General features: G+C 51.5%; 3 protein-coding genes across 6 annotated transcripts; all 3 read left to right on the top strand.

The window, feature by feature from the left end:
- Positions 1-24,576: 24,576 nt before the first annotated feature.
- BHLHE40 (basic helix-loop-helix family member e40) lies at positions 24,577-28,715 on the top strand. The gene is made up of 5 exons (XM_030228118.2): positions 24,577-24,701; positions 24,797-24,866; positions 25,087-25,194; positions 25,704-25,827; positions 26,858-28,715. The coding sequence occupies exons 1-5, from the start codon at positions 24,622-24,624 to the stop codon at positions 27,715-27,717; spliced, it is 1,242 nt and encodes a 413-aa protein (XP_030083978.1). The 5' UTR covers positions 24,577-24,621; the 3' UTR covers positions 27,718-28,715.
- Positions 28,716-48,157: 19,442 nt separating this feature from the next.
- ARL8B (ADP ribosylation factor like GTPase 8B) lies at positions 48,158-65,258 on the top strand. The gene is made up of 7 exons (XM_030227917.2): positions 48,158-48,420; positions 56,902-56,982; positions 57,553-57,626; positions 58,039-58,132; positions 58,732-58,799; positions 59,026-59,096; positions 60,468-65,258. The coding sequence occupies exons 1-7, from the start codon at positions 48,298-48,300 to the stop codon at positions 60,515-60,517; spliced, it is 561 nt and encodes a 186-aa protein (XP_030083777.1). The 5' UTR covers positions 48,158-48,297; the 3' UTR covers positions 60,518-65,258.
- Positions 65,259-67,067: 1,809 nt separating this feature from the next.
- On the top strand, positions 67,068-79,773 carry EDEM1 (ER degradation enhancing alpha-mannosidase like protein 1). 4 transcript variants are annotated; one of them, XM_050979302.1, is made up of 12 exons: positions 67,069-67,511; positions 68,287-68,359; positions 69,802-69,905; positions 70,667-70,838; positions 71,827-72,031; positions 72,469-72,643; positions 73,197-73,314; positions 73,684-73,854; positions 74,439-74,512; positions 75,230-75,326; positions 76,056-76,238; positions 77,126-79,773. In XM_050979302.1, the coding sequence occupies exons 1-12, from the start codon at positions 67,132-67,134 to the stop codon at positions 77,213-77,215; spliced, it is 1,842 nt and encodes a 613-aa protein (XP_050835259.1). In that variant the 5' UTR covers positions 67,069-67,131; the 3' UTR covers positions 77,216-79,773. The 4 variants fall into 4 exon arrangements, with proteins under 4 accessions (XP_050835260.1, XP_050835259.1, XP_030083864.1 ...); XM_030228004.2 differs by having other exon boundaries at positions 67,070-67,511; positions 71,848-72,031; positions 73,194-73,314; XM_050979301.1 differs by having other exon boundaries at positions 67,070-67,511; positions 73,194-73,314.
- Positions 79,774-139,987: the final 60,214 nt, after the last annotated feature.

Here is a 139,987-nt window from a genome sequence, read left to right as displayed (position 1 = left end):
AAATAAACAAACACAGCATAAATCCAGTGTGGGCAGTAAACTCCTCAAGCTGGAGAGCCCAGAGACATTGCATTGCTGCGGGGTTTTTCTCAGGGCGAGGGAGGGAGTTTGAAGTTAATGCAGGAGAGGAAGAAAAGGCTGATGCAAGGCTGGAAAGGAGGAGGGAAACAAAAGCAGGGAAATATCTTGCATTTCTTTATTATGCATTGGATTCTGTAATGCAATTCACCTGTAACCCAGAGGGACGTGGTTGGGTGGGAACAGCACATAGCACCCTCAGAGTGTGAATCCCCAGCAGCTGCTTGGGCAGTGGGGCAGCTCCCCTGGCTGGAGGACACCAGGGCACTGTGCCAGGGCCCTCTTCAAACAACCAGGCACAGAACCAAAGCTTTTCAGCCCCTCAGGGCTCGAGGGCCTCTGTCACCAGTGCTGGTGCTGCAGCCCTCCCATGGGTGAGGAGATTCCCTGTGCACAGGGGTCCCTGGGCTGTGACAGCTGTACTGGCAAACCAGACAGGGAGGGCAGAGCAGCTGCCAAGGCCTTTGTGTGCCCATGGGCTGGTGTTTAGCCCTGTCCTATCCCACTCCAAGGGCTGTGCTGGAGGGTTTGGGACTGTCAGCTGATGGCTTTCTTGCCTGTGCTCTGGTTGAGCAACGTGCTCAGCCATTTGCTCAGGGCTGGGTGAGTTTGTGGTGTTACCATGAATAGAAGTCTTGTTATAAGCACTGGGAGGGAAAAATAGACTGCAACCCCCAGAAAAATAGCAACTAAACCCTGTTCATGACCTGAAGGGAAGGAGGATATCTTGGGAGTACCATATAGGCAAAAAAATCCACCTCTGGCTCCAGCATGGCATTGCTCACCCTACTGCTGTCACACACAGAGCTCCACAGGTCATTCTGCCACACAGCAGAACAGAGCAACTCACCCTGGAGCAGGTTTTACTCAAGCCACACATTCCCAAGGAGTCTTCATTTCTGAGAAGAACATTCGGGAGGGTTTGCTGCTATTTCTCTGCAGAGCAGCCCATTTTTCCCCTTTTGCAGTAATCAGTCACTGTTCAGCCCATGAAGGAGTTTGTCCTGCCAGGAGCTGAGGTCTGACCACACTAACCATGATCTGCAGCTGTGTCACCTGGCAGGGAAAAGCCTGTCCCATCCCAGGCTGGGCTGCCCCAAATCCCAAAGCCTGATGGGATTCCTGAGGATTCCTGTCCTGACTTGTGGGCACAAGTCAAACCATTTGGAAGTGGAGGAAGGTACTGCTGATTTGTACTGATTTATCTGGAACTGGCACTTAGTCTGAGAATGTTGCTGGATAGAATTTGGAGAAGATCCCAAAAGTGTTGCTGCTAGCAATGGAATACTGGCAAAAATGGCTAGTGGGGGAAAACTCCTCCACTGAGAGTTGAGATGTGGCAACCACAATTGCCAGTCTTGGGAAATTTGAGCCACCCATCAATCTGTGATAATTGTCGTATTTATGAACTTTTTAGAGGAAGTTATTCTGGGGTGAGAAGCTGAAAAAGACCTTGACTTAATGTAAACACTGCTCAGCAACAACTAAACCACAGAGCGTTATCAGCTTTAGTCTTATCCTAAATCCAAAGCATAGCTCTGTATCAGCTACTGGGAAAAAATGTTAACGCCACCCCAGCAAAAACCAGGACATATTACGGTGAAAGCTTCTTCAGGCAGCATACTTTGTTCATTTAATATCACATGCAAATGTAGAAACCTGAATTGGAACCTCAGAAAATCCCCAGAGAAGTATTTCTCTGTCTTATCCTCAAGAGGGTGAATGGGAAGCTCTGGCTGAGGAAGAGGTGCTTAGAGATTGTAAATTAACTTATGCAGTCTTCTTCTGATAAGCTCCAACTTCAGTCCACATTTCCAAGTTTTCATGTCTTGAAGAGCCTGTTCTCCCACTTGCCTGACTTTTGTCCCTTAAATGAGGAGATTTGTTCTGCATCAAGTCACACAGATGAGGCTCAGAGTGTTTTACTCCCAGTAGCAAATAGGGAGCCCCTGTGCATTTCTCTCCTGGCCCTGCCAGGGGACTGTGGCTGGGTGGATTTGGCAGTGCAGGTGCTGGAGCCTTGAGCATTCCTGCCTGGTTTCACCTGCTCCCTGGCGCTCCCCAGGCACCAGGACTGTCTGGCACTGCTTGCTTGCTCAGCCGCTGTGATTCAGCTGTTGATGCTGTAGTTCAACCAGCATTTAATATCTTCCTTCAGAACTTTGATTAAAGAGAAATCTATCTGATGTGTGGCACTGGCAGAGGAGGCAGCTGGGTGGTCCCAGCCCGGTGTCTCAGGTGGCAGCAGCTGGCCTGGGGCAGCCACCGTGGCAGCAGGGCTGGCGTGACTCTCGGAAGTCATCTGGGGAGGGTGCAGAGCATGAATCAGTCTGGATTTCTCTGATGGATTCCTAGCCAGAGTCTTCAGGCAAATATGTACTTTTGCATCATAACAGCTGCTGCCCTTTCTGCCAGTTTCTAACACTTGCGGTCGCTGGCTTGGCTCTCGCTCGTCCTTCTACCCAGTGTAAACAAATCCCACCCATGTTATGTTTGGGAGATGAAAGCAGAGATCAGTGTGTGAGGCAAGGAGCTGTGAGTGGGATGTGTGCTGCTCAGTCATGTGGCCAAGCGTGGTTATCAGGAAGCACGTGAGCTCCTCACCACACCACCCTTCTCCCAAACCAAGGGTTAAATGTTGGGCTTGGTGATCTTGGAGGTCTTTCCCTACCTTAATGATTCTGTAAAACCCAAACTCAAGGTCTTGAGCAAAAGGGCAATGTCATTGTTAATGCAAAGTCATCCCTGTTTAAAATAAGGAATAGAGATGTCTTCATGGTTTAAACATCGTGGCTATGGTTTGCCTTAAGTTTTCCTGGGAAAAGGCATCCTTTGTCTCCTTACTTCAGGGCCTTGCAGAAACTGTTCTTAGATGTCTTCTGATGTCTTGTGCTTGTGACTTGAGGGAGCACTAAGCTATTACATCTGTGAGTAATAGCTGCTCCAGAGTGTCTGGAGAGAAAAGTATATGGCAGTAACAGATGAGATATGAGAGGGCACTGGGAAAGGGTCAGGGAGGTGACAGAGCAGATGAGAGAAGGATGCTGCTCCTCTGATGCAGAAACCAGGACAGGAGCTGCTGGGAGCAAGAACTCTGTAGGATCACCACAGCTTCTCCCTGCCCTAAGAGGAGTGGGAATGTTGGAGTTCCTTACCACATGTGTATGAATTGATCCTGTTTTAATGATGCTCAGTATTTGCACATCCTTCTTCTCTCCAGTAATGTTTGTGGGGTTTTTGCTTAGTAAGGCCTTTAAGTGGGTTAAGAGATAAAAACAACAATCTCCTGTATTTTTATTTTGCTGCACAGTGATTTCTGCCTCTGCACTGGGGGTTTCATTGGCATTTGTACCTGGACTGGGTTGGAGCCTGATGGAGCCAGCCCGGAGGTGCCGGCTGGCTCCAGCCGTGTTGGCAGCTCCCTGCAAGGACATGAAGGAATATGTTTGAGGAATGGCAGTCAGAGCTCTCCTGTGACAGTCCCTGTGCCTTTATCCAAAGGGGATTCCCTGCATTTGGAAAGATTGTTCAGGCTCAGGAACTGCAGCCAAGATCCTGAGACAGGCAGCAGAGGTCCCGGTAGCTGTGATGGTAATGAAGGAGCAGTAGGGACACTTTCCCTGGCTGCAGTCCCGAAAGCATTGCCAGATCAATTCCCAGAGAAAAAAAAGGCTTTATACCTCAGAACAAATGGCCTTGGGAGGCAGTTAAAGCTGGAAAATTGGCCAAGGCAAAGCTTGCTGATGGGAGGTTGGTGGTGCCGCTCTCTGGTCCCAACCTCAGGAGCAATTGGAATCAGGAGCAAACCAAAAGTGGGGAGCAAGGGAAAGGTGGGGAAGGAAATGTGACATGAGAAAACTAATGGTAGTTCTGTGTAGTGTTTTGCATCATCAAAGGGGTCATTTTGAGCCCTTTTGCATTTTTACTTTGAGTTTTTATGCCCCTTGACTCTCCTGTGAGATGCACACCCAACGTGTTTCTGCAGCCCATCGTCACAAGGAAGTTCCACTGAAACTGTGGCTTGTGCAATCCCTTTGCCATGGGTCTGACCCATCCCGACTCCAAAAAATTATAGAATGGTTTGGGTTGGAAATGAGTCATAGAATGGTTTCATTTTAAAACTTATCTCACTCCCTGACCTTGGACACTTCCTGGGATGGGGCAGCCACAGCTTCTCTGGGCAACCTCTCCAGCCTCACAGCCTAGAATTTTTCCCCATATCCAGTCAAACCCTGCCCTCAGTCATCTTAAGTCCATTCCCCCTTGTCCTGTCACTCCAGGCCATTGTCCAAAGTCCCTCTCCAAGCTCCCTTGTAGACCCTCTAACCAAGGCTGATGGGATCCTCCAGAGACACATCTCAAATTCAGCAGAGGTTTTCCAGTGATTTGAAATATTTTTCCCAGAAAATGTCCACTGGTAGAGAAGCAGTGCCTGGCCACCATTAGCAGCACTTTGGAGTCAGCCACAGACATCCCCCCACTCCGAATGTGTGTGGGAAACACTTGGAGAGACTGGCAAAAGCAAGGAAAAAGCTTTTTAAATTATCTGGACTTCTGGTTTGTTGTGGTGCCTCCCTGGTTCAAGAACAGCAGCAGCAGCCGCTGGCCAGTGGCGCCGTTAAATGTCTGCATGACTCAACTGGTGTAGGGATCTGCTGGGTCAGGAGGGGACGGGTTCAGCCCTGGGGCACGAGGCTGCTGGAGGTGATGTCCTGGCCAGGGGACAATCCCCTGAACACCCTCCTGCCGGCTCTGCTCACTGCCCACTCGGCAGCTGCACAACCCTTGAGGCTTTTGGAGGGACACTGGGATAACCTGGGCACCTCAGAGTTGTGCTCACCCTCCTCAAAGCCACCTTTTGTACCCAAACGCTCAGGTCAGCCTTGGTGAGGCTTCCAGCTCTTGTTCCCTCTTGCTCTATCTTTTTAATTTAATGCCTTTTTAACTGAATTTTATTTAAATTTAACTCCTATAACAGTCGCCCACTAAAATTCTTTGCTGTCCTCTGGATATCCAAGGATCTGTGGGATACCAGGCTTTTCTGGAGTGAGGGTGAGGAGGAGCTTTGAAAGCAGAGCTGTTGATTAAATAATTAAATGGATACAAATGAGCTTTTCCTGGGATTTTGTTTAGCTGGTTCTTGGGTGGAAGGAAAAAAGTAGGTGGCCTGAGAAGACCAGTATTCTGCCAGGTCTCATTCCTGTTTGGAAAGGGTCTTTGGAGTTTCTCAGTGCAGGAAATTGCATTGCCATCAATAATTTATTTCTCTTTAGCAAGGACACCTTTACTATAGTGTGTTAGAGGCCTGTCCTGCAGCACACCCAGCTCCCTTCCCCCAGTCCTACTGCAGACATTCCAAATTCCAGGTTGGGATTTCTCTGATTCCTGCTGAAAACAGTGTCAGAGTCCCTCAGTGGTGGGGAGGATGCTGTGGGTCTCATGTCTGTGCTCCCAGTGCAGGTGAACACCCTGCAATCCTGCCCTTCTTTCCATGGCAGCCTCAGCCCCCCGAGTCCCTGTGTCTCCAAGGAGGGCACGGAGCCACTGGATCTGTGGGAGTTTGGTTTTCTGTGCAAGAATGCAAATGTGATCAGTGATATAAGGATGGATTTGTGCAGCTTTTAGCAGCTGTTGGAGAAGGTTTGTGTTTCCTGATGAGGTCTCTGGGTGCCGGGGCAGTCCTGGAGGCACCGCCTCACATTCTTGGAGATGCTTCAGGAGCCGCTGGGCACAGGAGGGTCCATGGAAAAGGTGGATCACAGCCCTGGCACGCCCCAGCGTGAGCTGGAACTGTGCTGACACTTCCCACAGCCTGAATCCGTCCCGTCCCTCCAGGGCTGGCTCTCATTTTGGGTTCACCTGTTAAGAAGTGAGACTCAGACACCTCGTGAAATAGGATTGGTTTTGTCTGAACACGCACCGTTCCCTCTAAAGCTTCTTTGGAACCCTGTTTTACCATTAAAAACAGCTAAAATTAGAAAAAAATTGCAGAGAGATTTCAATATTAAACCAGGGCAATTTTTACTGTCTTTCCCCCCTTTTTAATTTTGTTTAGAGCTGATGGGAACTGTTTGGGGGAAAAAAAAAAAAAAGGTGGAAAAGTTAATCTTTGAATAGCTAACGTCCCTGAAGGGAGAAAGGGGGGAGAAAAAAGGGAGAATGGTCCTTTCAAAGAATCATTGACCTAAATTGCACTTTAATGCACATACCACGCTGTCCACACCACCTACGTGTCTCCAGGAATCCTGCTCAATAACAAGCACTCAATGTTTAGTCATTTCCTGCAGCACGTTTGCAGGAGCCGGTGGCTCCGTGCGATCGCATGTGTCAGTGCTCGGCAGCTCCAACAGTTGCTTTCCATATCAGCAGCTGCTGGCTTCCATCTCCTGTTGGGAAAGGTGCCACGGCCAGCCCAGGTTAATGTTTCAGCTGCCTTCCAGCAGGAGTTCCAGCAAAGGCTGCGGTGACGTGGTGACACCTCGCCCCAAACCTGGGGTTTTCAGCTCGCTCTGGGAAATCCTGGCTTTGGAGCCCAGCAGGCTGCACAGCAGGAGATGGGTTTGTCCTTTCCCTAGCAGGGCTTTTAAGGAGGTTTTATTTTTGTGTTTATGAATCTGGTGAGTTTATGGGCTGGGTGGCAGTGAGTCACACAGGGGGAAGCAGGGGCTGCTGTGACCTGTGCAGCTCTGGCTCGTTCAGCCCTGGTTGCCTGCCAGGAATGCCAGGGTCCCCTGCCTGTGCCAGTCCTGGCTTCCCACTCAGGGGTTGCTGCTCCTCACGTCAGCCCCAGCTCACTCCCTGCTGCATGAGGGGCCAGAGAGTCAGGAATTTACACAGACAGGTGGTGCTAGGAAAGAGGGATTGTTTTTAAACTAAAGGAGGGGAGATTAAATTAGGTAGTAGGAAGAGATTCTTTGATGTGAGGGTGGTGAGACCCTGGCACGAGTTTCTCAGAGAAGCTGTTGCTGCCTCATCCCTGGGAGTGTTCAAGGCCAGGTTGGACAAGGCTTAGAGCAGTCTGGGATAGTGGGAAGTGTCCCTGCCCATGGCATAAGGATGGAAAATGAAATGAGCTATAAGGTCCCTTCCAGCCCAAACCATCCTGTGATTCCGTTATTCTATAGCCATTAGCTCAGCCGTGCAGGGAGGATGATCTTGCCCAGAGAGATTTGCAGTTTGTGCACTGCCCTTTCAGACAGGCATTGGAGCTGCTTTCTGCCCAAGGAATCGAGGGCTGGATCCTCTCACTTTTTAAAGTGTCTGCCTTCAAAATGGTGGCTGCTTCTCACTTGAAGTTCATGAGAACAGATGGCTGGATCGCAGAGACAGGAGTTACAAGCTATAGGGTGTTTTTCACCACATGTCTTGCTAGTTTCCCTCCTAAAAAAAAGATCTGTGTGAGAACCCTCCCAACATGCCAGGCCAAATCTGACCGTCTGTTAAGTTCACTTTATATAATCTCTGTTTAGAGCTGAGTGCCCTTTAAAAACCCGGGGAGGGCTCCTCGCTGGGAGCTCCCAGAGCCCAGGGTGGGCAGCAGCTGCACAGCCACCCCTACCCAGAGCCCAGCAACCTCTCTGCACAGACATTTGATTTTTAGCTCTGGAGGAGGGGGGAGCCTGTTAAACGTGTGGGGGGACCCTGGGTGCGTGCTGGGGGCACAGCCAGGGCTGGTTGGCAGCGCGTGCGGCCCACGGGCACATCCAGCAGGAGAACACGGCGGGAGCTCACAGCTCCAGAGCAGCATATGCTCCGGGAGACCTCGCTAGGTTGCATAAGCCTCCCATCCCAGGAGCTGGCTGAGCACAGCACATGAGTCAACAGCACAGCGAGACTTGTGCCGTGGGAGTCACACCTACTCTTGGCTGCAGAATTATCCAGAGAAGCAGAAGGTTAATAGGAACAAAATAAAGCCTAAGGAAGACTTAAAGGTTAGTTGCAGGATTTGATTCTGTTGGAAAGAGAGGGGAAAATGGGTCAAGCCAAGCAGGGGAAAGCAGGGTAATGCAGAGCCATGGTGTCTGTCTACTCAGGAGACAGTCCAGTTTGGATCAGTAAAAATGTGATCAATAAAACATTTGTATTTTCAGATTATCTGCATCTGGAGAGGGCCATTGTTAATCACAGACAGAATGAGAAAAAATGTGGAGTAAAGCTCCAGGATGCTTAAGAAATACGAACACTGCATGAAAGCAGCTCTGCAAGACAGGGAATGACTCCACAAAGTATGTAAATACAGGCACAGCAAACATCTGACCTGGAGCATCAGCACCACCAGCACAGTCCTTGGCTTTGCTTCTGCTCTATAGATCATTGCTTCATCTAGAGATCATTATTTTATCCTGGGACAGTTTCAAAACTTTGATTCAGACAGGAATCAGAATCAAAGCAGGAGCAGGTCTGTCTGTGGCACCCGAAACTCTTGAGCATCTGTGGTCTATGCAGGGAGGGCTCGTGCTGCTGTGCAGTGCCAGCAACAGTATTCACAGAGGAGGGACAGCAGGGCTGGGCTACCCAGTTCTCACCAGTTTGGCCCCAGTTTGGCCTCAGTACCCCAGGACTCTGACTGGTCTGCTGCAGTTTGCAGGTTGAGTCCCCACTCAGATCTGATCCAAATTTCCAAGTAGGCTCTGGAGCAGGGTGGGAAATGGGGATACCCCAAAAAGATGAATTCACAGGATTTCAGTTTATAAAGATGCTCCGTTGAGTAAAATTTATCTTGCTGTTGAATCCTTACTGTAGGCTCAGGTAAATGAGTTTGGTTTATTGCATTTGTATTTGTCAGGAATGCAGTGGGGCCTCCCTGGCCTCAGGAGAAGAAAAAGAGGGAATACAGAAAGTTGTGTTTAATTTCCAGGATGCTATCTTGGTTTTTTCCCCCTAAAACAAGATTCCCATTGCCAAAGCTGATATTGCTTGTGATGCAGACTTGCCTGCCCGAGGTTCACCTCAGTCCCAAATCCGTGCTGTAAAAGTTGGGGATTACCAAGGTGGGAGTGGAAGCCCTTGGAGGCTCGGAGCTGCCTGGGAACCGCGTCCTTGTGCAGGGTCCTGGCTGCTGGCCACCTCCCAAGGCCCGAGTGGAGCACGGCCGTGGGGGAGGTGTTGGGCAACACAAGGGATGTTTCATCCCTCGCTCCCGGTGCTCTTGCAGAGGGAAAGATCATCTTGTGATCAGGGCACAAGACCAGGAGTCAGGCGATGTGGGTTACTGCAGAGCTGGATTTGCCAACAGGAGGGAAGAGTCCTGACACCTCCAGAGGCACGGGCACTCTGGGAGCAGGCAGGTTGCCTTCTGCCACTTGGGGTTCTTGGTGATGGTCTTGTTGGGGAGTAACAGCTCCAGGGATTTAGCAAAGCTAAATCTAAATCTAATGAACTGTACTATGATGGAGCCAAAGAACACTTAGTGGCCTTGGGCTGAAGTTTGGGAAAAAGGCCCTTAGGACAGTGGAGAGGGGTAATGGAGGGAGATGAATCAGGTGTGAGTAGTCATCCCAAGTGAGAGGGCACTTGCAGGGTGCTTATCTCAACATCAAACCCTGCACTCCAGCTCATGAGAGTCTTTCTCTCTCCTGAAGGTGCCAGAATCCTCTTTCCTTTGCAGGAATGTGGAATGCCTGGGGAGCCATCACTGTGCAGTGTGTGTGAGGTGCAGGGGTCCTGCACACATGGAGAGCACAGGGGTGGCCTCTCCTCCTGCCGAGGGCTGTTTGGGCTGGAGGTGTCACCCTGTCCCTCCCCCTGACTCCAGCCGTGGTGGGAAGGGGACAACACACCCCGCCAATCTTCTCCTCTGACATGCAGGGTCCCTCCACAGGCTCTGGGCAGTTACAGGTGTGACCATCACCTGTCCCCCCACTCAGGCCCAGGGGAGGGGACCCGGCTCAGGTATTTGGGTGCAAACCCAAAGGGGTCCCCTGGAGAGCTGAGCACAGCCTGTGCTGCATCCCTGGCACCGAGCACAGGCTCTGAGCTCCATCCCTGCCGTTTCCCCAGCATCTGCCATGGGTCCTGGCACAGGAGACTGCTCAGTTTTTCCAAAATCTGGCTGATCTCTCTCCCGGGAAATGGGAGTCAGCTTGCTCGAGCTCCTGCTTGCATCAGTCCCAGAGTGGCAGCTGGGAAGTCAAAGTCCCTCTTTAGCTGCAGACACACAGAGGAGCTTTCATCCTCAAAATGTGCAAGGTTTGAAATGTTCATGGGAGAAAAAAAGAACATTTCCTTATAGGGGAAAAAAGGATAAAATTCATTAAATCTGTTTGGTTCCTCTGTGCCTTCTTTCAGGTGCAGACTTGAGGAGCTGGAAAGAAGGAGAAATCCCAAGTGAGAAGGTTCTGTGTGGTGTGTCCAGGTGGTAGGAGCCCCAGCAGAGGTTCCTGCTTGGCTGTGGGCTCCCTCCCTGCTCCACCCAGCTCCCAACCACTGGTCTTGTGATTCCTTTTTTTTTTTTCTTCTTTCTTTTTTAATTCTTATTATTTCAGTCCCATGATTTTGTTTTCACCATTCCTAATTCTTTGCCTTGGGGAAGGGAGGCAGGGAGCAGCACAGATTTGTACTGCTGTGATTTTCGGGATGTCGTGGGCCATAATGTGGCATTGAAGTGATGAGACATTGCCAGCCAGGCTGCAGAAATCAGATTTTTGATGGAAAGGGGGTAATGCACTTCTAATGAAGCTGTGGGTTCACTTCTATTCATTTCAGCATTTCACTTCTTCCCTTACTTTCCCCAAGCAGTGAAAACCCATCAGTTGTGAGCCCCACAGCAGAACCCTGGTGTGGTGTCACTTCAGGGCAGGTGCTCAGACACCTTGGTGAGCACAAAGACTGCCCAAAGATGAAATCCTGCCTCGTGCTGAGGTTCCAGAACTGAAGGGGTTATTTTATTTCCAGGTAATTTCAATGGTATTCAGAGATAGTTTCAAACTTACACAGGGCTTTTCATCCTGAAGAGTCCCAGAGCAGAGAATTCCCTACAGAAACTGCATGGAGATAAAATATGGCAATGGAGAGATAGTGCTTGGCAAGAAAAGCAAAGAATAACCTTCTGTTTTAGATGCTGAGGGAGGGGAGCATGCAGACAGACAGATCTGTGTGATATCTGTACAGGCACACCCCACGCCCTCGTGAGAGACACGAGCACTGCTTCCCAAACCCCAGCTGGAAGGCAGCCCAGCAGTGCCCTGTGCCCCCCTGACCCAGGGCCTTCCCCATCCCACTTGCCCTGGGGGCCTGGTGGGACCCTGTGACCAGGCTGACCTGGAGCCCCCTGCCCTGAGTCAGGTCTGTCCTGCTCAGCTGCCCTAGGGGCACAGCCAGGGCAGGCTCCAGGGGTTTTCCTGTCTTGCAGTTGGACAGAAGCAAGAGAGGACAGTGGTGGATCATCAGTGTCCCATGGGGAGTGAGGTGGCTGTCACCTCCTGCCAGCCCTGGTGGCATCACCGTGGCTCCATGGCAGCTCTCAGTGTCACACAGGGAAAGCTGTGTGTCACTAAAGGTGCCCCTGAGCCAGCTGGGAGAAGTTCCCCAAATGGCTGTTTGTCCTGGGAGGGTGTGATGGAGGTCAGGCCATCCTTTGGCCTCTGCACCCTGTCCTTGGCTGGGGCTAGAGGAGATTCCTGCTGTGGGAGTGCCAGGTCCATGCGTGTCCATGCTCTCCTCACCAGGGATGGAGGCTCTGCCTTCCACCTGTGAGCCCAGAGTGCTGTGGCAGGGTGTCTGTGTGTGTGTAGGGGAGGTGTAGGGTGTGGGGTGCATGTGCACCCACCTCTTGACAGAGCTGCTCCTGCACTGGAGCCCGGGAGCATCCCCATGCAGGAGCTCAGGGAGCAGCATGTCCTGCAGCTCAGCACCAGCACCCACAGTCCCTGGCAGTGCCCACCCTGCTGGGGCCACTTCTGAGGGGTCTGAGGGACTCCAGAGGGACCTGCAGCTCTGGCACCCCTAGCTCATCTCCCAAAACCCTCCCCACCACATTTCCCAACAAGACACAGACTAGAAACAGAAGCTCCTGCCAGGGAATTTCCACCCCAAATCACTAACATTTGAGTAGTGGGAATAAGCCGCCAAAAGAGTGGATTTGTTGTTGTTGTTGTTGTTGTTGTTGGTTTTTGAATTTCGATTTTCTGGAAAGTTGGCTGTGCAGATGTGTGATGTGGTGGTGGGTGTGGTGACCCCAGCACGGCCCAAAGCCTTGCTCATAAGGGCTGCTAAGTGATGCCTCAAACGAAAGCCATGGCTGGGGAGAGGCGACAGCCCGAGGGCAGGTCGGGCTCCCAAATTGTTTTATAGCTAAAGGAGGTTTCAGAGTTTTCTTTGCAAACATTAATAGAATTTATCTGTATTCTTAAGTCCCATAAGAAAAATAAACCCCAAGATCTCCCACTAAGTTTTTGAGGAAGTCACTTTCTGATGGAAATAGTTTGGTATCCAAAATACACAAGGCTCGGCGGCTCGGAGGAGGTCACGGCAGGCAGCTGCACTGGTCCTGTTACTCAGTGCTCTGGGAGGAGGTTGGTGGAAGTCTGGAGGAGGTTCCATGATGGAAGATTGGGCTAAATAAAGGTCTTCCACCTCCATAATTCCGGCAGCTGCATTTCAGCACAGGATCCAGTCACAGTGTGACACGGCGTCTCGGATGGAGGAGGGAGCCTCAAACCTCGCTGCGTTTGGGGGCAGCCAAAGTGATTAATGGAGCAGCCTCTGCTCAGGTGGGTTGTTCCTGAGGTCCCTGTAGATTATCTGCCGTGAGTCCTGCTCCTGGTGAGCTGGCAGTGATAGCTCAGTTTTTATCCTGTCTGTCCCCAGGAAGTGCCTCTTGGTGCACGTTAGCACCGAGAGGGCTGGAGCCTGGCAAAGCTGCAGCACCCGGATGTCCAGCCCAGCCCCGTCATTTCCAGTGAAGCTGGGGTTGTCAGGGGCATTCAGCCAGTCATGTCATGGTCTGGGCATCCTGACAGCTCCTGGCTGCTGGCTGGGAACAATACCACTGTTCCCAAGGGATGGCAAACCAAAGTCAGGGTATTTTAGTATTTCCGATGAGTTTGTAAAGAGTAGCCAAAGTTGACAGGCTCCAGGCAGCTGTTTATAGAGTCATGGAATGGTTTGGGTTGGGAGGGACCTTAAGAACCATCCCATTCCACTATGCCAGGTTGCTCCAAGCTGCCCTTGGACACTTCCAGGGATGGGGCAGCTGCTCTGGGCACCCCGTGCCAGGGCCTCACCTCCCTCACTGGGAGGAATTTCTTCCTGATACCCAATCTGAATCTCTCCTAAGTTTAAAACCATCTCCCCCTGTGCTATTGCAACAGGCCCAGCTGAAAGGAGAATGTGGTGGGATGTTTTGTTTCCATGTGCAGTTCCTCATGCCTGGCTGTCTCCTTTGGTTATCCGTGGGGTCAGGAATCAGCTTCCATGAATCCTCCCAGCTCACCTGGGGCTCCCCGGTCCAGGCTGTGCAGCCAGAGCAGAGCAGGGGTTAATGAGGGGACTTGGGCTGCTCTGGGAAGGGGCTGCTGCATGTGGGGAGGAGGGAAGCCCATCTGGGGCGTAGGAGAGACTTGGAGGTTGTTATTCCCATCAGGAGAAGTCGGGAAAGAGGGACAGCAGGCCAGGTCCCACCTTCTGGCTCAGCCTCCACAGGGAGTTGCTTGTGAGGCCAACTTCCTCTGGGAGGAAGAGAAAGAGAGCCATGGAAGCTGTCCAAACCCTCTGCTGAGAAAAAGGGTGAGGCCAGACAGGGTTGATTTGGGACTTTATTTGGGTGTGCTTGGAATTGCCTGTGCCGGGGAAGCACTGGGAGCCAGAGGACGCAGATAACCTGAGGCTGCTGCAGGGTGAATCACCCTCCCACACCTGCACAGCGCACCTTGCTGGCTGCAGGGGCAGCAGCCGCTGCTAAACTGGGCTTTTTTGGGATGTAAATAGGAAATGAGCTCTGCAGCTGAGCCTCCGCAGGCACCGGGGCACAGAGGGCTCAGCCAGCACAGGCACTTCGTTAATAAGCAAATATATGTGGCTCCATAGGGTTTGAATAACTCCTGGAAGCAAAGTAGTTCTGAGGGCTGAGTCCTTTGCCTGCTCTAAATGACTGAAAATAATTGGGTTTATTTCTCTTCCCAAGTCACAGAACCCACACGTTTCCATGTAACACACCTGACCCTGGCTGGCTCTTGAGCCCGGCCCTGGATGTGCTGGCTGGCCCTGGGGCTGGACCCCACTGACTGTTTCCCAGGTGTTTGTGTGCCTGCACACCTTGCTCTGGCTGGAAAAATGTTTGGAAAAGCTGAAACCTGCAGCCTGTGGCTGTGGGAAGGAGCCATGAGGAAAAGGGACTGCTGGGGGCTCTGGCAGCTCCTGCCCACGCTGGGCAGGGGCTGGGGGTGACACTGAGGGGCTCCAGCAGCTCTGGAACCCAGCAGGGGCTTGGCCTGTGGCCACTGTCGTGACCAGGGGACCCTTTTCCATGACACTGTATCATAGGGGTGATTCAGCAGCTTTCTAGAAACGCAAGGATCTAAAAGAAGTAAAGAAGGAAGTTTTCCTTCTCTGTTTTCCTTCTCTGTTTTCCTTCTCTGTTTTCCTTCTCTGTCTCTTTCTGCATTAAGAAATAAGGCAACTTGGGTTCTCCCTTCAGGGAAGAGGGAAATTTGGCACCAAAAAACCCCTCTATCCCTTCCCACATCTCTCTACCACGTCTCCGCTTCACTTCTCACTTGTTTTGACATCAAGTACTTTCCCCAAAAAATATTAGTCACAACTTTGGCTTCAACCAGCCAACTCTTAACCTTCCTCAAAGTGGTTTGCAGGGGTGACGTTGGTAATGTGTGATGGAGATGAGGACGGGTGGGCGGATTCAGTGTTTCTGGAAGGTTCTGCATGGAGGTCTGGGAGCCCCAAAGCTGCTGCCTGCTGCTCAAAGGGAATCCCAAAGGACCTGCCAGCAAGTCCAAGGAGCTTTGGTGGGTCCTTGGAATAACACAAAGTGTGAGGCTGGAAAACCAGGACATCTGGTGGGGGTGAGATTGTCAATGGAGGCTGAATGAGCAGAGCATGAGTACGGTGTAAAGCTGACTAATCCATGTTGGGGGGTGTCAAACTTGAACCAGCTGCCTAAAATCTGGGTTTGGAGCAAGAACAGCTCTATTGAGCAGTTCAGCACCAACAGGAGGGAAAACCCCAAGTGGCATGTGGGATCAGGTATGGATTCCTGGGAATTCCTGGGAAGGAAGGGGTGAGGGAAGCTTGGGTTGGGCAGAGCTGTGAAATCATGTTCCAGGCCTGCAGCAGCTGCACATGAGGAGCCTGCAGTGGTTGTGGGATCCAGGGTGAACCCAGCCCTGCCTTCCCTGTGCTTCCTCAAGTAATTATTCACACACCTTGCACCTTAATGAGGACCTGCTCCATTTTCCCATCCCTCTGCTCCGTGGCTCTTCCCTCATGGCTGCTCCTTTAGAGCTCTTTACAAACCCCATCTGCTAAAGGGCTTGGATTTTCTTTTTAAAAGGAGAAATCATTGGAAATTAGTAGTTTCTCTGTGCGTTATTATGCTTATAATCCTCTAATTTGGTAATGGGGCTGTAATCACAGCCGTGCAGGGTGAGGAGCGGAGCCAGCCCGGAAAGGTGCCCTGGGGATTCCCAGGCACAGCATGCCTGGACAGAGCATGATTCCATGGCAGGAAAGGCAGGGAGAGAGAGAATGGAACTCCCAGTGATGGAAAACCAGAGTCAAACACAGCTCATGGGTGAGGAGCCCTGAAAGAAGAGACGTCAGTGACAGAGCCTGTGCCCAGAGCCTGTGTCTGTGAGCAGCAAATGAGCTTGACAGCCCCATCCCTCCCCAAAAAGTCAAGAGAAAACAACAAAGTCAAGGGAAAACAACGAATGCTGTCCCTTTGCCAGGGATACTTCCTGCTCAGGAACATTTTTCAAGGCAGGTGAGTTCCCAGGATGCAGAGGAAGGTGAGGTCAGAGATGTGAGTGAGGCCCTTCCAGCCCCAAATCACAGCCTGCTGCTCCTGAGGCTGCTGCCCAGCCCAGCCCATTCCCACTGCAGGATTTCCCCCATTCCAACCCTGTAGTGAGGGAAATTGCTGCAAATATGCAATTTCCAGCAATATCCCTTCCTGAGGGTAACGTGTGGTGCTGAACCACACCTGGATAAAAAACCAAGCAGGGACTTCCAGATTGTTAGACTGGAAAGGTGAGGGGAGCTAATTGGGATCTGCAGAGCCTGGCTGTCCTGGCAGGAAATCCACCCGTGCTGGGGCTGGTGGCTGCTCAGGGAACTGCTCATTCCCACATCCTGCATCCTCTGGAAGGTCTCCTGTTGAGCCACCCTTCCAGGCTGGAAGGTGCTGGTAGCAGGGACCTTGCTCTCAGCAGAGCTAAACCCTGAGTAAAGCCCTGGTCAGCACTGTGGAAAGGAGACTGGAGCAGGTCTGGCTGATGTTGGAGATGGGTTATGTTCCAAAGAATGCTGAAACTCAGTCCCCGTGCAGGAGAGGTGGATGGGAGAGGTTCCCAGGGGCTGAAACCTCAGTCCTGATGGAGTCAGGGATGTCTTCACTCAGCACAACTGGCTCAGAGATCCAGGGAAAACCCTGAGCCTTGAGAACCAAGGGACTAGAAATGCAGAGCAGGGATGAAAATGATGAAAATGAGACAAAGTCACCACTTCCCAAAACCTTCACAGTGAAGGAAACACCTCCCACTGTCTGGAGGATCCATGGGAATATTACAATATTTGTTCCAAAAACATGACTGGGTGGATCCAGACTCACTGACGCAGACACAAGCAGCTAATTGAATTCATACGTAGGAGCCCTGGACACCATCTGGCCTCAATAAAACGTGGGTCCGGAGCTGCTTCTTAGCAGATGGTTCCTCATTTTCATAATCTGAAATCAAAAGATCATTTTTCTATCTGGAGATCAAAGGCACCCTCCTTGGTTGAGGGTTACCAAGTGAAACCTGTGCCCTCTGGTTTGGCATTTGGTGCGAGGCAGACGGGGTTTTCCCCTGAAACCTCTGCTCAGGCTCCGGGCAACCACATCTGGGCAGCAGCTGCAGATGTTCACAGCTCTCCAGGGCTGGGCTTTGTTTCCATGACAGGGACGTGCAGTTTAGAAAATCAGAAGGGACAGCTGTAATGAGCTTGTGTGGCCATTTCTATTTCCCCAAACTACTGCAGTATAGCCCATGTGGATATCTGGGGATGAAGTGATTCCTTTTGCCTTACAAGAAGAGCTCAGAGCCCTGCCTGACCTCCCAGAGCCCTGCAGCCCTGTGTGTGAGGCCAGCTCAGTGGCCACTCTGATGTGGTGCTTGGGGTGTCCTGTGCAGGGCCAGCAGCTGGACTCGATGATCCTTGTAGCCCCTCCCAGCTCGGGATATCCTATGATTTTCTGATGCCTGTGGGAGACACCCCTGCAGATGAATGAGATCAGCCTGGAGAACAGGAGGCTCAGGGGGGACCCTGTGGCTCTGCACAACTCCTGGCAGAAGGGGACAGCTGGGGGGGCTCAGCTCCCAGGGAACCGGGACAGGAGGAGAGGGAACGGCCTCAATTCAGGAGGAATTTCTGCATGGAAAGGGTGTTCAGGCCTTGGCAGGGGCTGCCCAGAGAGGTCTGGAGTGCCCATCCCTGGAGCTGTCCAAGGAAGGGCTGGGTGGCAAGGTGGGGATCGGGCCCAGCTTGGACTCGATGATCTCGGAGGCCTTTTCCAGCCTCGGTGGTTCAGGAATTCTGGGAGTCTGGGCTCCTCCTCGGCTGGTGCGGGTGGGCGAGCGCTCGCCTCCCCGGCGACGTCAGCGCCGCTCCGCCGGCAGCAGCAGGGGAGGAGAGGGGGGCGAGGTGCGCTCCTGTGGAAAGCGCTTCCACACCCACCCCAAGCCTCCGGGACAGACGTGATCTTTGCCACCTAAGAACGAGAGGTGTGTGGTTACTCGGAGCAGGTCGGAACAAATTTGAGTCCTGCTCACAAACCTCATCTTCCAGCGGGTATCTGTGGGCTCAGGGCCGTTCTCATCGGCCCTGGTGGAGCCCAAAGTCCCTCCCGTGCTGCCAGCCCGCACTGCCCCAGCGCTCTCTGCATCTCAAGCACTGATGCTCAAGGTGAATATTTGCGCCGGGATCAGCTCCCAGAGGAGCTGGAGCTCTTCCCTGCTGTGCCTGCTGCAGTATGGAAATGATCCTCGCGGCAGACAGCTGAGTCCCACCTCGGTTCCCATTCACCTGGAGATGAAAGTGCTCTGGCTGCCAGTGTAGGCGGGGCAAAACTATTTAAAAACCTCATTAGAGAAAGTATTTGGGGAAGACAGCAACACCCTCAGTTGTGGTTTGCTCCAGGACTTCTCAGCCAGATCCCTGCTGATACAGAGGGAAGGGCACTATGAGAGACATTCCTGTCAAATACTACTCCTCCTGGGGATGCCCTGGGTGTCCTCTGCCTTTCTCTCTGTCCTGGTGGGCCGTGTTTTACCTAAACCTAAACGTTCCCCTCCAGGTGGTGTTTTGGGGGCTGGAATCAGGGCTGTGTTTGGCACGGAGGGGTCCAGGAATGATGTAGGGAGGGTCCCAGCTCCGTACTGGAGGATCACAGTCAGCAGAACTATGTGTGATCTTGATTGGGCAGAAATCCACCATGAATATTTCCCATTCCATTTAATTCCTGTTTGTGCTTATTTCAGCTGAATTTGCAGCAGGAGTAATGCCCAAGCCACATCTGGCTCGTGATGCACATGGGATCAGACTGGGAGCTTGGGAGGAGGTGGATCTGGATTCAGAGGTTTGGCTTCTTATTTAGAAAATGACGGGTTGCATTCTCCCACGGCTGCTCCAGACTGCCCCAGAGCTCTATGATATTCCTGGCCAAGGGTTTTTTCAGTCTGCCTGACGAGGAAACAATGTCATGTGTATGGCTTGTCTGGCCTCGTGCACCTGCACTTCCCCTTCTGCCTTCATTTTCTTTGCATCCCATTTATTCCCAAATAAGGGCCCAAATATTCATGAAGTCCTGATGAGTTGGAGTGCCAGGAATCCCTTTTCCTCTCTCAACACAGCCACCCACCCACCTTAAGCAGCTCCAGTCAATCCAGACAACTGCAGCCCTCAGCCAGCTGAGGGACATCCCGAGCCCTCCAAGCAGGTCCCATGGGGTCACACAAAGACCAGATTGAACTAAGGAAGGCCACGTGCAGCACCTGGGCTTGCTCTCCCTTGGCTCCAGCCACAGCAGCTGGTGGCATCTTGGTGAGGCCCATTGGGTTTATAAAATGTGCCCCTTCCCAGAATCCCATGGAGTCACAGAGTCAGCAAGGTTGGCAGAGATCTTCAAGATCATCCAGTCCCACCATCACCCCTAAACCATGTCCCCCATGCAGACAGCTCTTGAGCACTTTCAGAGGTGGTGACTCCACCACCTCCCAGGCAGCACTGCAGCCCCCAGCTCCCCACACTGGCCTGCCACACTCTCACTGGTGCCCCGTGCCCTGAGGAGCAGGCCCTGCTCACCCCTGTGCTGATGGCTTTTGCAGCTTGAACCAACTCCCCCCAGCCTGGCCCTCAGGTGCCTCACACCCCGTGGGCAGGGAGGTCATCACACAGACCTCGTCCCAAAGCCTTGAGTTGAGAGGTCAAGATTTAGCTCACTCATATCCTCACATGAACTGCAGGAGGAACACACTCCTGGCCTCTTCTGCTGCCTGTCCCAGCTTTATTTTATTATTATTTTTAGGGGTGGGTGTGTAATTTTTTTGACTCAATTAGCAAGTTGAGAATATTCTCTATGTTAATATTTGAGTCAGACATGATGCAGTTCAGCCCCGTAGCTGTTGTTACCTGCATCCCCCGAAAGAACAACATCTCCCCAGCCTGGGAGCCTCAGTGGTGTTGATTCCTGCCTGGGTACGTGGGTGCCAGTGGAAAATAAATAACGTGGTATTTTCCAAGTGGCAGATCTGAAGGCACCCTGCTTTCCTTGCTTTGCATACTCACAGAGCACCATCCTCTGTGCTTCCCAGATCTGAAAGCCGAGGCAGAGACATCTGATGGGGCTCCAGCGCTGACTCACTGTTTGATGTGAGGCAGGAGGAGGGATGTGATCAGATCCCATTGTGCAGAGCATCCACCAGACAGCGCCAGCAGCGGGAGGAGAAGCCATTCCTCATCCTCCCTGCCCCTCCAAACCCTGCTGTCACCCCTCGCTGTCCCCTGCCCCACCTGCAGCAGCCAGGATGTCACCTCTGAAATGGCTCTTGGGTTGAGGACTCCCATCCCAGGAAGTGTCCAGGGCCAGGCTGGATGGGAGCAGCCTGGTCTGGTGGGAGGTGTCCCTGCCCAGGGCAGGGGTGGAACTGGATAACTTCAAGGTCCCTTCCAAGGCAGCCCATTCCATGAGTCCCTGATTCTGTGGTTAGGCCGTGTGCAGGCAGAGCTGAGGCCTGTGCAGCCCCGGGGTGTGCCGGGTGTGCACGCCCGGGGTTCTTTCTCACGAGATGGTGCAAGAGCCGGGGGGGAACTGGTTAAACAGCGTGAGCTGCTGGGGCTTGGCAGGGCAGCATGTCACCGGGAAGCCGGTGTTTTATTAAACACACTATCAAAGTGGGCTAAAGTCTCTTATTAATGTCCACAAATTCTGCCACTTCCAAATAGTTTCCACCTACATGTTCCTCCCACTGCTGCACTGGGTGCTGGCAAACATCTCTGCTCAAAGAGGGGAATGGCTTTCATTTGAATAGTCCTCGGGCGAGTTTCGCTGAGCGATGCCAGCGTCATTCCCCATTCCCGCAGCTCTCACGTGCCCGGCAGCGCTCCAGGGTCGTGCCGGAGGGAGGGCACAGAGACAACAGCTCTTGCTGTGTTTTCCCAGTGCTTTATCCAGGCAGAGCCCATGGCAGCCTAAACCAGTGCAATTCAGCAGCGATGGATGCACATATTTGCAATATTAAATCTCGACTTCTGACTCGTGACGGTTCCTGACGGTTCCGCGGCAGTGAGCGCGGCCAGCTGTGCTATCGAGAGTCACACACAGCTGAAACCGCCCGGCTTCACACCAGATCGGGCTTTTGCAACTCCCAGAAGGCTGAGGCAGAGCCTGGTGGGTGTCAAACTGCTCCTCACACCCTGCGCTGTGAGGTCCCACGGTGTCCCTCGGGACCGGCCGTGGCTGAGGGGTGTGAGCTCTCCCGCGCCTGCCTTGGACACTGCGGGTGGGAAAGGCGAGGTGCAGCTCCCCTGGGAGCTCCTGGCTGGCTGCATCCCCCACTGACCGCACTCCCACACAGACCCCGTGGGGATGGAGGCGCTGTCCCCCCGCCCGAGCCTCCCGTCCGTCCCGAGGGCGGGAGCAGCAGCTGCGGAGCTGCCGGGCTCGGAGCGGAGCCGTCACGTTTGCTGAGCACAGGAGAGAAGCCCAGCTCTGACACAGACAGCCTGGCTCCCGCAGGAACTTTCCCTGGTGCGGAAAGCACGGGGTGTTCCTGCCGGCCGAGGATGCCGAGGGCTGAGCGCATCCCGGCGCGTCCAGCCTCGGCAGGGCTGAGCTTTCACCTCCGGTGCCAGTAACCCGAGCCGGGATTGCTGGAAATGGGAGAGAGGGAGAGTCAGCGATTTGATTACAGGCCACAGGCACATGCCTGGCCTTCATGGATATATTAAGTAAGAGACATTTTAAAACAAAACCACCCTCAGTAACCTTATCGTAAGCTCGAATCCACAACCCATCTGTTAACTCCCGGCGCTGCCCACATAGGCTTCCATCAGACAGCAGTGCCAGGGATTTTTGGAACGTTTTCCCCCAAATCCCTGCGGTCGGAAGGGTACAGTCCCAGGGAAAAGGCAGATCCTGAGTCTCGGATTCCCAGCCCACCCCCAAAGCAGCCCCCAAACTCTCACCTTCTTATGCCTCTGTAAATAACTGCAAATCCCCTCGGACACGAGCTGTCGCGGTCCTGTGACTCCCAGCCCTGCTGGAGGAGCGCTCAGGAGAGCTGCTGCTCCACGGATGGCTTGATGGAATTCAGCCTTTTAAAACATTTTGTTACTGCCTGAGTCGTGTGGTGTAAAGGAGCCCTCCGTGTAGAAATAATTCAGCAAACACAAGCGAGAAGGCGAATTGATGATTGCATCAGTCCTTGCTCATGAAAACTGATCCCCAGGAAAATGTAACTCAACTCTCGAGCAACCTCACTTGATGCCCAAGAATGCAAAAACTTCATTTGGATCCTCCTTTTAGGGGGACTCCTAAATCCTTGGCAACGTCCCTTAAGGTCATGAGCAAATCCTGATATGGAGAATTGTTTGGCAAGCACGAGAACAGTAAAAGGGCTAAATAATTGGGGATTACCTCTGACCCTGATTTGTGGCTCACCACCCACTGCAGGAATGTACCGAATATCTGAAGGAGCATGCAGGAGTCAGACAATCCACGGGCATGAAGCTGTCCACGTACTCTTGGAGCCTGAACTTCAAATGCAGAGCAGGTTGGCCCCAAACCTCATTTTTCATTAGCAAAAGGCTGCAGCAAGCTCTAATTATTTCTATTGCTTTGGACAAAGGGTCAGTGATGGGACAGATGAAAAATTGCCTGTGTTTTTTTCACCCTTTGTTTGGAAAATAACATCTTTGGTCTTGGGGGCACAGAGAGAACGAACCGTCTGCTCCAGGGCTCCTTCCTGGGGCTGGTTACAGTCCCCTGAGCTGCAGCAGGGGACAAACACATCCCCCCATGTCTCCTGGTGGTTATTGCAGAGTCTGTTCAGTGCCTGCAGGAAAGAGCAGCTCTGCTGTGGGAGGTCACAGCTCGGAGCTGTGGTTCTGTGCTACTCAGAGCTCGTGCTCAGCCCCAGCTCCTCTCCTCCACAGTGCACCAGGGCTGCGGCACACAGAGACCCTCAAGGTCCTGCCCGTGGCAGGGGGTTGGATTGAGATATTTTTAAGGTCCCTCCCAACCCAAACCATTCTGGGATTCCATGATCCTGGCCATAATCACCAGGTTTGCAGGCTCAGATGTCAAACACTGAGAGGACCATGCTGAGTGGGGCAAGTCAAACATCTGTTTTGTGGGAGCCCCGTGTCACTGATACAGTGCTGTGTGCTCACACTGGAGGTGCTGCTGGGAGCTTGTAGAGGAGATTCTGGGGTTTTGTAGACCTTACATTTATGGCTAGCATCTTTCTGAGGCTCCGACTTCCCTTGGGATTCTTCCTGGTAACAGCAGACACCTTTGGACGGGGGTAAGCCTTAAACAGCCTGTCTCCATCACCCGTGTAAAACCTCTCTGTGCTCTCATGTAGCACCTCCTGCCCTCGGATTCCTGCCGAGGTGGAGCAGCCAGGACTCTGCAGGAAATAGCAGCAGTGCTGGAGCTCTGCTGTTCCCTTATCTCGGTAAATGCACCTTTTATCAGCTGAGCCTGCCTCTACTTGCTCAGCACTCAGCAGGGAAGTGACCACGGCCCTTCAGGAGAGCTCTGCCTTGGCAGGTACACACAAACCATTATCATTGCTCAGCGTTGTGCAACCGCTGGCGTCCATGGGCTGGCACGGGCATGGCATGTCATGGAAGGGTCTGGGCTGGAGGGGATCTTAAATTGTCATCATTCCACCCCTGCCATGCACAGAGACACCTTCCACTAGACCAGGTTATTCCATGCAACACTTCCAGGGATCCACGGGCAGCCACAGCTTCTGTGGGAACCTGTGCCAGGGCTTCCCCACCCTCACACGGAGAAGTTCCTGCTGATCATAGAATCACAGAATGGTTTGGGTTGGAAGGGACATTAAAGCCCACCTCATTACAACCCCCTGCCATGGGCAGGGATTATTACCTTTCACTGGAGAAAGTTACTCCAAGCCCTGGATGCCCCCAGGGATGGGGTCCTACCACCCCAAAACTTCCCTGCAGCACCACCACTTCCCCAGAGCCACATTTTATCTACTCTCACTTATTTTATTTTTTCCCCCGTATTTCCAAACTTCCGCAGCTGCAGCTTTCTCCGGGTCCGTGTTTTGTGCCTGTGTCTCTTTTTGGAGGGGGGGGGGGATTTTTTTTTTTTTTCCTCCCCTATCTCGGGACGCGGCAGCGGTACGGCACGGTATGGCAGGGTACAGTACGGCACGGTATGGCAGGGCACGGTACGATACTGTATGGCACTGTATGGCACAGCAAGGCACTGTATGACATGGCACGGCACGGCCCCGAGCCGCCACCTCCGGCCCCGCCGCGCCGGGACACACGTGCGGGGGGGCCCGGAGCCCCGGCCCCGCCTCCCCCCGCGCCGCCGCCACGTGAGGCTCATGTGACGGCGGGGCGGGGGCGCCGGGGCCGCCAGACGTGCCGGCGGTCACAGGGCTCCGCACGTCGCTCCCGTCCACCCACTCGCCCGCATTTAACCCGGCCCGCGGCCGCCCGCCGCTCCTCAGCCCGCGCGGCGCGGGCGCGGCATGAGCAGCAGCAGCGGCACCGGCCCCGGTACCGGCACCGGCAGCGCCCGCAGCCCCTGCCCGCCCTGAGCGCCCCGCACCGCCCGCGCCCCCCGCCATGGAGCGCATCCCCAGCGCGCAGCCCCCGCCCGGCTGCCTGGGCAAGCTGCCCGCCCTGGAGAGCGGAGACCTGCCGGGGTAAGCGGGGCTTCGGGGGCTCGGGGGGCTCCGGGGGAGCGGCCCCGCCGGCTCCGGGACGGGGGTAACGCGCTGCTCTCCTTTCGCCCGTGCAGGCTGGACTTCGCGCACATGTACCAGGTGTACAAGCCCCGGAGGGGCTTAAAGAGGAGCGAGGACAACAAGGTAAATGGAGGGTGACGGGGTACAGTGAGGGGCGGGAAGGTAAATTGCGGGTTAACGGGGTGAGTTGGGGGTTAACGGGGTGAATCGGCCGGTGCGCGCCTGTGACAGCGCTCCCGGGGCGGGGGCTCTGCCGCTCCCGGCGCGCTCGGGACGGGAGCAGCGGGGCCGGGCGGGCTGGGCTGGGCTGTCCCCCCGCTGACCCGCTGCCCCGGCCCCGCAGGAGACCTACAAGCTGCCGCACCGGCTGATCGAGAAGAAGAGGCGCGACAGGATCAACGAGTGCATCGCGCAGCTGAAGGACCTGCTGCCCGAGCACCTCAAGCTGACGGTAGGTGCGAGCGGAGGGACGGGGCTCCCCCGCCGCCGGCGCTCTGCCGCCGCTTCACCGCCGGTCTGGGGTGGGTTTTTATTTTAGTTTTAAATATTTTTTTCTCCGTGGTGCCGCCCGCTCGGGCAGGCTATAAGGGCATCCCAAACTTCCCTGGGAGCTGGGGATCCCTGCGGGAGCTGCCCGCCGGGCCGCCCCCCCCGCACCGCTGCCGGGCGAGAGCCGTCCCCGGCCGGGCTCCCCGGTCACGGTGCCAGCAGGGGCAGCAGAACCGATAAATGAAACGCTTCTCTCCGGGCTATACGGTGGTCAGAAAGCACCCACAGGGTTCCGTGAGAGCCTTTTCCGTAGACTGCTTTTTAACTTATTTCCATGGAATGTTGCCGGTGGTGGTCCTGCCTGCTCAGGTCTCACCGTGCCGTCCTCCCGCGGCTCCCGGGAAGGCACTGGCAGCTCCCGCCTGCATGGCCGAGCCGGCGGCGGGTGCCAACCTGTCCCTGTGCTCCCAGACTCTAGGTCACCTGGAGAAGGCTGTGGTTCTGGAGCTCACCTTGAAGCACGTGAAGGCACTGACCAATCTCATCGAGCAGCAGCAGCAGAAGATCATCGCTTTGCAGAACGGTTTGCAGGCAGGTGAGTGCTCAGCCGGCAGGGCGAGAGCTTCTGTGTGTGTGTGTGTGTGTGTGTGTGTGATGGGCTTTCCCTGGGGAGCCTGTGAAATGCTGTTGTGACACCTTGTTCCCGAGAAGGGAGGAGGCAGGAATTCTGGCCTTTCATGCTGTCATTTTCTCAGGCTTTGCTTGTGAGCTTTCACAAAAAAAAAAAAATGTGTTGCTCAAGACGGTCAGTGCAGAGTGCCCTGGGAGTTGTTTGAAATTAAACTGGGTTTTAAGTAGTTTTAGTTACAGCCCAGGTTTGCTGTGAGCTTCTCTCCGAAGCCATTCGGTTCTCCCCATTTGTGTTTGTGAACTTTAGATAACCCAGTCTGGTTTATTTGGCCGTTTTCTCTGGAAATAGATATAAATCTACTTTCTATACACACCTTTTTAAGTTTCTTTATAACCAAGCTGGCCTGTGCTCTGCAGGCAGAGGGGACCTGGTATTTCAGCTTATCAGCCTCAGATGCACTTCCTCCTGCTGATTTCACATGTGGCTCTCACGTGAATCGGATACAGTAAACCCGAATTTTTCGGAGGCACCGTCCGTGCCCCGGCAGCCACAGGGAGTGCAGTGGAGCTGCCGGAGCAGCCGAGTCCCCTGGGGCTGGCGGAGCTGCTTGCAGGGCCGGGAGCTCCCTGCCCGGAGGTGCAGGGCGAGGTGCACCCTGCCCTCCCCAGGGGTTTCCTGGAGAAGCCACAGCTTGATTCAGTCCCCTCTCCACACTCCAGTACCTGTTGAAAGTGGATTTTACAGTAAATAACAAAAAAGAGCAGGCAGCACTTTTACTTATTATGTAAAAGTGGACAGGTGCATGTTAAAATGGAATTGTCCATTTCTGCAGAAATCTGGGGATTTCTGTTGAGAGTCCAGCTCGGCCATCGCGTTCCCCTCTGGCTGTGCTGTAACCCAAGTCCAACGTTGCCTCCGGTCCACCTCGGAGCTGGAAATGGAACTATTTAGCATGTTGTTAATTTTTAATTTCTTTCTGTTAATGTTTCCTTAGGTGACCTGTCATCGAGAAACCTCGATTCCAGCCAGGAAATGTTTCGATCCGGTTTCCAGATGTGTGCCAAGGAAATGCTGCAATACCTGGCAAAGCACGAGAACGGCAAGGAGCTGAAGTCGTCGCAGCTGGTCAGCCACCTGCACCGCATGGCCAGCGAGGTGCTGCAGGGCGGGGCCGCCCGCAAGGCCGGGGACATCCCTCCCAAAATGCTGGACCTGAAGGAGAAGCCGATGCCCCTGGGCGCGGCGGGCGAGGGCCACGGGAAGAACTGCGTGCCCGTGATCCAGCGGACATTCGCTCACTCCAGCGGGGAGCAGAGCGGCAGCGACACGGACACGGACAGCGGGTACGGGGGAGAGCTGGACAAAAGCGACTCCAAATCTGAACAGCCCTATTTCAAAAAGGATACCGACCTCAAGTACGCTGTCCAGGAGAGAATAAGCTCTATTAAGCAAGAGACTGAGGACCCGCCGGCCAAAAGGAGCAGGCTGGAGTCGCCGCAGGACGAGGGCCCTTTTGGCAGTGACATGATGGGCTCTGCCAGCAGCTTCCTGGGCCCCCACGCTCACCAGCCTCCCCTGTGCCTGCCTTTCTACCTGATCCCACCGTCCGCCACCGCCTACCTGCCCATGCTGGAGAAGTGCTGGTACCCGGCCTCGGTTCCTGTGTTGTACCCCAGCCTGCCGGCCTCTGCCGCAGCACTGACGGGCTTCATGAACCCCGACAAAATCTCCCCCCCTCTGCTGATGCCCCAGAGACTCCCTTCTCCTGTACCGGCCCATTCCCCCATCGACTCCTCGGCTCTGCTTCAAGCTTTGAAGCAGATTCCTCCTTTGAACTTGGAAACCAAAGACTGAGCGCAGTGTGACTGGTTTTTTCTCTTTTTTTTTCTTTTTTTTTTTTGTTTTTTTAGTTTGAGAGACTGTTTCACTTTTATATATTGGCTGGACTGAGGTGTGGGGACGAGGTTCACTGTGCGTAGGAAGCTAAATCCCCTTTTCTCTGACTTGTCAGGTAGCTTGGAGGAAGATGAAGGATGCGCCCAGGTTAGCGATTGACAACTACTTCCAAAAGATTAAAGAAGGATTTTGTGCTTGGCCCCTTCCCTTCTTCCCTCTCCACATCTACAGAGCAACAGTTGACTCGGTCAGCTGCAAAACTACTGCAAAGCTGTGAAGAAATATTCCATTGGGCAGACCTGGTTTGAGGGTCTGTGAATACAAAATACATTAATATATAAACCACGGTACTTCCCTGAGCGGCTCTGGAGGCAACGACCCCACTGGCTCATCTGAGCTGGGCTGCTGTCCCTGTGACCCCAAGTGTGGGGGTGGTGGTGGTGGCAATGCGACCGGGAGTGGGGCAGTGGTCACTGGTGGTGGTGGCAATGCCGCTGTGAGTGCAGGAGGAGCAAGGCAGTGGTCACTGGTGGTGGTGGCAATGCCACCATGAGCACAGTAGGAGCAGGGCAGTGGTCACTGTGCTGTGGTGGCAATGCCACCATGAGCACAGTAGGAGCAGGGCAGTGGTCACTGTGCTGTGGTGGCAATGCCACCGTGAGCACAGCAGGAGCAGGGCAGTGGTCACTGTGCTGTGGTGGCAATGCCACCGTGAGCACAGCAGGAGCAGGGCAGTGGTCACTGCAGGGGCAGCAATGTCACCAGGAGGAGCAGGGTAGTTGCCACTGAGGTGGTGGCAGTGGTGGCAATGCCACCAGGAGTCCAGGAGGAGCAGGGCAGCGGTCACTGCCTGGTCACACACAGGCCAGGCAGACAGACCTAAGACGGGTTTCTCTCCACACCTTTGCTGATGCATAGATAATTTTTTAAGAAATAAAAGGTAGCTGCTGCTTGGAGCTTTCCATGGCGTACATCTAATAAATAATTTAACCTGCGCCCTTCCTGTAACTTGAGCTGCTCCGTTGGGCCGGGTCGGGCGGAGCTGTCCCGGGATGGCGGGGTCGGGCGGAGCTGTCCCGGGATGGCGGGGTCGGGAGGAGCTGTCCCGGGATGGCGGGGTCGGGAGGAGCTGTCCCTGGATCGCCTCCCTGGTGGCACCGGCTCCTGCCGCCGCTCCCTCGGGAGTCCCCGCGGCTTTCCCGGCCGGAGGGAGCGGTTCTGCCGGAGCAGGCAGCGCCATCCATCCCTGCTGAGCGTGCCCCTGGCAGTGCCCCTGGCAGTGCCTTTGGAGGATGGCAGGCTGGGATTTCCAAGGAGCCTGATCCCGGCAGGGTTTGACAGCTGGGTTCCTCCTGGCACACCTGGCTCACATCCCGTGTTAAGGGGAGAGGGGTCGGGTGGTGACTTCTGTCCTGTGAGCTGCAAGGGGCTTTCTCCACAGAGGAACATCTCTCCAGTTTAGCTTACTTTTAATTAAAAACCTCCAAACTTCACTGCCAAAGGCAGTGCTCTTTGGTGGTTTTTTCCTTACTGGTTTTGAGAACTGGTGAGCAGATCCCCTGTCTGGATCCTCATGTCGCCCTCCCGTTGCACCAGCTGTTGAGATGCACTATGCTTGATTGCAGATTGTGTTCTAACGTTTATTTTGTTGTTGGTTTTTTGGGTTTTTTTGGTATACAGTTGTTGCCTTTATTTGTAAAATCCTGTTATAAATATATATATATAATATAAATATATTAAAAGTTAAAGCGTTTCAGATGTCTATTATTTGTATAACTACTTGAGCATAAAGAAGTGAGAAAAATGAATGTATTCTTGTTTCTGGGTTGTCTTTTTTTTTTTTTTGAAGAGAAGAATATTCCGTTTTTCTCTCGGGAGAGGTACAGTGTTTATATTTTGGAGCCGCCTTCAAGGTGGGATATTGTACATATTTTTATCTTGAGTAAATGTTAAGTAGCTGTTAAAAAATGCTTAATAAAATAATTCTTTTCCTGTGGAAGATAAGGGTTTGCCTCCTTTGCTTTGAAATGGTTGAGCAGGGTCATCCCATGGTCTGGTCCCGCAAGGGATGGCACAGGGGGGAGCAGGAATTTGGGGTGCAGGGGGTATGAGGGATTTTGGGGTGCAGAGAGGAGTGGGGATTTGGGGATGCAGGGGGGAGCAGGGCTCTCCTTGCTCCCCCCACAGCCCCTCTGCTGTTGGTGCCTGAAGGAGCTCAGGGTCCCATTACCCATGCCACCAGGGATATTTATTTATTTTAACTCCCTTGGCACTTTCAGGGATTTTTTTCCTTCCAGACTCAAGGGAGGTGCCAGGAGAGCCTGGCTGGCTTTCCTGCTCTCTCCTGATGTCACGTTGTGCTCCCTGTGTCTGGCATTTGGCTCCTGGGCCCCAAGCTCCATGGGGAGGAGGCAGCCCCTCACCCTGGAGGATGCAGAGTCTCCAGAGGCTTAGCCCAGTTCCTGGAGGAAAATGGACTTGCTGCAAACTGATTTTACTTCAGCACGCTCAGCCTGTGTCTGGGGTACCCAAGCACTGCCAGGGATGGTGCCCAACCCCAGCAGGCCCCTGGGGCTGACGGGGGTAAGGGTCAGGTCCTGCCTGTGCTGGAGTGATCCCTGCCACCCCCACATGTCCCAGGTGTCCCTGATCTGGAATTCCAGCTGGCACTGTGGGTGGTGGAGCAGCCTGCTGCCTCTACTCCCATGGGCCAGAGGGCAGGGTCCTCATCCCACCACGGCTCCCTGCCAGCCTCTCCAGCAGCCATGCTGGTTTCTGGTCTCCAGATGAAATGACAACAACCCCAGACCTCCTCCAAAGGCAGAAGAGAGGTGAAACAAAGGGATGGGTGGGAGGACTCTGTTTCCAGTGGTGCTGCCCTGTGTGTGGATGGGGCATGGGCAGTTCTGAGGGGGAATTTGGGATTTTCACTGTGCAGATGAATCACAAAACGTGGGGGGTGGTTTAAGTGTCCAACTGTGTCAGCACTGCTTAGGCCTGGGCTGAGCATCTCCAGGACCCCACATGGAGGGGCTGATGCTTCTGTTAGACTGTGCTTAGAACTAAAGAAACCTTAGCTTAAGTAATGCTGGAAAAAGTGCTGCTTGGTTTAATGTGTTTGGGGTCTACACATGTCTCAGTGTTCATGTTATGTTTACTTTAATTAGGGCAAAATATTGATCTTACTGAAGTGACAACCCGGTTTGGGGACAGCATTTGGTGCTCAGTGCAGAGGTGTCCCAGCCTCAGGACCCCCTGGATTTCTGGCTCCTTTCCATGACTCTCACTCCCCTTTAGTCTTCATATCCTGACCCCCCCCTTGCCCTGTGGGACAACTTGCAGGATTTCCAGATCCTCAGTCTTAGAGGAAAAAAATTGCAGAAAAAGTGGAAGAGAGAACATTTAGTCAGGAAGCAAAAGATTATTATGGGCTGGGAATTTCCTCTGCCCCCCTGTCCAGGTGCCAGCAGGACAGGTGAGTTCTGTGGGGCAGAGTGGGGCAGGGGCTGCACCCGTGGGGGCACCGGGTGGGGACCCAGCAGCCCCTCCCAGCCCTGGCAGAGCTGCATGCCAGCCTGGGAGGAGGATGGATAGATGGATGGATGGATGGACGGACGGACGGACGGAGGGGCGACCCCCGGCACGGCGCCAGCCCGGGACAGCCCGTGCCGCCCGCCCCGCCGGGGTGTGCTGAGTTCCCGGGCTTGTTTTCATGGTCTCACCCAGCTCTGACCTGCCTCAAATGTTGACACAATGTCACGTTTCCGACTGCAGTCTTTCATGTGCAGCCGGAGGCTAAATACGGCTGCTGGTTCCTGGAAAAAGACGTGCCTGGCACCCTTTCAGCAGAAACCCGATCCCCATGCAGGCTTGGCACAACAGCTGAATAACACAGCAATAACTCTTTCAGCAGCATTTCAACCCATAAATAGGGCTTCCCGAGCGACTCCTTGAAGTCAGACAAGGAGGATACAATGATTTTGGGCAAAAAATTAAAAATAAAGGAAGTTAGTGTGCGTGAAGAGCGGGTGGGGAGGGGCAGCGGGGTCAGGCAGATCAGAGGGTGCCGTGGAGGTGCTGAGTGAGGTTTGCTGAGTGGGAGCGCAGGATTGCCTCAAAAGGAAAGAAATGCTCCTGAATTTTTTAATGTCTCGGTCCTGTTTCATACCAGCCCCGTGGAGGCAGAGGGAGAGCCTTCCTGAGAGCCAGGGCCTTTCCTAACCCCGGTGAGGACACACAGACACATAATTTTAGCTTTTCACCACCTGTTTGGAAAGCTCCCGTAGCCGGGCGCTCTGGGACTGGATGGTTTTTACAGGCATGTACCCCGGGAGCTGCTTATTTGCATTATGCATGGACCAGGGCCTAAAATAATCTGCAGTGACGCACATTTTTTTGCTGTGATTTTCACCCCCCCCATTCCAGGACTCCGTTTTTCTGAATGTGCCGTGACTTTTGAGGACCACGCGTGGCTGCCCAGCCCCGGGGCTGCCGGGCCCTGGATCAGCAGTCGAGCTGAGCTGCCCCAGCCCCGCTCCCCCGGCCCTGACACTCAGAGGGAGGGGAGGAGAGAAGAGAAAGAGGAAGAGAAAGAGGAAAAGAAGAGAGAAAGAAGAGAAGAGAGGAGAAGAGAGGAGAAGAGAGGAGAAGAGAAGAGAAGAGAAGAGAAGAGAAGAGAATAGAAGAGAAAGAGAAGAGAAGAGAGAGAAGAGAGAGAAGAGAACGACGAAGAGAAGAGAGAAGAGAAGCGAATGGCACGCGAAGAGAAAGCCGAGATCAAGAGCAGAAGAGAAGAGAAGAGAAGAGAAGAGCCCTTGTGCTCCGCCTCGGCTTTCATCTGCAGAGCGTGTAGCTGCAAGTGCGGCGTGTTTACAAATGCAGGCATTGCAAGATCCCTTGAACTGTGTCCTAGTACAAAAGAGGCTTTGAAACGAGAAACACGTTGTCATGGCATGTTCCAGGCCAGCAGCACCAGACTGAACCAGATAATTGCTGTTTCTGCTTCAGTGTGGAAAAAGCAGCAGGTCTTGAGCAAGTCTTTTTTTCCCCTTAGACATTTCGTGTGATGCTCGGGATGGGAGGAGAGGGCTGGGAATGCCCGGGCAGCGGGGGCAGAGGCGGGATGAGCTCCCCAGGGCTGCCGGCAGAATGACTCTGCTGGGCTCAGCCCTTGTAACCGTAGCCCGCGGGGCTGGTGACACTGACCCTGGCTATGTGACACGGGGTGTCCGTGTTTTGTAACCCTGGCGTGCTGCCGGGGCCAGGAGATGCGGCTCTCGCTGCTCCCTGGTGTTCCAGACCTTTCCCACTGCCCTTCTGTGAGCAGTTCAGGCACTTGAGAACTCTCCCGGTGCTTCCCAGTGCCAGGGAGAGCTGCTAATTGCAGTGAGCATTGCTGGCCCTGGGCAAGGCACCTCTGGGAGCACTGGGCACGGCTCAGGGGTGCCTGTGCCCTGGTGCCTTCACTCCTGAGTGTAAGAAATAGAGGATAACATTTCTAACTCTTTTGGAATAATTTATTTCTTAGACATGTGTCTTTCTCACAGGTGTGTTTCTGCCCCAAGCACATCACCCCGTGGAGGCTGTTATTGCCATCACAGCCAGGGCCTTTGGAAAGGACCAAACAGGAAAGCTCTGCCTGGGAAGGGTTTTTCACCACATGTGCCTTGTTAAAACTGCAAACAGAGCAGGCTGGGTAATACCACACAGCTGATGGAAACGGGAATGCCTGGAAATAAAGGGCAGCTCCCCAGCTCCTCTTGTGCTTGTTGCTGTCCTTGGGCTGCTGGGAGCTGGCTGGGCTCTGTCCTGGGCTGGTTGCCCCTGGCAGCTGACTCTTTGCACCCACACAGAGGCAGGCCTGGCTAAGCAGGTGGGTGTTTGCCCTGGGGTGGATTCTTGGTTATCTCAGCCCTGCCCATGTCCATGAGTGACTCTCTGTGGGGTGACAGTGCTAATGGGAAAGGGCTGGCTTGCCATTACAGCCCTGGCCTTGCCCCCAGTGCTGCACTTTAGCTCCTCTCTGACCTCTGCCCTTTATTCCAGTGCCCAGGAGGGGCTCCCACCTTGTTGATTTCTGAGCACCAGCTCAGCCCAAGGATGATGGCCACGGTCTGTGGCTGCCAGAGCTGTCTGACCAGAGGAATAATTAGTTTCTCTCTGGAGCACAGCTTTATCCTCCCTTCAGCCCCTGGTGCTGCTGAAGAACAGCAGCACTCCCTCCTCTGTGCCGTGGCAGAGAGAGAAAAGGCCGAGCTCTATCCTGCTTTGAAAGGACTGATGAATATGCAAACTATCAGGGCTGAAATGTTGCTTATCCACATCACGGGGTGTGCACGGAGCTCTGCTTGTGCTGCTGCCTGAGGATGTGGACACCACCAGAGTGCAGCTGAGCAGCTTAGGGAAGATTTAACTCTTATTTCTATTCTCGACACCGAATCATTAGGAAGGTTATGGCTGTGCTGGGGGCCTTTCCCAGTGCCCTCCTCCTGCTGTGGCAGGGCCTGGGGACCTGCTGCTGGGGTTTGACTGCAGCTATTGATCAGGGCAAAGCTCCAGCCCCAATGGGAGCAGTCACTGATGATTATCTCGTGGTATTAGTGCACGTATTGTGAAATTGGTGTGATTTGAGATGAAATGTGACCTATGGGCATAGGCAACACGTTCTAATGTATTCAGGAATGCCAGGGCTGACGAGCTATTGCTGCTGGTACCACACTGATTAAACCCCAGCTCACTCTGCTCCCATTGAAATCAGTGGGAGGTCTGTCATTGCCTTCCGTGAGTGCTGGACTGGATCCAGGCTGCACTTCATGGGATGCATTATTCCCCAGGATTAGAGAGGCACAGGGAGTGGGATTCCTCTCTCTCACTGATCTCTGTGCTTAGATGTTTGCCTTGGAGCTGGCTGGGACCTGAAGCACCCGGCCTGGCTTTGGTGTCAGCCCAAGGAGGAGATGAGGGTGTTTGCTCCTGAAGGTCTGCCAGGGCTGGGGTGCTGCTCTGGGAAAGGTGAGGGGCTGGGCAGCCCCCTGTGATCCAGAGCTCCTGGTGGCATGGGGATAAAGGAGGCAGGGTTCTTGTCAGCACTGCCTGTACCAAGTGTTTGACCCACCAGGGCTGGAGTCCTGGTTCAGGAATGAAAAGCCCAGTCCCCCAGAAGGGTCCTGGCTCTGCATGTGCTGGTCAGGATGTGGCTGGGGAGGGATCTTCTCAGGTTCTTGATTTCAGACAAACGTTTGACCTCAAAGAGGTGCCAGTTGCTCTGGGGCTGGAGTCCCCCGGGCATGGGAGGCTGCTCGGCACCTCTCAGGGCCCATCCCAGCCCTGCCACCCTGGCCCCGGGCTGAGCCTTTGGGTGGAGGATGACTCAGGGCCCCGTGGAGGAAGGGGGTGGCGGTGACCCCCCCAGTGCGGCTGGGGAACTGAAGCAATCTGTTTATCATGGAAAAACTGCTCTTTGCAGCAATTCAAATGGAAACTTCCCAGAATGAGTGTTGCAGAGCTTTCCCCTTGAATCACCGGGCCTCCCAAGGGCTGCTTTCTAAGACGATGCCCTCGGGAGAATTGTCACCGTCCCTGGTCCCTGCCGTGCGTGGAGCCCCTCCCGGCAGCACAGCCGCTCCCGATCCCTCCTCGGGTCCGTTCCCATGGGAGCAGTGCCCTTCCCCAGGCGGGACAGCTGCGGCACCACCACACTCAGGTGTGCCCGGAGCCGCTGCCCAGCCGCTGCTGGGAGGCTCTGCGCTGGTGGCACCTCCCAGCCTGGGGACCAGCCCGCTGCCATCCCGCCGTGCCGTTTGCCCGTTTTCCCTTCCCTCTGGCTGCCCGTCACCTTTTCCGTGGCTGAAATGAGTGTCCAAAGGTCACGGGGAATTCAGCCGCTGCCGGGAGCTCACGGAGCCGGGTGAATAAGGAGTGAGTGAGTGAGTGAGTGAGTGAGTGAGTGAGTGAGTGAGTGAGTGAGTGAGTGAGTGAGTGAGTGACGCCTGACTCGCTCCGCTCCCCTCCCGAGGCTGCCTTGCCCCCCTGTGCCCGGCCGTGCCAGCCCGGTGCTGAGGGGCACGGAGCCCTGGTGTCGTGCCCGGAGCTCGGCACGGGCTGCTCAGGGATGCTCCGGGCACGGCACAATCACAGCTGTGTGTAAGCCCTGAGCTGGCAGCCTGGCAGATCCGGCCGAGATAGCCTCGGGTGCGTGTCACAAGGGGTGGGAGGCCACCGAGGCAGGCAAGGGGCAGGGAGGGAGGGCAGGTTCGGGCACCCTGGTGATCCCGCTGCCACCCGCGGGGCCAAGCTGCTGATTTTTATACATTTATTCCTGTCGGCCCCGTGGTGCTTGTCCCCATAGTAACAGAGCAGGCTGGCACTGCAGCGCTCAGTGACATCCCTGTCCCCAGGGAGAAGCCAAGGACCTGCGTGGTCCGTGTCCCCAACTCCTCAGCGATGTGCAGGAGCCAGGGACATCTTTCCTGAGCGTGTCAGGCTTTCACCGCGTCCCTACAGCCCCGGGCAAGCGAAGAATTGTTGGCTGGCAGAGCAGAAAGGGCAGGTGTGGGGCTGGGCCAGGACGTGGCAGGACCGTGCCGGGCTGGGGGCTGGTTTGGTGGCAGGTCCTTGTCCCTTGGCCGGGATGTGCCGCACGTGTGAGAAGCACGGGCCCGGCTGCTGCGTGCGGCTGAGGCAGCAACCACAGAGGGGTTTTCCGGGCTCCAGCGAGCACCTGGGCACTTGAGGTCAGGAGGCATCTGCAGCGAGAGCTTTTTGAACCCAGCAGCGAGGAAAAGGTGTTTTGAAGGAGACCGGCAAGACAGAGATCTCTGCTCAGATCCTGGAGCCGCTCTCTGGGAGGATGAGTCAAAGGATTCCTGAAACAATTAGAGCTGCGAGGTGCAGCAGCAACAGCACATCCACCGTCAGCAGCTCTGCCAGGAGCCCTCGGCCAGCTGTTCGTGCTTTCCCTTTAATAAGGCACATTAGGCAATTTCCCATTTAAAAATGTTTATGGGAATATATAAATATTCACTTCTACAGAGCTTGCCTGGCCCTTTGTGCTCAGAGTGGTGGCGGGAGTGACTTGAATTGTTATAAACCTATGGAGACAGCTTGAGATGGAGCCTTCAGCATGGGGAGAGGGATTCTCAGAGCCCCCTGGGCACCGAGTCCTGCAGGTGCCAGGATGGGACACCTCACTCCGTGGGACACAGTGCCCCACTGAGCAGGACAGGCCACCCCAGGCTGCCTCATGTCCCCTGTGCCCAGCCCCAGGCAGCGTGGGCAGGGTTTTCCCTCTGTGATTTCCCGATGGCCGCAGGAAGAGCTTGCACAGACCCGATCTGGATTCAATCAAAGGAATTTTTTTTTTTCATTTGCTGTCTCATGTGCTGACCACCAAACCACATCCTTCAAGCCTGAGCCCAGCACAGTGAAACAAAAACTAGGCCAGGGCTTTTTGCTATGTTTTTTTTTTTTTTTTTTTTTTCCCTTAGTACATCTGTTGGGTGCAAAGCTGGCACACACCTCTCCTCCAGCCCCTCTGCTCCCACCCAGCCCCTTCCCAGGGCAGCCTGGCATTTCCCCCACCCCGAGCCAGGCACTTGCAGCTCCACGTGAAACCTGGGAACTATCCAGATTATGTGCACTGAGCACAGTGGCAGTGGGAAGCAAATGCAGAGGAATAATGAGTAATGACGTGCTGGCAGACCACGTTGGGACCTAATAAGGCACCAGGTGGGGACTGTCCTTGGCTCTCACTTGGTTGGTGCTGCCTGACTGTGGGGTCAGAGCAAAGCAGAGGGGCCCCTGTTGCTGGTGGGAGCAGTGGCTGTGGTGTGACACCGTCCCTGGCAGCATCCCACAGCATCCAGGGGCGAGGTGCCTGCGCAGGGAAGTTCTCACGTTCACAGAACAGAGAGCAGCTTTATTGTTGTATTTTGCAAACCAAAACCAGCCGGGAGTTTCTGAAGCGTCTGCCATCCCCGCAGAGAGCTGTTTAGTCATGCCTGGTGTGTGTGCATGTGAGACAGCGAGGGGAGGGAGGCTCGAGGACTTTGCAAAGATTAAAGATTTATGCTGACCCTTGAATCTGATCCAAGGCTACTAATCTGCCCTGATCCTATCATCTGCTCAGGGTGGATCTATTTCACTTTCCTTTATGGTACTCCTGACTCATTCCACTCCCACTCCAGGCCAGTCCAGTGGGAATGGGAAGCGCTACCACATATTTGTTTGGGTTTGCATTTAAAGCTCTGGACCTGTAGTGGGTGCAGCTCATAAAGGAAACCAGTGTGGATAAGATATGGGTGAGCTGAATGCTTGGAAACCACTCCCAAACGCAAGCTGAAGTGGTTTGAAATCAAGGTGGAGTGATGTACTGAAGGCACAATACTTGGCAGCTACGCCCAGCGTGTGAGAAAGGCATTTAAATCCAAGGTGCAGAGGTAGGCAGGGCACCCCGTGTGCTTCCGACGGGACAGCCCGTGCCCTGCAGGGTGTGCAGGGCTGGGGAGCTGATACCCACCCCTGTCTGCCCCCCTGCCCTCTCTGCCTCTGTGCTCTGCAGCCCCGTGAGCCCCCCGTGGGCCTGCAGAAAGCTGTGCCAGAGCTCTGCTCTGCCCTGGCACTGCTCCACCTGGGAAAGGCCTTGCTCGTGCTCCATCAACCTGCACTGAAAGGCTCCTGATGGCTGCTGGAGTTTAGGTGTAAGAAACAAGGTATGGAGGAGAATACAGACCCGATTTTTTGGAGGGCAGAATAAATCTCCTCTTCCTTCACAATACAAAATAGCGTGGCAGAAAGAGAAATGGGAGCTTTCCACCCCTCAGCTCTTCTCTGCTGCAGCCACACGTGTCTGGAGGGAGGCTGGGGATGCCACAGCAGCCTGGCCTGCGTGCCAGCCGGGCTGGGCTGGGTGACACCCACCGGGCAGCCCCAGAGCCACGGCAGACGGGCAAACAGGATCAGTCAAAGGGCCTGGCCCGCGGCTGGACCGGCCAGGAGATGGAGTGTGGTGTATCCTATTTCAGATCCCCTGGGACATCCTGTTCTCCTGATAACTGATGATATGTAAATATAGCAAATGCAAAGCCAGGCACTTTCCTAGGGTGCCCGGCCCAGGCTGCTTATAGAACAGGGCTGAGCCCAGCGGCGCTCAGGAACGCCCATCTGCAACTGCCACACGGGCATCAGGCTTTATTTTTAGTTTAAAACCAAGTTCCTGTTTGTAAGGCCAGAAGGGTTACAGGAAGAAAAATTACGAAGTGGGATCATTTACTGCTATTTTCTTTTCACGTGTCCTTCCTTCCTTCCTCCCTCCTGAGAAATGGGATGTAGCACATCGCTATTCCAGGCTGCGATGTTCGCGGTTCCTGCTCCCTCCGAAGAGGCCCATTAAGCCTTGCGTGACAAAAGGCTCTGTCCTCCCAGCCCCGCCAGTTACCCCTGCTTTCTGCTGCTGCACTGAGGCTCTTATCTCACGGGCAGCCTCTCTGACTCGCACCTCCTTTCTCTCCGGGCAGAGCTCTGGGCCGGCCCTGGCTGGCGGGGTGACAGACAGGGCATGGGGATCCCTCCTGGCTCACCAATCCCTTCCTCCCCGCGCCGCTGAGCAGCCCCAGCAGCCACGGGATGGAGGGAAACAATGGGAAGTATTTGGTCAGGTCAGCCAAAGGAGCCTCTTTAATGAGCAAAGCAGAGCACTAATTAGTCTGGTGCGCAGCCCCCCTGCCCCGTGCCCGTCGCTGCGGTTCTCCTGCCCGCGGGTCACCGTGAGAGGGGAGCCGCAGGGATGAGCTTGGCAGGTGCCCACGTGTTTTTCTCCTTCCCTGCCCTGTTAGGGAAAGGTAATCCCGAGCTGACAGGAGGGAGACTGCGAGCTGCTGACGGGAATTCCCAGCTGAGAGGTTTTGAGAGCGGTGGGAGCTTTGGCGTATGGATTAGGTTGCTTATATATACTATAGTGTGAAGGAAAGGGGCGGTTTTGCTAATTCCCTTGCACTTTGGTTTAATAAAGCAGGATTTGTCTGGTGGGAAAGCGAAACAGTGGGATTTGAGCTGTGTGAGTCTCATGACTGGTGCTCGCCTGGCTGGGTGGGAAGCAGGGAAGCATCGATTGCGTTCTGTCTCTCCTGTGTCCTCGTGGTTTTAAACATGGTTTGAGTGCCCACAGCCTCAGATGAGCTTTGTTTGGGAGGAGGTTTATTTAAAAAATCCCTATGCAGATGCTTGCACTAAATTCTGTTTTCCAGAGCTGTGGTGCCCTTGGGGGAACCAGGACTGCTTGGTCTGTCAGAGCCTTGTGACAGAGACTCACCTAAAGTGAGAAAGGGTGAAGAGGGGGTGGCCAGGACACAGGGGGAGAAGGGGCAGATTAGTATCTGGTACAGCCTCTGTAGGCAAACGAGATCCTTCTGCTTCTGGTTTTAACGAGAAAGGCCCCAGTGGAAATTTAAAATCTGGATCTGCATCAAATCTCAAAGTTCAGGCAGTTTAGAGCGAGGACTTTGGTCCATTCCATCACTCATCAGAGCTGTCTGCAAAATTCGCATCCCAATACTTTTTTCCAATCATAAATTCTGCCAAAGATGCGTGTTTGGATGTGACATATTTTTCTTCTTTTTCATCCCTTTTGCTAATTTAATTCCCAGATCTAAATCAAGTTTTCCATCTCAGACTTCCAGGAGCTGGAATGCCCTGTTTGCAGTTGGGAAGCTTTGCTGTGCCCTGTGTGGTGTGGTGGGGGTTGGACAGGTTCACCTGCCTGCAGGTGACCAAGGGAAGGGGAGGCCTCCAGGTCAGGCTGCTTTATTGCCAGAGCCCAAGTTTGGGGATGTGCTAGGGAGCAAATATGTTGCTCCTGCCCTTCTCTCCCTTATTATCAAGAGGATAAAACCCAAGCCATTCTTGGGATATGCACAAATATGCTCCTGATGAGGGCCCTGAGCAACCAGGCAGATTTTCTTGAAGCAGCAAGGCACAGCAGCCACATGCTGGGCTCTCCCTTATTCTTATTCTTTTCTGTTTTCTTGGGTGTACAATAAGAGCTAATCAAAGTGATGCTCTCCAGCAGGCTTTTGTGTACGGCATTACAGCAAAATCCTAAATTCCCCTTCCTGCTCATGCATACAAAGCAGGAAGAACAAGGATGGCTGCAGTCTATTTTCAGATGATTTAGCCAAGGAGAAAATAACTGGCTGGCTGGAAGAGGAGCATTTGATAGGAAATAACCTTGAAGCACAACTCTGCCATGATGGTGTGAGGTGCCCAGCTCCCTGTGATGGCCCTGCTCCATGAAATGCCAGCAGGGAAGGTGGCTTCCAGAGGGGATGACAAAGGACAATACAGAGAAGCAGAGCACCCAAAATCCAGTGCAAGGGGGACTACAGAGTGGGCTGGGTGCTGCCTTCTGCTCCTGATTTCAGCACTGACACACATGAAGGTCCCCTGCTCAGTTCAGGACTCACACCAGGTGCTGAGGCAACAGGTTGTGTGTTTGGCTGGAGTGAGCACAGCTCAGCTGGCTGGGCTCGTGGGAGCCTCTTCGTACCTGTAGATTGTTCCTTCCTCCCCCCAAAAGGCAAAGGCACCAGCTGGGACTTGCCCCTCACAGCTGGAGCAGGGTGGATGCTCCTTCAGGACAAGGTGAGAGTGTGGTGACACCTGTGACACCTCTGGGGACAGCTCCCCAGAGATGCTCCTGCCAGGCAGGCTGGGGCTCACACAGGATTGGCTTTGCTGCTCCTGCTCTCCATCTCTTGGGAACTGCTGATAGCATCCCTCACTTTGGATTTATCCCGAAAAATAGAGAGGAAGATTTGCTGGACCCGGGGTGCCCATGTGCCAGGGGAGGGCAGGGTGTTGGCACTGCCAGGCCAGGGGCTGTGCTGAGCAGGGAGCTCAGCCAGAGGAGGGTGAGGCTGAGGATGAAGGCGAGGACACAGCTCCACGCTTCAGGGAAAGAGGACGGCTTTGCTGAGGCTGCATCCCCCTCTGCTGGAAAATCCAAGCAAAGGCAGCAGAGCCGCTGGTCAAGGAGAAAACTTGAGAGGAAAAGGGGAAATTAATGAGCAAGAAACACAAGTGGGGTCCGCTGGGACATCCAGCATCCAGTCTGGGCTCTACCGGGTTCATCCCGTGCCTGTCACAGTGAGAGGGCTCTTGCTGGGGACAAGCTGTGCAGAAACTGGGACACAGCACATTTGTGCCAGGCACAACCCCAGTTCCCCGTGTGGGAAGGGAAAGTGAGGCAGGGGCAGCACCCAGAGCCGTGGCTCAGGCTGGTCCTGGTGATGTGGCAGAGTCACAGCAGGCAGAGAATCCTGACTGGAACAAACAGAGTTGCACAGGCAGGCTGAGTGCTGTGCTGCTGGGTTCAGAGCTGCTCCATAGCCTGGGTAGTGCCCGGGGGCCACGGCTGATGGGCATGAGCTGCTAAAACACCTGGTGGGACTAAAGTACACCGGGTAGCCCGGACTGTGGGCACTGGGGTTTGTGGGGAGAGGGGCTGCAGCACTGTTTGGATATTGCTGGCAGCTGGGAGGGAGCTCCACCCCAAGGCAGAGGCTGCAGAAATGCCTGCCCTGGCCTGGCACCATGTGCGTGGTCCCCGGTGGGCAGCTCATGGCTCAGTCTAACCAAGAATTCCCTGCTGTGGCCTTCCCAAGGTGCTGCTCCCCCTGAATCTGCTCATACAGGTGTCTGTGCAGAGCTGGAGCCCAGGACTCTGTGCCCACCTTTCAGAGCCTCACTTGGAGGCTGTTTGTGCTTAGGCTGGAAGAATGGGTTTGTTTCCTTGTAGGTTCAAAATCTAAATTACAGAAAGGGTGAAATGCAGTGACTGGGCTGGCCGAGGCCCTGACTGTGCACTAAATCTGCAAGCGTGGGCCTGGCTTTTGTGCAGGGGGCTCTGCAAGTGCCAAGGTCACTGCTAATAAATCTGACTGGAGGACCAGGAGAATTTTATTTAACTTACTGCTAACAGCAGGCTCCTTTTGAAGTATCTTTTTTTCCCCCTGCTCCCTTCTGCTGATTCATGCTCCTGCTCCTTCAGCACGGGGAGATGCCAGCATTCCTAAAGGTCATCACTTGCATGCAGCAGCTCCTGCTGGGGAGTGTTTGCCAGCACCTCTGAAACCGAGATGCTGAAGCGAGTGCCATCATTTATATTTTCCCTGGCAGTGACAGACAGTTGCACAGCTTGCCAGCCACCAAGCTGCCACGTTTCCAGCCCGGGGGACTGCTGCAAGGTGAAGGAGGTGTGAGAAGAATGACGCCACCCAGTGAAGCTGCCACCAGATCACCTTGAGGTGAGGATTCTCACCTGGGCTCACCTGCAGGCAGTGCTCCTAGAGACACCTCAGTGTCTGAGCCTGCACCCTCTGACTGACACCCAGACCCTCCTGCAGGGCTGTGAGCCCGTGGCTCTGGGAAATGAGATCCTGCTGCTCACGTCAGGCTGCACGCAGGAGTCACGCTGCTGCCCTGGCTCCCTGGGGAAGCAGGGCTGGGCTGCCACCTCCTCCCTTCTCCTGCCCACTCTGCAGAGGGCTCACTGCTTTCCTGGGCTGCAGAAAGAGGCAGGATTTTATGGCATGCTGGCAGCGTGCAAACATCTCTGAGGAAATAAGTTCTGGTTTAATTTTCATGGTGTGTCTCGCTCTGCATGGCAAAGGAATACTTCTGCTTTAGCTCAAGCACTAACAGCACAACTGACACGTTTATTTTTTCAGGAAAGAAGTGAGGAAGGCACAGAGGAGTCCTTCCTTTGCCTCCTCAGGGTGTTTAGTGACTGTTTATGCTGTGGCAGCACCAAAATGCTGTATAAAATGACAGGAGCACAGTTACAGGCTGTGGCAGGCTTAGGAGCCAGTTATTAAATGTCCATCTCTTCAGAGGTGACCGCTGACCTTACCCTTTCCTTCCAGAGTCTGTAACGTAAGAAGACACATATCTGGTATCTGCTATCATCTGCCTGCGTTTCTTTTGATATTATTTTCAGTGAGCCTTGAAAGAGCAGAGCTGGAAAGAGCCCCCAGCTGCCTGCTGGCACTGCAGCGAGGCTCCTGTTTGTCCTCACAGCCCTCAGATTCCCCAGATCTGAGAGCTTCTCCCTCCCTCCACAAGGGAGAATCCTGACCTGGGGGTCACCCACAGTCTCTAAGACATTCTATAATATTTTTATATTATTACATTTTACATAGTTTATATTATCAAATTAAAATATTATCTATCTTATAATAATTTCAATATACTATATTATTGATATGATATATTTTAAATAAATATAAAATGTATTAATTTATAAATTATATCACTAATATTATAAATTATAAATTGTTTTATTGATAATATCTATTTATATAATATATAACTTATACTATTATATAATAGTATATTGTTTATATATAAATATTATATATTTATAAACATATAATTACACAAGATATTATATATTATAATATTTAATATATTGTGTAAGTGTATGTTTATAAATATATAATATTATAAACATGTATATATCTATATAGTATATAGTGTAATTACTTACATTATTATATTATATTATATTATATTATATGAGTATTATTTTATTATATTATATTAATTATATGTGTATATTATATATTTTATATTATATTATATTATATATTTTATATATTATATTATATTATATTATATATTATATAATATTCTATATTATATTCTATATTATACATTATATTATACATTATATTATACATTATATTATACATTATGATATGATATGATATGATATGATATGATATGATATGATATGATATGATATGATATGATATTATATTATATTATATTATTTTTGAATATTATATATATTAAGTATATACAATATAAATATATATATTATACAATTAAAATGTACATAATTTTCTGTTATAACATTTTATAACGCAGCTGAATCCCTGGGAGAAAAGCAGCACCCAAAGGAGCAGAGGGCAGTACCAGGGCATTGTGTCTGGCTCCTGAGAGCACGGACTGGAAGGAGCAGGAGAGCAGAAGCTCAGAGCAATACCGAGCTGTGTTTTGGCTGCAGCTCCTGGCGGGGCAGCAGGGGAGGGAGGGAGGTGCCACGCAGCAGGCTCTGTAACTCATCAAATCAATTAGCTCCTTTGTCTGCGGGAGGAGGCGTCAGCCAGAGACAAATTAAAGGAGCGGCCAGGAAGATATTCTGCTCTGAGAGGAGCTGTCCTATTTTCTCACACTAATGACAGGCTCTGAAATCTGTGCACAACTTAGCTCGTTATTAGAACTAATTGGTGCCAGGCATTCCATCCTCTCTGATAGGCCTAACCATGGCGATGAAATTTTCGGAGTTAATGAACCAGAGAATGGATTAAGAACTTCCAAAGTGCAGTTCATATCTCAGCTTAATTGGAAGGAGTATATTAGTTGGCTTTTTTTTATGGATACAAAGGAAAGCCGTGTTTTGGGGTGGAAAAGCACAGGCACAAATGCCTTCCCTGACACCGGGGAGCTGGGAATTCCTAATTTCCATGTGGCAGAGCTGTGGCATTTGAAGCAGTGCCTTCCCCAGCCCTGGGAGCCTGAGGAGGGATGGAAATGGGATTTATTCTCTGCGTGCAATGGGGTTTATTCCTCCTGTTAAATGGGATTTATTCCTCCTGTGCAAGGCCCTGTGAGCAGGGACCAATTAGTGCAGATCTCCCCAGGCCAGGGAGCCGTGGGCAGAGCAAGGGCTGGGCTGGGCTGGGCATCCTCCTGATGAGATCCATGTCCCCAACACCATGCCCCAGTGTGGTGTTGTGAGGTTCTCAGGACGAGGGGAGAGATGAGAATTTGACTCTATGTTCTCAGACGGCTGATTTATTATCATATCATATCAATCATATATCATATCAATCATATATCCTATCAATCATATATCCTATCAATCATATATCCTATCAATCATATATCATATCATCATATATCCTATCATCATATATCCTATCATCATATATCCTATCATCATATATCATATCATCATATATCATATCATCATATATCATATCATCATTATATCCTAAAACTATACTAAAGAAAGAGAAAGGATACATCAGAAGGCTACAAAGGAATGAATAAGAGAGTTCGACTCAGCTGGCTGTGATTGGCCATTAATTAAAACCAATTCACATGTTTGGATAAACCATCTCCAGACTACATTCTAGAAAAACAAAACATGGAGAAGCTGAGGCTTCTCATCTTCCCAAGGGAAAAAATTCTCTGAAAAAAATTATCAAAGAAGTTTTTCAGGAAATATCACAGTGCACTGTTTGGTGTTTTTATACCAATCCCATTCTAATTGTTGTTTTACACCTCTTTTACACTGTTCTGAAGAGTAGATTTGTGACACCCATTTTTTCTGGCTCAGAAATTTTTCTTTTATTTTTTTTTTTTCTGTGTGATTTAGAACTTTTCCTTCTGCCAGCAGTGGAGAAGGAGAATCCTCTGCAGGGGTCCCGTGCACGTGTGTATGTTTCTGTATGTAACCTGTGGTTCATTTCCAGGCAGCCCAACCCATTCTTAATGTGTTTTCTTAGCTCTTTAATATTTGTAAAATAATTTGAGAGCCATTGCAGCCAGGTGCACAACAGTAGGTCTTTTCCAACCTACTGACAACCAACAAATCCTGCTTAACATCCATTAATAACCCCTAATTTGAGCCATGAAAGTTTTACTGCAACATCATAAGAAATCCTGAGGAAAAAGATTGTGCTTCAGGGGAACAGAAAATATTCCTCTGCCATCCTGTAGGTTCCTTGTGATTTTTTTTCTGCCATATCTCCATTTGTTCCTGCCTGGCCTCACAGTGCACGAGCCACTGTGTAACTCCCCAGAGAGCCGGAGCCACAAAATTTGTGAGTTTGGGCTTGCTTTGACTGGGAATTAAAAAAAAACCCAGTTACAGCGACCAGAACCCTGGTAAATCACCCAAAAAGTCCATGCAATGCGTGCCACTCCTTCAACTGCACTCGGAAGTGCTTCCTGCTGGAAACTAAAGTGACCTCAATAAGTTGTGATAAATGCACCTAATGGAGTGGTTTGGTCAGTGTTATCTACTTAAATGCTATTTTTCTACTCCTAGTTTATTTGGGTCAAGCAGAAAGTCAGTTTACCAAAGTCCATGCAAAAGGCAGGAACTTCTGGAAAACATCTGGTTATGTGAGGGTAACTGGGAATAAGGAGGTGAAGTGGGCTGTCCCTTTGGTTTTGGAAGTTATGTGAGCACACAAAAGGTTTTGTGTTTCACTTTCTTCAAACATACTTGGGCCAACTGGAGACATTGCAGCTGATGTTTTTTAAATTTTATTCCTCTGCAAGCTGGGATTGGATTTGTGGGTGGCCCTGAAGGGCTCTCACAGCACCACAGGGATGGCACAGGGTTGGGAGGGTTGACACCTTCACCCCATCCCCACCGTGGCAAGCAAGGACGAGAGAACACCGACGGAATCTGTGCCAGGGGACGCTCAGGTTTGACTTCAAGAGGAATTTCTTCATGGAAAGGGTGGTCAGGGGTTGGAAGGGGCTGCCCAGAGCGGTGGAGGAGCCCCCATCCCTGGAGGTGTCCGAGGAATGACTGGACATGGTGACAAGGTCTGGGTGACAAGGTGGTGTTGGACTCGATGAGCTTGGGGGTCTTCCCCAACCTAATGGAGCCCGTGGTGGAGAGGGCAGGGCAGGGGTCAGGGGTGTCACCACCGCCCACCCTGCTCCATGGCGGGCTTGGGGTGACACAGCCCTGCTCACCACACCCAACATGGCGGCTCAGGGTGGGTGTCACTCCTCACCATCCCCAACATGGCGGCTCAGGGTGGGTGTCACTCCTCACCACACCCAACATGGCAGGATTAGGGGTGTTACTCCTCACCACCCCCAACATGGCGGCTCAGGGTGGGTGTCACTCCTCACCACACCCAACATGGCGGCTCAGGGTGGGTGTCACTCCTCACCACCCCCAACATGGCGGCTCAGGGTGGGTGTCACTCCTCACCACACCCAACATGGCGGCTCAGGGTGGGTGTCACTCCTCACCACCCCCAACATGGCGGCTCAGGGTGGGTGTCACTCCTCACCACACCCAACATGGCGGCTCAGGGTGGGTGTCACTCCTCCCCACCCCCAACATGGCGGCTCGGGGGGGTGTCACTCCTCACCACACCCAACATGGCGGCTCAGGGTGGGTGTCACTCCTCACCACACCCAACATGGCGGCCTCGCCGCGGGTCCTCCGGCCGCCAGGGGGCGCTGCGAGGCGGGGCGGGGCCGGCGGGGCCGGGTGACCGCGGCGTCACGTGAGAGCGGCGGGGGGAGCCGGGCCCGGACGAGCGCGGGTGTCCCGGAGCGGCCGAGAGCAGCGCCCGGCACAGCCCAGCGCGGCTCGGCACGGCACAGCCCGGCACAGCCCGGCCCGCAGCGTCCCGGCCCGCCGGAGCCATCGCCCGGCCCAACCCGCAGCGCCCCCGGCCCGGCCCGCAGCGCCCCCGGCCCGCCCGCCCGCCCGCCGCCACGATGCTGGCGCTGCTGTCCCGGCTGCTCGACTGGTTCCGCTCGCTCTTCTGGAAGGAGGAGATGGAGCTGACCCTGGTGGGGCTGCAGTACTCTGGCAAGACCACCTTCGTCAACGTCATCGCGGTGAGCGGGGCGCCGGGCGGGGGCTGGCGGCGGCCTGAGTCCGGCCCGGGGCCGCGGGGATGGAGCGGGGCCGCGCCGGGCCAGGCCGCGGGGATGGAGCCGGGCCGGGCCGGGCCGGGGGGAGCAGCCTGTGAGCCCTCGCTGGGGGGATGGCTGAGCCTCGGGGGCTGCCGTGCCTCCCTAAACCTTTGTGGCTAATGAGACCCGCGGGGACACCGATCGCACAGCAGGGCTCGGCCTACAGCGGGCTCTGAAGGCGCCTTCCAGTCAGGGTGTCGGTGTGGCGGGGCTCTGTTAGCAGATGTAGAGATAACATTGTGTGTCTTAAGCTGCCGCCTCCCTTTGATTGCTTTTCGGTAGTCCTAAATCATTTAAGTGTCAGCACCCACTCACGGTTCTCCTCACAAGTATTTGCTTATCGATTGCTGGAACCCATATCAAATAATCTCCTTTCTCTTAAGGTACAACTTAGCTAAGAAGTGCAGCTCACAAGCGCAAGCCCATCAGCAGCAAACTGCTGCACTGGGGCCTGCTGATCTGGTGATGTGCCTGGAGCAGGTAAAGGAAGGGTGTGGGAATACTCCTACACGAAGCTGTTCCATTGTTGAACGAGATAAAGAGTGGCTTTGCCTAAATGGCGTGTTCAGCTTCATCAGTGTCCTGCTCTGCTGATGTATGGGATGGAAAACATTCCAGGAGACAAGCTGGACTTTGGGAGCTCCTGAAATGGGCAGCCAGGGTGTCTTTTGGTTTTTCAGGGAGTGTGAGTGACCTGAGTGCAGTGCACCTAGAATAAAAACGTTGATAGCTCCAGCTTTAGAGTGAGCCCACCTTCAGCTTGTCTCTTGGGTTTTGAGGCTGTGTCCTTAGCACCTTGGAATACTTGTAAGAATGTATTTATTTAAGTGCCAGTTGAATGAGTTAGTGGCTGGGAAAAGGACTTTCATTCTCTTGCAGTTATGCATCATCCTTGCACACTGACAAACATCCTGGCAAACCATAACCAAGCCCTCGTGTAGCTCAGGTGTGAGCACTCAGTGGGCTCCTGATGATCATGGAAAATGGGTTACTTCATGAAAGGTAACTTCTCTGACTAGCTGTCAGCTAAAAGTTTCTGGAGTAACCCAGGAATTCCAGGAACCTTTTCTTTCACAGTCTGCCAATACATCTTGGCTTGGATTTGTGGAAATGAAGCTCTGAGATTGTTGTTCAGCCTCAGTCTGTGGCTGCTGAGCTGGTACTGCTTGGAGTGTTTCTGCAGCTGGGGGCTCTTGGCAGGCTTTTCATGCTCTGGAGTCCTCCTGGTGATGGCACTTGACAAAAAAATGCTTTGCTTCCGTATAGTAGCAGCAGCAGCAGCACGAGTTTGGGGAGTAACCTGTGAAGCTCACTGCAGGTATGTGCAGCAGTCAGAGCTGTAGTAGCTGCATATCAGAGTCCATCTAAGTTGTCTCCAGTGGGAGAAGTTTCCCTAAGTAAAGCTGGAGTCTGTTTCCAACCTCCTCTGCGGGGGTTGAATCTTGCAAGGTTTCAACCACATGTTAGGATCACACCCAGGCGTTTATCTGAGTGAGTGCCATTCAGGGAGCCTTGCAAAACCCCGGGCAAGGAGGAAGCTGCTGAGCATGCTGACACAGCCTCCTTAGCTGGTTTAGTTTGGAAGCATCAGGTCACATTTCTGAGGTTTTTAATTAGGAAATCTGGTGAGTCTTTACACAAAAAAAAACCAGAGGGAAAGGGTTTGCCCAAAGGTCTGTATTATTGGTTTAAACAAAATAATGGCATAAGCTTCAGTTACCAGTGCAAAATCATTTTTTAGAGCAGTGCAGTCCATGGCATGCAGAGCTGTTTTCTTATTTGCTTCCTTGACTGACTTTAGTTCAGAGTCTGCATTTGGGAATGAGTGCAGGAAAAGAACAAGTGCTCTCTGCAGGCCAGTTAATGGTTTGGGTGGATGAGGCTGTTGGGATTCCTCAAAACTGAAATGAAAGGAATGACACAGCAAGATGTCCTGTAGGACAGCTCTGAAGGCTGGAGTGCACACCAGAGCTCGGTGTGGCTTAGAAGGTTGTGTGCTGCCTAACAAAGGGCTGCTGCCAGTCTGCCAACAGTGAGTTTAATCCAGTATAAATGTCTAATGTAATCTCTGCCCATCAGATCAGGCATATGGAACTAGAGGGAAAACTCAACCAGTTACACAGGGAAGCTGGTACAAGGCCTGACTGCTGCTGAAGTGGACAGGCCACGAGGGGCAGACAATCCAGTTCTAGAATAATCCTTTTCTAGATTGGTGGCAGGTTTTGATCACATTTATTCCTCAGGTGTAAACAAACACTTGATTTGTAATCAGGCTAACCAAGGGCCTGGAAAGAGGACAAGAGGGAATGGATTTGAACTGAGAGATGGAGAGTTTAGATTAGATATTAGGGATAAATCCTTCCCGGTGGGGGTGGGCAGGCCCTGGCACAGGTGCCCAGAGCAGCTGGGGCTGCCCCTGGATCCCTGGCAGTGCCCAAGGGCAGCTTGGACAGGGCTTGGAGCAGCCTCCATTAGTGGAAGGTGTCCCTGCCATGGCAGAGGTGGCACTGGATAGGCTTGAATGTCCCTTCCAACCCAAACCCTCCTGTGTTGAGTTTGATTAGGAGGTTTAAAACCCAACATTAGCAGTGAAATCTCGTTAGAGCTGGATTCAGCTAATGCAGCTTCTGCTTTTCTAAGGCTCTGCATTAGTCACTGTCTCTAATTAGATATTAAGCATAAGTTTTCCATGTGTGTGAGTAAACTTGCTCACAAGGGAGGATATCATTTCTTCCTGGTCCTAATTTCCCTAATGTGGATGGCCTGTGGCTCTTATTCAGAGAAACTGCATGTCATCCCGGGATCGCATCTGGAATTGTCAGCTCCTGAGCCGAGCCCTGGAAATGCCCATTATTTACAGCCTCTGCAGGATCTTGTGGTGTTTGCAGCTCGTGGCCATTCCCACCTTCCCTCAGCCTGGCAGCTGGAGCTGGGAGCCGTGGCTGTGCTGCTGTGGGGAGCATGAGGAGCTGCTGGGGCCGTGTGAGGCCACTGAAACACGACTCAAGTAAGCTGAGCCTGCCCACAGCCCCGCAGGTGTGCTGCAGGGGAACAACAGGGCACCCCTGCAGCCTCCACAGCCCATTGCATGGAAGTGTGGCATGGCCTGGGGTTTCTGTAGAAGTTTGCCTGACGCCTGGTAGGTTGATCCTTGATCCAGGTGTTTGGCACTGAAGCTCATTAGCCTGATGCTCAGTGAGCAGAGATCTGGAGGAGTGGGAGAAGCTGGACTTTTCTGATACAGTTATTAGGTTCAAGAACTAAACTCAATCTGTTTGTGGTGACACGGTAAATAAGGTCCCTCTTTAGGATTTGTGTCAGAGCCTGAATTAGTGTGGTTGGTTTTTTAACTCTGGAATATCTGGCAAGTGTTGGAATGAGACTGTGGTTTCTAGAGAGAGGCAATTCCTGAAGTGCCTCTCAACGAAAGATTCGTTTGGCCAGCTGGGAGCTGCAACTTCCTTCTGTTCTCATGACTGTTAGAAGTAACTTTGACTTGAAGAAGTCACACCAGAGAAGTGCAGAAAAATATTGCTCTAAAGAGCTTCACTGCTGTTTTAATGCCTTTTGAACTACCCAGGTAGGCCATAAATCCCGTGTGTTGTCACTTCATACACACTGGCTAAGGGAGAAGGCTGATAAAATTTGAAGTGTTTCTTAATGGCAGAAGTCTCTTGAAATGCATTGCATCACTTCATTAGCTAATAAAGCTCCTAGGAGGTGACTCAGACCCTTTCTTTGAGGCCTTGCTTGCTGTACCCTGGATGGGCTAAAACAGGTGACTGAAATCAGAATCTCTTTTTTCCATCTTGGTCCTGAGTTCCTGTAGAGCACTTTGTAAGCAGTGGCAGAGCTTTAAGTGGTATCATCTGGATAAGGACACTTTTCTTGACTATCAGAAACATGAAATGTCCTGAGCTCTTTACATGACTGCCTTCTAGACAGACATATGCCTTCTTTATGGTAGATATTTGCTAAGCAGTCCACGTCCTTTTAAATACTCAATTAAACTCAGGGCTGCGGAAATAAAAGTGCCTTTTCTTGTCATATACCACTGTTTTGGTTTCTGCAGGAATCATTCCTGGAAGGGCTGTTGGGAAGCCTTCCAGGGATTGAAGTTTCTAATCTGGAGTTCAGGCTTCTGATCATGATCACAAGTGGCTGGAACACTGAAGTATTTCTTAGGAAGGAAGCTGGACTGTAGAAAGTTGATTTGTCCATTTATGAGGCACTGCTTGGTTGAGGCTATGAGTGTTGCAGAGGAGGCTTAGTGTAGGGGTAGCTTGATATAATGCTAAAATTGCACTGCTTTTAAAATCTTTTTTTTAAGAAGACATTTTGGAGACATGCAGCATTTTTTCTTAGTGTGAAAAGAAAGAAATTTTTAGGGATGAGCAGCAGGGTTTAGTGTAATATTCTGGTTCAGGTGGATTGGGAGTGTCCTGGCTGGATTCCATACTCCAATGGTGTTGTCTCCTAGTTGGTTAAACTTGTTTGTGATCTCATCTAGCTGGATGAAAAGTATTATGATTAAAGATAAAGCAATATTTGCTGCGTGATAACAAAACCTGTGTGAAGAAATTGGTCCCATAACAGTAGTGAATCATGTCAGCTTTATGAGATGCAAACTAAAGGCTGCCCTGACCTTCTCTGATGATACAAAGAATGTCCTTGTGCAGGCTGTGGAATCAGAATCAAGCTGCTTAGGGGGCTGACAGTCCCTAGAGCTGTCCAAGGCCAGGCTGGACAGGACTTGGAGCAATCTGGGGTAGTGGAAGGTGCCCCTGCCCATGGCAGGGGGTGGAACTGGATGGGCTTTGAGGTTCATCCCAATTGAAACCACTCCACTATTTCATAACTCCCTGGAATTTGAGTTTCTGGTTGTAGCTTATGGTTTTGGTGAGGCAGATGAAGAAATCCAAATGTGTGTTGTTTGGTTTATGGTTTGACTCAAGACAACTGGAAATGGTAGGTTTAATAAGGTTGTTGTAATATTAATTGAATTATAAAACAGACTAAACTTGCATCCTTTGTACACTTCTGGAATGTCAGGGGATGGCAAGTTAAACACTTGTCCTAAGTTTTCCTCTGGGAAATGAGCTGTACCTGTAGCTGGCTTGTTCAGAAATGCTGCAGTCTGTGATTTAATGCTGCCACTGATACCCGGTGAGCTGAACCCAAACTGATCCATGGAATAAAGTCCCTTAGTTCAGTCTGGATGTAGTTTTGCTGCTCTGAATAATCCTTATCCAGCATAAGTACTCATCAGGGTAAGTGGGTTCACGCTGCACTAAAATCTCATGTTTGGGTTCTCCAGGAGCTTTGAAGGGAGCATCCCTTAAGCCAGGAGGCTGAAGGATTAGTCCTGGGGGTTCTTTGTGCATGTGGCCTCTGAAATCGGCTCTGTTTAGTCTCCCTGGCCCTCATCTCCCACAGGCTTGGAGTTAACTTTGTTTGGTGACCTTCGGTTTGTGCTGATGCTCTGTGACCTCGGGGCTGAGGCTTCCAGCAGAATCCCTGCTGGGACAGCTCTGCCCTTCCAGGAGCCCTGCAGGGAGCTCAGGGTCTGCCTGCTGGGGTGGGCTCCAGTGCTGAAAACAAGGCTGCTGTCCTTGATGAGTGTTTGAGCAGTGCTGCTGTGTGTGACAACAGCCAAAGGCTTTCCCATGGGAAATTGAAAATATTGCTGTGCATATCAAACTTGTTTTAAAGCTGGTGTTTCAGGAGAAAGCATCTTATTGTGAGCACACAGTGATAGCACCCAGTACTCTGCTCTGGGAGGGAAGGCTGATTCAAACCAAGTGACTGCTAGTAAAAGTATGTTCCTTTTGTGCTGCTCTTCAGAGTAGCTTTTGCATATGAATACTCTAAGTTGAAGCGGAATTCCTGGCTTTTTTCCTCTGAGGAGGTAGTAAACAAAAGCCCTCCAAATTCTGAGCGTAGAGAACAGTTTCTGGGCCAAGGCAGTTGAATATGGTAGCAGAATCCATCAAAGGAGATCACTGTCTGCTGCTAAAATCCTTTACAATCGTTTTAACCAATTTTTGACCTGTCTTAAAAGAGAAGGGGACTTCCAATGGGTTCAGTGAGCAGAGGAACACCCACACTCACGTCAGGGAAGGTCTTTCAAATGAAGACCTGAGCCGACCCATATGTTTATGTCAGCTCTGGATCGTCCCTCTGCAAAGCAGAGAACAGGCAGCTGAAACTCAACTGAGCGACTGCAGTTTTAAGGGTTTGAGGTTTTAAGCAAGTTAAAACAAGTTTGGGGATGTGCAGCGTGGGTAGTGAACACTTGGGAAGGAATCAGATGCAGCAGCATTCTTTTCTGAAGATTCTGTAAAAGTTTCCCTGTGGTGGGTCACAGTAATTTCAACATTACATTAAAGATGTGGCAAATGAAGTGCTGCTCCAATCTGCAGGAATCTGTGTCCTGAAAGAGCAGTGGGAGAACATGAAATGGGTACTGCAATTAGTGGGATGAGTGGCACAGTGAGTGCTGCAAGGGAGGGCTGTAAACTCCTCACAGGGATGGGCAGGGAGTGTTTGGGCAGCCTAGCGCCTGATGGAGGGTCACGATAAGGTGGTTTATGGGTAGGAATCAGGGGGAAGGCCAACAAGGCACATATCCTGGTGGGAGTCTCTTCTAGACCACCCAGCCCAGGATGAAGAGGCACCAAAAACCTCCTTAAGCTGCTGGGAGAAGTCTCACTGTGGCTAGGCCTTGTTCTCATAGGGCACCTCAGCTTCCCACATGTCTGCTGGAAATAAACGCAGCAGGGAGGTGCTGAGTCCAGGAGGTTCCTGGAATGTGTGTTCCTATTGATAAGAACAGCTCTCGAGAGAAGGATCTGGAAGGATCTGAGTGGGAATAGTTGGCAGCATCTGGGATAAGGCTCAGCAGCACAGAGATGGAGGCTCAGGGAGTGCTTGGGAGACGCTGGGATAGGAGCTGTGGGTGTGGGGTGTGACTGTGGAGGCAGGAATGTGGAGGCAGGAATGCTGTGGTGCTTGAGCAACTGGCAAGTGACCCTTCAGAGGCAAGATTGGTTTGAGGAGCTGAACTGAGCTGCCCCAGGCGTGGCAGCAGAGCTGACCATGGGCTTGGAGCTGTGCTGGTTGCTCTGGCTGCAATGGGCAGCTCAGGCCCTGGCATTTCGGGCAGGAATGGGCAGCTCCTGGACTGGCATTCCCACTGAGCATCCACCCTGCCGCGTTAGAAGGGGTAGAGTGGCTTCTGAAGCAATGCTGCAGGGTCTGACCCAAGCTCCTCATGCAGCCCTGGTCCTGCTGGCCACACTGTTCCTGATACAAGCCAGGAGCTGTTGCCCTTCATGGCCACCTGGTCAGGTTTAGTTGCTCCTTGCAGCCTGTGGGCAGTCAGGCCCTAATTCTGGGGTGGTGTGTCTGGTTCAGAGATCCCAAAAGGCTTTGAACCCCAGGGAACTTCTCTGGCCAGTGTCAGGGGAGAGATGCAGACTGTGCTGCTGTGATACCAAACCCTAATTAAACAACCAAATGCTTTGGGATCAACCCTAATTTTCCCAAATGTGCTTGACTGTCTGGTTCTATTACACATAATGGATGTAGTGAGCTTCATAATGGCCACTGTGGCTGATTCACCTTCTGCCAAACAGCCAAGGGAGAAATCTGTAGTAGTGTTGAAAACTCTTGTTACGGCTGCAGGAGATAGTTGGGAACTTGGCTCTCAAGCTGCTGCAGATGGAAGCGTTACAGACAGTAAAACATCTGCCACTGGAGAAGCTCTCCAGTGCAGTGCTGTTTGCAGCAGCTCTGTCCCAGTTGGGAGTGATGCTGGAAACAAGCTCGCATCCTCTGGAGCTGCATTCGCCATTGCTGCCCATGTTGGACACTGGCCTGGCAGGAAGCTGACCTGGCAGGTCCTTCCACTTTGCAGCCTTTAACACTGCTCAGGAGTCACCCCATACCTGTGGGCTGGAGGCTTCCTCCACAAGAGTGATTTGTTGCTGCAAAGGCTGGCCAGAGAGCAGCTTGCATCAGAGGGAGCCCTTCTGGATATTTCTAGCTCCCAGGTAACTGGGAGATCCCGATGGGCTGGCCTTGGCTCCAGCAGAAGCAGGTGAATGGCTCCTTCCTCCCCTTGCCCTGGCTGTCCATCTGTTAAGCTGTGCAAAGCTCTTTCCCAGGTGACTTTGCTCCCTGGCTGCCTCAAGGCTTGAAAAACGATTGCAGTACTTGTAAGAAACGATTTCTCTGACTTCACACAAGCTCCAGTACACATGGATTTAACATTCACGACTTCTTGGCCGTAAAACCTTCAGCTGGGAGGTGAATGGTTAGGAAAAGCTTGTGATATTTTACTATCTAAACCGGTTGTGTCAGATAAGCACTAAATTTAACTTTGTCTTTTCTGTTTTCCAGTCAGGTCAATTCAGTGAAGATATGATTCCTACTGTGGGCTTCAACATGAGGAAAGTTACAAAGGGTAATGTTACAATAAAGGTATGTTGCCATTGTTGGCTGTTTTCTTTAGGTTCTAGTTTGAAATTTACATGTTTGCTCTGTTTTGCTTCCAGCCTTGAGGCAAATATAGAACACTGAAGAGGCTCAGCTAAATGTGTCGAGTAGCTTAAGAAGACATTTATGTTTATTTATGGAGCTTCTGAAATGAGAATCTGTGTGTGATTCCCAGGTTCATGGACTAGTTAAAGCACTGTTGTGATAATGCTGTCTGGCTTAGATCTGAACGTTGAGATGTTGCTTTCCTGCTCATCAGTTTGCTTAAGGGAAGGTTTTAAAAGTGAATACATTGTGTTTTCTTGTGTAGCTCAGTATGTAACCTTCACACACGGGATGTTGTTACATCTGGTGCAAGGTGCTCCAGTTTGCACCTCCTGCTGCTGGGCCCTAAGCTGTGAGCAGCTGTGCAAGGGATTATTCCTGGTTTAGATGGGAGGGGTCAAGCAGCTGCTTAAGGAGAAAGGAAAGACTGTAGTGATTTCTTGTCTTATCTTTGCCTGACATGTTCAAACACAGTGCATGGCTAAATTGTCTCTCTCCCCTTGCCTTAAGATTTGGGATATAGGAGGGCAGCCCCGATTCCGGAGCATGTGGGAGCGATATTGCAGAGGAGTTAATGCTATTGTGTAAGTGTCCTTCCTTCAGCTCTGCTTCCTTCACACGGGCTTCTCTTCTCTGGGAGCCTCCCTAACACTGCATGCCTCACTCTGTAGTTCTCCTTGTGATTCTGAACCTGCACTGCAACCACACTGACCTTCAGGGCTGACTGATTTCAGGGCTCAGGATGGGTTATTTTATCAGGGTCTGATCTGGAGTACTAACTCCTCCCTGTCTGAACTGGGTGGCAGTGCTAACTCAAAGCATCTTCCTTCTGCTCTGGTTTTAGAGAATTTTTTTAAAGAACTAAATTCTTTGCTCCGAAGTCCTAGCTTTGTTGAAAGCCTTGTTGAATGTGCCCAAACCTGGCAGTGTAAAGAAAAGAGTGATGTTTCTGCAGGAGCTCAGTGTCACTGACCTAACCTGAAATTCTTTTTAAAGCTACATGGTAGATGCTGCAGATCGTGACAAAATAGAAGCCTCTCGGAATGAGCTGCACAATCTTCTAGACAAGCCCCAGTTACAAGGAATCCCTGTAAGTAACATCACCTTAAACACCTTTAAATGTCTCTGAGGAATGTGCATCACTTGAGCAATTCTGAAGTCTGCCTTGAGCTCTGAATTATAAAGCCCAACCTTACTGGTCAGTATAAGCATGGACAGTGCCTGCCCCCAGTGCCTTAAACCAGTTTTTGACCTTCAGTGGTCTTATTTCACTCAGTGCTCACAAAACATCATAAATACAATTGAAGCAGTAGTTTAGAGGATTCCACAGTATGAGTTTGTGCTATTGACTAAAGGTTAACCACAGTGTAGTACAGAAGTGTAGAATAAGTTGGGGAATCTCAATTATTGTGCTGCAAGTGTTCTGAGATTTATCAGCTGATGTCTTCTCTTGCTTGCTCTTTGCACAGAACAGTTTATTTGTACCCCCTCTTTCCCTGTGACTAGGTCAGTCTTCTTTCTTGATCTGGTTTAACTGTGAATATCTCATTCCATTAGATTTAATAGGCAGATGTGCACTGCTCATGAGACTTCCTTGAAGTTTGTTGCTTTTCTAGTTTTGGTTGGGGTTTTTGTCTGATTGGGGTTTTTTTAAGCAAAGCCACAACCATTTCCTTCTCTGGATTTCAGGTTCTAGTACTTGGAAATAAGAGAGACCTTCCTAATGCTTTGGATGAGAAACAGCTAATTGAAAAGATGTAAGTCTAACCCTTGCTAAGAAACATTTCTCTTCCTCAATAAATTCATGTACATAGCTTTATTAGATCAGGAAGCTCGCATTTATGAGTGGAAAACCCAGCAACAGCAGGTAACTGAATATTGTACAGATCCAGTTGTCTGGGGAAGGGGAAGAGGAGCAGCTCAGATTGTCAGTAAGAGCCTTGTGTCAGTGAAATGTGTGCTGACATGTTCTCTCTTTCCTAGGAATCTTGCTGCTATTCAGGACAGAGAAATCTGCTGCTACTCAATTTCTTGCAAAGAGAAAGATAATATAGGTAATTATTAACCCAAAACACTGAGAATTATGAAGTGCTGTCAGATGATGGACTGGGGGGATTTTCAGTTCTTAAACAAACTGCCTGTCTTCAGGAAACAAGGAACAAATCAAAGCCCAGTGTGTGAGTGCATGGGTTAAATTCAGTATAACTCCTGATGGCAGTGAGGAAGCCTGACTGGTGTTAAAGTTTTAGGGGTGTACTTACCAAAAATTCCAGTCCCTGTGAAATCTGCTCCTTTCTTCAGTCACTTTGCAGGAAAGAGCTGACTAGTCCATTGGCTTGGCCTGAATGATTTTATACTTCTGTCAGGTCACCTCTGCCTCACTTGGTCAGGATGCCAAGTACTCACAGCAAGTTTTTCCTCAAGTTTATTCCCCAAGATTATTTCCCTTGAAATAATCACCTTCCCTTGCTGTGTTATCAGAGCAGTTTGTGCTGTGGCATCTGCCAGTCCCCTGCAGCCAAACAGTGCCTTTTTCTGTCACAGACATCGTATGCTTCAGAACTTGAGGAGTTCAAAGCAGAAACCATGTCCTGTAATCTCTGGTGTTTGCCATAAGCTTTGTGAGTAAACTGAGTCACCTCAGCTGAGTGAAAACAGAATTTAACAACACTTTCCACCCTTTTCCTGATGCCTTTCATGGCTGCCATGAGATTAACACTGGTGCATTGCCAGGGTAACAGGAGTTTGCTGATGAGGAGACTGCAGGGTGATGCTCCCAGGAGAAACTCTAAAGGAGACCAGGACGGCTTTGTAGGGGAAAAAAGCTTCTTTCTAGGAAAACTGAATAGTCTGTGGAGCAGTTGTGGCTTCCAAGAAGCCCCTGTCACCTTTGCATCAGTTAAATGTTCAGACATGCTGGATGGAAGCAGAGACTCCCTTCTGTGGAGATCCACTCAAGGCTTAACACAAGGGAAAGGCAGGGCCTTTCTCTTCCTTAGCAGAGCCTCTTCCAGGCAGGGAGGAGCATGGTGCCTTGTACCACAGGGCTAAACCAGCTTTGTTCTCATCAGAGGAGGAGCTGCAGGCTGGCTGAATAGAGCAGTGCTGATCTAAAACTAATTATTGGAGCCACAGTGAAGTGTGCCATGAAGGAATATCTTTTTCCTAGAAATGGACTGAACTGAGGAACCAGGATGTGTGGGGCAATGCCTGTCATTGTTACCTAAAGGATGCTGAGCAGTTAGAGGATCAAAGCACGGACAGCAAACATCCAGAAAATCATAGTGTTCATCTGCCCTGGGCCATCCTCTAGGGAAGGGCTGGGATATTCCTGTCCTGTGTTTGGGACACTGGAATACCAGAGCCTTGGCACTTGTGCCAATACAGACACTTGAATGTGGAACTTCTCTTCTCTCTCCCTGTAGATATCACGCTTCAGTGGCTTATTCAGCATTCAAAATCTAGAAGAAGCTGAAATCTTCCTGGAATCTCCAGTACCAGTTGGCCATAATCTCAATTGTCCACTTCCCTCCATAATGAGATACTACCCAAAAATCCTGTATCAAGAATCTGCCTTTTCACGGTTCATTTCTCATGTGCACTGCTGAAGACTTGTATTCCTATTCTGTCACAAAACAACTAGAGTTGTCATGATAAAGTCAGCACAAATATTTATTTTACAACCATCTGTGGTGGGAGGGTTGTGGGGGGGCTTTTTAAAGAAATATCTCTACCATGTTAACTACGATGGTACACTCTGTTCTGGTTTTTCAGGGCCAGGTTTTTATATGATTTTCAGCAAGTGTTTTATTTCTAGTGTTTAGTGGCTTGAAGATGCTGATGCTTGACAGCATTAAGATTCTGTAAGATGCCACATACAGTAGTTAGAAAACATTTAAGCGTGAATTGTGGGATACTGATTGATCTCACAGATGCATGTGATGTGTGTATGTAAGCAGAGAAATGGAAACTGTTTGCAGAGGGGAGCACAAGGCATAGATCAGCATCACTAATCTACAGCTGAGATCCTGTCACTTGAAAAAGAAAACTCTCGTGATGAATTAGGAAAGTCATCTGTTTAAAATCATTCTGTTGCTTCTGTTTAACATTTATGTGGGGAATGGGAATGGACTGTTCTGTCAAACTTTCAAAAATCGGAGTATTCCAGCATGAAAACAAATCACTAGGAACATCAGGCTGTGTTCAAATACATTTTTCTATCTCCAGATACTCGTGGTCTCTCTCTGAAACCAGAACATGCATTCTGAGCATCTGCATGACACCCAAATTACTGATGCTCTTGTATCGAGGCAGTTGTTGACCTTTAGCACAATCTGTGTGTACTAGTCAGTGTCTCTCCTGCTCCTGGAATGGCTGGGCACAGTTTCACCTGGTGCTATGGAATACCTGGGCTATTGTGACAACTCTAGACCCGCCTGCTTTCTCGATGTAACCATGTGCAAAGCCTGTCAGATGCAATGAAATGTTTTGCTGTGTCAAAGCACAAGAGAGCCAATGAATTGATCCTGTCTCTTGACTAGCTCCTGCAGCTTAGGGAAGTGTGTATAAACTCAAGACTGTAATGTTTCTGTAGCTTTACTTTCTCAGTGACTTCAGCATTTTTAAAGGGACAGCCTTGTTAAGACTGGTTCGTTCATCCAGCAGTGTCAGTGTAGCTACTCGTGTGTGCAGATCCATGGTGCAGCTGCTTGTGTTGCCTCACACTGTGTGTGACTCCTCACCTCACGTGGTTTGCATCCCTGGGAGCCCCGGGCTGGAGCAGCCTTGTCCCCTCCGTTCTGAGAGCCAGTGTTAATGCAGACTGCCATGGCCTTACTGTCCTGTCCCAGCTCTGGCACTGCTGCACCGACACTACACGCTGCCTGCCTTCAGTCTGAAGTTACATTTTAACTTTCTGTCCCCTTTCAGTTCTCTGAAGCATGGTTTCACTTAATCCATACTCTGGTGCTGTAGAGGAGAGGGTGTATTAACTTGCTACTGTAGTCCCGAGTTCACCAGAACTGCTACAGTTACTTTTATTTAGCAAACTTGCTTGTGCCTATCATAAGGAAGCTAAACTAGAATGTGTGAATCTTTGTGGGGGACCAGGTCACTGTTTAGTTAACTGGCCTATAGCTAAACTTAATGTGTTTGGTGTTTATCTACTTCACTGCTTCCAGCGTTTATGGCATCCAAACACTACCAATTGTTAACCTGTGCATTACTCTCTGCATGTGAACAACTTATACAATTACTGAACTTTGTAAATACGTGATTTTTTTTTATTTAGGTGGATGCATATGTTGGTTTACTGCTCTTCAGCTTTATTCAATAAACTTATGTTTTGAGGGTTGTATTGACACTTAACTGCCTGACTTGAGTTGATGTGGCTGAAATAATGGAAAAACACAATGGGATGTCTGTCTCCTCTGCCAAAGATTCCAGTGGGGGAAGAAGGATTGGTAAATACCTGAGCTGATTTATATTCTGTGGTTCAACTATTCCAGTGAAATGCTCACAAAACTACCTTTGAGGCCTGGGGCTTGCTCACCTTACCTGAGCAAGCTCAGAGAGTCAGTCTGAGCAGATTGCAGGGCTTTTTTATGTGTGTGAAAAGCACTGGTCAGCTGTAGAGTCTGCAGTAGGGGCAGCCTTCTGGAGCTCTGTTTTCAGGAGAGAAATGCATGTGTCTGCAAGCTTGGTTCTTGTGTCGAGCCTAGAGAAAAACCTTTGTTTTTCTACACAAGTGTCAGATCTTGCAGTGCCTGATCATTCACTGCCAATTAAAGAAGGATTCTTATCTCAGTAGAAAGTGAGGCTTTTGTTGACTGAGGTCTTGAACAAATTCTTTGCTGTGATTTTAATCCGAAGTTTCACTGACTGTTCTTCCCAAAGGTTTTTGTTGCATTAATTTCTCTTAGGACACTGAATTATTAATAGGAGTGTCAGTCAGCATCTTCCAATTAATGGTAAGAAATTGGATGTCTTGTTTCAGGCTTGTCTCCATATAAGCTTTCAAACTTACTGAGCTGTGTCTGGTTAGTTTTTAGTCCTGAGTGCAGGTCTTGGAGCATCCTTCATGTGTAACTCAGCTGAGGGAAAGACTAGTGACCTGTTAAATATCCTGTGCATATTTCTTTGGGAATTTCCTGCATGCAAAACCAGCTCCCTGCAGTTCATAGTCAAAGTAAAATGTCTCCAGACACAAATCTGAAAACAGTGTTAGTGCACTAAGCCTTGTTGGCCTGGTTGGTGTGATAGCAGCACCAATCATTCAGTAAATCAGCTGTGGTATGAACTGGCCCACAGCTCTCTGCTTGATGTGGTATCTCAGTAGCACTTTCTGTTTCTAGGTGTAAGTAGCGGGGAGAGACACAGGAACCCCCAGGATGTGTGTGCTCTAACAGGTACATTTGCAATACTCCCCAAATGCCCCCAGCTGGGTTTCACAGCTGTTGTGGTGCTGCTCTGCCAGATGCCCTTGGTTACTGCTGTGGCAGGAAGGAGCCCTCAGAGTGGCTGCACTTGTTCTGGTTCTGGGCTTGAGTAACTTGCCAGGTACCTTTTCTTTGAAAAGGGAAATGGAGGAATTGTTTCCTTCTCAACACCTTCTCAGCCTTGGACTGAAACCAGTACTCATCTGGCACTTTATGTCCGAGGTTAAATCTCTACTGGCCTGATAAAGGTGTGGAGCCCAGCACAGGCATTAGCAGTGGTGTTTGCTGAACTTGGGTGCTGCTGCTGTGCTCTAGAAATGTAATCTCACCGTGATTTCTTGTCTCAGGCTCTGTAGTGAGCATGGACAGTAAAAAGAGGCTGATTAAATTTCCCATTCTCTTCACAAAAGTTGCTTTTGGGGATGCATTTTAGTTTCATATATTATTGCATTTGACATCAATATAGTCATACTTGTGTCACATAGTCCTGAAACTCCCCTGATGCAGGTCTTGACTCTTGGCAGGTTAAGAGAAGCAGCTCTTGTGAAAAGCCAGACACTGAGTGTGGTGGTGAATACCTGGAAGCTGGACAGCAGTGCTGCCTCTGTGACCTGCTGGGGTGTGGGCACTGTGTGCTGTCCTGGGGTTTAAATCAGCTCTCAGTCCTTGCTGGTGGCTCTGTTCAGTGCAAGTGCTCCTGGAGCAGCAGAGATGAGATGAGGAAGGGTTGTGCTTGCCCCCACAGCTCTGCTGCAGGACAGTTTCCTTGGAGTGTCCCTGTCCTCCCAGCTCCAGTGTGGGTGGTGCTTCCTTAGAGTGCAGTTACAGAGCAGGGGAGTTCCCATCACCCAGGGACAGCTGAGGGCTGGGCAGCTGCACAGAGCAGCTCTCTCCCACCACTTGGCAACAGGAAAGATGCACAAATGTGGAGCTGTTCCATCATCTGTGGAACCAATAATCCAGTTCCTCAATGATTTATGTTTTCTCTTTGTATCTTGATGGAAACAAGTTGGAAAGATTTTGGGTGCTGACATATCAAACTGCATAGTCTTCACTTTCTGGTAGAAGTAAAGGCCAAAGAAAATGCCTTAAACAGTCTGTCTGTTGAATCTAGGAGTGTTGTGCAGGGATCTGTAATAACCTGAGGTATGGCTTAGCAGGATTATCAAGCTTTGAACTCCCTGAGGTTTCCTTTGTCATTTGTGGCTGTGCAGTGGCACGTCCTGGTTTGCTTTGTGCAGGAACCGTGCTCCCCCGCATGCCCACACTGCTCCCCTGCCTTGCTCCTGCCCTGACCCTGACAGTGTGGATCCCAAAAAGGGCTGCAGAACAGGACATTTAGCTGCAACTCGAAGCTGACACTGACAGTGAATCGTGTTAAAAGAGAAATGATGTGTGAGTGCTTGAGCTTCAGGGCTTTAGTTCCCAAAATGTGAGTGCAGAACTTGTCTCACCAGAGCATGACCCTTGAGAGAGGGCTCTGCTGCTTTAGGGCTGCAGCTGCTGCATGTTCAGCGTGTCTTGGTGAGACAGGGTTTCTCTTACGTGTCACTCCAATGGCAAACACAGAATGGCACTCACAGGGGCTTTGCACATACTCTGTAAAAGAAGTGAAATACTTGATGTTTTTATTTCCCTCCCAGTGGAAGGTGGGTAAGTAGACCTTTGTGCCAGGATTAGTGCCTTTTAATTATGACATGACAGGTTTTATTCTGTTAAAGGCAACATGTATCATTGTGATAATTTTGAAGTGCTTCAATAAAGTGTTGTTGAAAACCACTTTTTTGCATATTCATCTGTAGTAGGATAGCTGATTTATTGTTGTTAGAACTGTCTAAGACCCCTCATTACCTAATTTAAATTTAAATGCATAACTTTATCTGGAGAATGACTGTAAACCTTGTGCTCAGTGGGGGCAACTTTGAAAGGCCAGGCTGTGAAATTCCCATTCCTGATTATTTTTGTTCTGGTGCTGGAAGCATTGGTTGGTCTCATCTGTGTTACTCTCTGAACAGACCCATCGGGTTGAAGTTCCTGAACCATATTATTCAACAAACAGAGCAGATTTGTCAGTAGAGGAAGAAAAAATTGTGGTGTGTGAAATTTAAAGCTGAACTTGGTTTTCTCAAGAGTAAGTAAACTCTTAAGGTGCTTTTGTGTAATTGTGTTAATTTGGGGTGGTGTCGATACTTCAGTCTTTGCAGCAAGAAGGAATTTTCCTCTTTTTAGAATCAATCATGAAGTCCCTTCTTGGTTTGGATAACATTTAAAAGATCCATGAATTCTGCAGACTGAGGAAGGGAACTGAAAGATTGTCCAGGCTAGAGGATTTTACCCAAAGTCAGCATCTAGAACTCTGGATGGACCACTGAGTTGTGATACTTGGTTTGGATTTATTCATCCTACTGTTCCTGTTGCAATCATTGGAAAACAAAGACCTGACTTCTGCACTACTCTCAAATACAGGCTGAAGACAGATCATTATTGTCTGCTTGTCTGTCTGTGCATAATAGTCCTTTATTTTTTTTCTTGTGCAGGCATTTTTCACGTTCTGTTCCGTTTCCTTTAACAAACCAGGCACTTGGTAAAAGGATGCAGCACCAGTGTGGAAGGGCAGCTCAGCTCAGTGACAAGTGACCAGTTCACAGCCAGTGACTTGGATGCTGTTGAGGTTGCTGGGGTAGCTCAGAGCTGGGTTTCCTCTTTACCTCTCCCAGCTGTAGCTTCTTTCTGTTCTTTTGCTTATCTTCACGAGGTTTGGTTTTACCAGTGCTGCCGGAGTGTGTTCACTCACATCCACATCCACACCTGGCATTTGTCAGCTCTTTTTCTGCAGCGCTGTCCCCGAGCCCGTGCCCACAAATGCTGCGGTCACACCCGGTGCTCTGCTCACCACGTATTGTCCAGTCACTGCTGGCACTGCGGGATGGAAGTCCCTGTGTCCATCTCCTCCAGGATCCTGGCCCGGGAGCGTGGCTTGGCTTCCTGCCACCGCAGCTCCGGGGAACGCGGCTCCTGCCCTGCCGCGCTCTGTGCTCCCGGGCCGGGCTGCAGGAGCCGCGGCTCACCACTGTCACCGAATGCGGGAACCAGAGAGGCTCGAACAGCCCTCCCAGCCTAGGGAGTGCCAGCTGTGCCCGGTGCCCACCTTGGTCCCGGCCCAGAGCTCTGAGTGCCACCTCCGGGAATTCCTGGGACACCTCCAGGGATGGGCACTCCAGAGCTCCCTGGCCAGTGCCAAAGCCTACGCATCCTTTCCGTGGAGGAATTCCTGCTGCTCCCGGGGCCTTTCCAGGAGCGCTGGGGCGCGGCAGTGACCGCAGGGCAGGGCAGGGTCCAGGGCCCGGCCCTGTCCGGGGAGGCCGCGCCGCTGGCCGGCCCCGCCTTGACTCTGCGCCGGGCGGAGCCGCGGCCGCGAGCCGTGCCACGACAGCCCCGCGCCGCCCCACCCCTTTAACGCCGCCGGGCGGTGCCTTTGAGTGACACACCGCGCGCCCAATGGTCGGAGGCCGCTCCCTCCTCCGTGCCGGCTTGACCAATAGCAGCGCCGCGCGGGCGGGCCTTGCGCCGCTCCCAACCCTTGCTTCCCTTCCGCTCTTAAAGGGGCCGCGGCACGGCGCGGGCGGCGCCGCTGCGCTATGCGCGGGCGGCCATGCGATGGCGGTCGGTGGTGCTGGGGCTGCTGCTGCTGCGGCTCGGGCTGCAGGCGCTGCTGGCGCTGCTGCCCGCGTTGGCCCGCGGGCTCTGCCTGCACCCACGCCTGCCCTGCCCCAGCCCGCGGCCGCCCGCGCTGCCCGGCCCGCCTCCGGGCGCTGCGGCCCGCGGGGCCCGGCTGTGGGGCGCGGCGGCGGGCGGCGATGAGTACGAGCGGCGCTACAGCGGCGCCTTCCCGCCGCAGCTGCGGGCGCGGCTGCGGGACGCGGCCCGGGGCATGTTCGTGTTCGGCTACGACAGCTACATGGAGCACGCCTTCCCCCGCGACGAGCTCGACCCGCTGCACTGCCGCGGCCGCGGGCCCGACCGCCGCGACCCGTGAGTGCGGCCGGGCAGCGGGGCCCGGGGGGAACGGCTCGGGGGGAACGGCCGCTGAGGACCGGTGGGGAACGGCTGCAGGGGACCGGGGTTGGGAACGGCTGCAGGGGACCGGGTTAATGAACGTGTGCTGGGGACCGGTGGGGAACGGCGCGGGGCTGGCATCGCTCCGTGGGTGCCCCCTTGGGGGTCAGGCTGGGCCCAGCCACGGGACAGTTGGTCATGGCCATAAGCTAAAATACAGCAAGTTCCACCTCTGTATGAATCAGGAACAGTTTGGGTGGAAGGGACCCTAAAGCCCACCCAGTGCCACTCCTGCCATGGCAGGGACACCTCCCACTGTCCCAGGCTGCTCCCAGCCCCAATGTCCAGCCTGGCCTTGGGCACTGCCAGGGATCCAGGGGCAGCCCCAGCTGCTCTGGGCACCTGTGCCAGGGCCTGCCCACCCTGCCAGGGAACAATTTCCTGTTAATATCCAGTATAAACCTATGCACCTTAAGTTGGAAGCCATTTCCTCTTGGAAATTACTCCAGTCCCTCTCCGTATTTCTTGTAGTCTCCCTTCAGGTACTGGAATGAACTTTCCATAGTGGGGCAGAGCTGTGGAACAGCTGCCCGAGGAGTCATGGAGCCTCCCCTTTTGGAGATATTCCAAATCTACCTAGATAGTTCCTGTGTCACCTGCTCCAGGTGACCCTGCCTGCACAGGAGGTTGGACTGGATGATCTGCACAGATCAATTCCAGCCTTAACAATTCTGTGATTCTGCTCTTCCAGCTCCAACCTGAACATCAATGATGTGCTGGGGAACTACTCCCTGACTCTGATCGACGCGCTGGACACGCTGGCGGTGAGTCCTTGGTGTGGGGACACTGCCCTGGCCCCCCTGGTACCTGCCCTGGCCACACTGGGACTGCCCTGGCCATGCTGGGACCTGTCCTGGCTGGGGCAGCTCTCCAAGGCTTGCCCAGGTGGTGCAAACAGCTGGATCATGAGCTAACAGCTGGATCATAAACCAGAAGTGTCACGTGGGTAAGAGAATGAGAGTAGTTGGAGATGTCAGCAGAGATTTCCAGAAGAGACAGGAAATTTTGGAGCTCCTCCCCAAGGTTCAGATGAGATCTCTTTAGGATATGCCCAGGGTGGGTGGATTTGAGCTGGAACTGCTGTGAGTTGCTGAAAGGTCCATCAGGAGGAAGGTTCATTGTGTGCACAGTGCCGGAAGAGCCCTGGTTGTTTCACTTGGCAGAGAGGGCCTGACTGACACACAGATCTGTGTGAAGTGGTGAAAGGAAAGAGGGGAAAACCTGTAAAGCTGCTTCTCAGCTGTATTTCTGATAAAACTGGAAGCTAACATGAGGAGCAGCTCATTCTGTGTTTGTGCCAGGGTATGGGGTCATGAGGAAGAGCATTTTCAGAGACCCCAGCAGGTTTCACTGTTCTCATTTATGCAGCCAGGGCAGGATTTGATGTGCTGGAGCCACGGGGATGTGTATCTCCTCTGGCTCTTTGGGATATAAAACCCTTTCCATTCCACCCTGGGCTGCAGCAGTGGTGAGGAGCTGCTGGAGCAGGGCAGCTCTGAGCAGATCTGAAAGCAGAAGTGAGGGAAATGTTGGGTTTTGCTGAGAGAGAAGTTTGGAATCTGTGCTACGTGCCTGGTAACGATGCCTTCCTGTCCTCCATCACCAGTGGGGCAGTGCTCAACTTCTTTTCTCAAATGTCAAGGTTCTGGTTGCTAAATCTCCTGTCTTTGAGAAGCTGCTGCATGGGGCAAGCCTGTTCTGCTCCTCATTGCTCAGACCAAACATGTGATGCTTCCCCACTGGGTCTGGGTAATGGAGACAGCTGGCAATGCTTTGCTTAAAAATTTAAGTATGTCTCAGCCTTTTCATGAGCTCAGGCAAGCAGGAACCTGTGTTTTCCTTCCACATTCCTGCTCCCCAAAGCTCAGACTGAACATGGATCTGTCTCTGGGGGCAGTGGAAATCACATCCTGGGTTAGACCTGTGGGAAGCAGGCACAGGGGAACTCCTGGATGTGCAGTGCTGGGTCAGGAACCTGACAGGTTAGACTGGCCTTTGGTCAAATAAACATTCCATCAAACTTCATTGTTCTGCAAGCTGTGTTATGTTTTAAGCTAAGCTTAACTCTTGAGCTCATAGTTCAGGCAGTTTGAGTACTCAGTGTGCTAAATCTGACTGCTGGGCTAAGATGTGAACCTGCCATTCTCTTCCCCAACCCTCTTCTGAAGCAACAATTGTACAAACTAGCTTTGTTTTTCTGTGAAAGGTAATGGGAAACTCCTCAGAGTTCCAGAAGGCAGTGAAGTTGGTGATTGACACAGTTTCATTTGACAAAGACTCAACAGTCCAAGTTTTTGAGGCAACAATCAGGTATGTGGTGCTGCCTTTCTGTCTTTAAAGGTTAAAGACTTGGTGTGTGTAATTCACAGAGAAATCATTGATTAGGAGCTCTTTGGCAGGCTTTGTTCCCTAAATGGTTCCTCAAGTAAGCTGTTTCTTAATCTTCTATGAAAATATTCCATCCTTTCATATAGGAAACTATTTTAATCAGTCCAGTGTGACCTGGAGCAGTGAGACAGTGGTTGGCTCAGTGCTTGCAGACTCTGAGACTCAGATCTGTGCCCAACAAACAACCCTGGGACAGCTTTTCCTTGCTCTGTTTTTGGTTCATGGACTTCTGCTCACTTTCACTTTCATTTTAGATGAAAAAGACTCTTCTGTGCTGGAAATGGGTTTAGATACTGTCTGATTTTAAAAGGTTTTGTTTCCTGAGTGCCTCAAGCAGTGTTTATTCCTGCTTCACTTGGCTAGGCTTTCTCTTTTCTGAGTACTAAGTTTGTGTAACACCCTTCCTGCCATTTGCAGGGACTAGGAGGTCTTCACTCCTAAACAGATTTGTTACAAGAACTCTGGGTTAGGTAAATTTTGCAGAACCAGGTTTTGGAACTGTGGCTGACAGCAGCATGACTTCTACATGTGTTCACTCCTGCTGGGGGAAAACCAGGTCATTTTGTGTAGTGCCTGTAAGGAGCACAAAGTAATAATTCTGTCAGACATGACACCAGTAAGGTGTTGGGGTGAAGAATGAGCTTCAGAACAGACTGGAAACCTGAATTTTCCTTTTCCCACAGGGTTTTGGGAAGCCTGCTGTCTGCCCACATCATAATTACTGACACCAAGCAGCCCTTTGGTGACATGACCATTAAGGATTATGACAATGAGCTGCTGCACTTGGCTCATGACCTGGCAGTGAGGCTGCTGCCAGCCTTTGAGAACACCAAAACTGGCATTCCCTATCCTCGGGTGAGTGACACAGCAGCCCTGGGGGGTTTCACCTGTCCTGCACCTTCCATTTTGTGCCCTTTTATGTGCACTTGGGGTATTGAGCCTGCTCTAAGTTATTCTGAAGTGACACAGGGGAAACTGCCCTGCTGACATGGATAGTACAAGTTGCTCCTTCTGTCTAGTAAATGTTTTCCCTGGGCTGATTGCTCCCTGTGGGTCAGGAGTCATTTGTTCCTGTGCTGGTTGGCTGGAGCATTCCCTGCCCTGTGTCACACAGCAGCAAACAATACTGTCATTAACAAGGAATACTGCAAAGGCAAAGAGGAGGAAAGTGACTCCATTGGTGACTTGCTACTAAAACAATTATATTGGAATAAAACTCTTCTGAAATATTTATCATACTGGGCTTGGAATTTGTCATTTTCCTGAAGACTGCTCAGTGGGTTCTCAATACCCTGGGATGCTTGGATGCTGCAGCCTCTTGTTTTAAGCAGATGCAGTTGGCAAGGAGGAGGATGTCACTACTACTGGAACAATCCAAAATTGCAAAACTATAATGAGCACTTGCCTGGCTGCTCTTAATTTCTGGAGACAGCAGCACTGCATTTCCCTCTGTAGAAATGTGAATTTTCACTTCTGTTCAGGGCCTGGTAAAGCAGCTGAGGGTGCTGTAACTTCCCTTCAGCTCCCTGTTCCATGGGAAGGGGAGGAGCATCCACTGAGGAAGCTCTTGGTTTCACCAGCACAAACTGAGGGGCAGCAAAGAAGGAAAAGCCTGAATGTTTAGTGGAAAGCATGAAAAAGTGAAGTTTGCAAGGGTTAGCAAGTACTAGAAAAACATGAGGCTTGCCCACTTCAGGCTTGATGTTGTAAAGCTGGGAGAAGAATGTCAGGAATTCACAGGAAGTTTTTCCAAGTGTGCTGGGTTTGTGTCTCTGTGCATGGTCCTTGCTGCACATTGTGCACAAACCACCAGAAAGGCTTGTTCCTAAAGGGGAGGGTGCAGCCTCTCTGTCCCTGTTCACAGGTGAACCTGAAGAAGGGGGTTCCTCCAGACAGCCACAATGAGACCTGCACAGCAGGAGCTGGATCCTTGCTGGTGGAGTTTGGGATCCTCAGCAGGCTGCTTGGAGATTCCACGTTCGAGTGGGTGGCCAGGAGAGCTGTGAAGGCCCTGTGGAGCCTCAGGAGCAATAACACTGGACTGCTGGGTAATGTCTGGGTGCTGCTGTGTCCTCACGTGTCCTCCCCTTTTCCTTCTGCTCCACGTTCCCCTTGTGTACACAGGGCTTGTGTTGAACTAATGGCATTTTGGGGCTTTCCAAGAAAAATGGGGTCTCTGAAAGACTTCCTTAGGGCACAGGTTTTCAACTCAAATTTTTCACAAAACTGGGGAATGGAGCTGAAGGCCCTGATTTGTGTCCCCATTAATATAATTCAGATTGGCAGATGACTCAAAGTACTTAAAATAACTGCATGTGTGTGGGTGTTCCTCAGATGAATGCACCACTGTAACTTCATCTGATGTTCATCTTTGATTCTTCCTTCTTGGGAATTTCTGAACGTGTAATATTCCAAGTCTTGACTGGATTGTTTCTCTCTGATAGACTCAGCAACCTCAGACTAAACTTTCTGTTTGTTCTGAAAGGAAATGTTGTGAATATCCAGACTGGTCACTGGGTTGGAAAGCAGAGTGGACTGGGAGCAGGGTCAGATTCGTTCTATGAGTACCTGCTGAAGTCCTACATCCTCTTTGGGGAAAAGGAAGACCTGGAGATGTTCAACTCTGCTTATCAGAACATTCAGAACCACTTGAGGAGAGGGTATGTGATTCATGTCAGCATCAATTCCTTGAGCAGTGAATCCTCCAGCAGGATCTGAAACACATCTGTTTGTAGTGCTTTGTGTCAGGCTCTAGAAAATTCATTCTCCTTTTTACTGTAAGAAGCAAAATCTCCTTTCCATGGCAGTCTCCTCATTCCTCACAACTGATGGGGTGCAGAGAAGCCAGACTGCCTCCTGTCCCATTTATAAATGTTAAGGCTGAGAAAAGTCTGGCACTGCAAAAGAAATGTATTCAATTGGCTGCTTTGTTCTTCTGAAAGCCTGATCTGCCTAGCATGACTTTTTGGTAGAAATTCTGCTGGCAGAGCTCTAAGATAGGATCCCTCTATGAATTAACATCCCTTCATGCATTAACTCTCTGAGGGCATGGCAGTGTTTGGGTCTCTTTCACAAGGAGCCCAGCAGAGCAGAGCAGAGCAGTGGCTGCCTGAGCTGTGGCAGTGTGCTGTGTGCTGCCCAGGCAGAGGCACTGCCCTGCATTGTTCCCTGCATTGTTCCCTGCATTGTTCCCTGCATTGTTCCCTGCAGCAGGGAGGCCTGCAATGAAGGAGAAGGGGACCCTCCCCTCTATGTCAACGTCAACATGTACACGGGCCAGCTGATGAACACCTGGATTGACTCTCTGCAGGCCTTCTTCCCTGGGCTGCAGGTGAGCTTTCCTTCTGGGAAAGGCCCATCCCAGTCCTGGGCTGGGGGTGAGTCTGAGTCCTGAGCTGAGCTCCCACCTGTGGCTTTGCAAAGAGTTCAGTTCAGCTCTGCATTAACACAACTGTGTGGGGAGGCCTGGCCTGCTCTCTGCTAGAGCTGAGACTTTCAGCTTCCCTCTTTTAGCCTCTGCACTTGTATTCTGTGCTGTGAGGCTCTGCTGAAGCTTTTACTGCAAAGAATGAAGACATTAGTACTTTTGGGGGGTTATTTTCTGTGTTTTATGGCAGAAGAGCTGTTTGAGGTGCCACATTCTCATCTTTGCTGGCCTGCAGCACTAAGTGTGTGTATCTCTGGCTGCTCTGGTGCCCAGGTGCTGATAGGAGATGTGGAAGATGCCATTTGCCTCCATGCCTTCTATTATGCCATATGGAAACGCTATGGGGCTCTCCCAGAGAGGTACAACTGGCAGCTGCAGGCCCCAGATGTTCCCTTCTACCCACTGAGGCCAGAGCTGGTGGAGTCCACATATCTCCTGTACCAGGTATCTGACTTCCCTGAGCTGCACATCATGGCTGGGCCAAAATGCTTTTGTTCAGAAAGTCACTTGATCCCCCTGACCTCTGGCCAGCTGAATTTTGGCAGCCCTGGAGCTGCCTCTTGTCCTGTGGAGTCTCTGGGCAGGCACTGCAGTGTTGTGCAATGTTGTTGCTCTGCTCTTTGCTTCAAAAACAGCCTTTTTTATAAGGCAGGCAAAAACAACACCAAACAACCTTTTCTAAAAGCTGCTGGCAGATTTTTACAAGGCAGAGACCTGTGACTGCTCAATCAAAACTGTTGAAGTAAATGTTAGAGCTTTCCTTGCAATACTGCCCAGGCAGAGATACAAGAAACTAAAATAACTGTCTGCCTACAAGGAAGGATCAGAGAGTTTGGATTTACTGCAGGTTTTCTAGGATTTGCACTAAAGCAAATGTGAGAAGCTTGCACTGGCTAATCCAAGTCATGCTCCTCTAAAGATAAGTTTGCTGTGATACACAAGACTTGGTACCAATAGGCCTTTGTTGTGTTATTATTACAGGATTTCAAAATTGCTGACTCTAACTCTTGTCTGTCTTCCCTATTTAGGCCACAAAGAACCCGTTTTACCTTCATGTGGGAATGGATATTCTGCAGAGTTTGGAAAAATATACAAAAGCAAAGTCAGTCTTCAATGTTCTTTTCTTCTCTCAGTGCTATATATCTACATTTTATTATACAAATATTGTATAGAATCCAGTCTGCCACATGTAGGTAAACCAGAAAACCCAGCCCTCCTTGAAAGCCACAAGTGATGATTTATTTATTGAGCACTTCTTTCTTTCCCATCTGAAAATGACATTATAGTCCAGTGGCAACTTTATACCTTTGGAATTTTATCACTGCCTTTCAAAATGCATTGTTGATGATCAGCTGCTAAAAGCTGCTGAAAACAGTAGCTGGGAATTTTCCTAGGGATCCTGCAAGATTATTTCTCACCTCCTGGTGTTTAGCTGAACTGAGGGATGGCCCCTCAGGCAGGTGCTGTTGAGTACCAGCATCCAGCTCAAAACAGCAGCAGTGAATCCTGACTTTGATACTGAGTAGCTGAACTTCTTGCAAGGCTCAGGGGGAAGACAGTGAATTTTTATTCCTTGTTATTAATTGACTCATTTTCTAGTCAAATGTGTGCTGACTGGCCAGGTCAGACATTGCTGGTGAGTGGGGTCCAGGTGATCACAGACCCCTCAGCACCAATAACCAGTGAGTGTTGCACAACACAGCTGTTCCACTGGAGCTTCCCCCTGGCAGCTGGGATGCTCTGAAGTGAGGGGATGTCTGGGCAGCACTTGGAGAGCAGCAGAGCTGGAACTGAGCCCAAGCCCTGTCCCTTGTTGCAGGTGTGGCTATGCCACGTTGCACCACGTGGTGGAGAAGACCAAGGAGGATCGAATGGAGAGCTTTTTCCTCAGTGAAACCTGTAAATATTTGTACCTGGTACGTGTGTGCTCCTCACTGCCAAGGCACTGCACAAAAATGGCACAGGAGGGGGCAGGAGGTTATTAATTGTTAATTAGAAACTGGGCTGGGGGCAGGGAATCATTAATGACAGCCTGCTGGGCTCTGGGGTTTGTGCATTGGGGTCATTCAGGCTGAGCTCCTCTTTGACTTCACCCCACTCTCTGAGTTGGGCCAGCTGCCCAGCTGTGGTTCCTGCCCCTGGAGAGCTGCAGATCTTTGGGAAGAGGGGAAAGGAGAGGGAGCAGGAGGGAGGGAGCTGCTGCTCAGCTCTCAGCTAAGTGCTGCTTGCAGCCCTCCTGCCTGGGGCAGCCTCTGCTTTCTCCCTGCTGGGCTTTGGCACTCACAGGAAAAAGCGTTTGGGCTGACATTGCCTAAGCCCCTGTTCTCAATCTCCTTTAGTGCAGAAAACCAAATAAATCTGTGACTGAGTGGATGCCAGCCTAGAAATGCCTCACAGAGCAGCTTAGAAAAATAAGGGCGCTTTAAGTTGTGTGAGAAGTTTTTCTTCTGCTCTCCTCTTCTAACTGCTCAGATCAATCCCTTGCATTAAGGCTATTTATTTCCCTTTGCTCCAGCATTATTTAGCACTAAAAGGTATTTTTGTGGGATCCTTCAAAGAGTGAGTACCTGTTCCCAACTGCTTGTTACTGGGAGGTGGGGGATGGGGCATACCTGCAATGCCTGTCTGTGCCATCTCTCCCTCAGCTGTTTGATGAAGAGAACCCAGTGCACAGGTCTGGGAATAAGTTCATGTTCACCACTGAGGGCCACGTGGTGTCTGTGGACGAGCGGTTCCGGAGCTCGCTGTGGGAGGACATCCTGCCTGCAGGGGAGGGCAGCCTCAAAGCCAAACCCTCCGAGCTCAAGGCAGCCAACTTCAGCTCCAACGTAAGCAACACACAGGCTGCTCCTGCCTGGGCCTGGGGAGGGGGCAGCCAGCACACACAGAGCCTCCAGAAGGGCTGCTGTACACAGTTCCCTCTAGAAATATCAAACAGCTGAGGAGCTCCCCTGAAAAGCACTTTCAGCAGCAGCATGAATGGGATCATGTGGGGGATGCTGGTGAAGGTGAAACCTGTCCCCTTTGAAGTGTTTTGCAGCGTTTTTTTTTTTTTTGTTCTTTGTTAATTTACTTCCAGTTATTTTCTTTCCCCTTTTCTTTGCCCTTAAAACTCTCCAGTGTTGCTGTCAGGGGCAAAGGGAGAAGCAGAGGGTCCTCTAAACCGAGCTTTGTCTTCCTCAGTGTGGTTTTGGGGCATGGAAAGGGGACCTTTCTCAGAAAGGCCTCGACCCCAGAACTGTGGCTCCAATGCCCATCACCAAAACAGATCTGGTTTAATCCCAGAATGTTGGAGTTGAAAGGACCTTAAAGATCACCTCATTCCACCCCCATGGGCAGGGACACCTGCCACTAGAGCAGTTAAGGACAACTTTTTAAAATATCTCCTGGTGGGTTCTGGCTCCTTCCCTCCTCCCCACAGAGCTCCAGGAAAAGAGCATTATTTTAAATGTTCACAGTTGTCATAGTGAAGGAGATCTCAGTTGCACAACAAGCTGTGCTGTGTGTTTGGAAGCTGCAGCCTGCACTGAGGAAACATTTGCTGCTCATTTATGGGATTGGTGCTGCAAGTCTGCAGAGAACCAGGGAAACTTGGAGGAAAAAGTGTTATTGGGTACAGTTTTCTGTACTGGGAGGATCTGAAAGGATTGCAGAGGGGATGGGCTTGCCTGGGTTTGGATCTGAGTTTTTAAAAGGATGTAAATTTTCTCAACAGTGTAACAGAGTCCCTGATGAGAGGAGGTACCTGCTGCCCCTGAAGAGCAACTACATGAGGCAGATCGACAGAATGGTGGGGCTGATCTGAGGGACTCTGCAGGGGAACCTGGGGGAGCTGGGCATCCTCTGCAGACATGCCTCCCCTGCAGCTGCTCCCTGCACAGGCTGGGTCCCCCAGGTGTCCCCCAGGTGTCCCTGGGCCTGTGGCCAGCCCTGGACACCAAGGAGATGGAGCTCCTTGGGGTAACCTCCCGTGCCACCTGAACAAACAGCTCTTGTTCCAAGACTTCCTGTGAGAAATGTTGTTGCAAATGAAGGCTGAATCTATTTTAAAAGAAAAAGAAGGCAAATTGGCCTGTGCCACTTAGCTACCTCCTTGTAGCTGTGTTACAAATGTCCCTCTAGAGCAGGGTCTGCTGTTTAATTTGAAATGATCTCGGGGCTTGGGGAAGGAGTGGGGAAGTGCAATTTTTTACACCAAGTTGAATTATTGAATTTTTCTGACTAGCAATACACAACCTAAAGGTCTGCTCAGGTAGGAACCCACTGGGTTTGCTGAAACAAAACTGCTCTGTGTGCTCTTGGAAAGATCACTGCTGGTGGTGTGAGAGCTGCTGCTAGAGAGTGACATCCCTCTCAGCCATGGCTGATAGAAGCTGCAGGGCTGTGAGAGGCTGTGGCTGCAGAAACCAGGGATCAAACCAATCCAGGTGCCTTTTTGGAAGGGAAGGGGGGGAGGGAAGGTGGAACTGCAGAGCCACTCAGGCAGAAGTTCCCAAAGTTTCTTTGTTTGCCAAGTTTTCAGTGCCTTTTCAGGAGAGATGCTGCTAAGAACTGGTGTCACAGTGCATGAAGAACAAACTATTTCACATTCCTGACAGGATTCATGTGTTAGTGCCTTAAGTTCTCTTCACTAGCAGGGAAAACTGAGCTTCCTTTGGAAGATGGAAAAGTATTTCTGATGAGCTGGTTGCAAAATACAGTGGAACCCAAAGTCACCTAAAAAGAGGTGTTTGGAGTTTTTTTAAAAAATGTCTGTGAACTTTCAGGAAAAAGGCAGTTAAGGGCTTGAGGGGTGACAACAAACTGAGGCCAAAACAACTATTTTAAATATACCAAGTTGGGTTTTTTTCTGGTGGTTGTTTATATACTTCTAACTTTTGACTACAGTTGAAGTAGTAGAATGTTATTTTTGGGTTAATGACTTTTAAATTGAGGCATAAATATGAGGGCAACTTGATCTGCTGTATTTTCACCTTCTTGCAACAACATTGGTTTTCATAAACCACGTGTTGCAACTCAAAACATTTCTAATAAATATGAAGTTTGTGCTGGAGAGGTTATTGTTGGAATCTTTTAATGTGCAGATGCATCTCAGGGACTTTGTTGTAGAATCTTCTATTCCGTGATAGCTGAATCTTGTATTTAGGCAAAAAAAAAGAAAAAAAAATCATCATCAAGTCTTCTTAGTGTTATTATGTGTATTTGAGGGCGTGAAGGGTTGGAGGGAAATAGGTTAAAATTTCCTAAAAATATTGCAATAGATTGAGTTGCCTTGGTGTTTGAGGCAGCTGATGATTCCAGCTCCTGTAGCATTGGCTTTGCCAAAGGTGTTTGTGGAGTGCCTGAGTTGTCTGTTCCAAGGGAAAAGAGGAACTCGAGGTGTTGTGATGCAGAGAGGTGTTGGCAGAGGCTCAGGCTGTGCTGCCAGGTCAGGGTGAGCAGGGCAGGAGGATGGGCAGAGGCACAGAGCTCTGGGCTCTCAGCTGCTGCTCCTGGGCCAGCTGGGCTCATCCAGCCCAGCCCAGCATCCCACACTGGCTGGGTCAGCCTGTGGGGATGGCCAGGACACCAGGAGGGACAGGACAGACACACCCTGAGGGTAGGGGTGGCCTCTCCTGCTCCAGGTTTGTCCCTGACTCCCAGTTTAGCTCCCTGAGTGTGCCTCTGGCCACTCTCCCTGTGATTGTGCTTTCTGCACTCCTGAACCCAGGGGAGGGTCCCAGCCCACAGGATCCAGCCCAGAGCTTTCCAGAGAGAATTCCAGGACTGTGAGGAAGTTGCACAGCTGCTTTGCCATTGTGATTTCCTTGTGATTGCCAGGAGTAGTGAAAGGTGGCTGAGAATGAGAGCAGCCCAGGCAGGAATTGCAGCCTTCCAGGCAAGCGTGGTCAGCTTCCCTTGGGAATGGCTTAGGAATCTGCTGCCAGGTGATGGGACAGTCATCTTTCCACAGGAATGCTTTTATCCTCACAGAAGCTGCTGGTAGAAGACTCTGTGTTCCTTCAGGAGCCAACTTTTCTTCCTCTTTGTTCTAAAAGTGTTTGGATACTTTTCTCTGTAAGGACAGGGCACCTGTTGTGCACTAAGATGAGAGCTTTTGTACAAGTCAATGGCATCAAAATGGAGCTGATAACTGTGCTGGAATCATTTGCTGAAGTGGACTCTTGTATTTCTTGGTATCATGTGCAATATCAAGTTTTCTGAACTGTAAGTGCCATGTATGCTTAATTGTTATTTATCCATGAAGTATTTAACTGAGGAAACTTGGAAGAGGACCAAATGTGCTTTCACAAAATGTCCTGAATTTTCAACACTTGGCTTGCCTTTTGCAAATCTCCATTAAAAAATAGTGTGTTTGACTACTCTGATGTGTGTTTGTCCTGTAGGGGATGTCCGTGCACCTTCTGTACTCTGGGATTTCATCTGCTTCGAGTGGGACAATCCCATTTATCCTTCCTGCAGGAGAATAAACCCACCCCAAAGCAGCAGGGCTCTTTCTTTTCTCCCCCTGTTCTCTCCATGAGGGTTTGGGGGCAGCTGAGAGCAGGGACTGGTGTGGGAGGAGTGAAGTGTGGCACTTCTGGTCTCATGAGCAGGTCCTGACCTCCCTGCTGGAATTCCCAATCCTTTGTCCTATCAGTCCATGGAAAACCTGGAATTCTGCACCAAGAGCCTTGCTGGGCTCTCTCCAGCCCATGGAGAAGCAGCCTGGGAATCAGCTCGTGCTGGGTTTGAAACAGGACCATGGAAATGAGCTGTCTGACCATCACTTTGATTTATTGGCTCTCCTTTGCTGCTTTTCCCTCCTGGATTTGCTTTCTCCCTGACTGGCATTATCTCTGTGCTCTTTCCTGGTTTGCAGTGCTGGTGCAGAGGCTCTTGGAGCTGGCAGGACGTTTGCTGTGTCTGGATCAAGCTCCAGGTTCCAGGAAATGTCTGTTGAACGCTGGTGATGGGGATTTTGCAGTGGTTTTAAAGCTCCTCTGGGTTTTTGGATAGTGAGATCTTTGCTTTGCTTTACTTTTGCTGCATTCAGACTTCCAAGAGTCAGTTCTAAAGTGAGTGTAAATGCTGATTTTGGGGCAAGCACCCCAGCTCTGATGGCTTTTCCCTGTGGCTGCTCATTTAGCAGTGGAGTCTGCCCTGAGCTGCTGTTTGCTGTCATTCCTTAGCTTCTTGTCATCTGCTCCCAGAGGGCTGAGCAGCCCTGGGTGGGACTGAGGGCTTTGCTTGCAGCTTTTCCAGCCCACATTTAAGAAATTATCTCCAAAAAGCCACTCTGCCATTGTTGCTTTCCTGGGAGACTGGAGTGGAGTAAGATCGCTTGTGATACAGGATTTAAAATCCAAAAATGTGATTGAAAACTCACTGGTTTAGGGTGAAATGCAGGGGAGCAGCCGGGTCTCAGAGCAGGGCAGAGGTGTGTGATTGAAAACTCACTGGTTTAGGGTGAAATGCAGGGGAGCAGCCAGGTCTCAGAGCAGGGCAGAGGTGTGTGATGCTGCAGCTCCGGCTGGCTCCAGCAGAGCCCTCCCTTGTGCCGCGCTGCGAGGCTCGGGCTGAGCACCCAAACCAGCGCTGGGAGAAGTTTTACAGCTGGGAAAATGTGGGATGAGCACTGCCCAGAGAGGGCAAGGGACACGGCACTTCTCATTCCTGGAGATGCTCACCTTCCTCCGGGCTTGGAGCTGCTCTTTGGGAGGGATTTGGTGCCCTGATCACCTCTTGTGTGGTTTATCCACCTAAAGCACCAATAAATGTTCCCACACTGATGAGAGACACTGCTGTGGAACCATTTCACTGAAAAGCACCTTTTCCCCCAAAGGTTTTGTTGCCTGGCATTTTGCAGGGCTGTGGAGGAGGAGAGCTGGGAGCAGCTCCAGCCCAGCCTTGGTGAGCAGGGCTGGATTTACTGGGGCCAGGGAGGAGTTCCAGTCTCCATGGGGAGCAACTGGTGAGACTGGGAGTGCCCCAGTGCCCCCTGCCCTGGGGACAGTGGAGACTGTGGGACACCTCCCTGGATCTGGGATATTGTGGGGGAACTCCCTGGAACTGGGATATTGTGGAGAGAACTCCCTGGATGTGGGGTATGGTGGGAGGAACTCTCTGGAATTGGGATAGTGTGGGGACAACTCCCTGGATCTGGGATATTGTGGGGGAACTCCCTGGAACTGGGATATTGTGGAGAGAACTCCCTGGATGTGGGGTATGGTGGGAGGAACTCTCTGGAATTGGGATAGTGTGGGGACAACTCCCTGGATCTGGGATATTGTGGGGGAACTCCCTGGATCTGGGAGATCATGGGTACAACTCTCTTGGTTTTGGAGATTGTGGGGAGCACTCCCTGGAATTTAGAGATTGTGGGGAACACTCCTTGAAATCTGGAGATCATGGGGAGGTCTCCCTGGAATTTGGAGATCGTGGCAAACACTGCCTGGAATCTGGAGATTGTGGGGAGAATTCCCTTGGCATTGGAAGATCATAGGGAGAACTCCCTTGGCTTTTCCACACTTGAGGCAGGTGCTCTTAAATACAAAAAAACCCCAGACAAATTAAGTGAGGGGAAAAAAAAAAGAATATTTCAGTTTATTAATACTTTTGAATAATTGAAATTACTCGCTGGGTAAGGCCCGGGGGCTTTCCAATAATGGCAATCTGCATACTGTTAATTATTTATCATCTTCATTGGGGCCAAGTCATTGCTAACATGAGTGGCTCTTGGAAAGCTCCATGGATCACCATCCTGGTGCTGTGACAGCAGGGGCAGCAGCGTGGCTCTGGCACAGAACTCCATGGGGGAGACAAACCTCTGGCCTGGGGAAACGCTGCTTTTCCCTGCTGTGTTCCAGAGGGGATGGAGCTTTTCCAGCAGCCTTCAGGAGGAACAATTAACTCTAGAAGGAGTATTTAAAGAAGCATTTTTAATAGATCAAATATCCCCGTGCTTGCAGACACTGCTAAATGAGAAAACAAATTGTGTGGGAGCTACAGATTATCTTTTTTAGTATTTATGTGCAAATGATTCCCTCTCCTTTCCTTTTGCTTCCCTGCCTGCAGCTGAGTGCACCACGGCAGAGCTGGGATCTGGTGGAGAGCAGGCAGGATAATTATCCATCATTTGGGGGCAGAAAAATCAGATTCCACAGAGCTGGGGTTGTTTGGGTTTTTTTTTTTCCCTTTCTTCCTCTTCTTTTCCTTTGCTTTATTTTCCTTATTTTTCCTCCCTTCTTTTTTTCCCTTCCTTACCCTTCCTTTTCCCATCTTTTTTCCCCTATCTTTATTTTTTTCCCTTTTTTTCCTGGCTGGGAACATGTGATGAGGAGAAGAGCAGGAGGTCTGGTGTCACTTGGGGGATTCCCTGGAGTTGAGGCTGTTGGTGTGAGCTCACAGAGATGTTGGGATCATCCCCGTGGCTCAGTCCTGGCTCATCACTCCCTGCTCACCCTGGGCACGTGGAGATGGAGCACAGGGCAGAGCTGGGATGGGTCCCTGGAAGGGGTTTAGAAAGTACATTTAAAACCTCAGAAATGCCATTAAAAAAGTTTATTTTACATTTATTCCTGCACTTTGTCAGCTGGACTGGCCATGATCATCAAAATCCCAAAGCCATGCTCAGCCCATCCTTCCCCTTTCTTTTCCAGTTTCTCTCCAGACTTACCCTGGGATGATTTCTCCTCAGTGCAGAGGAATGCTGCAGCTCAGTGATTAATTAGTATTGCTATTAATACAAGATGCAATTCCATTGGACTAATCTATCTTATTGGTCAGGCTTTAATTAATTAGGTAATAAAAGCAACCCTACAAAACCCCCTTTGAACGCTGGTTAATGAAACCCATGGATCTACTTATTAAGAATTAAAACCTTTCTCTCTTTGATACTTCTCTGCTTTATTAAACTCTGCTCCATTGCTTTGTGAGGTTTGTCCCATCAATAACGAGGCTCTTTCTTCTGAACTGCTTGGTGTGAGCCAAGAAATCTCATATTATCTAATTAGGGCCAGCTCTGCCTGCATAATGAGCACAGCAGCAGCAAAAGCCATTTGTTCTGGGCATTTTGTGGGGGTATCATCATAAAAACTCTGCTCTCACACCCCCTACCCCTGGTGAAATATAAAACCAGCTCTGGAGATGAAACACTGGTTGCACCCCTGGGGCAGCTCCAGTGGGACACAGAGTGCCTCAAACCCCGAGGGGCTGGAGGAAAAGGCCCTGTGAGGGATTTGGGGGTTTGGGTTTTTGTTGTTTGGTGGTTTTGTTTGGTTTGTTGTTTTTTCTGTTTGTTTTGGGGTTTGGTGTGGGTGTCTTTTGGCGTTGATGGATGGTGGCTATGTTCGCGAATGGTGCAGTGGACGTTAGTGGCCTGGTCAGCTCTTACGGACGTTCCTGTCCTTGCCGGTCCTTGACTTGCCTTGCCGGTCATGTCCGTTCCTGGCCTTTCCGGTCATGTCCTTTCCTTTCCTTTCCTGTCGCTTTCCTGTCCTTTCCTGTTCCTTTCCTGTCATTTCCTTTCCTTTCCTTTCCTTCCTTTACCTTTCCTTTCCTTTCCTTTCCTTTCCTTTCCTTTCCTTTCCTTTCCTTTCCTTTCCTTTCCTTCCTTTCCCTTTTTCCTTTTCCTTTTTCCATTTCTTTTTCCATTTCTTTTTCCATTTCTTTTTTCCTGGCAGGGAACATGTGATGAGGAGAAGGCAGGAGGTCAGAGGGGTTTCACTGGGGTTCCTGGGATGGAAGTTCAGGGAATTCTCTGCAGGAGCAGCTTGGAGGTTTTTTTAGGAAGAATCCAGAGGTTCTCCTTTTGAGTTTCACCCTTTGTGTGATGACAGTTCTGGTCCCAGCAGGGAAGGAGCTGTCATTCCCTGGTTTCTGGCTGTGTCCTGAGGGATTCCCTCCTGCTGTTCCCCTGCCTGGCTCCTGCAGCTCTTCCACTCTGGAAATCCATGCCTTGCCAAGGCCACGCTCTGCCCCTGGGCACAGATGGCATCAGGAAGTGCAGGAAAGCTTTTTTTCAGAAACAACAAATTTAGAGAAAGCCAAGGAGGCAGAGAATGACTGTCCAGATGTAATTATTGCAGGGAATGAAAGGCAGGCAATGCCTGAACCTGCCTGCTCGGGGTTATGTTAATGTGGAGCATTTAATCATTAGGGAGAAGGAATTAGTTCACCCAGACTGATCTCTGAGCTGAACTGGAGAGTTGGACACAAGAATAATTTCATAAACTTCCTCAGAATAACAATTCTCCTGGGCAATCATGCTGAAGGACATCACCTTGTGGGGCTCTGTGTGCTTCTCCTGGGACAAAGGTGGAGAATGGAGCTGCTGCTTTGGAGAGGAAGGAGTGGCAGTGTTTTGTCTCCCATGCTGAGGCTCAGCCCTGGGGGAAGGTCTCCTGGGTTTTCAATGTTTCTGCTTTATTTTTTTTATTGAAGTTTTGGCTGGGGAATATTTAAGGGAATTGTCTTTATTCTCTCAGTTTTTAATTTCCAGGCAGGAGCTGTGATTTCAGCAGCTCCTCTTCAGTTTCTAATCCCAAGTGTAGCTGGGTTCAACTGCCAGAATTTGTCTGAAGGATGGAAAAAATTGGGAAAATAATTGAAGAAAATTGTTGGGAATTGTTACAATGAAATAATGAGAACCAGGGGACTGTAATTAACAAGTAATTAACAGAGGGTTTTTGCAGGGGGTCAGGACCTGCCCTTCCAGCTTCTCCTGGCTTTGAGGGACATTTTATAAAGCCTTTTTTTGGGTGAAATGTTGGGATACTGCCCCTCATCACTGCTGCCTGCTCCCATCCATCTGATACAGGTAGACTTGGCTGGACTCTGCTTTTCCCCAGCTCAAATTTGGGACCATTGCTCTGAGCAGGGCAGATCAGAGGCTGTCACTGGCTTGGGTGTTTGAACCGGTGGGGAGGAGGTGCTGGGAATGCTTTGGGAAGGTGGGGATTGCTCAGAGGCTGCACTCATGGCCTTGGGAGTGTTTTCCCAGCTCAGGGAATGAGAAGGGAAATGGGAAGTGAAGAATGCATCAGCCAAAGGTGGGGGGGGTGTGACCCAGGGAGCAGAGCCCCCCTGGCAAGGACAGGAACTGGAATTCAGGGCTGGCCTCACCTGGCTGCTCTGGGGATCCAGAGAGGAGTCCCAGTCTGAACTGGGAGCCACCCAGTTTGCCCGTGAGCCATCAGGAGCACGGCCTGTTGGCTGGCTGAATGATCAAAGTGGTTTTCAGACTCCTCTAGTGGGCAGATGTTCTGATTGTCCTTGAAGCTTAGCATTAAAAAAAAAAAAAAAAAGTAATTGATAACCTACAAATGGCTGCAAGTTTTAAAAAATGAATGCAGGAGAATGCAGAGCAGAGCTGGGAAACGAGGGCTGCTGCTGCCTGGGATCCTCCAGGAGAGAGCAGCTGTGCAGGCAGCTGCAGCAGCAGCAGCTGGGACACGGACCCAGAGAGCTCCACTGCCACCATCGGCGAGCTCGGGGAAAAAGGGAGGGTCCAACAGCCGGGAGGAGCTGCCAGGCACCTGTGGCAGAGCAGCAGCCCCGGGGTGCTCCAGGGGATGCTCTGGTGTGGAGCTTTCTGCTGCAAACAAAGCCAGCCTCTAGCTGCCCATTGCCAGATGACTCAGAATAATGACACTGTGAGCAGTAAACAGTTTTAATTTATACAGGTGACATTTAAAATGCAAATCAGACCTTAAGATAATTGCTGGCAAGAAGGGAGCCTCTGTTGGTTTAGGGAATATTTCCAGTTTCTATGGAAATTATTTGTAGTGCAGCGAGAGGGAGGAAGGAGCTGGGGCTTGGCTGGAGCTGCTCCTGCCTGGGCTCAGGGGTAAAGGGTAAACTTTTTCTGGCATAAAAAGTTCCCAAACCTGTTGGAAAAAGAACATTTTTCTTTCCTCTTGACATTGCAAATGCGGGTGGATGGAGATGAGGTGGTGTCCCCATAAATGTGAGTGCCTGAAGCTGCTGGGCAGGGCAGGGCAGGGCAGGGCAGGGTTAGCTGGGATTTGGGAAGGAACCTGCCCTGGGAGGGGGCCCTGAGCTGTTTCTGCTGCTCAGTGGATTTTTGGGAGCTCTGCCCTGACCTCCTCCAAAGCAATCATTTCCTCTTTGTGCTCAGTGCCAGAGCATCTCCTGGGGACCTCAGCATTTCTTTTTATCTGGTTCAGAGCAGATTTGTGCTCTCTGTACAACCCCAGTCCTGTTTCCTGCTCTGATCCCATCTTCCTCTCCTGGAGCTGGACTTCCAGCCAGAGGCTTTGGGGATTTTGGATGGGAATTACCTGAGTGCTTTTTCCCCATTAACCTCCCACCAACCCTTGCAGTGACCTGCTGTTCATCCTCCTCTGTGCTCACTTCCAGGCCTGCTATTCCCTGCTATTCCCTGCCCACCCAGCTGCCTGGGAGATGCAATCTCCTCCTCCCCGTGGAACAGCAGCTCTGGGGTGCTCCCACCTCACACTGGAAATGCAAGAGGTTCTTAATACATTTTCATTTTAATGTCACCTTTTAATGCTTTGGATCACCTGTCCTGGAACCAGAGCAACAGGCTGTTCTGTCTGCTCTGTCTTTAATTGGGCCTTCTTAGCAGGTTAAAGAGGTTTCATCCTCAGGTTAATAACCTGCAGTTGCACTTCACTCGGATGTTTTTATTCAGTGATCAATTGTTGGTGCAGGTTTGAGGACTCAGCAAATCCCCAAGTTATTTATAATAAATCCTGAAACCACCTGATAGCTATTACAGACTCTTTAAAATTAATGCCACCCTCATTTGCTGCTGTTTGTAACAGCCCCAGTTCCTTAACCACTGATAAATAATGCATAAAAAAGCAGTGTAAGGAGCATATTGGTGTCTTTATCCAGTGCTGGGGCTGTGGCAGAGCTGGGCTGGCAGGGAGGAAGGCTCTCCTGCCCCTCAGTGCCAGGGAGGGGGTGCTTGGTGTCCCTGTCACCCTGGGGGATGGTGCAGAGGCTGCAGAGCCTCCCTGGCAGCCTCAGGACTGGCACAGCTCTCAGGGAAGGGTCTGAAACTTTGAAATGGAGTTTTTAACAAGGAGGGAGGCGCTGCCCAGGGCAGCTGAGGCTGCCCCTGGATGCCAAGGTCAGCCTGGAGGTGTTGGAGCAGGCTGGGATGGGGAAGGTCCCTGGGGCAGCCCCTGGCCCTTCTCCCTTTGCTGTGCCTGAGCTCCTCCCAGCTGACCAAAGCCTGGCCAGAAGAGAATTCCCAGGAGAGGAGCACGGAGTGCAGCTGGCCCTGGCTGGGGTGGGGCCCTGGCACAGGTGAGCAGCAGCTGGGGCTGCCTGGGAGCTGCAGGTGGGCAGGGCTGTCACCAAGCCAGCCCCTGCCCCAGCAGGGCTCTGACACCTCCTTTGCTCCTCTCCTCTGAGCACACACACTGCACAAGGGATTTCATTCAGGCCTGGCAATTAAGGGAACAATTATCTCTCATGTCTTGGGCTGATCTCTGGGTCATCTGAGCATTATCCCTTTTGATCTCATTATGAATTTAAAATATGTAATAAATTGGCTCTTAATTCAGTGGGAAAGGTCAGGCTTGCTCTCTGCAGGAGGCAAGGGTGGATTTAATGGGAAGATCTCAAGGACAAGGGCAGTGTTTGCCCAGGATGAGGGGATGAGCAGCAGCCCCCTCTGGGAGAGCTGAGCAGGACCTGTGCAGGTGCCCGACCTTCCAGGGGCCAGTCCTGCCCCAGGACATTCCCAGGAGGTGAAACCTGCCCCAGGTGGCAGCTAAGGCTGGTGCCTCCTCAGAAGCTCCTCTGTGGGGATCCAGTGCTGGGGAGGCCTGACTGGCTCCAGAAGGGGACCTGAGACTCAGGGAACCCCAGCTCTTCATCCCTCTGAGATCCCTGGCAGCCTGCAGGGCAGGGGGAGAGCAGCAGGGGAGCAGCTCCTGTGTGGTCATTGCAGGAGGTGCACTGCCCCCAGCCGAGCCTTGCTGACTCACCCACCTTAAATCCTGACTGGTGCTGGTTTTGTTTGGTGCTTTTTTATGCATTTATACCGTTATGTCCTAGTCAAAGCATCCAAAACCCTCAATATAAGCAAGAGATAACTTTGCTTTCCTCTCTCAGGTGTGTCATTGCAGAACTGCAGGGTGGGCAGGAGTGGGGGGCTCTGGCAGCACCCGTGGCATCCTCACCTGGCAGGGGCACCTCTGGGAGTGACCCAGGTGAGGCAGGCTTGGTTCCACCTGGGGATGCAGAGCAAGGCAGGGGCTGGCCCTGCATCCCTGGCAGTGCCCAAGGCCAGGCTGATGGGGCTGGCACAGCCTGGGCTGGGGGAAGGTGTCCCTGGAATGGGATCATCCTTGAGGTCACTCCCAACCCACAGCACCCCAGGGCTGGTGCAGTGCTCTGTCATTGTCCCCTTGGGCCTGCTCTGGGCTGTCTGTGGGTGTCACCCTGTGGGAACAGCAAAGGTAAGAGGATTTGCAGAGAGCTGTGAGAGCAGGCTTTAGAAACAAGAAGAACAGCAAACTCAGAGTTAGCTGCAGCTGCAAAGCCTGAAAGTAGAAAAAGTGGCAATGAAGGCAAAGCAAGGATGTAAAACAATAACTGGAGTTTTAGGCTTGGTTAAGATGGACCCTAAGACTGTAGGAGAATATGTTTAGTAAGACAGCAGAAGGTTTTAAGCTAAATAATGGTGCCTTGTGTATTGCTACAGGAAGAAGACAAGGCTTTTCCACCTGGACTGGCTGACACACCAATCCAGAGGATGGAAACCATCTCATCTCAGGTACCAATCCAATCCTTAATGCCTAACCCCGAGCTTCCCTTCACTGTGTGTCCCCGTGCAGCCCCTGCCCTGCAGTAATTAAAACATCTTGTGCTGCAGTTTGGCAGAGCAGCTCGAGGGGCACCTGCTCAGTGAAGAGCTGCAGTGTTTTATCAACACTAATGAGTGATGGGAGACTCTTGGTGCCCTTTTCACCCGGGTCCTGCTCAAATCACCGTGTGATCAGCCTTAATTACAGCCAGTTAATTGGCTGTTCCCTGCCTGGCAGATGTTTAGGAAACCTTCCATAGCTCAGGGGTTGGTGAGGAGCCCCTGAGCTGCCCAGGGCAGGGGCAGGCAGGGCTGGTGGGTGGTTCTGCAGGGCCTCACCAGCTCCATCCAGCAGTGATCAGTGAGTCCTCACCCCCAGCTCTCTCATGGTGGTGGGGGATTCCAGAAAAAATAAAATAATAATAATAATAATTTCAACAATAGTAAAGGTAATGATGGGGGGAAAAGTCCCACGCTGTCCAGGATGGGTTCCTCACCAGTCCTGTGGCACTGATGGGTCTCTGGGGATTCCCACTGCCCAGCCCCCAGGAGGGTCCAGGGTCTGTCTCAGGGCTTTAAGTGCTCACAGTGACCCCAAGCTGTGTCACAAAGTCTCTTTTCCCAGCCTGGCACTCGAAGAAGGAGTCAGAGCTCTTCACTTCTCCGTCTCAAGGTTGTTCATTGTTCCTTATCTATAAAATTCTTTCTCCTGTCCAGCCCAGGTCTGTTCAGCAGGACAGTCCAGGGCACTCTGCCTGTTCCCAGGGTGGTGTTATCTCTTTATACTAAAAACTCCTGTACAATATTTACAATCACTTCCCAATACCCATCACCTGTGTTAGACAGTGAGCTTTCACTCTAAACCAATCCAAAAGTGCCACCATCACCCAGAAGATGGAGGCCAAGAAGAAGAAGGAGAAAGGCTGGACATGCCCAGATTCCTCCATCTTGCCCCCTGAACCCCCATTCTAAAAACCCCAAAAAATCTATTTTTTACCCCTGACAAACTGATTATTATTCTCCTTAGACTTTCATGGCCTGCAGATCCTCATCTAAGGTTGGTAACTTGCTCCATGGGTCATAATCAAAACCACAGGGGGGTTGTGCTCTGTGCCAGGGTCCCTGAGCCCCCTGGCAGGGGTTTGGGCACTCCAGGACAGCCAGAGGGATGTCCTGAACCCCGACAGGTTTTGGCTCTGCTGGGAGAAGTGCTCAGCTCCCCACAGAGCCCAACCTCAGCAGCCCCGAGGGAGAATCCAGCCCTGGCACCAGCAGTGCCCCCCTGCCCTGGCAGTGCCCCCCTGCCCTGGCAGTGCCCCCCTGCCCTGGCAGTGCCTGCACAGGAGCTCAGCTTCACCCAAGGGCAATAATTCACATTTACAGCCACTTGGCACTCTGCAAGCTCCAAGGGATCCCTACCCCCAGTCAATGGCAGTGAGGGCAGCTGTGTTGCTGCTGGGGGGATCTCCCCAGAGCCTGGTGCCAGGCAGGCAGAGGGGTGCAAAGGTGAGGGAACAATCACAACTGAATGCTTCTCCTTTTCCCCTTGTTTGGCAAGAAGTCCTCTACATCTTGTAACTGTTCCCAGGGGAGAGCATGAATGCTGCAGCCAGATTAAGTCAGCATGAGCAGAATCACATTTTCTGGGGGGGTTTGGGAGGCTGTAGCTCATTATAATTATCCAGAGGACGCAGCCAAATTGTTTAAACACCCTGTGAGTGTCAGAAAATGAGCTGCAAACTCAAAAAATGAAGACATAAATAGTGGTAACAGGCTATTCCAGACTTGTTCTCAGAAATGGATGCCTGGATTTTGGAAAGGAGTTTTATAAGGGCTTTATTAGCCTTATTTAAAAGTGATTTTTGAAAATCCTTTTGAATCGTTGCTGAGACTCATCCACTGATAATTACATTTGTGAAAAATGAGAATCAGGAGAAATCTGCTGGAGCTGTCCTGGGCTCTGGGAAGGGTGGGGAGGGGGTGGGAGGGATCCTGGAGCCTGCTTGGGAAGCCACAGGTACTCAGCAAGGTGAGAGCAACACCAAAGGCAACGGGGCTGGAAGCTGGGCAGCCTCTCATCTCCTCCCTTTCATGAGGAGCACGGGGAGAGCAGAGCAGAAAGGTCACAGGCTTCACTAAATCCTAATTATCCCTCGATTAAGCCCACAGCAGGGATGAAGTTTTCAAAAGTGCCATTTCTGCAGGAATTCCTGGGATTTGGTTCTGTGGTTCTGCAGTTCCAGCCCCAGCCAGGCACTGGGGTTCTGGAGATGTCTGAAAAACCAGATGGTGCCCAAAATCTGCCCCCACTCCCAAAATCTGCTCCCATTCCCAAAATCTGCCCCCACTCCCAAAATCTGCCCCCACTCCCAAAATCTGCCCCCACTCCCAAAATCTGCTCCCATTCCCAAATCTGCTCCCATTCCCAAAATCTGCTCCATTCCTGCCTCTCCAAAATCTGCCCCATTCCCAAAATCTGCTCCCATCCCAAAATCTGCTCCCATTCCTCTCCCAAAATCTGCCCCCACTCCCAAAATCTGCCCCCACTCCCAAAATCTGCCCCCACTCCCAAAATCTGCTCCCATTCCCAAAATCTGCTCCCATTCCCAAAATCTGCTCCCATTCCTGCCTCTCCCCAGATCTGTTCCCATTCCTCCATTCCCAAAATCTGCTCCCATTCCCAAATCTGCTCCCCCTCCTGCCCCCCAGAGCTGGAGGAAAGCTTTTTCACCTCCCTTTTCTTCCCTGCCCCGGGCAGGAAACCTGTCCAGCTCAGGTGGTGTCAGTTATCCTGTTTATTTACTCTGGGATTTAAAACTCCTCATGATCTCTGGTTCTCCTTTTTCTTCCCTTTTTCTTTTCTCCTTAATCCTCCTTTCTTTAGCACTCAGGAGTCTCCAGAGCTGCTAGAATAAACTCCAACCTTTCTGCCAGAGGAGGAAGCTCTGAGCTCCTGGTCCCTTTCTGCAGGTACTTTGGGAGTTCCCTGGGAATAAGCCCCTGGAAGAGGGATGTTGGATGGGTCTGAGTGCAGTTTGCTCTGCTCCAGGTGCCCCAGCTGCCCCACGAGCTCTGTGCTCACAGCAGTGTGGATTTTAGGGGATGAGGGATTTGCTGTGCTGGGGCAGGGATGGAATTCCCGAGCTCTCCCTGCTGGAGGTTTCTGGCTCGGTGCTGCTGGTTCCCAGTGCTCAGGCAGGAGGCACTGGCAGCCAGCCATCCTCTGCCATCCCTTCAGAGACCAGCTCAGGCACACCAAACCTTCTCTCTTTGCATGAGAAAGGGCAGACAGAGCGAGTGGGTGATAGGAGCCTGATTCCCCAGGTGACTCTGGGATAAAAGTGCCTCCTCCAGTGCCCGCAGCCCTGCCTGGCTCTGGGGAGCAATGCCCCAGACAGACAATGGCATTGGCACATTTTCCTAGTAGGAATTGCCCAGGGGGGTGTTTGGGGCTGGCTCCAGGAGTGCTGTTCCCCTTCTCCACCGATTCTTGCTCTGATGGCACCGCAGTTCCATGGGATTCTTGAGGCAGGAATGAGATCCTGGCCAGCCTGGCAGCACCATCCAGCACTAATGGCAGCAGGGCAGGGCTCTTAATGAGCTGGGGTTTATTTACAGCTGGGGAAGATGGAAACAAACTGAAAAACCTCCTGGCACTCTTCTCACCCAGTTAAATAAATAAATTGGCTGCACACTTAAGTGCAATAAACACGTACAAATACAGTTAGCACATGGAATAAATACAAATTATCCCTGGCCACTGACTCCTCCGATGCCCAGGGAGTGCACTCAGCTACTCAAGGAGCAGCAACGCAAATAAGACAGGAATGGTAATTATTGGAGCAAATAATTACAGGGCAGTGAGAGGACGAGGGGGAATGGTCTCAAAGCGACCCAGGGCAGGGTTGGATGGGAGATCGGGGGGAAATTGGGCTGGATGAAACAGCCAGCAGCAGTGCCAGCTCCTGGGCTGCCTGGAGAGGGAGGCACAGCCTCAGGAACAGCAGAGCCCGGCCCTCCCCAAATCCCGGCTGGATGAGCTCGGTGTGCCCAGAGGTGCCCGCTGTGGGCACTGACTGGGGCACTGCGAGAGCCACCCCTGCCCTGCCCGGCCCCCAGGCTCCCCATCCATCACCCGGGCTGCGCCTGGCCACCTCCCCGGCCAGCTCAACCGGCTGCAGGAATTGCAGGAATTGCAGGAATTGCAGGAATCCACCGGTTCTGACCAGTCTGGCCATTCCAAGGCTGTTTTCCAGAGCAGAGTAAGATGTTCCTGAGTCAGGAGCAGCCTCACCCCAGCTCTGCCCCTCGTGCCCACAGCTGCCAGAGGGGATGGGATGGGATGGGATGGGATGGGATGGGATGGGATGGGATGGGATCTGTGGGCAGCCAGGGGAGGTTTGTGGGAGCAGCTCCATGAAAATACAACCAGTGCTCTGTGTGTGGTTGTGTCCTGCTGTCCTGTGATAATGAAGGATAAGGCAGAGCTGTCACATTGGGAAGGAAAAGGAGGGGAAAGTGGGTTGGAGCAGTAAAGATGGCTTTTTAAAATTAAAGAAAAAAAAGTTGAGATCAAAATATTTTTGCTCAGTAATTAGGAATTTCATTTTTCCTGTAGCTAATGGTGTTTGCCAGGCAGTGCCTTGCTGGGTAATTTTTAATTAGAGGCTAGGACATGGATTCAAGCTCCAAAACTATCTTCTGCTCATGCTCATCCATTTTCTCCACTCTTTCTGGAGATAATGAGTCCTGCCTCCCTTCCTCACTGTCAAATTTGAGTTCGACCTTTTTGCTTGTAAATAGATTAGAAAAAATTAATCCCAGGCTGTAATAAGGTCTTTCATTATGCTGTGGGGAAGGTTATTTATGCTTTTAAGGCTTGTTCCAACCTAATAGGTGTGAAAGGAAGAGCACTTAAGCTCTCCAGGGCTGACAAGGATGGTGGATCTGAGAAATGAAAGTCACAGTGGGTTCATCTCGCTGCTGCTTTCCAAGATGAATATCAGCACCACATGCATGAACTGCAAGATAAATCTTGAAAGAGAAAGGAAGTGCCTTTCCCACCATTCCAGATGGAATTACAGCTGCACAGGCTGAGGGTGAGGAAAGGTGGGGAGCTGGGAGAGGAGGTTCCTTCCCAGTGGGGGAGGCAGCTGTGGGTGCCTGCAGGCAGTGGCTCTCAGCCTCTCTTTTGGGGCCATTTCCCCCAAAATGTGGGCAGGGGTCTCTGTAACCTCAGCTGAGCAGGGTGACTGAGGGGGAGGCACGGGTCCCTCTGCAGGAATGGGGTGGGAATGGACAGGAAAGCAGGAAAGGTCCCAAGGGCTGCCCTGAGCAGGGAGAGATCTGCTGTTTGTGGAGGGGAAAGGGGAACAGGGAGCAGGAATCCTCTGGGGGATCCCCTGCACTGAGAGGGCAGCACTGGCACTACAGGACACGAAATAACAAGGCACAGACACGCAGCTTTCTTCAGGTGAAAAGGGAATTTCTAATTTCTGACTCCAACATTTATAGATTTCTACAAGTGACAGTGGATTGGAGGGTGGCAGTGCCACCTCTCCAATGACACTGGACACACCAACAGCCCATCCAATTGTTGTTTAGGTGTTGCTTAAATTACATTGAGTAAATTGAGGGTGCTTTATTGATATAATTGTTGTCACCAACTGGAATTGATGGCTACTGGAGCAGTAACAAAAAGTAACTTATACTAAGCTGATAATACTAGACAATCTGTGAGATTACATTGGATAGGCTTTAACACCCCTTCCAACCCAAGCCACTCCATGGTCCTGAAGCCTTTAAATGTTTGCTGACAGCTGTGGGCATCCCAGCCTGGGGAGAACTGAGACAGGGGCACTCCTTGTTCAGGAATTAACCCTGTGAAGTCAGGGCTGTGGGACAGGCTGGCTGCTGGCTCTGTCCCAGCTCACACCAGTTGTGGCTCCAGCTGTGCCTGGGTTATTGCTGCTTTACCAGGACAATGCTCCCCCAGCCAGGCTTTCACCCCAGGGCAAAGCCTGAGGGGGGGCTGAGCCTGGACCTGAGCCCAGCTGGGCTGACCCAAAGTCCAGCCTGTCCTCTGCTGCTGCTCTCCTCTCCCCACGCTGCAGCTGGGCTCTATTTATACCCACACTGCTTGATTCATTAGGAAATTTCTTCCCTGGCAGGGCAGGCATCTATCATTAAATCAAATCTGTCTGGAAGCAGAACAGAGACTCCAGCTTCAAAGGCTGCCACTGCTTTCCGTGGAGCTCTCCTTGCCTGGGAGGCTGATTTGAAATAATGCAGGGAGAGGGGCAGAGAGGAATGAGCTCCAGACTGCTCCTAATGATGCCCTGGAGTGGGAGAGCCTGGACACGCTGGGGGTGCAGCAGGCACAGGGACAGAGCAGCTCCATCCCTGCACCCCAGAGCCAGCCCAGGGATGCCCCAGACCCTCTGGGGACACTTCCCACCCCTCAGTCTGCAGGAGCCTTGGTTTATTTCCAAATCATCTCTCTCTGACTGGACAAGGCTGGGGGTACAAAGATAACAAAGCTCTGCCCTTTGCCAGAACCGTCCTTGCTTTGTTACCACAGCCTGCAATCTCAGCCATGCTGGGCCTAAAAAGTGTTATTAAAAGGCCATTTTGCCTTGAAACATTGCCACTGTTAGAGCCTTAGGCAGCAGCTCTGTGTGCTCCAGCTGCTGTCATCAGGTGCAGGGAAATGGAAGGGGATTCGGGGTCAGAGGTTCCAGTGCCTGGGAGGATTCAGTGCCTGGGTAAGCACAGCTCAAACCCCATCAGGTGGGGTCAGGAGGGTTAATTCTGAACAAGTTTCAAGGGCTCATTAATTCAACCAGTGATCCAAAATGTATTTTTTAATGTACACAAGCCTCCATGAGTATTGTGAGCTGCCTGGTACAGCTCTGTGTGGGCAGGTTTGGTTTGGTTCCCATGGGATATCCTGAGCCCAGGGAAGCAGTTCCACGGTTTTGCTGGGACTCTGTGTGCTGAGAAACACTGAGCAGACAGGTCCTGCAGCAGTGTGGCAAAAAATGGAATGGCTTTCTCACATTTTGGGAGACTGATACACAGTCAGACACTCTGATCTCATTAATGTCTGCTTAATTAGGCTCAAGTGGATGATCTCAGAGCAGGAAGCCCAGTGGAGGCAGAGTTGGTAACAGAGTTGTTTAGGAAATGCAGAGCCCAAGTTTGCCTGGCTCCATCACAGCACAGCTCCATGGAATCCCTCTCCACGGGCAGGGAGCAGAGCCTGGCTCCTTCAAATGATCCCTGCTGATTCATGAGCCAATCCTCAGCTAATACCAAAGTTATAAGATATTTATTCACTCCTGGCTACTTGGGCTGTCCCCAGAGTTCACCTTGGGGGATTGTGCTCTCACGGAGGGTTTTGATAAAAAATTGAAATGCCCTTTTTGTTGTCCTGCAAGTCATTATGTTCACCTGATAAAAATGATTTCACACCCAACTCCACCCATTAATCAAAAAGGTCAGGACAATAAATAGTTTTTATCTTTCCTGCCAGAAACCTTTCTTCCCTGTGGTCTTAGGAGCTGAGTGCCAGAGAAGATGTAGACAAAAGAACAGGATCTCAAAGGCTGGCTGATCAATGCCATGCAGAGACATGAATTATTGTTGAGAACTTTGGGAGAAATGGAGTGCTCTGGTGCCAGGGAGAGGCAGCATTGCCTGAGCTCCCATCCTCCAGGCACTAAAGGGGAACGAAGTAGCTTCATTCATCTTAATAAATTCATGTCCAGCACCTGGTGCTGGATGAGATGGATTTTCCTTTTCTGGAGCTCTATAGGTGGGAGAATATATTGATATAAAATATGGATACATCCCCACACCCCTGCTCCCACAAACCCGACACTCCTGACTTGTTCCAGCGTGTCTGCTCACAAGTCTGGAGCTGGAGCTTTTGCTCCTGGGCTTTGCATTGATGATCCTGCTCAGTGCTGGCTGAAACCCCCCCAGCCCCAGAGCTCCTGGTGTGCAGCAGCCTGGCCAGGGATGTGTTCCTGGGCCTTCTGTGGAAATGTGGAGCTGGCTTCCCTGGAACCTGCCCCTCCTCCTCCTTCCCTGGGCTCTGCCCTGTGCTCCATTAGTGTTTGCTCATCTGCAGTGACCCCCTGGCCATCCCCTGGAGCTCCTGGGAGGCTGTAGCAGTCTGGACTTGCAGAATGTCCAGCCAGGGCTGCCCTGGATGTGTGGGCTGCAGGAAGAGCGAGCTCCTGCAAATGTCACGGGAAATAAATCCCTGGGGTGGCATTTACCTTTGTGATTATTGCCTCTCATCCCTGGCACGGGGCGCAGGTTTCCATTCCAGGATGCTGTGTGACAAGGAGGAGTTGGATTTGCACTGCAAACGGATTTTGAAATGTCCTCACACCCTCCCAGAGCCTCTCCAGGTGTGGCTGTGCCCTCCTGGAAAGGGGAGCAGCCCCTGCAGCCTGTCCCCTCTGCCCAGCTGCCTCCCTGAGCAGCCCTGCTCTGCTCCCAGATCTGCAGGGATGCAGGAAAAGGCCCCACGGATGGGGGGCAGATCTCCCCAGCTGGGCTTGTTTCCCTTCATCCCCCAAACCCAGCACGGGGCTCAGGGCTGGCTCCAACCTGGAGTAACTCACTCAGAGCAGGGAACTCAGGGTCAGTGCAGGTGGCCCTGAGTGTCACCCTGTGTCCATCAGGTGTCCTGCTGGGGCTGCAGCCAGCCCAGCTGCTGGCAGTGGGAGACTCCAGCCTGCACCAAGAGGGGTGCTTGGCCCTGTGATGCAGCCTGGCAAACAGATCTGATTTACTGCACCTTGCCTGTCTGATTTTAGAGGTGTCTGAACGGGATCTCAGCAAGGCAGGCTGCACAGAAAGGCCTCAGCGAGCAGAGCACGAGGTTACAGAGCTCTGACAATGATCAATTAATTCTCCTTTCATCCAGAGGGGCAGATGGGGATGAATATTTATTTACTTTGACAGTTTTTATTAGAGGGGGAAAAGGTCTTTATTATGTGTTTTGATTTCACGGCACAATCAAGGAAATTAGTACAATGTCCAAAGCAGTAATTAAGGCTGCTGGGTTTGTGAGCTCACACTGACAAGGCAGATCTTCCCCTGGGCAGAGCTGCTGCTGCTCCTCACACAGCTCCTGGCATCCAGGCACCCAGGTCAGCATGGAATGTCAGCTCGGGTCTCTTCCAGCATGGACTTTGTGGTTTAACCACTCAGGAGCTGCCTCCAGCTGCCCTGGCCTTGCCAGCCTGGGGGAAGGCTCCACGCTGTGCCCTAATTACCTGGGTTTGGGAATTACCTGGGTTTGGGAATTACCTGCCTGTGCCAAAGCGATGGCCAATGTACAGGTGTGTGCTGGGGGGGCCCTGGGCTCCTGCATCCATCCCAGGGCTGCCCCAGCTGGGCTGAGAGGGATGAGGGGCTGCCCCTGCCCTTGCCCCAGATGTTCACTGAGCTGGGTTTGGGGCTCCCTGTGGTTCCTGGGCTTGTCTCACTGACATGATGTGAGAAATCCCTGTGTGGTTCCACAGGCACTGCTCAGAGGGCTCCAGGCCCTGCTGAATAGGGGGCAAGTAAATCAAGATAGAACATAATTATTAATTAGCTGATATATAAATGCTTTTATTAATTAGACAGCTTCCTAGCAGGAAAAAATGGTGTTTTAGCAATAATCTGGAATCAGACAAAATAGGGAATTATCGCTGTAAGAAAGAGAGAGGTGAGATCAGATCCTTTCTTCTTCTGGGCAGTGCCACTTTGGGAAGGCACCATGTGATGTGTTTAATGTTGCAGTGAAGTGGGAGAGAAGAGGAAGAGTGGAGTGCCCTCGATTTGGCACATCACAGGGCACCAGCATGACCTGTTTTTACAGCTGAGAACCTTCAGCCTGCAAAGTTCTTGTTTAAAGACTTTATCTCACTGACCAGATGGTGCAATTTGTCTGCCATGGACATTTGGGAATATCTGCTGAATTTTGCATGAGGACAAGTGTTTTAATCATCCAGTGTCTTGCTGTGCTAATCTCATTTGTCTGCAGTGACCAACCCTGCTCTTATCCCTGCAGTCCTGGAGCTGTTCTGTGGGGGCTCTCCTGCAGCCACCTTCCCATCCCTGGCCTTTCACTGCCTGTCCCTTGGGAATTTCTCGGGCTTTAACTCCTCCTGTTGAGGTGCAAGGAAGCACTGTGGGAAATACAGCAGATGTGGAGGAGCCTGGGATATTTAAAACCTCTCTGCCGAGTGAATCCTTTCCTCAGAACCAATTCTTGGAGATGGAAGCAGCGTTAGGGCAGAGGAGGAGCTGGGAAGCTCCTGGATGCAGAGGGGTGGGAGCTGGTGCCTGCCCAGTGCCCCTGCTCAGGAAGGATGCAGGGAATTCCAGTGCTTGAAGTGTTAAACCCAGCACCGTGAGAGATGAAAGCCATTGGCCTTCCATGCATTATCTGAAGGAAAAAACTCTTCCTGAGCTCTCTGGTGCTGTCCCAGCTGTGGGGATGGGCTGCAGGAATGGAGGGGCTGGAGCTGGGAGCATCCCCTGGCCCGGGTGACACTGCCAGTGCCATGCCATGCCATGCCATGCCAGCTGTGCACAGTGTCCCCAGGGATAAAGGAGCAGCAGGTCTGTCCCACAGCCCCTGTGCTGCCTGGTACCCACCTGGCTTTGGGATGCACACTGCAAAGTTTGTTTTATATTTTTAGTTTTATTTAGGAGGTGCAGGATGGGGTTTGAGCCTCGTTGCAGTTGAATTGCTGGGGTTGCCTGGAGCAATTCCTCTGCACTGACACAGCACAGGGAAGTGGCACCCTCAGAGCAAACCTGCCCTTGATTGCAGTGGGAAGGTTTATTATTTAATATTTAATATTTAATATTTGTTATTTAGGCTGTGTGTGTGGTCGTGCAAGGCAGGGAATCCTCCAGCTCCTCCCACACCCCAGGGCAGCTCCGAGCACACCACGGGCACTGGGGATCACCTGTGGAGCACCTGTGAGGGACCCAGACCCTGGGCTGTGCTCTGGGGGGTGTCAGAGCAGCTCCTGTGTGCCACTGCCATGGAATTCCATGGCTGAGGGTGTGTTAAATGTGCTGTTACCACTGGAAACTGTGATGGATTATGTGCTACAACTCTGGTGCACAGCTGAACAAGCAGGCAGTTAATTACTGCAATGATAACGTGCTATGGAAAGGAGCTGCACTGGTGGCCATTCATTATGATGATGAATTTCCCCCAGCTCCTCACTGGTCATCTGCAGCTCTTGCATGACAAATGGCCAGGGTCCCACAGAAGGAAATCCCTGCCCTGCCCCTCCCCAGCCAAGGAGGAGGTGCTGTTGATGTGGCAGTGCAGAATTGCTCCAGGTTCAATATTTCTATCCATGTGTACACATCACTGACATCAGAGCGTGCAGGGACACCCTGCACAGCTGGCTCTCAGAGAGGAATTCATTCTGGGCTTCCCCTGGCCAGGCAAATGCATTCCACTGCTCTGAAACCCTCGGAGGGCCGAGGGAGGGACAGGATTTGGGAAACTGTGTGGAGCAGGAGCAATGGCAGTGCCTGGGAGTGGGGGCACTGCTTGCTGCAAGGTCCTTGACTCTTGCTGGGTGATGGGTTTGCCAGCCCTAAACAGCTGGCACACTACATGGGGGTGATGGGTGCAAGTTACCAGCTGCTGGGGGCAGATGTCATTAGGTGCAGGGAAGGTGGCCCAGGGCCAGGAGCAGGGCTGGACCCTCTGGGGGCCTCGTCCTGGGCTGCAGCAGCAATTGTGAGTGTCCTGTTGGCACCTGTGAGAGCACAGGCACCACAAAGCAGGGTTTGAAGGGAAGGAATGGAGCTTTTCCCAATAAGGACCCTGATCACAGGCACAAGACCAGAATGCCTCGTTAATTAGAGGCAGCTGTAATCAATAGCTCGGCTTCCTGCTGCACTGAGGTCCTGGTGCTCAAAACCAAAAAGGCTGCAGTGATGTGATATGCAAACCTAAAGGGATAAATATTTTAGAGAGGATATCGAGCTCTGTGGTTGGAAAAATCAAGGTGAGACCTCCTCAAATGCCTGGCTGACCCCCTGCCCTCCTCATCCCTTGGGGATCCCTCTCTGCACCAGGGGCAGCTGCTGGGCCAGGGCCGTGCCTGGGCTGGCTGCTCGTGTTCCCCTTCTGCTGCAGAGTGTGCAGGGTGTGCAGCTCATCCTGTGAGTGTGCAGGGTGTGCAGGGTGTGCAGCTCATCCTGTGAGTGTGCAGGGTGTGCAGCTCATCCTGTGAGTGTGCAGGGTGTGCAGCTCATCCTGTGAGTGTGCAGGGTGTGCAGGGTGTGCAGCTCATCCTACAGAGTGTGCAGGGTGGGCAGGGTGTGCAGCTCACCCCCTGAGTGTGCAGCTCATCCTCTAAGTGTGCAGGGTGTGCAGGATGTGCAGCTCATCCTGTGAGTGTGCAGAGTGTGCAGGGTGTGCAGCTCACCCCCTGAGTGTGCAGGGTGTGCAGCTCACCCCCTGAGTGTGCAGGGTGTGCAGGGTGTGCAGCTCACCCCCTGAGTGTGCAGGGTGTGCAGCTCACCCCCTGAGTGTGCAGCCTCACCCAGCTCACCCCCTGAGTGTGCAGGGTGTGCAGCTCATCTGTGAGTGTGCAGGGTGTGCAGGGTGTGCAGCTCACCCTGTGAGTGTGCAGGGTGTGCAGCTCATCCTGTGAGTGTGCAGGGGTGTGCAGGGTGTGCAGCTCACCCTGTGAGTGTGCAGGGTGTGCAGGGTGTGCAGCTCACCCTGTGAGTGTGCAGGGTGTGCAGCTCATCCTGTGAGTGTGCAGAGTGTGCAGGGTGTGCAGCTCATCCTGTGAGTGTGCAGGGTGTGCAGGGTGTGCAGCTCACCCCCTGAGTGTGCAGCCTCACCCAGCTCACCCCCTCACAGCAGCCCCCTTCTCACAGTCATTTATTTTTGGCAGCCAGCATGCAGAAATTCTGAACCCAAATGATATTAGCTCCAAAACGCCCCTAATGTGAATATTCAGCAGTGGAAAATTTTCTCTCTTCTCCTCCAAGCTGAGGAATGTTGGAAGTCCCTGGATTTTGTCACTGCTGCACCCAGCCCCAGGTCTGTCCTCATTTCTGAAGGTCAGCACCTCCAGCCCCGAGCAGGTTATTATCCCAGGGATGTTTTATTCATGCTAATGCTGCCACGTGGAAATTATCTTTTTCATGTTAATGAGGAGTAATTTGAGAAATCAGAAAAATCATCATTTCCCTGAGAAAGGTTGGGGGAGTCACTGGCAGGAGAGAGAGCAGTGGGGGACACCTCACTGGGTCACAGCAGGCTGGGGAGCTGGGGGTGCTCACCTGGAGGGGAGAGCTCCAGGGAGAGCTCAGAGCCCCTGGCAGGGCCTGAAGGGGCTCCAGGAGAGCTGGAGAGGGACTGGGGACAAGGATGGAGGGACAGGGCACAGGGAATGGCTGTGAGCTGAAAAAGCAGTTTGGATTGGTGTCAGGGAGAAATTCTTTACTCAGGGAATGCCCAGAGCAGCTGGGGCTGCCCCTGGATCCCTGGCAGTGCCCAAGGCCAGGCTGGGCACTGGGGCTGGAGCACCTGGGACAGTGGGAGGTGTCCCTGCCATGGCAGGGGTGGCACTGGATGGGATTTAGGGTCCCTCCCACCCAAACCAGTCTGGGATTTTGTGATCTCAGAAGTTTTGCTGGTTCCAGATGAATACAGAGTGTTTTCCAGTGTTTTCCAGTTTTTCAGAAATCTGACCTTTCAGGATCCATCCAAAGAAATGTTCTGTCTTTGATCTCTCCCTGTCCAGAGTAAGAGGGAATTTCTGCAGCTTTTAATGTGTTTTATTCCTCATGCTTATAAAGGAAAAAAAAGAAAAAGAAAAAGAAAAAAAAGCCTTTTGAACTCCTTGTTTGATTAGTGAGGTTCATTTAAAAAATGACTGAGATTAAAACAGAGACAAAAACACTGTGGGATTGATTTTGAGCCTATTGCAGAGTGGGGGGATTTAAAACCTCTGTGGATGTGGCACCTGGGGACATGGGTGGCCTTGGCTGTGCTGGGGAAGGGCTGGGTGTGACCTTAAAGGTCTTCTCCAACCTAAACAATCCAATTCTGTGATTTGTGATCCATCAAAAGGAAGGGACCAGAATCTCAGCAGTCCTGCAGAGCTGTGGGAGGTGGGGTTGGGTTGGTGTCCTGTGCTGGCGCTGCTCAGGGACACGTCCTGGCCTTGGGGACACGTCCTGGCCATGGGGACACGTCCTGGCCATGGGGACACGTCCTGGCCACGGGGATCTGTCCTGGCCACGGGGACACGTCCTGGCCATGGGGACATCCCCAGCCAGGAGAGCTGGGCTGTTCTAGCCATGGTTCCTGGCTGCTGAGGGACTTTGCCCAGAGGCACAGCAGGGATTCCATGTGCTGCAGGATCCCTGTGCCATGGATCCCCTGTGCATGGATCCCCTGTGCTGCAGGATCCCCTGTGCCATGGATCCCTGTGCCATGGATCCCCTGTGCATGGATCCCCTGTGCTGCAGGATCCCCCGTGCCATGGATCCCCTGTGCCATGGATCCCCGTGCCATGGATCCCTGTGCATGGATCCCCTGTGCCATGGATCCCCGTGCCATGGATCCCTGTGCCATGGATCCCCTGTGCATGGATCCCCGTGCCATGGATCCCTGTGCATGGATCCCCTGTGCTGCAGGATCCCCTGTGCCATGGATCCCCTGTGCTGCAGGATCCCTTGTGCCATGGATCCCTGTGCATGGATCCCTGTGCTGCAGGATCCATGTGCCATGGATCCCCTGTGCTGCAGGATCCCCTGTGCTGCAGGATCCCTTGTGCCATGGATCCCTGTGCATGGATCCCCCGTGCCATGGATCCCCTGTGCCATGGATCCCCTGTGCCATGGATCCCCGTGCCATGGATCCCCGTGCCATGGATCCCTCTGCATGGATCCCCTGTGCCATGGATCCCTGTGCCATGGATCCCTGTGCCATGGATCCCCGTGCCATGGATCCCCGTGCCATGGATCCCAGGGCTGCAGGATCTCTGTGCATGGATCCCCTGTGCTGCAGGATCCCTGTGCATGGATCCCCTGTGCATGGATCCCCTGTGCCATGGATCCCTGTGCATGGATCCCTGTGCATGGATCCCCTGTGCCATGGATCTCTGTGCCATGGATCCCTGTGCATGGATCCCTGTGCATGGATCCCCGTGCCATGGATCCCTGTGCCATGGATCCCTGTGCCATGGATCCCAGGGCTGCAGGATCTCTGTGCATGGATCCCCCGTGCCATGGATCCCTGTGCCATGGATCCCCTGTGCCATGGATCCCTGTGCATGGATCCCCTGTGCCATGGATCCCTGTGCCATGGATCCCTGTGCCATGGATCCCTGTGCCATGGATCCCTGTGCCATGGATCCCCGTGCCATGGATCCCAGGGCTGCAGGATCTCTGTGCATGGATCCCCTGTGCCATGGATCCCTGTGCCATGGATCCCTGTGCCATGGATCCCAGGGCTGCAGGATCTCTGTGCATGGATCCCCTGTGCCATGGATCCCTGTGCATGGATCCCCCGTGCCATGGATCCCCTGTGCTGCAGGATCCCCTGTGCCATGGATCCCCCGTGCCATGGATCCCTGTGCCATGGATCCCTGTGCCATGGATCCCTGTGCATGGATCCCCGTGCATGGATCCCCTGTGCCATGGATCCCTGTGCCATGGATCCCTGTGCATGGATCCCCTGTGCCATGGATCCCCGTGCCATGGATCCCCGTGCCATGGATCCCCGTGCCATGGATCCCTGTGCCATGGATCCCGTGCATGGATCCCCGTGCCATGGATCCCCAGTGCCATGGATCCCCTGTGCCATGGATCCCCTGTGCTGCAGGATCCCCTGTGCTGCAGGATCCCCTGTGCCATGGATCCCTGTGCATGGATCCCTGTGCATGGATCCCCCGTGCCATGGATCCCCGTGCCATGGATCCCTGTGCATGGATCCCCTGTGCCATGGATCCCTGTGCCATGGATCCCTGTGCCATGGATCCCAGGGCTGCAGGATCTCTGTGCATGGATCCCCTGTGCCATGGATCCCCTGTGCCATGGATCCCTGTGCATGGATCCCTGTGCCATGGATCCCTGTGCCATGGATCCCTGTGCATGGATCCCCTGTGCCATGGATCCCCTGTGCTGCAGGATCCCTGTGCCATGGATCCCTGTGCATGGATCCCCTGTGCCATGGATCCCTGTGCCATGGATCCCCTGTGCCATGGATCCTGTGCATGGATCCCTGTGCCATGGATCCCTGTGCCATGGATCCCCGTGCCATGGATCCCCTGTGCATGGATCCCCTGTGCATGGATCCCCTGTGCCATGGATCCCTGTGCCATGGATCCCAGGGCTGCAGGATCTCTGTGCATGGATCCCTGTGCCATGGATCCCTGTGCATGGATCCCCGTGCCATGGATCCCCTGTGCTGCAGGATCCCCTGTGCCATGGATCCCTGTGCCATGGATCCCTGTGCATGGATCCCTGTGCCATGGATCCCCTGTGCCATGGATCCCTGTGCCATGGATCCCTGTGCATGGATCCCTGTGCCATGGATCCCCCGTGCCATGGATCCCCGTGCCATGGATCCCGTGCCATGGATCCCGTGCCATGGATCCCCTGTGCCATGGATCCCCGTGCCATGGATCCCGTGCCATGGATCCCCGTGCCATGGATCCCTGTGCATGGATCCCCTGTGCTGCAGGATCCCTGTGCCATGGATCCCTGTGCCATGGATCCCTGTGCATGGATCCCTGTGCATGGATCCCCGTGCCATGGATCCCCGTGCCATGGATCCCTGTGCATGGATCCCCTGTGCCATGGATCCCCTGTGCCATGGATCCCTGTGCCATGGATCCCAGGGCTGCAGGATCTCTGTGCATGGATCCCCCGTGCCATGGATCCCCTGTGCCATGGATCCCTGTGCATGGATCCCCTGTGCCATGGATCCCTGTGCCATGGATCCCCTGTGCCATGGATCCCTGTGCATGGATCCCCTGTGCTGCAGGATCCCCTGTGCCATGGATCCCTGTGCCATGGATCCCTGTGCCATGGATCCCTGTGCCATGGATCCCTGTGCATGGATCCCTGTGCCATGGATCCCTGTGCCATGGATCCCTGTGCCATGGATCCCCTGTGCCATGGATCCCCTGTGCCATGGATCCCTGTGCATGGATCCCCTGTGCCATGGATCCCTGTGCCATGGATCCCTGTGCCATGGATAACTGCTGCAGGATCCCCTGTGCCATGGATCCCTGTGCCATGGATCCCTGTGCCATGGATCCCTGTGCATGGATCCCCTGTGCCATGGATCCCTGTGCATGGATCCCCCGTGCCATGGATCCCCTGTGCCATGGATCCCCTGTGCCATGGATCCCTGTGCCATGGATCCCTGTGCCATGGATCCCTGTGCCATGGATAACTGCTGCAGGATCCCCTGTGCCATGGATCCCCCGTGCCATGGATCCCTGTGCCATGGATCCCCTGTGCCATGGATCCCAGTGCCATGGATCCCTGTGCCATGGATCCCTGTGCCATGGATCCCTGTGCATGGATAACTGCTGCAGGATCCCTGTGCCATGGATCCCCTGTGCCATGGATCCCTGTGCTCAGGAGATGTTTTCAGCACTCCTCTCCACCAGGGTCCCTGCTCCTGCCTCCAGGCACAGGGCACGGTGCTGCCTGGGAGGCACAGCCATGATTTCCAGGCTTGCCCGGCTGCTGAGGTGGTTCCTAAATTCTGATTTTTCCACCATTCTGCTGCTCCTCTGCTCTGATTTCCTCCCTTTCCTTGGGACATGCAGACTGACAGCTGCAGACTTCCTGCCTAGGAAAACTGTGCCTCCATCAGCACCTCCTTCTGCAGGAGCTTTGGTAATTTCTGGAAGCTTTTTGTCTTCCCCAGGTCTCATCTTAGACAATAAACAAAGCCAGACAAATGCTTTATTCAGTCTGGAAAGGCACAAATAAGCAACCTGTACTTGTTAAATTAGGCACTGTAAAAATGCTGAGCTTTAAATCATTGTCCCAGTAATTATTGTCATCACTGTGGTTATTAGATGACATAAGATTTTATTGCTGATAATTTGGAGGCTTTGATACATTTATCTGAACTGACTGCTCCTTTGGCTAAGAATAATTGCTTAAATTTCTCTCTTGGGTTTTTGCTTCTATAAAAGGATTGTTGACCTTGAAGCTTTTGCTTTATTTTGGATTCTTGTTCAAATGCAAATACTAAAAAGATACCTAGAGGAAGAAAATGGGACTTATTCCAAGCAGAAAGTGGAATTTGGAGAGCTCGGACAGAGAAGTCAGGTGTTGGGTTGTCAGAGACCCCCAAGCTTCTCTCTTACTCCCTTTTTATTATTATTTAAAGAGTAGAATGTAAGGTTTGCTTTTCCCAGAGCGGCTGTTGATGTGTTTGAGTGCTCTGGCTGCTGAAGGTTTGCTCTGGGGGTGGATGGAGGTGATGGATCTTTTGTGGAGCTGTAGGCTCCATGGCCAGGAGCCTCCCCAGCCCAGCTGCTGGCCCAGGACGTGCTGTGTTTGGGGGATTCAGCTGTGGTGAGAACAAAGAAAGAGTTAGGAAATAAATTAAGGAGAAAAAAGGAACTGGGTAACAGCATCTAACGGTGCCAGGCAGGGTGACAGACTCTGGAGAGCTCTGAAATGTCATGGTTTCATGCTGTGTGCAAATAAGGATGAAATTGAAAATCAGCTCTTTTAGGAGAGGTAACTCTTAATTTGCATGAAATAATAATCAAATCATTATCAGGCCACCTCAAACAGCCCCACTGAAGGTCACTCAGCTGCACAGACAGCACCCAACAAGCTCTGCCTGGCATCACTTTGGAAGGAGAGGGATAATTACCCATGGGATCTGTTAATTTCTGTGTCCATTAATCAGGTGTGTGCTCCCAGCTAATAACTGCCTCCAGTCTGCAAACACTGCCAGGGGCTGACTCCCAGATGGTTTTGCAGGACAGGTCTTTGCCTGAAGCTGGGAGAAACTGAGGCAAAGCACGAATGGGACACAAAGTTCCTCAATGATTCTCGACCAGGTGAGATTAGAGGGTGCAGTGCTGAGGAGTCTCCTTGTGGGCAGCTGGCAGATGAGTCCAAGACCTCCCATCCATCATTTAAAAATGCCTTTTTTCTGTGGGAAAGGGAAGGGGGCACCTTGCTGCAGAGAGCTGAAGGGTTGAGAACTGAGCAGAGGCTTCCCAGGGCTGCTCTCGGAGCTGTCAGTGTGACATTCTCACTGAGCTCCTGCCTCCCTGCCCATGAAAAGGTTGCAGTCCTGGCAGCACAAAGAAATAATCATGTCTGGTCAAGTGTGGCACAAAGGAGTTGAACTCCAACAAAGGGGAAAGCCACCTGCTTTGGGATGATTTATAGCCACGGCAGGAGAGGGTCAGGCTCAGCTCCAGAGCCAGAGCTGGAATAAGCACTGAACAAATGTTTTCTGTTTGTACTCACTGATTTAAACTGCAGAGCCTCCATTAGGCTCAGACAGAAATGTGGGAGTGATCCCAGGAATGAGGTCTAGGCTGCACATTTGCATTGTTATTCTTCCTGTTCGTGCCTCAGATGGTTTTCTATCGGGTTAATGGCAAATACTCTTAAGTAATGACAGGGGTGCAGGTTAATTATTCACTAAGTGCTGTTAAAGACAGCAGAGTTTCCTCTCCTCTTACAAAAAGGCTCCATTTCCCCCCCCCCCCCACCCCCGTGTCATTAAACATCCTCACTTAAGAGGCCTGAGAATGAATCATTGCCTCTGATTTAGGATCATCAAAAAAGCACATAGCTGCTGCCTTTATTTAATTGACTTGTGATTTAATGTTAATGACACCCACGTGTCTCTGCTCTCAGGTTAAAATGGAGCCGGGCTGGGAGGATCTCTGAGCTGGTCTGGAGGATCTCTGAGCTGGTCTGGGCATCTCTGAGCTGGCCTGGAGGATCTCTGAGCCCCTGGAACCCAGCTGTGCTTGGAGGGGTGGCCCCACACAGGTCCCTGGGGCAGCACGTGGAGCTGCAGGGTAAATCCCATCCCTGTGCAGGTGTTAACTGGAGACCCTGCACCCCTTCCCCTGTTTAAATCCGTGCTGGGTCTAGCAGCCAGAGGAAGAGGGGCTGTGTTAGGCTGCCCAAGGGTTGATGGCTGAAGTCGGGGCAGGATGATCCTGGAGGTGTTTTCCAGCCTCCAGGATTCCCTGACTCCATGCAATGTGCTTTTCCTGAACAGCAGGGATGCACTGAGTCCAGAGCAAGGTGTTCCCCCGTGTGAGGGGTGAACTGTCCCCCTCAGCCCCCTCAGTGCTGACCTGGGGGCACAGGGGGCTCTCCTCTGCCTCTGCTCCCCTCGTGTCTGCACCAGCTCAGGGGCTGCAGGAGTGCTCAGGGATTCTGTCCTTCCAGGGCCAGGCACTCTTTAATTAGGAGTGATAACAGTAATAACAATTATGCTAATAGTAATAATAATAATAATAATGGTAGTGATAATAATTTTAAAAATCCTCTCGAGCTGTCTGTCCTCCTCAGCTTAGCTGAGCATTATCCCACAGCCAGCCTGGGGCACTGGGGTTAATTAACTTGCTCTGGGCTGGTGCTGGAGCCTGAAGGGATCTTCATCAGGAGGAGCCCAGGGTCAAACAGCAGCACCCGAGCAGTGCTGAGCCCCTGGAGGGCCAGGGCAGGCAGGGACCAGCAAACCACAAATCAATGTGAGGGGAAAGGGGGAAAAGCTCTGCGGAGGAAGGTGGGGGTTCTGTGGGGTTTAACTCAGGCAGAGGCTTCTCCTGCTCCTTCCCCCTCAGCTCCGTGCTGAGGATGGTCCTGCTGGGCTCCCCCAGCCCAGGGCAGTGAGGTTTGCTGGCAGAGATTGTCCCCTTGCTGCCAGCCCCGGGAACAGTGACACCTCCAGCCCGTCCCCAGCGCTCCCGGGCTGTGCCTGCAGTGGGTGACATTCCACGGGATGATGAGTTCTGGTTCCTCCTCCCAGTTATTTCCAAGTGTAACATTTGTTCAGATTAACATCTCGGCCCCCTCCTCTGTTCTGGGGGGCCCTGAGAGCCTGGGTGATACATCAATGACCAAATGTAATTGCTTTCTCTAAAATATGGCTTTCCAAAAGGAAATCTGACTGGGATGCATGTCGTGAGGGATTTAATTTATGTCGAGGCAATGGGTCTGAAAAAGGAGGAGGAGGAAAAGTTGTGATAGGGAGGCTGAATCCATCTTCAGTTATGAATAATAGATGATTCACTTGGGAATATTTTTTGCTAGATTTAATTGAAATCTCATCAAAACTGTGATAATTGGATGTATTTATAAACCTGCACAGCCCACTCGAGGGGGTTCTAGAAATATTGACAACTCTAGAGGTTACCCATCAAACCAGCCAGAATTTATTGTTGCAAGGAGTTGTGCCTGGCTGTGAGGGCAATCCTCAAGCACTGACCCTTCCAGCATTTCTCTGGGTTTTCTGTGGGATTGCTTCCCCCAGTCCCACAGGATGTCCTGTTACTATTATATTTCATAATATATATATTATAATATGCTATCACATTTTCTGAACATTTTTCTTTGCTTAGGATTCCTCCCCTGGGAAGCTGAGAAACCTCAGAGAAAAAAAGAAAGCACTAATTATCTCATTTGCTTCTCCAGTGTTTTGCTGCTTTAGAAGGTGGTTTGGAGATTGTTTACCCAACAGGCTGTTTGATCAATTCCATGGGAATTGTTTTTACTCAACGACCAATCCCAAGCCAGCTAGGTGGAAACTCTGGAGAGAATCACGGGATTTTCATTAGGAAATTGTTCAACCTTCCGTAAGGATCCTTTCTCTATTCTTTAATAGAGTTTTAGTATAACATTCTTTAATATAACGTGATGATATAAAACGTGATTGATATATAACGTGATATATAACATGATATGTCGTGGTAGATATGTCATGATTGATAGATATGTCGTGATATGTCACGTCGCGTCGCGATATAACACGATTGATATAACACGCGATATAACACGATTGATATAACGCACGATATAACACGATTGATATAACGCACGGTATAACGCACGATATAACACGATTGATATAACGCAGTATAACACCACGGTATAACACCACGATATAACGCACGATATAACACGATTGATATAACGCACGATATACACGACTGATATAACACCACGATATAACACACGACGTATAACACCGACGATATAACACGACACGACTATAACACGACGATATAACACGCACGACGATATAACCACACCACGCGATATACACCACACCACGACGTATAACCCACCACGACGATATACACACACACGATATAACACCACACCACGACGATATAACACCACACCACGACGATATAACACCACACCACGATATAACACCACACCACGATATAACACCACGATATAACAATCATGAAATAATAAATTCCCCTTCTAAGAACATGGACTCAAACTCATCTTTCCTGCCCCCGATGGGAGCCCCAAAGCCCCCCCAGTGTCCCACATTGCCCGTGTTCCAGAAGGGAGTGCTGGTCATTTCTTTCCCCATTCTCCCAAAACTCTGTTTCTGTTCATTTGGCCTCTCTAGGTCAGCCTGGCCTCATCTGCATGCAGGGAGGCGCCTCCTCCTTGGTTTGAGGGCTGTAACATTCTCTCCTGATGAAAATACTTTGATAGGGTTTGTTTTTTTCTTTCCCTTCACAAATTATCAGGTCATTTAAAGAAATGAGCTCATTTTAATCTAATTCTGCATGTGCAACTGTCTGGAGAGTTATTTTCAGCTCCAGTAGTTGCAGCTTGCAATTATTCTGCTTCCTTTAAGAAAAGAAAAGTAACAGCTCTATATTTTATGGAAATTACTGGCGATCTTTCAGAGCAACTTGTGTCTGGGAGAAGGAACAGGAGAAATGAGGGGCCCACTGGATGGTAATGTGGGTTTGAAAAAGCGCAGAGGAAGTAGGAAAGGATGTAAAATCATTAAAATATTAACATTTGACCACTTAGGCAGGAATATTTCAATTAAAAGCCGTGTAATTCTTGTAGAAGTGAAAAGAACAGTTCCTAACTAACCGTGGCCTCTGTGAAAAAGCAACTTTTAAATTCAATTTCCTTAATTTCTGTGGTTCAGGTGTGCACCCAGACACGCCTGCAGCTCCCGCAGAGGTCACAGAGTTGAAGTGGGGTGTCCAGGGGTGCCCCAGCCCCTTCCCCATGCCCACAGGGCGTGGAGGTGGGCACTGCTGTTCCCTCAGTTGCTCCCTGGGAGCCCCTCTGGGGCACGAGGTGCCAAGCTGAGGGCTGTGCTCAGGGCAGGCACGGCTGAAGGTCCTGGGCTTTAAATTGATGCTTATTTCGTGCATTTCCACTCACCTGAGCACAGCTCAGCAGCATTTCTGCTGCTGGAAAATTCTGATTTTTCCAGTTTATTTGCTGGGGAAAAGCTGGTGACTGGAATATCACCTCACATGTCACAATTATTGCTGTTTAAGGGCTTAAATCAACTTTCCTGTCCCTTGTAGAAGAAAGTTCCTCTGATAATATTTCCATTGGAGCTTTTCTCAGATCTGTGGTTGACCTCTGTGCCTGTTGGTGGCTCTGGCACAGAGCAGCTGGGGTGCCCTGGATCCCTGGCAGTGCCCAGGGCCAGGCTGGGCACTGGGGCTGGAGCACCTGGGGCAGTGGGAGGTGTCCCTGCCATGGCAGGAGTGGAATGGGATAATGGGATGGGATAATGGGATAATGGGATGGGATGGGATAGATAGGATGATGGGATAATGGGATGGAATGGGATGATGGGATGGGATGGATGGGATAGGATGATCTTTAAGGCCCACTCCCACCCAAACCACTCTGGAATTCCATGACAGAAGCACCGTCCACCCGGCAGCAGCGAATCTCCTGCCAGGGACCAGCCCTCCAAGGCTGAGGAATGACCCCCAGAGAAGCCCTGATACTGCAGAGGAACCTCTGGAGCACCTGCCCCAGGGTGCTGGAACCTCCTCTGGCAGGATGTGAACACCAGGAATTCCCAGGCTGGGGAAGAAGGGAGTCAGGCTGAAAGGACCTGGCAGGTTGGAGGCTGCCACTGGAAACAGAGGCAGTAAATACTTCTGGCTGCTCTGATGAGATTCAGGATTTACTGAGGAGGATGTTCAAAGCTTGTCTGTGGTGCTCAGGCAGAGGTTTTTGACAGCAAAGAGGCACTTTTGGAGATTTACGGCCCATTCTCAGCAATCTGTCTGTGCTTAGCAGAGGGAGGGGGATAAGCCAGGGAGGGCAGGACAGGAATGTGGGATGGGAAGCCCCAGAGCAGCTCTGGGAAGCAGAGGAGGCAGGCAAAGGCTTTTCTGTGGCTTTGCACGGGGTTTTGTGGGTTTGCTGAGCCTGGGAAAAGCAGGTGCCTGTTCCCTTGAATCCCTGCAGTGCCTGGCTGGAATGTGTGTCCCTGAACTCCATTCCTGATCCTGGTGTAAAGCAGCAGTTCTGCTGTAAACCTCCCCAAAAGCGTGGCTGTGCTCTGAAAACAGCCTGACAGTCATCCCAGCTCAGCAAGAATTCAGGTTGTGGCTCCTGCACCTCATCCCTGCTTGTCCTGCCCCGGTGCCCTGGGCCAGGGCCAGCAGGGCCTGAGAGGAGGCTGCAGATCCCAGGAGTGGGCAGTGGGATGCTGTGCAGATCCCAGGAGTGGGCAGTGGGATGCTGTGCAGATCCCAGGAGTGGGCAGTGGGATCCTGCAGGCACCACTCACTGCAGATCCCTCCCCACATCTCCTGTGAGCCACAGCACAAACGATGGACTCTTAATTAGATCCGAGCACTCCCTTGTTAATTAATTGCCTGGAATGTTTCAGGATGTTTCCCCCCCACATCCCTCTCCCTGAGGAGCAGCCAGCAGCGGTGCCACCGAGCACAAATTAATCTTTACAGCTGTCACATGTCACTTCCCCAGCCGAGGAACAGAAGCCACCACGGAATATTTGTTCCCTACAAAATACAAAGTGATGGAACATCTTCCTTAACAAACGGATAATTAACTTTAAATAACGATGTCAAAATTCCCTTTTGAAAAGGTTCTGTTTGCTTGGCTAAAGGCTCTAGTTTGGTGCTTTGGTGTTTGGTTTTCCTGCCAAGGAGTTGGTTTTTGGGAGGTCACCCAAGATCCCCCTGGGCTGGTTTGGTTTCTGCAGGGTGGGAGTTTCCCCCGTGCCAGGGGTTTGGGATGAGGTGTCCTGAAGGTCCCTCCCAACCCAAACCTCTCTTGGATCCTGGGATCCAGGAGGGTTTGTCATCTCTCATTGGTTCCTGGTTAAATGGATGGAGCCCAAACTCAGGAATAACTCCTCATGTGACAGAATTCAATGTTGGACTGTTCCCAGCCAGGAATTTCCCAGAGTTTCTGAGGGGATTTCTGGAAAGCCACCGTTCACTGCCCTCATCACTCCAGCTGAAAATCAGGGCCAGGCACTCCCAGGCAGGAATGGGAAGAGAAATATTTAAAGGCCCTTTCTGCTGTGTCAGCTCCTGCTAAATCACCTGCTTGAAATGAAAAGGGTTTTTTTTAAAACCTGGTTTTAACACGTGCTCATTGAAACTCCTGCCCTGTTTGATTCCTGTGTGTTCTTTCAGGCAGGTGGCAAAATGAAAGTTTTTAGGAAAGCAGCTCCTACCCTCAGAGAATGAGTAGTCTGTTCTCTCAACCCTCTGAAATTCCTGAGATAAGGAGAAATCCCCCCTTTATCTTTTGGGGAGCTGTCCTACTGGTGGTAGGGGGTGATGATGGTGAGGATGAGGAGGGAGGACCCTCGAAGGAGCCCAGTTTGTTATGGGTGGTTGGAACTGGTCTGTGGCACAGCTGAAGGATTTGTTTGAGGCTTAAAAAGCCAAAGTTAAAGACACTAAAACTTCAGGATGGTGAGGATTTGGGACCTTTGGGGCTAGGTTTGGTTTGGAATCCCAAATGCAGGGGAAGGAGGAAGCTTTGTGGAGTCCAGCACTGGGACAGGTGAGAGGTGTCAGTCTGAGGTTCTGAGGGATGGTAACCTGCAACTTATTGTGAAACTCTGTTTTAATTTACAAAACACCCCCCAAACCAATATTTTATGGCAGGGGGAAGAAGAGAGAGGAGAACCCCGGGTTTGGTTCAGGAGGACAGCAGACAAGGAAGAAGCAATCTGTGGAATTCTAAACGGAGGAGTCTTGAGAGTGAGCAAGGCAAAGCCAGAGAGGAAGAGGCTTTGGGCAAGGAGATAACTGAGCTGAGATGGAGATGGGATCTGTGTGTGCACCCAGGCAGTGTTTGCTCTGGCTGTAATGACTGCTATAAATCACAGAGAGGGCTCTGAGCCTGGCACAGAGCTGCTGCTGCTGCTGCTGCTCCAGGGAGGGCAGAGCGAGCTCCCCTTGTGCCTCTCCTGGGGACACGGTGGCAGCTCCTGCAGGGCAGCGTTTGGGACACCCTGGGGCAGCTGCACGTCCTGGCACAAGCACCAAAAGGCTGCAGGAACCTGAGACAGGGGAGGGATTTTCCAGAGTAGAAATCCATTTGGATTTAGGTGGAATGTGCATCTTTGAGTTAAGTCTGTAGTTTGGAAACAAAGCTGTTTAGTCTGGCTGCCTGTTCTTGTGAAAAGCCTGGGCTCAGAGAAACTGAGAAATAAGAGAGAAGCAGACAGACAGACAGACAGACAGACTGCTGTGAGAGCAGGGCAACCTGACCCAGGAATTCCTTCTGATAAAGAAGAATTAGCAGCAAATGTCAGCAAAATCAGTAAGAATTGTGAGATGGCATGGACATGTATTTGAGAGGGGGATACAAAAGGATCTGGAGTTCCCAGGTGGGCACATGTCTTTTAAGGAGAGCAATCTCCACATGTGTCCAGCACTGTACAAACACACCAGCTTCACAACTTCCACCAAGCTGTGGAGTTTGTTTGCTCCCACAAATCAAACCCATGGCACCATCCAGCAGTTCCACCAGCTCACCTGGGACCTCCTGAGCACCCAGCAGGGTTTGGGAGGGGGCTGGAGCTGTTCCTGCCCCAGCTCTGCTTTGGCTCCCATTGCTCAGCAGGCAGGGAGCAGAGCCTGCCCCACAAGCAGGGGTGGGAGGGGGTGATCCCCTGAGGATGAAGGTTCTGGAAGAGCAGTGCAGCCACACTCCTGAAGCTGAGCATGTTCTGTGGTTATCAGCCCTAAGCCTGAGCTCTGGATTGCTCCTGGGGCTCTGCACTGCTCTGGGGGAGCCACATGGGCAGGAGGGGCTGGGGGTGGGCAGCACCAGCTGGGCAGGAGGCAGAGCTGCCCCGGGCAGTGCCCAGCCCTGCCAGGTGCCCAGGGAGCTGTGGAGTCTCCTCCCTGGAGATCCAGAGGCCCTGCACACAGCCCAGGGCTCTGGGGGGAGCTGGGGCTGGGGGCCCCTGGGCTCCCTTCCAGCCTGGCCCACTCTGGAATTCTCTGAACTTTCCTAAAGCTCTCGGAAGTTCAGGATTTCAGAGTTTCCTGTTTGGCTCCGTGCTCTGCTTGAGTTTAAAAGACAAGCAGCAGGCTCTGTGGCTGCTCAAAAAATAAAAAAAAAGCTCTTTTTTTTCCCCTTTTGTGTGTGAAAAATGAGTTGCCCATTGAAAGAAGAGCCTGTTCCACACCACTACATGTGTTTCATGCATATTCACAAAGAAGCAGTTTGAAAAATACACTGCTGTGCTCTTGCTGCTGGAGATGGAGGAGAACATTACAAATTCCATTTTTTCCCTACTGCTTCACTTCTGCTGCTGTGCAAACAGCGAGTGTTTGTTGTGCTGTTGGGATTAACTGGTGTTTGTTTAAGGTGGGAGAGGTGTTTTTAGCAAACAGATGGATTTGGACTGTTTGCTTCCCCCAGGAACTGCAGGGATGGAAGCTCATTTAGAATTGCTCTCTGTAATTCTGGCTGCTGGCTCTGAGGAGGTGCTGAGAGTCTGCATTGCCTCTGTCCTCTCATCTGCCCTGCCTCAGCTGCAGCTCCTGCCTGCTGCACTCTGCTTCTGGGGCTCCAGAGGATGAGAAATGCTCTGGGACCACACTCACACCTCAGACACAGCCAGCAGCTTTGGGGGCACTTCTGATCTTTTACTCTGGGCTTTGCTGGGGAGAAAAACCCACGCAGATAAATGAGGCAAGGCAGTGGAGCACTGAGATAACACCTGGAGGTGCCACAGGAGGGGCCCACAGGCAATTCCTGACTCAGAGCATGGCCAGGACACGGGGACAGCTCTGGAGCAGGTGCTGAGCTCTGGGGAAGCAGCAGGACCTGGCACCTGTGCTGCCTTTGGTGCCAGAGCCAGGACCTGGTACCTCTGCTGCCCTTGCTGGCAAAGCCAGGACCTGGCACCTGTGCTGCCTTTGGTGGCACTGCCAGGACCTGGCACCTGTGCTGCCCTTGCTGGCAGTGCCAGGACCTGGCACCTCTGCTGCCTTTGGTGCCAGAGCCAGGACCTGGCACCTCTGCTGCCTTTGGTGCCAGAGCCAGGACCTGGCACCTGTGCTGCCCTTGCTGGCAGAGCCAGGTGAGCTGGGCAGCTCAGGTGTGCCAGCAGCAGTGCCAGGCTGCAGGCCAGGAGCAAAGCTCAGGTCCAAGTTTAGTGCCCCAATGTGGCCAGAGCTGGGGCAGAACCTTCAGGGCTCTGCTGCTGATGTGCCCCCACTGCCCTTGGGAGTCCTGAGGAGCTTTCCAGAGCTCAATCCCTAAGGTGTGACATTAGGAACAGAAAGGTCCTTCATTAACTCATTTATAGCACTGAAACATCCATGGTTTAAGGAAAAGTTCCTTTCACACAGACCAGGAGGGGAAAGCCCCTGCTTGCTGCTCATTTTCATTCTCAGGACACACAGAGGGTGATGTTGGCACTGCCAGTGGCACGAGGAGCCCACAGATCCCAGCCCACCCTCTCCACTGCAGCACAAACAATGAAGAAAACAAAGAAATAAAACTTCAGGCTCTCTTTCAGCAGAGGACACTCCAGGTTTCTCCTCTGTTGCACTTTGGTTCTGCTCTGCCAGAGGAAACTGCTCCTCCTCCTGCAGAGAGGGCTTGAGGGATGCTGAACATCAGTTCTGGGGGAAAAAGGAGAGAAAGCACAAACAGCACAGCAAGGGAAGGTCCCCAGAACTGCAAAACTTTTTCCAGCTTACAGATGCAAAAAGAACGAGAGCTTTTGGAGGCTGCTGGGGTTTGGGCTGGCCCTGGGGATTTATTTGATGTATGATCTGCCTGGGAGCAGCAGGTACTGTGGATTTCCAGGGCAGTGGAGCACAGCCCAGTAATTCAAGAGGAGTTTAACCCTGGTGGGGGCTGGGAGTGGCAGGAGGGGCTGTGCTGGGATCCCTGGGGGTTCTGTTGGGGGTTTTGTTTCCAGCTGTGCTGCTCGGGCCACCCTCCCTGAGGGGCTGGGGGAGCTCTGTGCTCTGCAGGACCCTGCTGAGCTCCCCTGGCACCTGGCTGGGCTGCTCACCATCCATCCCTCCTGTGCCAGGGGCTGGCAGCTCCTGCTGATGGCCAGAGGAGCAAAGCCACGGGTTTCACCATGTGAGGCACCGTGGCAGCCCCAGGGTCAATAATCAGCAATGACCTTTTGGCTTTCCCTGCCTTCCTGGAAGCTCTGCACGGGCTGGAAGGTTTGCTGCCAAGCTATTGACTGAAAACTGCTCATCAAAGTCAGCCAAGCTGAATTGATCCCCTGCTCTGGGCCACGAAAGCCTGGGGGGGTCCCACAGGTTTGAGGGGGTCAGTTGAGCTCAGCACCCCTGAGACTCTGGCCTGGCATTGCCAAGGGAACTTCCTGAGCCCTGGAAATCTGGGGGGGTTTCTCTGAGCCACCCCCAAGGGTCAGGAGGGAGGAGCTGGGGGGGCTGCTGAGCCCAGCCCAGCCCAGCAGGTCGGGGAAGGGCAGGGAAGTCAAGGATGGACCCTCACAGCTGCCCCAGCCCAGCTCCTGGAGGCACTGGAGGGTTTGAGTCACACCCTGGAGCAGGGAAGTCAAGGATGGATCCTCACAGCTGCCCCAGCCCAGCTCCTGGAGGCACTGGAGGGTTTGAGTCACACCCTGACAGAGCAGGGAAGTCAAGGATGGATCCTCACAGCTGCCCCAGCCCAGCTCCTGGAGGCACTGGAGGGTTTGAGTCACACCCTGACAGAGCAGGGAAGTCAAGGATGGATCCTCACAGCTGCCCCAGCCCAGCTCCTGGAGGCACTGGAGGGTTTGTGTCACACCCTGGGGCAGGGAGCAAGTCCTGACTCAGATTTCAGGGACTCTTCAGGGGTCAGGACTGAAACCAGCCCTAAGGGAAATATTGCCACGGGATTAGAGGCCAAGAAATTGAAGGGTTTAGAATTGCTTGGGCTTTTTTAAAATGAGAGCTTGCTAAGAAAACGGCACAAAAAGAGTGCAAAATCCTGGGTTTATTATGAAGAAAAGGAAAATGTATTTTTAGGTGCAGCAAGTAGAGCATATTCAGACAATTCTGAGTTTCTGATATAACCGTGCTACACTGGAGTGCCCCTCACCTGCATTTCAGAATTCTGTGTGAGGCTCTCAGAGCTGCTGAGGAGTTTAGAGCATTTGTGTTTCTGTCATCAAACAAGAGTTATTTTCAGGAGCAGGAGGTGGAAGGGGTTTGTCCCTGTTTGGCTTAGGGACAGTGCATTAGACAGATATAATTACATTCCTCTCATTTAGACAGGACAGCAGCGCTGCTCTCACTGTTCTGCTAAAAGAAACTTTTTAATTTAAATGGAAGACAGAAAACTTTGTTTCCCCAATATATACATATATATATTTACTTGGAGAAAACAATAATTCTAAATCTATCCTGATATTCAGCCAAGTTTCTCCTCCTTCTCTCCCACTCCAGCAGAGCAGGGACTACAAAGCTCCCAGACTGGCACTTCTTTGATCACAAATATGAAGATGGTGCATGAGAGTAATTAAATTTTTCCTCTCAACTAATTGGATTTGTTAGCCAAAGAGGGGGAAAGGCTTCATTGCAAACGAGAAGAGGCAGCTTCTTCCCCCTGACTTTACTGGCACTTGACTAAGGGCTTCATTAGAACCCGGCAAGCCCAGTGACACATCCTTAATCTCCAGGGCTGCAGCCTGGCAGGAGAGGAATGGGGAGGGGGCTGCTCTGCCAAACCCAGCCTAGCTGAGTTAGTGCTTATCAAGGCTAAGCCTGAAGTCTGTTCTCCTGCTGCCTCTGTCATGTTATGGATTAATTAAATGTATTAAGACAGCAAATGCGAAGATGCAACAGCAAATGTTTTTTTTTTTTCTTTTTTTTTTTTCAAAAATGCAGAAGCAAATGGAAATCCCTGTGGGTTTATCAGAAGGATGTGGTTCCTGCTGGACACGTGGTGTCTGCTGAAAACTGGGGCCACAGTCAGGGGGTCTGGGAAAAGGAATTTTATTGGGTGCCATTTGGCCTCCATGCTTTTATGCCTTGCATCCAAGTTCCCATCCCTGGAGGGATTTAAAAGCCATGTGGGTGTGACAGTTGGGGACATGGATTGGTGACCTTGGTGGGTGTGGCACTGGGGGACATGGACTGGTGACCTTGGTGGGTGTGGCACTGGGGGACAGGGACTGGTGACCTTGGTGGGTGTGACATTTGGGTACAGGGACTGGTGACCTTGGTGGGTTTTGGCACTTGGGGACAGGGACTGGTGACCTTGGTGATGTTTGACACTTGGGGACAGGGACTGGTGACCTTGGTGGGTTTTGGCACTTGGGGACATGGCCCCTTGGTGACCTTGGTGGGTTTTGGCACTTGGGGACATGGACTGGTGACCTTGGTGGGTTTTGGAGGCCCCACCCTCTGGGTCACTGCCTTCCAGCCCAGCTCCTGCAGGACACGTGGTGCTCACTGATGTAACAAAAGCTGTGTAGGAGTGCCCAGCTGCATCTCAATCCAAATAAACTCATTTGAGGCCGTACATAACACTTCTCCTGCTCAGCCATGGTCAGGGCCTCTGCTTGTTTCCTTCCCTGCACATCCTTTACTGCCAGCTGAGGAAATTGGTGCTGGCACTGCCCCCCTCTGCAGTCACCTGTTGCTAAAACCCTTTTATTTGGGTTGGAACTTTTTTCCTCTGCCTTTATTGCATCTGCAAGGATCCAGTGCAGCTGCCAGTAACCCCACTGGTGGGACTGAGAGGTCGTTTGCACAAGGAGAGCACTGCCCAAACCTGCTGTAAAACCAGGACACAGGCTTTGTTTTCTGGAACATGAAATTTGATGGCAGCACTTCCAGCTTCATTAAGTTCTTTCCAGGGCCTGATAAAAGTGGCACTGGTGGAAAAGGCTTCTGGAGGAGAAGTTCTGTTGTTTGTTTCAGTGGGAGCAGGGGGCACAGCAAGAAGAAAATAACATTTATCTCAGGCACAGGCAATGGGTGAAGCTCTCTAACGCGAGGCACAAGAAACTGGGAGCATTTTGCAGGATTCTTCCATCTCACAAGCCTTGCCACGTATTCACCCATTCCAAACCCAAAAAGCTTTGCAGATTTTTGATGTTCGTTCATTTGGGCCAAGTTACAAAGGCCAGGAGAGGAAAGAGTGAATCACTGGGGATCCAGAGAGCTTCCATTATTTCCAGAGCCGAGCAAAGCCAGAACTCATGGAGAACCTGACAGGTTTCCAGGTCTCTCACCAGGGGCAGGGTGGTTTAAGTGCTTTACAAGATTGCTCTCAGAGTTGTTGGGTGATGTGTGATAGAAGCAAATCTGGAGCTCCCAAGGACTGGGGGTAGTAAACATAATTCTGTTTAGTGTTCTGCAGCTTCACAAAAGGATTTGTTGATTCCCACAGTGGTTACATTGATTTTATACCTTTCTGAGCACACAAAATAGCAATTAGTCAATGCTGCACATTGCATTTCTGACAGCTATAAAATTATAGTGCCAATTATTCTGCACAGGTTGATGAACAACAGTAGGGGTTTCTGAACAGTCTCTAAGACACTGCTGGCAGGGAAATCTGTCACTTCAGTGTTTGAAAGGTGTGACTGTAATTTCCAATACAATTGAATAAAAATCTTTGTGATGCGTGCATGCTGCACTGTTATTACAATGATGGCCTCTTCTTTAACTGGCACACAATAACATTTGTTACATTTTAACCACTGCAGAGTGATTTAGTATTATCTGAGGTCTCTCTGACTCTACCTTTCCCTGAGGAATAATGTAAGGAGTTCTGAGCTTCCAGTTTGAGGGAAATAAATCTGATCACACCTGACCACAGAAAATCTTTACCCACTCATTTCACTTCCAGGCAGCTCAAACAGAACATTTTGCTCCAGGGCAAGTGGAATTCCACACCTCCAGAAAGGTGGGGTTTGCACAGAGCTTCAGTTTAATTTTAACCTTTATTTAATTTGAATTATTTCATCTCTTTGTCAAACGAGTAAATGACAATTCCAACAAGCTCTGCTGCTGGCTTGGGTTGCTGAGAGACAGCTCAAGAGTTCTGCTCAGTCCTGCAAGGGAGTTTTCCAAACAGGGATGCCCTGCACGGGAGCTCACACAGTGTCAGGGCAGAGCCCCATCAGGGACAGCAGCTCTGGGAATTCCAGAGCATGGGAGCTCACACAGTGTCAGGGCAGAGCCCCATCAGTCAGAGCAGCTCTGGGATTCCCTGTTTCAGAGCTGGCCCTCCCTGTGTGCTGTTCCAGAGCAGGAGGAGCAGGGACATCAAACTCTGCAGGACCCTGAGCACTGCAGGGACCCTGAGCCCTGCAGGGACCCTGAGCTCTGCAGGGACCCTGAGCCCTGCAGGGACCCTGAGCACTGCAGGGACCCTGAGCTCTGCAGGGACCCCCAGCTCTGCAGGGACCCCCAGCTCTGCAGGGACCCTGAGCACTGCAGGGACACCAAACTCTTCAGGGACACCAAACTCTGCAGGGACACCCAGCTCTGCAGGGACACCCAGCTCTGCAGGGACACCAAACTCTGCAGGGACACCAAATTCTGCAGGACCCTGAGCTCTGCAGGGACCCCCAGCTCTGCAGGGACCCCAAATTCTGCAGGACCCTGAGCTCTGCAGGGCTGAGCTCCCGTTCTGACAGACCAGATGAGAAGGAGGTTAAAGAGCTAACGGGGCATTTCCCACCTTTGCCTGGTTCAGCAGCAGGGATGCAGCAGAACAGAAACGGGGAGCTGCAGAATCTGGGTGCACAGTGTCCCACCCTGCTCTGGGCACATCCTGAGGGGATGTGGCACTGCCCCAAGTTCCCCGTGTGTTCAAAGGCTGCAAAAGGTGATTTCCCAGAGTGTGGGCAGTGCCCCATGGCTCCTGAGCAGCTGAGGCAGGCTGGCTGTGATGCCAGAGCAGCCCTGGGCCCTCTCTGCTGTGGGGTGGTCCCAGTACAGGTCACTGGGAATTCCCTGCACTGGTGGACCCAGAGAGGGGAGGAAAATCCTGCCCCAGCTCTGGGGTGTCCCAGCCAGAGGGGACAAACAGAGGTGCTGCTCTGTGTTCTTTATTGCTCAATATTGCACATGGGTAAAACCTTAAAGAAAGGCCCTGTAAAATCACAACTCAGGCTTGGAACTTGGGCTGAGTCCAGCTGGTGGCTGGGCTGAGCAGGATCTGTGAGAATCAGCCTGTCAGAATCAGCCTTCTGATTCCCTGAGAAAGGAATTGTTACCCTTAAGAATAATTTTGCACCAATGAGAGAAGAATGTAAACATCTTTAAAGAAAAATTCCACGTACGCTGGTAGCTGCTAACCAATGAACTGGGCAGCAACAAGTTATTAACCAGCTCAGATGAAAAATGGTGCTTTTGGAAAACCATGTAAATGTGAGCTGTGTGGAATGAGGAATTGGCTATTCCTGCATGGAGAAAAGGTGCCTGCTCCATCTCTTTAAGGTCAGGACCTTGATTTGTGCCCCCTGAATTCCTCAGTCCCTGGAATCCTCACCCAGCTGGGCACAGATTGTCCAGGAGGGTCCCTGGAGCAGGAGGTGGGGCTGGATCTCAGGTGGAGCTTTGGGCTGGGGAAATCCTCTCCTTTCTTCCCCAGGAGAGCAGTGGAGCACATCCCTGCCCTTTTTCCTTGCCAGGTTCCACGTGAAAGACATCTTGAGGCTGGAGAATGAATTGGCAAAAGTGTTTGTGGAAAAAATGCAGAAGGTCCCATTTGATGAATCGCTTCTCCCTGAGGTCAGGCTCAGTTTGGCCACCCCAACGTTAAAAGCAGAGAATTTGGAAGTGTCAGATTTTGTTACTGAGGCTCAGGATGGAGCTGCCCCCCAAGGGAATGATTTCCTTTTTGCAGACAGGTGAGGCCATCATGGGCAGGATTGGGGCTCACTCCAGAGGGTTTCCCTGGCTGGAAGTTCCAGCCACAATGCCCAAATTTGCTAAACTTCATTAACTTCTAATTAATGCATGTTGGAAGCTGAGGGAGAAGGGATGTCTGATTTCACATTCCCAGCTGTCACCGAGTTTATGGAGGAGAATTTCCCTGGAATTGCAGAGATCCTGAGGAGCAGCATCTCCTCAGGATGGGGCAGGGCTTGCTAATCAGGGAGTCATTAACGCTAATGAGGGGAGGTGGAACAGCAGCCTCTGGAGCGGGCACAGATTCCTGCCCGGCTCTGGCAGAGCCCGGGGCTCACCCAGGTGCTGCCCATTCCTGGCTGTCCTCACGGGATGGTCCCTCCCAGGGGTGGGGGCAGAGCCACTTTGAGGCTCCCACTTTCCTCCTCCATCATTTTTTCCTCAGCTGGGATCTCGTTTGCTGCTTGCTCCAGCCAAGGATCTCATCCAGCTTCTTCCAATGGTAATTCTTTAAGGTTGTGTCGGCCAACCCAAGTGCCGGGATGAATTTATTTAACCCAAACTGAACAACAGCATTTAATTTCTGTACCCTTGAAATCCATTGTTATAATATTATAATGTAATCTATTAATATAATTGTAATCTAATAGATAATATATTATATTAATCCCTGAGGTTTGCCTGCTCTGCCCCCCTGCAAGCAGCTCTGGTGTAGGTCACCCTCGAGGGAAAAGGGAAATAGGTCCTAAAACTTTCTGCTTTTCTGATGATATTTTAACAATTTGATGAAAATTTATTAGGTGTGAATTTGGGTTGAAAATATAGATGTCTCCTGAATGGAAGGTTTTTATGAATGTGTTTAAAAACCTGAACTGCACCCAGCTGTTGCCCTTTGGTTAAGGGGAAAGTTTTTCTTGTGCCAATGAAAGTAAATTCTCTTCACTCCTTTCACCTTTACACTCCTTAATTTAGGAACTGTGTTTAGCAGCTGGCTGAGCCTGTTGGGTTTTATAGAAATCATTATTTTATCCTTCCTTTTCCTCTGGGAGAGCTGGAATTTTTGGGAAGAAAACTCTGTGCCTTTGGCCTCGAGTGGCTGAGTGAGGCTGTGCAGTGTCTGGCTGCTTCTAGGGGGGCTAAATTCGACCCCATTTGTCCATCCCCAGCTGGGGACCCTGGAGATGGGGCTGCTCCATGGGCAGGGATGGGATGGGATCTTCCCTTCCCTTGGGGCACTGCCCTGGGCTGCTGAGATGGGCATTTAAAATCCAAGATAAGCCAGTAAAAGATCTATGTAAAGAATAAATCCCTGTGAAGGTGATGGTCATTAGAGTCAGACAATATTCTGATTTTTGCTGTTGTTTTCCTGCTGCATTGATGATGTGTGGCTCGACTCGATTCAAGCCCCAGCTATTGTTTTTCAGGTCAACTTTTGATTTTAATGAAGTGGAATAAGTGGTTTTGAATCGGTTTTCACGCTAAGGGAAGAAAGGCCAGGGAAGTGTGCAGTGGGTTTGAGGGTCAGGTGAGATGTTTCACAAATTAGCGGCACATTTAGCTCTGGGGAGAGGCAGCGAGTGAAGTGTCCCTGCTGCTGGTAGGGGCTGGAAGGGAATTGCAGCAGCCCTGGGCAGGGGGGCTGGCAGGGGCTGCAGCCCCAGGTTCGGGCAGGAGCCAGAGGAGATTCTGTGAGTTGGGAATGAGCCTGCCCGGCCTGGGAGGGCTCAGCACACCTGGAACAGCTCCGAGCTGCAGCCGAGCCCGGCCAGGGCAATGTCTGGGGCTCCTCCTGCTGTGCTCGGGACAGAAATGAAGGAATTGGGGCTGGGAAGGGTTTTGTTCACTCCAGAGTTGGTAGGTGCAGCCACCTGGGCTTGGTGTGGCTCCTGTGGGACATCCAGTGCTTGACTGGGTTCTACATTAACCACAAAGAACCTTCTCACTTTGTTCCCACAGTGTCTTCTGCCAGAACAGCAACAACAAAACTTGGCAGGGAATTGCTCAGTGGGGTTCTTCTACCCCTGAATGTTTTATTTGTGTCTGACAGCCCCTGTGCAGTGTCCCTGTGCAGCAGAGGAGAAATGCAGCAGATTCTGCTCCCCACCACCCCTGCCAGAACTGCAGAGTGGGGTGGGCACCTCCTGCTCCTGGAGCCACCAGGTTTGCCCAGGTCAGGGGTGTTCCTCAGCCTCACGAGTTGCAGGATTCATCCTCAAGGAATCCTGCTCTCTTCAGGAGCTGCTGCTGCTTTAGTGCTGAAGCAGCATTTGCTTGTGCAGTTTGTTTTTGAAGCATTGTATTGTCCTGTGGGGAGCCCAGAGTCCGGGTCTGCCCTTCCCCTGGAATTTTGGGGTCGGTGTGAAGAGGAGCAAAGGCAGGGGCGACTCCAGCACCACATTCCCAGGGAGCAGGGTCCCAGGTGCTCTGTCCCCTGGGGTGGAAGGCCAGCAGAGGCATTTTGGATGTGGATGTTTCTGCTGTTACTGCAGGAGGAGGAATTTCTTCCCTCCTGTTTGCTGGGTCTCAGCAGTTAAATGGAAACAGCCTGTTCTTATTTTCGTAACAAAACCAATCCCAGGCACTTCCCAGAAGGTAGGGATCATGAATAATGAAAGATTTTATTTTTAATTTCCAGAACAAAATAAGACTATGAAATGGTTAGGCAAAACACTCGAATCCAATTAGGAAACAACTGGGTGAAGAAGAAAACATTGACACTTATTTTGAGTATTTGATTCCCTACAATATCAATTTAAATGTAAATTGTGCTTTGGAGAAGAATGCTTTCATCAGAGGCTAAAAGCTTGTGGTTTGTGCTCAGTGTTTTACAGCTGGATTATCTCAGACCCGGTTTACAGTTACTGCCTGTGGGCAGAATTCCACCTCAGCACTCAGAGCACAGGCACTAACACCCTTGTGCATCTCTTTTTTCAGCAGACTGGCGATAGGATTGTGTGATTAAATAAGGAGTTTTGTGATTTCCTTTCCCGTGGTGGATTGCAGTCGGTAGGTTGGGTTTGATTTTGGCTGTAAAGTTTGTAGCCTGTGGATAAGTGGGGCAGGGAGCTGCAGGTTGAATTGTTACTGGCAGAGTTGGAGTGCTGAGATCTCAGATAGTTAAAGGTGAAAGGTCTCAGGGGGAGCCTTGACCCGTGTTTAGTGCCAGGTGGGGAGGTCTGTTCAAGGCTGTGTTTTATCATCTCACAGCTGGGCTCTGCTCAGCTGGACCCTTCCAGAAAATTCGGTGTCCAGTGTTCCCCATGGCAGCAGCCTGAGATCCCTCTCAGGGGCTTCAGGTCCCAGTGAGAGCCCCAAGAACAGCCTGCATCAGCTCCTGCCGGGATCAGGGCACCCCAGGTCGGGATCAGGGCACCCCAGGTCGTTTGTGCTGTGAGAAGTGTTGGAATGCCTGCCAGGGATGCTGTGAGTGATCCAAGGGACACGTGGTGGAGCTGGAGAGGGAGGAAATGTCAAATCAAATGATGCTGACTGGTATTCCCAGAATCTAACGAGGTTTTTTAAAAGGATCTCCAGTGTTTGAGTGCATTTCAGACAAGCTGTTAGTGCTGGGCTTGGATCTCCTCAAATGCAGGTGTCTCACCAGCCTGGCTGGGTCTGGCCTGGCTTTCAGCAGCTCCATCCAAATATTAAAGGTGATAAATGGTCCTGTAGGCTGCACTTGAAAAGAATCTCTTGCAGCAGTGAAAATTTGAGGGCTCAGTCATTGATATTCCACATTTCTGGTGTGGAAGACGAGCAGGCAGTGCCAGGGCAGGAAAGGGTGGTGACCCCTGCCAGGAGTGAGGAGCACCAGCCTGGCAGCCTCCTCACCATGGACATGTCCTGTGAGCAGAGATGCTTCTCACACGTGCACTCAGCCTTTTTTAGTTTTGAAAAGGAGATTAAATGCTTCCTATTTGAATCAGTGCCCCAATCCTCATTTTCCTTGTGTTTTCCTTGACAGCCCCGTGGCTGTTGGGTGTGGGGCTGAGCAGGGGCTGGTTCAGAGCTGTCCTGCAATCCAGGGATTGCCTTGCACTGCCCTGCTGTACAGACACATTTTATGAAGAGTCCTTTCGTTAGGCTTTCTTTTCTGCTGAGAAGCTGAGAGGCCTCAGAGGAAAAGCAAAACAACAATTCTCTGCTGCTGTGGGATGCACCAGGTGCATCTGGGATTGGTCCATGTGGTTGTTTTTAATTAATGGCCAATCCCAGCCCAGCTGGCTCAGACTCTCTGGTCAGTCACAAGATTTTATTCTCATTCCTTCCTTTCCTTGCCAGCCTTCTGATGAAATCCTTTCTTCTTTTAGTGTAGTTTTAATATATGATTTTCTTTTAATATAATAAATATAATAAAATAATAACTCAGCCTTCTGAAACGTGGAGACAAGGTTTTCATCTCTTCCCTGGTGCAGGGAGCCCTGTGAGCACCAGCACAGGCTGCAGGCAGGGATTTGTCCCTTCTTATTCCCCACATGTTTGTTACACCTTGGATTGATGTCTCAGGGCTTTTTTTCCCTTTCCTTCAGAAACTTCCCTCTGTCTTGGCACTTGGCAACTTCGTACTTCAGCCTTGTTGTTCTGCTCTGTTCATATTTTTAAAATGTGTGCTCTACAGGCAGAAAATAAATTCTGAGGTGGAGGGCACCCGTGTGGAACAGCCCCGTGTCAAAGGCAGATAAAATATCTCCCACCCACTGACAGCATCAGATTTTTGTCACCCCTCTAATGCTGCTTCCATATCACTCAGGAGGAGAAACACTTTGCTTCTTGATTTATGGGCCCTGACAGGGAAGTGTCCAGGATGATTAATTACAGCCCCAAATGACAGTGCCCTCATTCACACCTCCCCGGCCTGATGACTGAAATTAATAAATATATCTGTGAGGCTGTGGAATTTGCCATTGCCTGTTCAAATATTGATACACTTGACGTGCTGGGAAGGGATTTAGCAGAGGCAGAGCCTTGCAGGCAGTACCTTGCTACGTTTAATAGCAGTTGGTAGGGAGGGAGAGAAGCAGAAGATTCTGGAACTGATTGGAAGGCTATGAATAATTTTCGGAGAAAATGTTATGACATTCCTTTGGCAGTTTAAACCCTTGCTTTCTGCAAGTGTTTTGATGATTTTGTCTTTATATTTGTCATTTATTTTTGAAAATATTGGCGTTGAAAGTCTAGAAATTATTTTTGGGGCTGTGTCTGGCACATTGGGACTCTGACAAAGCTCTGCCTTGCCAAGAGGAGAGCACAGCCACTGGAGCATCCAGAATTATCTGCTCCTTGTCTAGACGCCTCCTTTTGGCCTTGTTTGGGTGGCTCTGATGAGATTCAGTGAACTGGGATGCCAGCAGGCTGTCAGGGGGTGCAAAGGAGCAGAATCCCACCTGGAGCCAGAGCTGGGGGTTGTGGTGACTCTGGGGGCTGCCCAGGGCTGGGAGGGGGTGCAGCCCCACCTCAGGAGGGATGCTGGGCTCCACTTCCCAGCTCATTCTTGGAGCAGCTCTTGCCCATGGTGGGTGAGGACTCCAACTCCTGAGAACCTGCAGTTCTCACGGCCATTCTCACCAGTGCCCCTGGGGTCAGTCAGGGCCTGCCTCTGCCTCCCTGGTGGCTGCACCAGGGCTGGGGGGGCTCAAGCAGCCCCTTTGTTCTGTTAGTGCTTTATTCTGGAGATGGGGAGCAGGGAAAGGGAGATGGGGATCAGGGAGATGGAGAGCAGGGAAAGGGAGTGCTGACCCCACAAAGAGGGAGCTCTGCAGGGCAGCCTGCTCAGGGGTGCAGCAGGTGCTGAGGGGATCCCTCCTTACCTGAACTGGGGGAGTGGTGATGGCTTCTTCAGCAGCACTGAAACCTTTCCTTTAGAGCCCTTGGTGTTGCCTTTAGATCCTTTAATGTTGCCTTTAGATGCCTTAATGCTGCTTTTTTGGGGCTGTATGGATCCCCCACTGCCTGAACTGGGCGAGTGGCGTTTGCTTCTTCAGCATTGAAACCTTTCCTTCAGAGCCCTGGGCGGGTGTTGCCCCCGGAGCCCTGGGCGGGTGTTGCCCCCGGAGCCCTCGGTGTTGCCTTTTTGGGGCTGCATGGATCCCTCACTGCCTGAGCTGGGGCAGTGGTGTTTGCCTCTTCAGCAGCACTGAAACCTCTCCTCTCCTTTAGGCAGGTCCATGCTGTTCCCTCGGTGTTGCCTCTTTGGGGCTGCTTCAGTTCCAGCTCCAGCCCTGCATTCACAAGGGCAGCCCAGCATGGAGCACCCACTGTGGGGCTGGTCTGGACTGCTCTGAGCCAAACTCTGCTTTCAGGCTCACACTGGGAATCCGAGCCTTCAAAGGCCAAATGGAAATGTTCTGTGCTCAGGCTGGTTTTTGTGTGCTCACCTGAAGCCTGTGCTGGTCCAGGTCCTCCTCCCGTGCCCCCAGGAAAGGCAACGCTGCCTTTTGGAGTTTGTCTCAACCACAATATTTTTGTGGAGTTTATGGCCAGCTTTCCTTTCAACTTGAACTCTCTGCCTCAGCCCCCTGTGTGCAGAGTGGAGATAATTTTGCTGCCTTACCTTGTCAGTTTAATTAATGTTGTGGAGTGTTCAGATAGCGACAAACAGCCGAGAAAAGCCCAAAGGAAATGAAAAATTCTTTCTTGGGAGCAGGGTTTGGACAGTCGGCCGCAGATAAGGCTCAGGCACACACTGAGAAATGAGGCAACCCCGAAATATTAAATGCAGGCTGGTTTGGGAGGCAGGACTGAGCTGGGTGTGCTGGGAGCAGACACACTGGGAAGGGCTGAGGGTGTCATTAAAGACTTGCAGAGGAGGGAGCTGCACAGGCAGGTGGGGCTGAGACTGCAAAGACAAAGCTATGCCATGTCACTAATTCTGTAATTATCAAGGGCCTTAAATGAGATGTTCTGGCTGGTTTCGCCCTGAGCTCGTACTAAAATCACCAAAAACATGAACACTTTTATTTAAAAAAATGAACCACTTAAACTTCAATTAGAAAAAATATTTCCCTGTGAAAATCTATTTCCTTATTATTTCTGGGTGGCTTCTGATAGGAAAATGTGTTATGGATTACAGGGACAGATGTTCTTCAGGAAAAAAATATATTATTTATTCTCAATTGAGCCCTTAAAGAGAAAAATAAATGTAGTCAGGCACTGAGCCTGGGGTTTTGATTGGGTTTTCTTTTTATTAATATGAGAATATCCCCTGATGTGCCTGAAAACGCACCTGCTTGAGGATGGATGAATTTGGCTGTGATTTTGTGCTGGTGACATCAGGGAAATGATGGTCAGTGAGGATTCCAGGAGGACTGCAGCAGCTGGGAGGGGATGGGATGAGGGGCTGCCACACGTGTGAGCTCCTGCCTTTTACTGGCTGCCAGGGCTTCCAGAGGCTGCTGACAGCTTCATTTCCATGCAGGGGAGGGGGAATTGCAGCATGATTAGGTCCAGGGCATCTGAGGGTAAAGCTGAACATCTAAATTCGTGTTGGGAGCCCTTGGTGTGGTGGAATCCACACCCAGAGCAGTCGTTGTCCTTCATCTGGCTGCTGAAGGGCCCTCCAAAGCACAGGGCTCCTCCTGGAGAGGAAAAAAACCCTGAGATTAATTGCCAATTCCATTCACATCGTTCCCCAAATGATTTTTAATTTCCTTTGAATGACAAGCAATTATGGCCTTTTTTCAGGGCTGCATTGGGAGATAAAATGTCTCTCAAATTCTTTCAGGTATGTTGTTAAACTGTGCTCATAATTGAGGGCTACAGGAATTAGTGTGAAGTCTAATTGTGAGTAAAGAATGAAATGAAAGATTCTGTAAAGCACCAGAGCTGTTGTTGAATTGTTCAGGTTTAAACAGGTGTGGCACGTTCCTTCCAGGGCTGAGAAAAATAATCTGGGATAAAGCGTGGAGGAAGGGAGGGAGCTTGTGTGGAGTGATTTACATTTGTCTTAGGGGTCTTGGAAAAGACAAAACTTGAATAAAATCTCTTGCTGAATCTCCTCCTCCTTCTGAGAGCCTTCCTGCTGCTCTTGCCTGCACCAGCTTTAACTCCAGCCAGGGGCTGGTCCAGTGCTTGTGGGACAGCTTCAAGCCATCTGCCATCCCCAAGATTCCAGGAGGCTTTGGGGCTGGAGGCCATAAAACCCCTTTTCTATCAGCAGCAAACCCCTCCGAGCCCCCGGGGGTCTCAGCTCTGGTTTGGATCCAGCCCTGGAGGGGATAAATGCCAGGAGCCCCTGGGGAGGCTGGCACAGGACAGGGAGGGAGGGCTCTGCTTGGAGAGCAGGTCTGGCACGCTGGGGAGGATCCCCATCAGTCTGGACCCGCTCAAATCGCGTGGCAGACGGCAGGGAGGATAATTTAAGTCCTGGATGTATGCATATGAATGAGCTCATTTGCATAAATTGTTACAGCCCTCCGGCCCGGCTGCCTTGGTGCCAGGGCTGAGGGAAGGAGCTCTGCACTGGCTCGGGGAATGGAACTGCCTTTTATTGGAATGAGGGGATCACCCAGGAGGGGCTGGCAGGGCTGGCACTGTGGCTCCTTCTGGGCTGCAGCTTTTGGTGGATGGTTCTGGGGCTCACCGAGTGGATTTCTGTCTCTGGGTGCTGTGATCAGTGAGTTCCACCCCAGTGGGATTTGTGAGCTGTCTGGGGCAGTGGAGATGTTCTCCTCTCACAAATACAACCTCAGGACCCTCCTCAGGCAGCGCCTGCTATTGCCCATTTATCCTCTCGTGGGACCATGGGATCAGGGCTCGGATCCCAGTGTGAATTATGGGTTCCTCAGGGGCTCTGGGCTGGCTCTGTGTGTGTGCACATGGCTTCTGCTCCTCAGTGCCCCTCCTGCCCCTGAGGGGATGGACTGCCCCCAGAATGCTTCCCCTTGGCCTGAGCAGAGCACTGCACCCCTCCCTGGGAGAGGGGAGCCTGCAGGGAGCTGCTCCTGCATTTCCTGCAGCCTGCTTGGTGCTCCAGGGCTGGATTTCCCTGCTCTGGCAGGGATGCACCTGGAAGGAGCCCCAGGGGCTGCCCCAGAGCCCCCAGATCCTGCTGGCCCAGAGGAGCCCCTGGGCAGGGATTGTGTTCCTGCAGTTCCTGGGATATTGGGAAGTTTGGTAAGGGCTGATGGCAGGCAGTGTGAGCACTGCAGGTAAGCAGGGTGTGAGCACTGCCCCCATCCTGTGCTGGGGTGAGCAGGAGTTCTGGCCCTGCCTCCTTTGGAGGGAGCAGGGCAGGAATTTCCTGGGATTTTGGGTACAGGAGAGACCAAGGGTGCCTGGAGAGCGCCTGAAGAGGGGAAATGGAGGTGATGTACAAAAGGAATTGTTCCTGGCAGGGTGGGCAGCCCTGGCACAGGCTGCCCCTGGATCCCTGGCAGTGCCCAGGCCAGGCTGGGCAGGGCTGGGAGCTCCTGGGACAGTGGGAGGTGTCCCAGCCCTGGCACTGGATGGGCTCTGAGTTCCCTTCCAACCTAAGCTATTTGTGATTCTAAATAGAATTTCTTGCCTTCCCTGTCAGTGCTTCCACATGTTTGACAAACAGCTCAGCAGCCTAATTCTTATTTTTACAGTTCACTGCTGTTTCATATTGACAGTGTCCATCTCCCTCCCTTTATAGAGAACCTTTCATTGATTTATTGTGATGGTTCTTTAAATCCCTCGTGGAACTGCAAATAATCTCTTGGCATTTCACACACCTTTTAATTATAAATAAGTGAAAGAACGGAAAATCGCTCAGAAGCAAAAAACACCTGCAAACAAAACCTGTAGTTACATCTTTTAGAAGAGAAGAAGTGATTGTAGAGAAAGGGAAGAGCCTGGAGGATCATAAAGGAGCTTACTCTGAGTTGTTTATTCCCTGAGTGCCTGGTGTGATGTGTCAGTGAAGCTGAACTCTGCATTTTATGGATTTCTCCCTGGATTGTCTGAGACACGTGTCCATAAAACCCTGCTGGGTTACAGCAGCCTGAGGAGCATCACTGCTGCTGTTCTGGAACTTTCTAATTCCCTGGCTCTCCCCACACCTGCCTCACCTGAGCTTTGTGCCCTGCAGGGAGGTGCAGTCTGAGCCAGGGGTTGTGGAATATCCTGAGCTGGAAGGGACCTGGTGGGCTCATGGAAGGAGCAGCTGGGAGAGGTCAGGAACAGTTAGATCAGCAATGATATCAATGATATCAAGGGCCCATGATTCAGCTCTGGATAACTGGCATGCAGGGAGCTGGCACACAAATGCAGTCACAAACTCCCTTTGGCCAATATTGCCAGGTACAGCTCAGTGCTGCTCATGCTCCTCAGATCTGCTTTGCTGCAGGACAGATGAGGCTCTCACCCACTGAGACAACATCTGAGCCCTTCTAATTGTCCTTTCAGAAACAGAATTTCTTGGGGCTCCCCACCAGTGCTCCCAGTTATCCTGGGCCCATTCCTGAATGGGCTGGAATTCTCCTGGCTCAGTGGGATTCTGCTGTTAGATCAGCACCTGCTCTTTCTTCAGGGAAATCAGGGAATTCATCTCTGATTTGGTTTTTCCTGAAAGATCTGCACGTTAGGAGAGAGAAGAGAGCCCTGCCACAACTGCCTAACAGATGCCTCACAAAATAATTCCTAGGGTTTTGAAATTGCTCTCAAGGAATTGCTCTCAACTGCTCCTGCTGCTTCCATGGGCCTGAGCCCTCCCAGGAATTCTGGCTGAAGTGGGAGGGGGTGGGCTGGGCCTGCAGGAGGAATTACAGCAGGAATTTCATGGCAGAAATTGTGGGGAGTTGTGACAAGGGGGCCCTTCCCAGGTGGGGGTGGCAGGGAATGTGATGGCACAGGGAGAGCAGGGATGGGTGGGATGGGCAGCCCAGGGGGGGCCCCTCAGTGCTGGGTTAGCCCCTGCCCTGCCCAGCTCTGGGGTGGTCCCAGTTTGATGAGGAATGGGCCCCTCTCTGGGGCTGGGGTGATGGATTTCCCAGCCTGGCCCAAGGTGAGTTTAGCAGAGCAGGGTGGCAGGGTGCCAGTGAGGATGAGCCATCCCCTGGAGCCGTGGGATCAGGGAACAAGCAGCCAGGATCTCTGCCAGCTGAGCTCTCCCCCTCTGCTGCACAGACATTATCCCACAGACAGCCCAGGGCTGAGCTCTCCTGGGTGCTGGGGGTGCTTTCAGCAGGATTTTGGCTGATCCTTAGGCTTTGTTACATCCCTGCCCTTCTGCAGAGGTGAAATGGACAAATAATTCCTGCCAAATTCTATTTGCTCTTTGATCTCTGCTGTTCCTGACTGCACAGGGTCACTGTTACACGTGAGATCCTCCAGCATTCCCTGTCTGTCAGTTGGAGTCAAACTGAAATTTAGAAACTTGTGTTGTTGCCTTGGATGAGTCTCTCTCTCCAGAACAGCAGGTTTTAATCCCAGCCCTGCAGAGACAGGCACAGTTCTGCTGTGTAAATAAATTCAGGGTAAATCCTGAGAGTCCACAGAGTTCTGTGTGTCTGGAGAGCCCAAACCCTGGCTCACAAATCCCTCTGATCTCTCCTGTGCCTCAGTTTCCTCCAGCACATTTACCTGCCCCTGTGGCTGGGAGGTGAAGCTCAGCACTGTTTCTGGTGCTTTGGGCCCCATTCACTCAGATAAATGAGTTCCCACACAAACAGCCCTGCTGAAATGGCTCATGCCTGGGAGGTCCACAAAAATCTTTATAGACACACAGGGTAATTAATTAGAAATAGTCCATTACTGGGGAATTGGTTTAGGATTCAATTTTTAATTTAGTATTGAATTGCTTAGGGACTATTTTCTTTTCCATGTTCTTGGATCCTTGGCTTGCTCTGTAACATTTGCAGCTCTGCTGTCCTGCCATTGGGGAGCAGCCCAATCCCTGGGATTCCAGAGTGGGAGCAGATGGGAGCCCCACGGGCCAGACCAGCAGTTTGTGCCCAGCTCTTTCTGCCAGGGCTGGGGGTGGCAGCAGTTCTACATTCAGGTGTTCTATTTAACATCAGGTACATCCAAACCAGCAGCCAAGGCACAAGCAGGACAGTCCAGCATTCCTGAGGAATCCTGACTCCAACAAAAGACTGAGACTCTGGGAGGAGCAGACCCAGCCCTGTGGATGTCAGAGAAATTCCCCTCTGGTTGCTTTTGGAAGGGATTGGAAATGTGGAGGTGTGTTTACTGTTTCCTAAACTGGTTTAGAACCTGAGAATTATTTTCTTTCTTCAATTTGAAATGCTGTTGCTCTCTCCTTGTGTTGGTTCTTGCTTGTAAGCTGCAGCAGTTCCAGGCAGGAATGTTTTATCAGCCAGGAGGTTTCCTGGGGCTGCAGGAGCTGTTGGGATGTGGCTCCAAGGCCATGCTCCATCCCAGTAATGTGGTTTGGTTTGCTCCCCTCCCGAGTCCTTCAGGCTCAGCCTTGTCCCTGCTGTGTTCCCTCTCCCCAAAGCCAGGGCACACCTTTCCCCGTGCTGCCTGTCTCAGAGGTGAAATTCCTGCTATCATTTAATGACCTTTCCACTGCTCAGACCCATTTCTTGTAAGGTTTAGGGTGTTCAGAGTGGGTCAGTGCCTTGGGTGGTGGGATTTACTGGTGGGAAATGTGAGCTGAAGTGCCAAATATCCTTAAAAATACAACCCTGTGCCAAAGAATTCCTGCCCCAATGTTCTGTACAACCTGCTGGTGCCAGGGGCACTGAGAGCCCTTCTGGAAGGGTTAGTGAGGGCAGAGCCAAAGTGCATGGAAATGTTTTGGAAAGAGCATTGCAAAATGCAGCAGTGTGATTTATGAATCAGTGGGAATGGCAGTGATAGGCCATATTTTCACTGAGAAATATCATAACTGTCAGGGAACAAAATTGTCTTTTGATTGTAGCAATATGCATTGAAATCACTGCTGGGGAAGTTCATCTGCTCAAGGTTATGGGATGTTTTCTGGCTGAGGATACACTTGTAAAAGCTGTGGTTTTGTTGGGTGTTTTTCCCCATCCAAATCATTTAAGGGTGAAAGGAAAGGACAGAGAGCCAGGGGCCCTGTGAGGTGTTCCTCCAGGAGAGGAGAGGGGGCAGCCAGGCTGACACCCCCTGCCTGCTCCCTGCAAACCCCTGGGGCTGGGGACGGCTCTGTGTCCTGATCCTGGAGCTGAACAGGCTGATCCCTGTGTCCTGCAGGATTCCCTGAGCTGAACAGGCTGATCCCTGTGCCTCTCCTGCAGGATTCCCTGGAGCTGAACAGGCTGATCCCTGTGTCCTGCAGGATTCCCTGGAGCTGAACAGGCTGATCCCTGTGTCCTGCAGGATTCCCTGGAGCTGAACAGGCTGATCCCTGTGTCCTGCAGGATTCCCTGGAGCTGAACAGGCTGATCCCTGTGCCTCTCCTGCAGGATTCCCTGCAGGGCTTTAAAAGCCCCTTGGATCTGGCACTGCTGGGGGTGGCTGGAACTGATAGCCTTGGTAACTTGCTGGGGAGCTCATTTTTAATAGAAATAACTATTTATCTGCTTAGCTTGTTTAGCACTCTGTACTTTAGGAGAATGTTACCCCTGAGCTACCTCTTAACCAGCTGAACTCCAGGAAATTCCTGTTCCCCTGGCCTTGGAGGGCTTTTCCAGCCTCAGTGATTATTCCATGACCAGCAGCAATCCCCTGCCGTGCTGTTTTACAGGGTCTGTGTTTTGGAGGCCAAGGGAGCCCAGATGTCCCAGGCCAGAGGAGAGGGAGCCCCATGGGATCTGTCCCCTCCCAGCCCCTGCTGCTGCCTCCCCTGGCCTGGGGCACAGGGGAAGGGTCCAAAATCCCATTTGTGCATCACTGGCCGAGCCAGAACTGGCTGATTGATATTCAACATGGAAATTGGATTTCCAAGTACCTTCAGGAGAGCTGTGAGGAGGCAGCTGGGCTGCTGGGGAGATTATTCTGTGATATCAGTGATGATGGAGCTAATGAATTAGATCCAACCACCTACGGTGAAATCTGTTTGCTGTGTACAAAAATGAGCAGGAAAATGAGGTTTTTATTAAAAATATCACAACTATTTTTTCCTTCAGCCAGAGTGTGTAGTGCATCAATACATCACCCGTGCAGCTGTAAGGGCAATGCTGTTACACCACAGACATTTCATCTAAATAACAAAGTTAATATTGAAATATTGTTTTCACCAGTGGCAGGGTGGTTTTTAACAGCCCATTGACATCAAAGCAGATGAACAATATCCACTCGAGCTCCATTTTTCAGCTCTTTGGGCAGGTGGGGAGTTCCCTTCAGGTGCCATCTCTCCTCCCCAGGCAGGGATGGGCCAGGTGCCCTCTCCTCCTGCAGCCCCCTTTGCTGGGTGTCAGGGGGTCCTGGCAGTGCCTCCGAGCTCTCACTCTCTGCCTGGCCTTCACAGGTGGGAAATTCAATGTTTGAGAGCAGCTGAGGCCTCTGTGTGTCCCCAGGGCTGGGCTGGGTGCAGGGAGCTGGGATGAGGCTGTGAGAGGAGCTCACACACCTGGGGGAAGCTGGAGAGAGCAGCCAGGGCTGGCTGGGATGGGAGTGTCCTGCAGCCACCCACGGTTCCATTCCCATTCCTGACAGACCCCTGGGCTGAAGGCAGGGATGCAGCAGGCACTTGATGGCACAGAGGATGCCCAGCAATCCCCAATGGATTTTGGATGTTGACATCAGAGCTTGAGCTCTCACCCTGGCACAGCAGGAGTGTTTCCTTTGGAATCAGCAGTGTTGGAGGAACTGAAGGGTGAGAGAGCAGAGCAAGCAATGGAATTGATTCTTTTACAAGAGGGAGTGCAGGGTGAAAGAATTCTTCTGTTAACAGCATTCAGCAGAATTTCATTTGCTTGTGGCATATTCTGCTGGAATATTCACTGTGGGCTCTGCTTTTTAGCAGGTCTGTTTGCCTCAGTGAGAGAACAGTGACCCAAAACATCTGGATGTATGCAATTGTTTTCTTCATCTGTTCTCCTGTGAGCTTTTAAGGGGTGGTCAGAGCTATTTGTGTCATGTTTTAGAAACAAAAACTGTGTGGGACACTTGGTTTCTGTGTTTGGTTGTGCCATGAGGAGAAAAACAATCGCTCTGCTGTCAAGGGTTTGTTTCCTGGGCAGATTTTACATTTGTGTGCCAATGGCACCAAACCCTGCCAGCCCAGAACTGGCTCCCTTGGCAACTGTGTTCAAGGGATGTTGGTGGAGATTGGGGTGCTGGTCCCACAATGTGCTGGGGAGCTCATTTTTAATAGAAATCCCTGATTTATGTGCTTATTTTGTGTACACTGTAGTGCAGGAGGCTGTTACCCTTGAGCTGCCTCTTACCCAGCTGAACTCAGAGATTCCTGCTCTCCTGGGCTCCAGGCAGGTGAGAGCTCTCCTGTCTCACGTTTGCTCTCCTCAGAAACCTCTCCTGACAGCTCTTCCTGCTCTCCCTCCTGCTGGGGCTG

The sequence above is a fragment of the Serinus canaria genome, chromosome 12, assembly GCF_022539315.1.
Source record: "Serinus canaria isolate serCan28SL12 chromosome 12, serCan2020, whole genome shotgun sequence".
NCBI classification, from domain to species: domain Eukaryota; kingdom Metazoa; phylum Chordata; class Aves; order Passeriformes; family Fringillidae; genus Serinus; species Serinus canaria.
The sequence above is the reverse complement of the archived record's forward strand: the minus strand, read 5'-3'. Positions and strand labels throughout refer to the sequence as shown.

Coding starts and splice junctions, on each gene's coding strand:
- BHLHE40 (XM_030228118.2), top strand. CDS start 24,622: ATGGAGCGCATCCCCAGCGCGCAGCCCCCGCCCGGCTGCCTGGGCAAG. Junction 24,702..24,796: donor GAGAGCGGAGACCTGCCGGG/GTAAGCGGGGCT, acceptor TCGCCCGTGCAG/GCTGGACTTCGCGCACATGT. Junction 25,828..26,857: donor GCAGAACGGTTTGCAGGCAG/GTGAGTGCTCAG, acceptor ATGTTTCCTTAG/GTGACCTGTCATCGAGAAAC.
- ARL8B (XM_030227917.2), top strand. CDS start 48,298: ATGCTGGCGCTGCTGTCCCGGCTGCTCGACTGGTTCCGCTCGCTCTTC. Junction 58,133..58,731: donor CCCAGTTACAAGGAATCCCT/GTAAGTAACATC, acceptor TCTGGATTTCAG/GTTCTAGTACTTGGAAATAA. Junction 59,097..60,467: donor CAAAGAGAAAGATAATATAG/GTAATTATTAAC, acceptor CTCTCCCTGTAG/ATATCACGCTTCAGTGGCTT.
- EDEM1 (XM_050979301.1), top strand. CDS start 67,132: ATGCGATGGCGGTCGGTGGTGCTGGGGCTGCTGCTGCTGCGGCTCGGG. Junction 72,644..73,193: donor CAGAACCACTTGAGGAGAGG/GTATGTGATTCA, acceptor TGTTCCCTGCAG/CAGGGAGGCCTGCAATGAAG. Junction 73,315..73,683: donor CCTTCTTCCCTGGGCTGCAG/GTGAGCTTTCCT, acceptor TCTGGTGCCCAG/GTGCTGATAGGAGATGTGGA.